The sequence below is a fragment of the Triticum aestivum genome, chromosome 6D (assembly GCF_018294505.1).
Source record: "Triticum aestivum cultivar Chinese Spring chromosome 6D, IWGSC CS RefSeq v2.1, whole genome shotgun sequence".
NCBI lineage: Eukaryota > Viridiplantae > Streptophyta > Magnoliopsida > Poales > Poaceae > Triticum > Triticum aestivum.
In genome coordinates, this window is record NC_057811.1 from 379,456,565 (window position 1) to 379,600,743 (window position 144,179).

Consider the following 144,179-nt stretch of genomic DNA (forward strand, 5'->3'; position numbering starts at 1 on the left):
CTCTCCACATCCTTATCTCCCACACCTCATTGCTAAGCAATTAAAAAAGAAAGTCTCCGGAACAATCAAGCATGGTGGCCGCTGCCGCCTGCCGGCGCCATCCATCCCCATGCCTCCGCCCATTCCGACCACCAGTCACCACCACGCTCCACTCCTCCTCACCTTATCTGTCATCTTTCATTTTTTCGATGACATACTCGAGATACCAGTTTTCCGATAAAATTCTCGAAATATCATTAGTTTTTACACATGGGATTACTCCTGCATGAGTAAATCACAACATGTGTTTTGTAAAAAAAATGCATATTGATGTTCCGTGCAATGCACGAGCATCTTGCTTGTAATTATATAACGCAAATCACGAGCAGGAAGTGACATTTTTTTACACAACCACGTTAACATGGCCACGTAAATCAGTAGCTAAAGTAAATACCATTATACTTATATCCGGATGGAAAAGGTTGAGTACATACCTGAAGAGTAGAGTCGCACACATGCACTCTGTCTCTCAAAATCTCACACACACACACACACCAGTTACGTGACGCCCACTTAAGAAGACACGTATGTTACAATTTGTGCACCCGCGGGTACACGTGATGCTGCGCATTAATTTAAGCCAGACGGCGAACCCAAACAGTAGCTGCATTCATACCCCTCCCGCCGCCTCTTCTCTGGTCACCGTCGCCCGGTAGCCATGGCCCGGCCGAAGGTAACAACATACACCATACTCCCGCCGGAGCGGCTGTTTAATCTGGAAATTTTAGTGGTCATGCATGCATATTTTTGTGCTAGCACTCCTATATAAGGGTTGACCGGTCACTTCCCGCGGACGTGCGCGGGCGGTGGAAGAGGAAGGAGAAGGGAAGCGGGCTGTGGAGTAACGTTTTTTTACCACAATTTCTTAGGAAACTGAGTGCAATAATTGAGTAATTTTGCAAACTACCGGTACTACACATGAAACGGTTCAAAACCTATACTCCCTTGCCAGTGCGCGCTTCCCGCATGAAACAGTCAGCGTCGCACTGGAGCGTCAGTACCGCATTAATGCCTGGCCAGAGCGGAGGCGACCTCTCACTGGTGCCGGCTTTGAAGCGCCGCGACGACCGAGAGAGCGCCGCTTCCCGGTGCACCGACTGCTCCGCGTCGAGGCTGGCCATCGACCGGGGTGATGCCCCCCTTCCGTTCCGCACTCTAATCTGGTGCATGACATGTATTACGTCGACCCGGATGCTGCTGGTTGTCCCACATGTCGGCGAAGTACTACCTCCGTCCGGGATTATTAGTCCCCTGAGTGCATGAGTCTCGTCCATAAATATTAGGCCGTGATTTGTTTTCCAATGCGCAATTAGTGATGCCTTCGTCTCTCCTATTGGCCAAGCACGGTGACGCAGCCGCGATCTGCGAGCCGGTGAGGCTGCATGCACGCATGCGCGAGGCCAGCCAGTGCATGCACGCGGTAGTTATGGCCAAGTGCATGCCCCCAATTAAATCTCTCGTGATCGTTATAGCCAAAGAAGTATCCAGCCAATTACCGTTGAGCACGTAAACACAGCCACCTGAATTGCTGCAATTAAATCTTATCTAAACACGTGCATGCAGTTAACTATGGTTGCCTTGGTCTTAGAGTTTTGGTCTGTGGGACTAATAATCCCGGACGGAGGTAGTAGTACGTAGTAGTAAGAAGGAGCAAAGAATCATGCGGTATACTAGAGATTCCAACAAGTGAGTAGACTACACCGTGTGCAGTATCTCAAATCTCAAATCTCCCTTCCGGTTTATAGGGCTCAAATCTCAAATCTCATCAACCAAGGCATTTTGCGATTGGAGGAATGTGTCTCGTACTTTACAAAACTTCCCTAATTAAACTCATGCATTAATTACGTAGTTTTCTCGTTTTCCTCTCCGCCTTGGTCGCGGTGCACAAAATTGACCACTCCTATATGACTAGCCACTCTATTTGCATGCGGGACATCAAAGCATCCGGGCCCGCATGCCATCCACCAAATCACAGCGAGGTGCTACAGTCGAAACTCACCGGTCACCCCGGTGTGGCCGTCATGACCCGCCATATCACAAAACCCACACCTTTACCAGCAGTGGTAAAGTGGCCTCGAAGTTGGACTGGACGAAGCAACCATCATTTCACTGGAATGCTCGTTGAAGCCCTTTCTCCCCTTTCTTGAAGAAAACCTCACTCCAGGCTACTCACTTCTGCCATTTTTCTTCTGTACCGACGAAGGAAAGGTGGGCGAATCAGTGATGCTGCTATATTTTCATTCCAAGAATCTTCTTTTTGCGAAGCACCGACCGATTCTCACAGCCTATTCTTTTCCTGTTTTCATTGCGATTGTGGTTTCCTTTTGATTGCTTTTTGTTTGTCAGTTCATTGATGGATCCAGGAGCACTAGGCAAAGAGTTGCCGGCGGACAACCCACTGGAGACAGCAATCTCCAGGAAGCGAGCACCGACCAACGAGTTGACCATGTTTGCGGGCCAACCCATGGAGACGAAGAACTCCAAGAAACAAGCACTGGCCAAAGAGTTGGCGACGTTAGCGGACGAACTCCTCAAAGAAAGTTGGAAGAACAGCAAGGGCCCCACCGTGCCTACCCCAAAAACTCTGATGGCCACCTTTGCGCGGCTCAAGGCCGAGTTTGAGGAGATAGTCGCCGTTGAGAAGCAGTATTCCCCTGGCAAGGTGATGGCCCCCATCAAGGACGAGGAGATGGCCCCAGGAGGGATGGGATCCCCCGGTGAGCTGCACAAGGTAAAAAATGAAAGTTGTGGTTTTTGATTATTTGCAATGTGCTTGCTAATATGTTAGGGTGTGCAGGTGCCGGTGGACGTCCTTGATGATTCCGATGTCGCGGCCCGTCCTGTGGACAACGCCCCAGAGATCATTTTCGATGTCGCGGTCTGTCCTGTTGGCGTCGCCCCGGAGATCGATTCCGATGCCGCTGTCCATCCTGTGGACATCGCCCGGGAGATCGATTCCGATGTCGCGGTCAGTCCTGTGGACATCGCCCCAAAGATCGATTCCCATGCCGCTGTCCGTGCTGTGGTCATGTCCCGACAGGTCGATGACAAGAAATAGTTGGTCACGCTAATCCTTCAGGGTAGTTTGCATTGCCCTGTGTTTATTTACCAGAACGATGCGTGTTATCAAACCATCTTAGGGCTAGTGCACTGTCTTGTGTGGGCGGTACTTGCTAGTACTTCTGTTTGATAGCGAATCATCCGAACCCTCTCCGAGTTATGGAAACAGATGTATCCTCACCAGCTTTTGATGTAATATATGGCATGCTTAGATGTAAGTTTGAACTGTTTATCATATCAGCAGGGCTTATTTGATGATTCTTGGTGTTAGTAGGCTAGCTACTGTGTGAGCTATAGTACTTGCAAAACACTCACCGAAGAGAAATGTTGGGGCTGATGAGCTCGTGGTACGCTTATACTAATCCATCGTCGATCGGCCAATAGCCCAAGCTCCTAAAATTGTAGGCTTAGTGATCGATCAGACAATAGTCGGCACGGATACATTCAGGCCTCATTTGGTTCATAGGTTAGGAAAATCGTAGCACAAGTACAGAGACGTACAACACAAAATCATAGCAGTACAGAGACATCCCTCCGTGTCGGGGGAAACGACACCTATGGGATCACAAGAATCCCAACTACGGTTGCCGGGGCACAGGGTTGCAAGAAGAGCAGGATCAGTAGCCAGCACAAGGAGCATTTACCCAGGTTCGGGCTGCGAGGATGCGTAAAACCCTAGTCCTGCTTTGGTGGGTGTATTTCAGAGAGTACTTGAGCTCTCGAACTAGCTGTGGTGAGTGCGTGGTTCGAAAGAGCCGAATCCTTCTCCAGTATGCCATGGGCCTCCTTTTATAGTCGAAAGGGGCTTCCACAGTGGCACATAGGAGGTGGAAAGGCGCACAGTGCCCTGAGCTTATCGCTCATATTACAGGACAAGGCGCATTTAATGCGTAGCTTAGGTGTCCCCCTGCTTTATCGGGGACGGGGGCGAGGCCCGTTGAAAGATCGTGGATGTCGCCTAGAGGGGGGGTGAATAGGCGCTTTAAAATAATTACGGTTTAGGCTTGAACAAATGCGGAATAAACCTAGCGGTTAATTTGACAAGCACAGAACCTACAACGACTAGGCTCACCTATGTGCACCAACAAGTTATGATAAGCAAGATAAACAACTAAGTGATAGCAAGATATATGACAAGAAACAATATGGCTATCACAAAGTAAAGTGCATAAGTAAAGGGTTCGGATAAGAGATAACCGAGGCACGCGGAGACGATGATGTATCCCGAAGTTCACACCCTTGCGGATGCTAATCTCCGTTTGGAGCGGTGTGGAGGCACAATGCTCCCCAAGAGGCCACTAGGGCCACCGTAATCTCCTCACGCCCTCGCACAATGCAAGATGCCGTGATTCCACTAAGGGACCCTTGAGGGCGGTCACCGAACCCGTACAAACGGCAACCCTTGGGGGTGGTCACCGAACCCGTACACTTTGGCAACCCTTGGGGGCGGTCACCGGTACCCGTCAAATTGCTCGGGGCGATCTCCACAACCTAATTGGAGACCCCGACGCTTGCCCGGAGCTTTACACCACAATGATTGAGCTCCGAACACCACCAACCTTCTAGGGCGCCCAAGCACCCAAGAGGAACAAGCTCAAGGGTACCAAGCACCCAAGAGTAATAAGCTTCTCAACTTGTAACTTCCACGTATCACCATGGAGAACTCAAACCGATGCACCAAATGCAATGGCAAGGGCACACGGAGTGCCCAAGTCCTTCTCTCTCAAATCCCACCGAAGCAACTAATGCTAGGGAGGAAAAAGAGAGGACGAACAAGAAGGAGAATACCAAGAACTCCAAGATCTAGATCCAAGGGGTTCCCCTCACATAGAGGAGAAAGTGATTGGTGGAAATGTGGATCTAGATCTCCTCTCTCTTTCCCCCCAAAACTAGCAAGAATCCATGGAGGGATTGACAGATAGCAAGCTCGAAGAAGGTCAACAATGGGGGAAGAACACGAGCTCAAAGGATAAGGTTGAATGAGGAAGAAGACCCCCTTTTATAGGAGCTCCCGAATCCAACCGTTATGTGCTCAGTCCGCGTATGAGCGGTACTACCGCTCAGGGGAGCGGTACTACCGCCCGGGTGGTAGAACATATAGAGCGGAGAAAAACAGAGGGCGAGGCAGAGCCGAATGAGCGGCACTACCGCTGGAGCCAGCGGTACTACCGTTGGCCGCAGCAGTACTGCCGCTTGGCCCAACGGTACTAGGGGCGGTGGTAGCCGCGGTACTACCGCACACGAGCGGTGCTACCGCTCCTACTGCTGCTACTACTGCCGCTGAACTCCACACGAGAAAACCACGTCTCGAGTCGAGGCGGTACCAGCGCGGAACCGGAGCCATACTACCGCTTATGGCCATAGGCGGTACTACCGCTGTGGGATGGCGGTACTACCGCTGGTGGCGATACGCGGTACTGTCGCTCCGGTCCAGCGGTACTACCGCTGGCACCAACCTTATGCCAAGTCCACGAAAACAAGTACACTCTAAGGAAGACCAGAACTGGCATAACTTCTGCAAATGAGCTCCGAATTGAGCAAACTCAAGCTTGTTGGATAGAGGAAGACGAGTAGCATCAAAACTCCAACTGAGAAGAACCGGCAAAACCTCCAACATCAAAAACATCATAGAATATGCATGTTAACTCTGTTTTCGATGAACTCGAGCTTGTCATGAAGATGATCAAAAGCTCCAAAACTCACAAAGAGAAGCTAACAAGAACCAAGAAGGATGATGCAAGGATGCAATGGTTTGAGCTCTCTACGAAAGATACGATCAAGCTACTCATCGAGAGCCCCCCTTGATAGTACGGCAATCGATCCTATAACTCGGTCTCCCAACTACCATCATGAGACCGGTAAAATAGAAAACCTATCAAGAGCAAACCTTTGCCTTGCCCATGGTCCACTTGAGCTAGATGATGACGATCTTGACTCCCTCAAGATGGACCACCTTTCTTGATTGCGTTGGCTCGATGAAGACTAGTTGATTGCTCCCCCATACTCCACTATGGGTGAGCCACCCTTCCACATATCTTCACAAGTCCATTATCACCACAATGGCTTCAAGCATTTGATCTCTTCGTGATGCTTTACTTGAACTTGCCCGCTTCACTTGAACTTGCACACCGCAACCTAACCTCACAAAGAACTCTCACGAAGACCATGGGTTAGTACACAAAGCGTAATTGACAATGCTTACAATACCATGGGATCGCTTGATCCCTCGGTACATCTTGTGCGCTTTGTGTGTTGATCAACTTGATTCACTCTTGACTTAGTCTTGATCAACCTTGACTCTTTCCAACTCTCTTCATTTGGATGATGTCTTGAAGGTAAACATGAATGATCACACAATCTTCTTCTTCAAGAAATGCTTGCAATAAGCTCAACTCTCACATGACAATCTTTGGATAATTCCTTAATAACACCTTGGTCACCACATAAACTCCTTGAAATCAACACATGGACTTCAAGAAATGCCTATGGACAAATCCTTCAAATATAACTCAAGGCAGCCATTAGTCCATAGAGATTGTCATCAATTACCAAAACCAAACATGGGGGCACCGCATGTTCTTTCACCCGTCCCATCCGTCGCCGCTCCTCCTTGCTTCGACACGCGCCTTGGCCAGTGATGCGTGTGGCGGCATGTAGGCAGGCAGGCAGCTGAGGTGGCGCGGTGGTGGAGCCTTCACGAAGATCTGCATGCCGCCACTCAGGCGCTCGATGAGTTGGCCTGGGGGCTGCCTGTTGCCACGCAGGTGCCCGCCCAGCTGGTTGGGCTGGCAGCTGCATGTGAACGGCGGTGGAAGCTTGGTTGGCGTGGGCCTGGCGGTGGCCCTACTGGCGTCCTTGGTGAGGGCCTTGCTGGGTGGCCCGGCAAGGGTCTTGCCGTGTGGCCCGGCAAGGGTTGGCATGCTGTCGTCCCCGGCAAGGGCCTTGCTGGGGGTCTGGTGGCCTTCCTCGGCAAGGATCTTGCCGAGGATCATCGTCTTCTAATCCTCATCTGATCTTGAATATGTCTTCACAAAGATCTGCATGCCACCACAGAGGTGCCTTCCCGAGCCCTGGCCCCACGTGGATAATGGCCTTGGGGACCGTGGGCTCAAGGGTGGCTCGCTCTGTTGGTGTGGGGCGAGCTGCCCCGGCGAGGGTCTTGCCGGGGCTGCTGAGGCTGCCCTGGCAAGGGTCTTGTTGGGGGAGCCTGCTTCGTCCCTCTGCTCCTTGTGGTCTCGGCCTTGGCATTGCTCTGATTATCTTGGGCTTCGGTCTTACCTTGGCTCACCTCCCCTGTTCTTCTTGGTGTGACCGTGGGCGCGGCTCCGACTGCCTGTGCACAGGTAAAGGGGTACAAAAGCGTGCCCCTCTTTTTGTACACCGACAGGAGCCCCGGGGCCTGGGCCACACATAAGCGCGACACATTTTTGGGCCAGGCCCAAAACGGTGCGCGGGCAGGCGGGGCGGTGTTTACCGTGGTAAGACTTTTCGCGCGCTGCGCTTCCCACGACCCGCATGTGCGGCGCGGCGTGGAGGGGTGTGCGTGACGTGGGTGGCATGCGTGGGGAGGTTTCCACACGCTTGCGTCATATCGCAGTAAAGAGGCGGCTCGCACCTTCCCCTTAAAAAGAGGGAGGCGTGGAGGCGCGGCTCAATAACTAAACGGGGCTGGGTCGCGGTCTTCAAGGCGTCCACTCCCCACGGTCACGGGGTGGGGAGAGGTCGCTTCACCAGTCCCCTCAATTCTGCACGTCCGCCACGCGTCCTTCATGTGCCTGGGGTGGCAAGCGATGGAGGCAGGAAACCGGGCCGTCGCTGGTTGGGGCAGCGGGTCGGTCCTGATTCCCTGCGCCTCCGGTGGCTGGATTGGCCGAGCGGGGCGGCCGAGCCCCGACCCCGCCCCTTTATAAAGAGGGGGAAGGGGGGGGATGGCGTCCCGCATTCTTCTGTCATCTATCTCCTCTTGCTTCTGCTTCTTCCTTTCACTCGCCATGGAGAAAGGGAAACCAGATCCCTCGATGGTGGCGGTGAGGGTCGCCGCTCGACAGCGCGTCCCTCCTCCTTCTGAGCCCGTGGTGGTGGAACCGGCCGCGAGGGGAAGGGGGAGGGGGCGAGGCCGGGGCAGAGGTCGTAGTGCTCGGCGAAGAGGAGGACAGGGCGCCGCGCCGGCTTTGCCCTCGCCAATGGTGCCTTTCCTGATGGAAGGCTATGTCGCAGACCAGCCCCGCGAGTTCTTCATTAGGCTGCGCCGGCCTCCGCGTCGCCGTCTCCGTCTTCCCACCCTATTTTCTTGGGAGATGGAGCGTGACCGGCCCCAATACCTCAGATTGCACATGATGGGTTGTGGGAATGGGGGCACACGGGTCAACGTCGACTTCCCGGATCCTCGGGTCATGTACCTCCGTCGTGGGTGGAAGACGTTCGCTCTCATCCACAGCCTGACGGCGGGGCTCGTCCTCTACTTCAAATTGATGGAGGACGGCCTGCTCTCCGTCAAGGTCTTCGGAGACGTCGGGACTCGCCTGAAGTGCTGCGTGGAGAGCTCCTCGGATGGAGATTCCGACGATGGAAGCTCTTCCTCGAGGAAAGTGATGAGGAGGACAGCGGGGCAGATGAAGGGGATGAGTCCCACTAGGCGTCGGACGCCCCGTGCCTGGGCGGTGCGGCAGCAGCAGCATCTACACTTGGCCGCTCCTCCGGCAGGGTTTTGCCGGGGGTGGGGCGTCCTCCTTGAACTTCTCGGGGCTGTCTCCTTGGGCGGCTGGCGTCGGGAGGCTGTAGAAGAGGAAGAGGGCGGGCGACAAGGCCGTCAACTCGGAGTACGCGGGCACCGACGCCTTCGTCGCGTACTGCCGGTCATGCCGCCTCGTCTTCCAGCTCCTTTCCCGGCACCGTCATCACCGGCCTACCCGTGGGCGGCCACCGAGGTGTTCTCCTGGTGCTTTCTGCTGCTCGTAGCTCGCCTAGGCGCCCCTTTTGTCCTCTCGCCTCCTTGACCTGCCTCCTGAGGAGAGGGACAAGAAAGGGATCATGGGCACCTTATCTCTTTTTTAATGTGTAAGCCTTCAGGCCTTGTTAAATTTAAAGCTTGTAATCCCCTTTGTTCATGTTTTTCATTCCGTACGGACTGTACCTGTTGTGGGATGCTTTTAATGAAAAAGGGATGTTTTCCGGGTTTTTCGTTCGTGGGCAGTCCCCGCGACAAGGAATGAATCCTTGTTATAATTTAAGATAAACGTTTTCGCCCGGCAACAGGCCTTGCCGTCCCCCTACTTCGCTCGAGCACTCTAGCGCCCTTGGCGGAGGTAGGGATGAAGCGGGCTTAGGCTCCTTGTTCTACTTCCTTGCCACCGCGGCTATAACATAATCCAGACCCAGGAGATAATCCTTGGGTATAGAAAAGGGGAGCACGGTGGCCTAGAAATAAAACGAGGTTTCACATATCCCAGTTCCGTTCCGAAATGCATGATAGAGGATGAAAGACTTATCTGGATCTGCAGCCCCTGGCAACCTTGTCTTGCTGCGGTTGGATCCTCGTGCTTGCAGCCCCCGGCAACTCTGCTTTGCCGGGGTCGGGACGCCGGTCCGTTTCCCTTCTTCCAAGTAGCTCAGCAGAAGTGCTCATGTGCCCTATGAACCAAAGGTGGACATAAAAGAAACATATTGACGCGCACTCGACTTCTAGGCTAAGGGTTAGTCGCCGCTAAGCACTATCAACCCTAACCAAGGAAGAGACTCGACCTAGCATGCATGCTATAACTTAGGGCGCAAGCGCTTCATTTGTTTATGCTCAGGGTCTGCACCTGGCTTTGTACAAAGGGTTACATGCCTTGTTGGCAAGGCTTGTACAAAAGGTGGCTTGCCGGGAGGCCCGGCAAGCCGCGCCTTACGGGTAAAACTTTCGAAGATGCTCGATGTTCCAGGAGTTGCTCACTTGGACAACATCTTCGGTCTCCAGGCGGACTGCGCCGGGCTTGGTGACTCGTATTACCCGATAAGGGCCTTCCCACTTTGGCGTCAACTTGTTGGTACTCTTGGCCGACTGAACGCGCCGAAGAACAAGGTCGCCTTCCTCAAAGCTTCGGGCATGAACCTTGCGGCTATGGTAGCGGCGCAAGGCTTGCAGGTAGCGCGCTGCTCTCACAGCCGCCCGAAGACGATCTTCCTCAAGGAGCGTTGCGTCATCTTGGCGCAACTGCTCTTGCTCAAGCTCATCATAAGCGAGCACTCGAGGTGACCCGTATATGAGTTCCGTGGGGTGAACTGCTTCTGCCCCGTATACCAGGGCAAAAGGTGCCTGGCTGGTGGCTCGATTTGGCGTCGTCCTGATCGACCAAAGAACCGCCGACAATTCATCAATCCAGCGCCTTCCGCTCTTGCGCAGCTTGTCAAAAGTCTTTGTCCTTAGGCCTTGCAACACTTCAGCACTTGCCCTCTCCGCTTGGCCGTTGCTCCGTGGGTGTGCCACGGAAGAAAAACAGACCTTGCTGCCGAGGTCTTGAATGTATTGCATGAAGGTGTGGCTCGTGAACTGCGTGCCGTTGTCGGTGATGACTCTGTTTGGCACACCAAAACGGCAGACCAGTCCCTTGGAAAACTTGACAGCTGATTGAGCAGTCACCTTTCTCACTGCTTCCACCTCCGGCCACTTTGTGAACCTTTCGATCGCAACGTACAAGTACTCAAAGCCCCCGACAGCGCGGGGGAAAGGGCCCAGTATATCGAGCCCCCAGACCGAGAATGGCCAGGAGAGAGGGATTGTTTGAAGGGCTTGAGCTGGTTGATGAAGCTTCTTTGAATGGAACTGACACGCTTCACACTTGGTTACTAGTGCCGTCGCATCCTGGAGGGCGGTGGGCCAGAAGAAACCTTGCCGGAACGCCTTCCCGGCAAGGGCCCTCGACCCTATGTGGGAGCCACATATGCCTCCATGTATCTCTGCCAATAGCTCCAGTCCTTCCTCCCGGGGGATGCACTTCAATTTCACACCGTTTGGCCTTCTCTTGTACAAGACGTCATCGACGAACTGGTACAGGGCGGACCGACGGGCTACTTTTTCCGCTTCTTCCTGCTCCTCAGGAAGCTCCCCTGTTTGGAGGAATTGGACGGTATGATGCGCCCATGCCGGAGCCTGGGGCTCGACGACAATGACTAAAGGAATTTCTTCCGCCATAGGAGCGGTTGTCTCTACAGCCAGGGCTTGACGCCCTGCCGGAGCCAGTTGCTCTTGGGCAGGCTCAGCGTCCGCGGCAGCACCCTTGCCGGCAGCCCCAGGGGGCTTGGTAGGAATGTACTTGCCAGGACCTAACTTCCTCCGCTTGTTCTGCCCCGCTGATGGTTCGACGGATGGTTGAGTTAACCGGAGAAAAAAAAGGTACCTGGTTCCACAGGTAGCTTGAATGCGGCACGCTTTGACAGGTAATCGGCGATGTCGTTCTCCGCTCGGGGGATGTGCTCCGCTTGGATACCGTCAAAGTGTTCCTCCAGCTTCCTCACCTCATCTACATAAGCTTCCATAAATGGGCTCTGATAATCCGTGTTGACCTGTCTGACAACGAGCTGCGAGTCACCCCTGACGATGAGCTTCTTAACCCCGAGGTCTACCGCGATCCTGAAACCGGCAAGCAATCTCTCGTACTCAGCAGTGTTGTTGGTGGACATCTCCTTGGGGAAGTGCATCTGGATCACGTACTTGAGGTGCTCTCCGGTGGGTGCGACGAGCAGCACGCCGGCACCGGCGCCTTGCAGCGAGAAAGCCCCATCAAAGTACATGATCCAGTCGCGGTCTGCTTCCTTGCCGGGGAGAGTGGTCTCCTGGATTTCTTCGTCAAGCGTCGAGGTCCATTTTGCAATGAACTCCGCCAAGACTCTGCTCTGAATTGTCGAGGTACTTTCAAACTTTAAACCAAAGCTTGACAACTCCAAGGCCCATTCCACAATCTTTCCAGTCGCATCTGGGTTGTGCAGTATCCGTTGCAATGGGAGGCGGGTGACGACAGTGATCTCGTGGGCTTGGAAGTAATGACGCAACTTCCTCGAGGCCATAAGGAGGCCGAAGAGAAATTTCTGCACACCGGAGTACCTCGATCTAGCTCCCTGCAAGAGGGAGCTGACAAAGTAAACCGGGTGCTGCATCATCTTCTTCTTCTGCACCACCTCACTTGACTGCGCGGGCACTGCCTCGGCGGCATCAGACTCTGCCGGGGGCCTCGCCTTGCCGGCACCAGGCCCTGCCGGGGGAATTTTGGGCTTGCCATCCGCTGGTTCTGCCGCCGTCACTGCCTCCTCGTTGACCTCCCTCTGTGCCACCAGCGCGGCGCTGACCACTTGATTTGTCGCTGCCAGATACAACAACAACGGCTCTTGTGGTTTAGGCGCAACTAGTATTGGCGTGGAGGAAAGGTATTTCTTCAGATCCTGCAATGCCGCCTCGGCTTCTAAGGTCCACTCCATTGGGCCTGCCTTTTTCAAGATTTTGAAGAAGGGAAGGGCGCGCTCGGCGGACTTGGAGATGAATCGGCTCATGGCGGCAATGCAGCCGGTGAGCCGACGCACATCTTTGATCCGCTTGGGCGCCTCAATCTGCTCAATAGCCTTGATCTTGCCCGGGTTTGCCTCGATCCTGCGCTGCGACACAAAGAACCCGAGAAGCTTGCCGGATGGAATGCCGAGGACATACTTCTCAGGGTTTAGCTTGAGGTTGATCTTGCGCAGGTTGGCAAATGTCTCTTCCAGATCTTGCACAAGAGTTGGCCCTATTGGGGAACGTAGCAGAAATTCAAAATTTTCTACGCATCACCAAGATCAATCTATGGACTAATCTAGCAACAAGGGAAGGGGAGTGCATCTACATACCCTTGTAGATCGCTAAGCGGAAGCGCTGCAAGAACGCGGATGAGGTAGTCGTACTCGTTGCGATTCAGATCGCGGTTGATTCCGATCTAAGCGCCGAACCACGGCGTCTCCGCGTTCAACACACGTGCAGCCCGGTGACGTCTCCCATGCCTTGATCCAGCAAGGAGAGGGAGAGGTTGGGGAAGACTCCGTCCAGCGGCAGCACGACGGCGTGGTGGTGGTGGAGGAGTGTGGCACTCCAGCAGGGCTTCGCCAAGCACTACGAGAGACGAGGAGGAAGAGGGGTAGGGCTGCGCCAAGAGGGAGAGCAAATCATATGTTGGGCAGCCCACATACCTCAAGTATATATAGGGGAAGAGGAGGGGCTGCGCCCCCACCTAGGGTTCCCTCCCCAAGGGTGGCGGCAGCCCCCAGATCCCATCTAGGTGGCGGCCAAGGGGGAGAGAGGGGGGCGCACCTAGGGTGGGCCTTAGGGCCCATCTGCTCATAGGTTTTGCCCCTCTCCTCTTGAGGGCGCCTTGGGCCTTGGTGGGAGGCGCCCCAGCCCACCTAGGGGCTGGTCCTTCCACCATTGGCCCACGTAGGCCTCTGGGGCTGGTGGCCCCACCTGGTGGACCCCCGGGACCCTCGCGGTGGTCCCGGTACGTTACCGATAGCACCCAAAACTTTTCCGGTGACCAAAACAGGACTTCCCATATATAAATCTTTACCTCCGGACCATTCCAGAACTCCTCGTGACGTCCGGGATCTCATCCGGGACTCCTAACAACATTCGGTAACCACGTATATCTATTCCCTATAACCCTAGCGTCATCGAACCTTAAGTGTGTAGACCCTACGGGTTCGGGAACCATGCAGACATGACCGAGACGTTCTCCGGCCAATAACCAACAGCGGGATCTGGATACCCATGTTGGCTCCCACATGTTCCACGATGATCTCATCGGATGAACCACGATGTCGGGGATTCAATCAATCCCGTATACAATTCCCTTTGTCTATCGGTATTGTACTTGCCCGAGATTCGATCGTCGGTATCCCCATACCTTGTTCAATCTCGCTACCGGCAAGTCTCTTTACTCGTTCTATAACACATCATCCCGTGATCAACTCCCTAGTCAAATTGTGCACATTATGATGATGTCCTACCGACTGGGCCCAGAGATACCTCTCCGTTTACACGGAGTGACAAATCCCAGTCTCGATTCGTGCCAACCCAACAGACACTTTCGGAGATACCTGTAGTGCACCTTTATAGGCACCCAGTTACGTTGTGACGTTTGGTACACCCAAAGCATTCCTACGGTATCCGGGAGTTGCACAATCTCATGGTCTAAGGAAATGATACTTGACATTAGAAAAGCTCTTAGCAAACGAACTACACGATCTTGTGCTAGGCTTAGGATTGGGTCTTGTCCATCACATCATTCTCCTAATGATGTGATCCCGTTATCAACGACATCCAATGTCCTTGGTCAGGAAACCATAACCATCTATTGATCAACGAGCTAGTCAACTAGAGGCTTACTAGGGACATGGTGTTGTCTATGTATCCACACATGTATCTGAGTTTCCTATCAATACAATTTTAGCATGATAATAAACGATTATCATGAACAAGGTAATATAATAATAACCAATTTATTATTGCCTCTAGGGCATATTTCTAACAGTCTCCCACTTGCACTAGAGTCAATAATCTAGTTCACATCGCCATGTCATTAATACCCAAGAGTTTACTAGAGTCAATAATCTAGTTAACATCTCCATGTGATTGTAATGAATCCAACACTCATGGGGTTTGTTCATATCTCGCTTGTGAGAGAGGTTATCAGTCAACAGGTCTGAACCTTTCAGATCCGTGTGTGCTTTACGAATATCTATGTCATCTTGTAGATGCAGCTACCACGCGCCACTTGGAGCTATTCCAAATGACTGCTCTACTATAAGAATCCGGTTTACTACTCAGAGTCATCCGGATTAGTGTCAAAGTTTGCATCGACGTAACCCTTTACGACGAACTCCTTTTCCACCTCCATAATCGAGAAAATTCCTTAGTCCACTAGATACTAAGGATAAGTTCGACCGCTGTCATGTGATCCATTCCTGGATCACTCTTGTACCCCTTGACCAACTCAAGGCAAGGCACACTTTAGGTGTTGTAAACAACATAGCATACTGTAGAGCCTACGTCTAAAGCATAGGGGACGACCTTCGTCCTTTCTCTCTCTTCTGTCGTGGTTAGGTCTTGAGTCTTACTCAATACTCACAACTTGTAACATAGCCAAGAACTCCTTCTTTGCTGATCTATTTTGAACTCCTTCAAAATCTTGTCACGGTATGTATTCATTTGAAAGTACTATTAAGCGTTTTTGATCTATCCTTATAGATCTTGATGCTTAATGTTCAAGTAGCTTAATCCAGGTTTTCCATTGAAAAACACTTTTCAAATAACCCTGTATGCTTTCCAGAAATTCTACATCATCTCTGATCAACAATATGTCAACAACATATACTCATCAGAAATTCTATAGTGCTCCCACTCACTTCTTTGAAAATACAAGTTTCTCATGAACCTTGTATAAACCCAAAATCTTTGATCATCTCATCAAAGCGTTCATTCCAATTCCGAGATGCTTACTCCAATCCTTAGAAGGATTGCTGGAGCTTTGCATACTTGTTAGCATCTTTCAGGATTGACAAAACCTTCTGGTTGTATCACATACAACCTTTCCTCAAGAAAATCGTCGAGGAAACAATGTTTTGACATCCTATCTGCAAGATTTCATAAATAATGCAGTAACTGCTAATATAATTCCAACAGACTCTTAGCATCGCTACGAGTGAGAAAGTCTCATCGTAGTCAACTCCTTGAACTTGTCGGAAAACATCTTAACGACAAGCCGAGCTTTCTTAATGGTGACACTTACCATCATTGTCTGTCTTCCTTTTAAAATCCATCTGCACCCAACAGCCTTACGACCATCAAGTATTTCTTCCAAAGTCTATACTTTGCTTTTTTACATGGATCCTCTCTTGGATTTCATGGCCTCGAGCCATTCGTCGGAATCCGGGCCCACCATCGCTTCTCCATAGCTCGTGGATTCATTGTTGTCTAGCAACATGACTTCCAAGACAGGATTACGTACCACACTGAAGTAGTACGCATCCTTATCGACCTACGAGGTTTGGTAGTGATTTGATCCGAAGTTTCATGATCACTATCATAAGCTTCCACTTCAATTGGTGTAGGTGCCATAGGAACAACTTCCTGTGCCCTGCTACACACTAGTTGAAGTGACGGTTCAATAACCTCATCAAGTCTCTACCATCCTCCCACTCAATTCTTTCGAGAGAAACTTTTCCTCGAGAAAGGACCCGTTTCTAGAAGCAATTACTTTTGCTTCCAGATCTGAAATAGGAGGTATACCCAACTGTTTTGGGTATTCTATGAAGATGCATTTATCCGCTTTGGGTTCGAGCTTATCAGCCTGAAACTTTTCACATAAGCATCGCAGCCCCAAACTTTTAAGAAACGACAACTTAGGTTTCTCTAAACGGTGTCGTCTCAACGGAATTGCGTGGTGCCCCTTTTAAATTGAATGCGGTTGTCTCTAATGCCTAACCCATAAACGATAGTGGTAATTCGATAAGAGACATCATGGTATGCACCATATCCAATAGGATGCAGTTATGATGTTCGGACACACCATCACACTGTGGTGTTCCAGGCGGTATTAATTGTGAAACACTTTCCACTATGTCTTAATTGTGTGCCAAACTCGTAACTCAGATATCTCTGTGATCATATCATAGACATTTTATCCTCTTGTCACGATGATCTCCAACTTCACTCTGAAATTACTTGAACCTTTCAATAATTCAGACTTGTGTTTCATCAAGTAAATATTCTCAGCATCTACTCAAATCATCTGTGAAGTAAGAACATATCGATATCCACTGCGTGCCTCAGCACTCATTGGACTGCACACATCAAATGTATTACTTCCAACAAGTTTCTCTCTTGTTCCATCTTACTGAAAACGAGGCCTTTCAGTCATCTTGCCCATGTGGTATGATTTGCATGTCTCGAGTGATTCAAAATCAAGTGAGTCCAAACGATCCATCTGCACGGAGTTTCTTCATGCATATATACCAATAGACATGGTTCGCATGTCTCAATCTTTTCAAAAACGAGTGAGTCCAAAGATCCATCAACATGGAGCTTCTTCATGCGTTTTATCCCAATATGACTCAAATAGCAGTGCCACAAGTATGTGTTACTATCATTACTATCTTATATCTTTTGGCATGAACATGTGTATCACTACGATCGAGATTCATTTTAGGTACAAGACCATTGAAGGTATTATTCAAATAAACAGAGTAACCATTATTCTCCTTAAATGAATAACCGTATTGCGATAAACATAATCCAATCATGTTTATGCTCAACGCAAACACCAAATAACAATTATTTAGGTTTAACACCAATCTCGATGGTAGAGGGAGCATGCGATGCTTGATCACATCAACCTTGGAAACAGTTCCAACACATATCGTCATCTCACCTTTAGCTAGTCTCCGTTTATTCCGTAGCTTTTATTTCGAGTTACTAACACTTAGCAACCGAACCGGTATCTAATACCCTGGTGCTGCTAGGAGTACTGGTAAAGTACACATTCATATAATGTATATCCAATATACTTCTGTCGACCTTGCCTGCCTTCTCATCTACCAAGTATCTAGGGTAGTTCTGCTTCAGTGACCGTTCCCCTCATTACAGAAGCACTTAGTCTCGGGTTTGGGTTCAACCTTGGGATTCTTCACTAGAGCAGCAAATGATTTGCTGTTTCATGAAGTATCCCTTTTGCCCTTGCCCTTGCCCTTCTAGAAACTAGTGGTTTTACTAACCATCAACAATTGATGCTCCTTCTTGATTTCTACTTTCGCGGTGTCAAACATCGCGAGTTGCTCAAGGATCATCATATCTATCCCTGATATGTTATAGTTCATCACGAAGCTCTAATAGCTTGGTGGCAATGACTATGGAGAACCATCACTATCTCATCTGGAAGATTAACTCCCACTCGATTCAAGCGATTGTGGTACTCAGACAATCTGAGCACATGCTCAACGATTGAGCTTTTCTCCCTTAGTTTGCAGGCTTAAGAAACTTGTCAGGGGTCTCATACCTCTTGACGTGGGCACTAGTCTGAAATCCCAATTTTAGTCTTCGGAACATCTCATATGTTCTGTGATGTTTCAAAACCGTCTTTGGTGCCACAATTCTAAACCGTTAGCATTACGCACTGAACTATCACGTAGTCATCAAAACGTTTATGTCAGATGTTTCGCAACATCTACAGACGACACTGTGGTTCAGCACACTGAGCGGTGCATTAAGGACATGAGCCTTCTGTGCAGCAACGAGGACAATCCTCAGTTTACGGACCCAGTCCGCATAATTGCTACTACCAACTTTCAACTAAATTTTCTCTAGGAACATATCTTAAACAGTAGAACTAAAGCGTAAGCTATGACATAATTTGCAAAGACCTTTTGACTATGTTCATGATAACTAAGTTCATCTGATTATTTAATGAACTCCCACTCAGATAGACATCCCTCTAGTCATCTAAGTGATACATGATCCGAGTCAAACTAGGCCGTGTCCGATCATCACGTGAGACAGACTAGTCATCAACGGTAAACATCTCCATGTTGATCGTATCTACTATACGACTCATGTTTGACCTTTCGGTCTCTTGTGTTCCGAGGCCAAGTCTGTACATGCTAGGCTCGTCAAGTCAACCTAAGTGTTTTGCTTATGTTCCGAGGCCATGTCTGTACATGCTAGGCTCGTCAACACCCGTTGTATGCGAATGTTAGAATCTATCACACCCGATCATCACGTGGTGTTTCGAAACAACGAACCTTCGCAACGGTGCACAGTTAGGGGGAACACGTCTCTTGAAATTTTAGTGAGGGATCATCTTATTTATGCTACCGTCATTCTAAGCTAATAAGATGTAAACATGACAAACATCACATGCAAATCATAAAGTGACATGATATGGCCAATATCATCTTGCGCCTTTTGATCTCCATCTTCGAGGCGCAGCATGATCACCTTCGTCACTGGCATGACACCATGATCTCCATCATCGTGTCTTCATGAAGTTGTCTCGCCAACTATTACTTCTACTACTATGGCTAACGGTTAGCAATAAAGTAAAGTAATTACATGGAGTTTTTCATTGACACGCAGGTCATACAATAAATTAAGACAACTCCTATGGCTCCTGCCGGTTGTCATTCTCATCGACATGCATGTCGTGATTCCTATTACAAGAACATGATCAATCTCATACATCACATAGATCATTCATCACATCCTTTTGGCCATATCACATCACATAGCATACCCTGCAAAAACAAGTTAGACGTCCTCTAATTGTTGTTGCATGTTTTACGTGGCTGCTATGGGTTTCTAGCAAGAACGTTTCTTACCTACGCAAAAGCCACAACGTGATATGCCAATTTCTATTTACCCTTCATAAGGACCCTTTTCATCGAATCCGATCCGACTAAAGTGGGAGAGACAGACACCCGCTACCCACCTTATGCAACTAGTGCATGTCAGTCGGTGGAACTTGTCTCACGTAAGTGTACGTGTAAGGTCGGTCCGGGCCGCTTCATCCCACGATGCCGCCGAATCAAGATAAGACTAGTAACGGCAAGTAAATTGACAAAATCGACGCCCACAACTACTTTGTGTTCTGCTCGTGCATAGAAACTATGCATAGACCTAGCTCATGATGCCACTATTGGGGAACGTAGCAGAAATTCAAAATTTTCTACGCATCACCAAGATCAATCTATGGAGTAATCTAGCAACAAGGGAAGGGGAGTGCATCTACATACCCTTGTAGATCGCTAAGCGGAAGCATTGCAAGAACGCGGATGAGGTAGTCGTACTCATTGCGATTCAGATCGCGGTTGATTCCGATCTAAGCGCCGAACCACGGCGTCTCCGCGTTCAACACACGCCCAGCCCGGTGACGTCTCCCATGCCTTGATCCATCAAGGAGAGAGGGAGAGGTTGGGGAAGACTCCGTCCAGCAACAGCACGACGGCGTGGTGGTGGTGGAGGAGTGTGGCACTCCAGCAGGGCTTCGCCAAGCACTGCGAGAGACGAGGAAGAAGAGGGGTAGGGCTGCGCCAAGAGGGAGAGCAAATCATATGTTGGGCAGCCCCCATACCTCAAGTATATATAGGGGAAGAGGAGGGGATGCGCCCCCACCTAGGGTTCCCTCCCCAGGGGTGGCGGCAGCCCCCAGATCCCATCTAGGTGGCGGCCAAGGGGGAGAGAGGGGGGCGCACCTAGGGTGGGCCTTAGGGCCTATCTGCTCCTAGGGTTTGCCCCCTCTCCTCTTGAGGGCGCCTCGGGCCTTGGTGGGAGGCGCCCCGGCCCACCTTGGGGCTGGTCCCTTCCCACTATTGGCCCACGTAGGCCTCTGGGGCTGGTGGCCCCACCTGGTGGACCCCCGGGACCCTCCCGGTGGTCCCGGTACGTTACCGATAGCACCCGAAACTTTTCCGGTGACCAAAACAGGACTTCCCATATATAAATCTTTACCTCTGGACCATTCCGGAACTCCTCGTGACGTCCGGGATCTCATCCGGGACTCCGAACAACATTCGGTAACAACGTATATCTATTCCCTATAACCCTAACGTCATCGAACCTTAAGTGTGTAGACCCTACGGGTTCGGGAACCATGCAGACATGACCGAGACGTTCTCCGGCCAATAACCAACAGCGGATTCTGGATACCCATGTTGGCTCCCACATGTTCCACGATGATCTCATCGGATGAACCACGATGTCGGGGATTCAATCAATCCCGTATACAATTCCCTTTGTCTATCGGTATTGTACTTGCCCGAGATTCGATCGTCGGTATCCCCATACCTTGTTCAATCTCCTTACCGGCAAGTCTCTTTACTCGTTCTGTAACACATCATCCCGTGATCAACTCCTTGGTCACATTGTGCACATTATGATGATGTCCTACCGAGTGGGCCCAGAGATACCTCTCCGTTTACACGAAGTGACAAATCCCAGTCTCGATTCGTGCCAACCCAACAGACACTTTCGGAGATACCTGTAGTGCACCTTTATAGCCACCCAGTTACGTTGTGACGTTTGGTACACCCAAAGCATTCCTACGGTATCCAGGAGTTGCACAATCTCATGGTCTAAGGAAATGATACTTGACATTAGAAAAGCTCTTAGCAAACGAACTACACGATCTTGTGCTAGGCTTAGGATTGGGTCTTGTCCATCACATCATTCTCCTAATGATGTGATCCCATTATCAACGACATAAAATGTCCATGGTCAGGAAACCGTAACCATCTATTGATCAACGAGCTAGTCAACTAGAGGCTTACTAGGGACATGGTGTTGTCTATGTATCCACACATGTATCTGAGTTTCCTATCAATACAATTTTAGCATGGATAATAAACGATTATCATGAACAAGGAAATATAATAATAACCAATTTATTATTGCCTCTAGGGCATATTTCTAACAGGCCCGTCCTTGGTTTTGACCACTATGTCATCCATGTATGCCTCCATATTTCTATGGAGCTGAGGTTCAAAACCAATTTGGACTGCTCTTGCGAACGTTGAACCAGCACTCTTCAACCCGAAAGGCATCCGTAAAAAGAAATACGTACCACATGGGGTGATGAATGTTGTCTTCTCTTCATCCTCTCTTGTCATGAAGATCTGGTGGTAGCCTGAGTAGGCGTCAAGGAATGATAACAGATCACACCCGGCTGTGGAGTCAACAATCTGGTCGATGCGCGGCAACGGGAAGGGGTCCTTAGGACAAGCCTTATTGATATCTGTGTAATCAATACACAGCCTCCACTTCCCATTCGCCTTGTGCACCACTACCAGATTGGCCAACCACGTCGGGTCGAGCACTCCTCTCACCAAACCTGCCGCTTCCAACTTCCTGATCTCCTCTGTGATGAACTCCTGCCTCTCCAGAGCCTGCTTTCTGACCTTCTGCTTGACGGGCCGCGCGTGAGGGCAGACAGCTAGGTGGTGCTCAGTCACCTCCCTGGGAACACCGGAGATGTAGGATGCTTGCCACGCAAACACGTCGACATTCGCCCGCAGGAATGTGACGAGCGCGCCTTCCTATTTGCTGTCGAGGGTGGAGCCTATGGTGAAGGCCCCTCCCGTGCCATCCTCCCTGACGGGCACCTTCTTGGTCTGCGGCGGCTCGGCTCTGGATCTCTTGCTCTTGTCGGTAGAGCTCTCTGGCACGTCCTCGATGGTAGCACAACACTCCGAGGAGGTGCACTTGCCGGAGTGGGTGCGAGAGGTCTTGCCGGGCTTCTTCTTCCCTCCCGGGCCTTCAGCGGCAGGAGCAGGTGCCTTGACGGTAGCTGCTGCAACTGCTTCCTGGTAGAGTTGGCCGGCGCAGATCAGCGCGTCCTTCTTGTCGGAGGGGACGAAGATGATGGTCAACGGCCCGGGCATCTTTAGCATGTTGTAAGCGTAGTGTGACGCCGCCATGAACTTGGCTAGTGCCGGGTGGCCGAGGATCCCGTTGTAGGGCAAGGGGATCTCGGCCACGTCGAAGATGATCCTCTCCGTCCTGTAGTTCAACTCTCCTCCAAACGTCACGGGCAGTGTGACCTTCCCCTTCAGCTGGCTCCTCCCCGGATTGACCCCTTGAAACGTGCCCGTTTCCTCGAGGTCTCCATCAGGGATTTGCAATCTTTTGATCACGACAGGCGAGATTAGGTTCAGGCCGGCCCCGCCGTCAACCAACATTTTGTTCGCCCTGAGGTTGCGTATCGTTGGTGAGACCAACAATGGCAAACACCCGACCGCGGTAGTGCGGTCAGGGTGGTCCTCGGCGTCAAAGATGAGGGGCGTGCTGGACCACTTCAGCGGCTTCTGAGCATTGAACGACGGCGCCGCTTCTGTAATCTCACGCGCCCACTGCTTGAGCTGGCGGTGAGAGGTATGCAGTGAGGCGCCGCCATTGACGAACATGGCCTCCGTAGCCTTCTGGAACCCTTGCCCACCAGACTCGTTGTCCTCGTCGTGGTCATCGTCTTCTTGCTTCTTGTCACGGCCCCGGGCGGGCTTCTCTTGCTGGTTGTCCTTGCCGGGGCGGCTTCCTTGGCTGCCATGCTTCTTGCCGGATCCCTCTGCACTGTCCTGGTACTTCTCCTTGTCCCGCCTCTCGTACTCAGCTTTTTGCTTCTCAGCAAGCAGCTCGACTTGTCTCAGTTCTGGAGGTCGTGGCCCTTGGTGCGGTGGATCTTGCAGTATTCCTTGCCGGAGCTTCTTGGCTTGTTGGTAGCCGCCAAGGCCCGGCAGGCGGCGCACCCGGCAATCTCCTTGCCGGGGCCGTCTACCTTGACCTTCTTGCCGGCACCGGTATCGTCAGATCCCTCAACGGCAAGCACGGCCTTGCCTTTGCGTTTCCTGTTGCGACGTCGGCCCTTCTTCGTCAGGGTGGCGGCGTCTTCATCGGTAGAGTCGGTTTCCACGCCGGCGTCTTCGCCGGGGTACTTCCTTCCCTCTTTAGCCCGGGCGCACCTACGGCCAGAACGTAGAGCTCGGCCACATCCTTAACTTTGGTCATCGCCAGCTCTTCGCGCATCTTGCGGTTGCGCACGTTCTGGTGGAAGGCGCAGATCACAGCGGCAGGATGAACGTCGGGGATGTTGTACTGCACCCGGCTGAATCTCTGGATGTACTTGCGCAAGGTTTCCCCTTCCTTCAAGGGAATGATATGCAGATCACTGGCCTGGCCATGAGCTTGGTGGCCTCCTGTCAAGGCGCCAACGAACTCATGGCACATATCCGACCAAGAAGAAATGGAATCCACCGGCAGGTGCTTCACATTGGGCTTCAGCGCCAGCGGGAAATAGTTGGCGAGCACCTTGTCGTCGCGAGCTCCAGCAGCCTACATCGTGATGGTGTAGATGCTGAGGAACTCGGACGGATGGGTCTTGCCAGTGTACTTCTCGCCGACGTCGGGCTTGAACGTGCGGTGGGACGGCCACTGGAACTGCCGCAGCTCACGAGTAAAGGCTGGGCAGCCCACCTCGTAAGGTAGGCCGCCGGGGCCCCCCGGTGCCAGGTGGTCCATAGCGGGTCCCGCCCGCTTGTCCGACTGGCGGCGCATTTGGCGCCGGCGCTCGACGGTGGTTCGACCGTCTTCGTGAGCTCGCTCCCGAAGGACCTGGCGCTGGTCGCGGAGGGTCCGCGGGTCAGACGACGCTATTGAGATGTTATCACAAGCGTCGTCACGACGGGCCGACGCCCATGGCGGCAGGCGAGGAGGAGGAGAGTGCACCGTGGCCGCAGCTCCCCCGGTCCTCCCAGCACCAGCATGTGGTGGCTCGATGGAGCGCCGACCCGAGGGCCCCGCCGGTCGCGGGTCGTCTTTGTTTGCGACGGCGACGAGGCTCCGGATGGTGGCCCTCCACTCGTCGAGCTTCTCCGCAGTAGGACGGAAGTCGAGGAGCAGCTGCGCGCGCGCCAAAGCTTCCGCTGGCGTGGGCGGCGGCGACAGCTGCGTGGATCGCGGCGCGCTTCGACTTCTAACTACGTTAGAAGGAGCTCCGTTACGACCCAGCGGCTGCGTGCCATTTTTGCCAGCGCTTCAGCGAGCGTGCTGAACCCCTTCATCTGGCGGATGACGCACAGGGCTCTTTCCACGGCGTTGCCCAGGGTCACCAACGTGGTGACGCTGCTCGGCGCGCACACCATGGGAAGAGCGCGCGGTGGTCGCCGGTGTGGGCGTCTTGGAGGTTGCTGCGCCGCCCGGAGGTGGCACAACGACACCCCTGGAGGGCCCCGTGCCGCCTGTGGGGGGCCCAGCTCCGTCTTTGGATCTAGCGACGTGCGGCCGGTCGTCTGGCGCGCGAACGACGCCGCTCGCCAGGCTCTGACTGCCTGGGCGATGCTGGTGCTCGCGGACCGCGGCTTGGGTCCTGTCCGCGACCGGTCCACTGCTTGTCCGCACCGGCATGGGCCGTTCGGCTCCCAACGAGCCGATCGCCGTGGCCGTCTTCATCTTAGGAGCCATGGCGACGAAGAACTGCTAGGCTAACTACTAGACCAGATTCTCACAATTGCGCCCCCTACCTGGCGCGCCAAAGATGTCGGGGGAAACGACACCTATGGGATCACAAGAATCCCTACTACGGTTGCCGGGGCGCAGGGTTGCAAGAAGAGCAGGATCAGTAGCCAGCACAAGGAGCGTTTACCCAGGTTCGGGCTGCGAGGATGCGTAAAACCCTAGTCCTACTTTGGTGGGTGTATTTCAGAGAGTTCTTGAGCTCTCGAACTAGCTGTGGTGAGTGCATGGTTCAAAAGAGCCGAATCCTTCTCCAGTATGCCGTGGGCCTCCTTTTATAGTCGAAAGGGGCTGCCACAGTGGCATACAGGAGGTGGAAAGGCGCACAGTGCCCTCAGCTTATCGCTCGTATTACATGACAAGACGCATTTAATGCGTAGCTTAGGTGTCCCCCTGCTTTATCGGGGACGGGGGCGAAGCCCGTCCCATCCGTCGCCACTCCTCCTTGCTTCGACACGCGCCTTGGCCAGCGATGCGTGCGGCGCCACGTAGGAAGGCAAGCAGCTGAGGTGGCGCGGTGGTGGAGCCTTCACGAAGATCTGCATGCCGCCACGCGGGCGCTCGATGAGTTGGCCTAGGGGCTGCATGTTGCCACGCAGGTGCCCGCCCAGCTGGTTGGGCTAACAGCTGCATGTGAACGGCGGTGGAAGCTTGGTTGGCGTGGGCCTAGCGGTGGCCCTACTGGCATCCTTGGTGAGGGCCTTGCCGGGTGGCCCGGCAAGGGTCTTGCCGTGGCGCGCTGTCGTCCCCGGCAAGGGCCTTACCGGGGGTCTGGTGGCCTTCCTCGGCAAGGATCTTGTCGTGCATTGTCGTCTTCTAATCCTCATCTGATCTTGAATATGTCTTCACAAAGATCTACGTGCCACCACAGAGGTGCCTTCCTGAGCCCTGGCCCCACGTGGATGATGGCGTTGGGGACCGTGGGCTCAAGGGTGGCTCGTTCTGTTGGTGTGGGGCGAGCTGCCCCGGCGAGGGTCTTGCCGGGGCTGCTGAGGCTGCCCCAGCAAGGGTCTTGCTAGGGGAGCCTGCTTCGTCCCTCTGCTCCTTGTGGTCTCGGCCTTGGCGTTGCTCTGATTATCTTGGGCTTCGGTCTTACCTTGGCTCACCTCCCCTGTTTTGCTTGGTGTGACAGTGGGCGCGGCTCCGACTGCCCGTGCACAGGTAAAGGGGTACAAAAGCGTGCCCTCTTTTTTTACACCGACACTCCATTTCAAAATAGATGAGTCAACTTTGTACTACTAACTTTGAAACGGAGGGAGTACAGATCCTAGGCGGGCTAGTATGGCCTAGTGGGCTTTTGTGATATGACGTGGTACAGTGTCGTCCAGTCTTCGCGTGTGCTAGCAGTACTGCGGGTAGAGTAAGTTTTCTTGAAGAAGCGGAATTCAATGAAGTCATGATGGTTCCTTCGTCCGACTAACTTACAGTGGGAAAGGTTGAGCATGCGCTACGACCGGGGTGGACCAGGATAATTTTGTGCATGGCAGGTGGACCAGGATGGTCGACGTCCCACATGTCGGCGAATGAAAGTATTCTTTCCGATATAGTGGACGAGCAACGAGTATTCATTGTTTATTTTTGATGAAACCTATTGTCTCCACTGTTACGACGGAGGAGTGTGAAACACGGTAGCCCAGTGAACTTGGCATGTGCACCACTCCCTCCTTCCTCATGTAATACTACCATAGTGTTGACTATAAGGTTACAACTTTGTCTCACTTTCTCTCTATCTATTTCCTCTCAAATGTTTTTTACCTTTCTTTTTTAGACACAATTGTTTTTTATGCCTCTTTTTTAGAATTAGTTTTTTTATACCTAGGAGCACGTGTAGAGACGAGCTCCTGCAGATCCCACTCCTTGACTTTCTCAATGCCTCTCTCTCCTCCACATAAGCGGGCTTGTCGAGAAGACAAGAGATGATCTCTTAGCACAATATGTTTCACCATGTTTTTAGGAATAACTAGTTAGTGAAGATAAGGCTAAGTGATGATCCATTGTACACATGTTTTTTTGTCATCTCTAAATTACATGCAAGACTTATGACAAGACTATCTTATCAACCATTGTACATGCCCTTTATAGCCCAAAATTTTACTGGTAGTACTTGCTATGAATGCCGGCAGCTGGCCTCTGAGGGGGGAGCGCGCGCGGGGAGGTGGTGGGGTGGGGGAGGGGTTCTTGTGGGCCAGGGCGGTAAGAAGGGCCTTGGAAGTGGTGCGGACTCCCGCATGGCCCACCTCACATTATCACCACATATTTCTTGGAGTCCGTGCATGGTGGGCGGGCGATCTCTTCTCCCTCCCCCGTCTCTCTCCTCTCAGCCGACGCCCGCCGAGCGATTAGATTTCGGCTATCGACGGTTTATTCAATTGCAGTACCACAGTGAAAATGCAAGACAACGCGTGTCCCCTCTGGTGAGCGGCGTGCGAGCCAGACTGTCGGGGGTGCGACGTGAACGCGATGCGTACGAGTTGTAAGTGTGCCGCATTTTCCTTTTGAACTTGCAAAGCGTAACATTTTCGTGCGATCGATTGATAGAAATCCAGAACAAAATGATGAGGGCGGTGCTTTCCCGCGCGTTAGGCGGGCTAGTTTGAGTGATATGACGTGTTACAGTGTTGTCCACTTGCTCCATTTTTATGTAAGCAAGAGTCTACACTCTTACGTGGGAGGAGTGCGAAACACGGCGGATCTGATTTTGATCGAGGGATAACTGTTCCCTGCGAAATAATGGAGCACTGTTAGCGATTATAGCATGATAGTTAGGGCATCTCCAGCGCTGGCCCTCAAATTTACACCGGCATCTGTCCGAGGACACTGGTGGATGCCATCCAATGCTGCCCGCATACCTTTCGACAACTATATGAACTAACCGGACGAAATTCGTGCAAACAAAGCAAATTTCAAATTGACCGGATGAAATTCATTACATTTCGAGAACTTTTCCTATAAACTGGACGAAATTCATTACATATTTCGCACAAACCGTACTAAAACCTACTGTAAACCTAATCTAAACGATCGCCGGGCCCCGACCACCATGTCCGGCCCTGAACCCGAGAAAGCCGGCCATTGCCTTTGCCTCCTCCTTATCCGCCTCGATAACCTCCTCCTCCGGAGCACAAGGTTATGTAGATTTCCGCCTCCACGTCGCCGTCAAGCGGCTAATCGGCCGCCGATTTTTATCCCACCAAGCTTGGCGTCGACTGAGTGGAGGAGCGGTGGCCTTCCTGGGACCAGAGCGGTGGCGACCTACCGTGTACTACTCTTCCTCGCTGCCGGCTGCGCCCGCGCACGCGCGCCGGCTTCGTGGTCGTGGCGGCGGAGGGCGGCCGGGGGGAGCCGGCGATCTCCTTCGTCTGCTCCTGCGAGAGTACGTCCAAGAGAGCTTTGGAGCGCGCCCGGAGCGGAGCCACCGATGTCCTTCGTCTGCTCCTGCGACAGTACGTCCAAGAGAGCTTTGGAGTGCCCGGAGGCCATGGTTGGAGTGGTGCCAACAGAAGGAAGGGACCGGAGGAGAATGAGTGTGGGTCTTTGGCTATGGCTGGGAGCTGGGGCTCAAGTTAATATAGCGGGCGAATGGCAATGAGCCGCGGCAGACGGATGGACGGCTGGCACCGGAGTAGGTTCGTCGGTAGCCGTGGTGTAACGCGGAGCAATCGCTTGCACCGGGATGCCGCGCGGGTGGCGCTCTCTCGGCCGTCGCGCTGCTGCAATGCCGGCGCCAGTGAGAGGTCGCGTCGGGCGTGAATGCGGACGCTGCTTCAGTGACTTAACCGCAGGTGCTTTGTCTCACTGACATGTGGGCCCAACGGGCATCAGGCCCGCATGTCAGTGACACACCAACTGCACCTGCAGTTAAGGCCGGTGAATGCGGCATTGACGTTCTGGAGAGACGGTGATCGTTTCAGGCGGGAAGCGCGCGCTAGCGATGGAAGGGGTTTCGGTAGGCCAGGGCGGTCAGACGCTGGCGTGGTGGTAAAATGTGAACTCATGGATGACGAGCCTTTGAAGCGTATGCGGCACGTATTGACAACCAGGGTCCATGCAACCGCTCTTGTCGCCAGCTAGCATTCGACGACCACCATTAGACACCACACAACCATACATAACTTACGAATAATGGACGAATCGATCAGACACACACTCGTGTGCAGTGGCACTATGATCGGTTGCTCACGATAGTACATACTCCGCACCATAGTACCCTCTCTAGCTAGGCTGTTTTATAGATTGTCGTTGTGATGGACGATATACATGAGCAAGGCGCCGAGTCACGAGTATGACCGTTGGTGTTGATCCAGGTGAATACATGCTCGGTGTTCGCGGAGGCCTCCAGCAAACGTCTAAACAGTAATGTCACATACGCATAATTTTGGTTTTTATTTCTTTCTCCACTGACAGGTAGGCCCGCATAGATAGATAGATAAAGAACACGAGCTGATGAGGCACATGCGGACTGTTTGACTGGTCAACCAGACAAATACGGAGCTATACGCTGAGCCAGTGACCGTATAATCACCATATCTCGTATACAATGATCAAAGTGAGCTATCAAGACAAGTTCAATGACCGCCAATGCATTTACTCGGTAATAAATGACCAGGATTGAAGGGGAATCCAAATTTCCTTCGTCTTCTGTCCTTGAGCTCTTGACAAACCAATGCACTTTACGGTTGTCCGGCCACTCCACCCCAGAGCTGTCACCAAGCGTCGTTCATGCCACCGCGCCGCACACTAACCGGTAAGGAAGCGATGGCATCCCGCCGCGCCGAGTTCCTCGCCGCCCACGACCGCACACAGAATGGTAGGCAAGCAGTGGCATCCCGCCGTGCCGAGTTCATCGCCGCTCACGACCTCACACCTATGTGGGCAGAATTTGAAGCTGCCAAGGCCGAATGGGCGGTAGAGTAAGAGGCGGCCAAAGCCGCACAGAGGGAGCATAAAAGTCAGAAAGCACTCAAGAAAAGAGAGGCCCGCCGCCGCAAGAAAGAAGAGGTCGCACGCGCTGCTGCGGAGAGGTCGGTGGGGATCCAAGCACGGTGGGGTGTAGCCGACAAAGCCGGGAAGGAGAACGACGGCGTCTGGCCAGCATGTGAGAAGTTGTAGTACTAGTAGTTAGTGTGTGTGTCTGTGTCGCCCGTAACAGTGCTACTAGTTACTACTGTAGTTTTTAGAGCAAATTACCAGTACATTAGCCTAGACTCAATGGAAAAATTCCTATCCTATGCATCAAATGGCATATCTTTCTCTATAGGAATTGAGATGCATGTCATCTCACTTCCTATGATTTTCATATTCCTATAAAATTCCTATCCTATGAACCAAGGAGGCCTCTGCTGGAGTAACTACTGTAGGTAGCAGTACTGCTGGTACAGTAGTTTTCTTCAAGAAGCGAAATTCAAAGTCATGATGGTTCCTTCGTCCGAGCAACTTCACGGTGGGTAAGGTTGGGCCTGTGATTTGACGGCTCATTAGTAATTACTGCGGCGCGACGACCGGGGTGAGTCTCCCTTGGAGTTCTGCGGGCATGGCAAGTGGACCAGGATGGTCGACGTCCCACATGTCGGCGAGCGGAAGTATTCTTTCGATATCGAGGAGCAAGGAAACCACGTGGTATAGTATCACTGGTGATTTATATTTATTTTTTATTTCTAATGAATGCTAGTGTTTCAACTCTTACGACGCAGGAGTGCCAAGCACACGGCACGTGCTGGATGTCGCACACGTCAGCGAAAGGAGTTGGACATGAACAGCGTGGTAGAGCGTCTCCACTTCTGGGTCGGAGCCCACACGTAGTAGTACTACTGTACTAGTGGTATGAACGATACAAAGTGTGACCCGGAGAGAAAGACACGTCTAGTTGGAAGGTCTCGGGGCATACACGTAAACAAATATAAAACCTAATATGTGCCTCCAATTAATATAGTAGTAGAGTACTTAGTCACGTACTGCATAACATCACCGGGCATTGCACGTACAACATTTAGTGGTAGTAAGAGACAAATGCCTATATGCCACGCATGTTCATACTATTTGTGCCTTTCTACTTCACTTACTGCGCTACGTTACACAGGTTCGCACGTCCACTCCTGGGTACATGTCCGTCTCGTAGTTCCAGTCCCACGTGTTCTTCATATAGATGGAACGATCCTTGCATGACACGTGCACCTTGATGCTAGATGTGTCGCGTGTTGGCAAAAGGATGAACAAAGCTCACGTAAAAAAATAGAGTGGAAGAACATAGATTCCCGACGACCGAGAAGGAGCAAGGAACCTCGGGGTGGAGCGTCTGCACTCATAATATTTTATATTATTCAGCGATATAAAATCAACCAATCATCTCCACAGTGGACTCGAAGAGTACCAAACACGACAGCCCAGTGTAGTTACATCATACTAGTGTACATGGCTAACCCATGCTATCACCATATTTCTTGGCTTCCGTGCGACACCTATCTCTAGTAATCCAGCAACCCGTATCGCTTCTCCCTCCTCGTCTCTCTCAAAGGCCCTGTTTGGATACTCTAACTCAGTTAAAGGTTAGAGTTAGATTCTAATCCTGAACTAACCCTGAAGTAACTCTAGCGAAAGAGGTGTTTGGATGACAGGGTTAGATGGAGCGCGGATACGGCGAGGTGCCTTCATGGGCGGTGCGAGAGGGAGGGAGGGAGGAGGGAGAGGACGAGAAGCTTCGAGGAAGTGGGGAGGGATCTGCTGCGGGGAGAGCGAGAGAAAAATGTGTTTTTTAGTGTCCCGAGAAGAACTAACCCAAATAAGCACCTCTTGGGTGGGTTAGATTTTTTTGGGTTAGTTGAGTTCAAACTAACCCAAACTAACTCTAACACGTGGATCCAAACAGTAACCCAAACTAACCCTCCTGTTTGGATATTTTTGGGTTAGTTGAGTTCAAACTAACCCAACTACCCTGTTTGGATATTTTTGGGTTAGTTGAGTTCAAATCGCACAGCCCGACCTTTCCAGCAGTAAGTAAGTTGAATCCGCTACTCCCTCACCCTCCTCGCCTCTCTGTCAAACCGCCTACGCGAAAACTGCCGCGCGTACTGCCCGGGAAAAGCCCCGCCCTCAACTTTTAACTACGCGAAAATAGTTCGAGCTTGTTCGTTCTATATAAATACTAGTACTGTATGTTTATTCACCCGTGGGGTTGTTCAATGAATGGAGGGCCGGGGAGCACAAGTGAACAATACTACTACTAGTAGTAGTAAGTAGGAGTCGTACAGGTAGTCACCTTAAATAGAGAGTTTCTTTTCTTTAATGCCACGTACACAAATTGAAACGCTTGTTGTGGAGAGAAAAAGATAATCACTCCACTATATATGTACGCAGGGGCCTGAGCGCTTGCTTTACTAGGGTTGCTCTCTTCATTCTCTCATCCTCTCCAGATATAAACAAGACAGCGGTAGCGACATTTTCTCTCTGCTCACCGCTGGTCACAGATCCGGCCGGATCCCTTCGGCTGGTGTGTGTAGAGGACTAGGTGCATCGTTCACGCGGTCATCGCCGGCGAGGGAGGAAACCCACAGCTGCCGGACGGGCCCGATCCTCTGCCCGTGCCGTTCTCTCCGACACAGCGCCGGCTCGGGAGGTCCTCCGACCCTTCTTCCTCCCTGCCGTATTGTCCGCAGATCCGACCTGCCGCCGCCGACATCCCGACGACCCTCAGGTATAAGTTCTTCGAAAGCGGCCTTGCTCTACTGCCCCAGCTCCCCACGTGTCTGCATGTGCATCTTTTTCTACTCCCATCAGCTCTTCCAAAGCCACCTAAATTTTTAGTATTATTAGAGGTAAAGCTACTTCATGCATTCGAATCTAGGGCTTTGTTCAAACAACGAAGAAAGGGGGAAAGTTGTAGCATGAATCTAGGACTTGATTCAAAGAGGAAATAATATGGTGAAAGTAGTAGAGACCGGATACCCAACCGGTCTCTTGGTTGAAAAGGGAAATAATGGGAAAACGCAGTACAAACTGGATAAGGAACAGATCTATTATTGGTTGAAAAAAGGATAGAAAGTGGCGGCTGGTGGACAAGTCAACAGAGTATGTCCAGGATTAGATTTGTTGCCCTCACATAGTAAAAGGTCTCCAGGATTAGAATTGCTGCCCTCACATAGTAAAAGGTCTCAGGATTAGATTTGCTGCCCTCACATAGTAAAAGGTCTCCAGGATTAGATTTGCTGCCCTCACATAGTAAAAGGTCTCCAGGATTAGATTTGCTGCCCTCACATAGTACAAGGTCTCCAGGATTAGGTTTGCTGCCCTCACATAGTAAAAGGTCTCCAGGATTAGATTTGCTGCCCTCACATAGCATGAACAAACTCTGCATCACCACTTTATGCCTCCTTGTAGGTACATTGTGCTGATGCGTCCACTGTCGCATGTCCTTATACCAACCTTTTGCTGTTGTTAATGTAAGGGCGCATGTAAAATGAAGCGATCACACTGTTACCTTAGGGACATGTCTAACCAGTGTTATTGTTAATCTAATGCCTCCAGTGATAAGATGCAATTAAACTGTGTTACAAATGGCACTCCTGCTGTTTTCCCCAGTATGATAAGTAAGTTGCTCCTTTACGCTGCTCAGTGTCCTGGTGTCCCCACGGTCCCATGCCCTTAAACCAACTCTTTAGCTGCTGTTGATTTACTGTATCTGGTAAACAAGCAATGCCACCATTAAAGTAATCCCATATTTGAGGAATCTCATTGTTGATCGTAATGCTTCTGGTAACATGAAGCATTGCTGACGTTTTAAAATTTCTACTGTCCTTGCGTGATTGCCATGAACATAATTAAGATGCTTCTTTTCATTTCGTATATGTTTCGTATATTCTTATTGACCAGCAACTGTTTACTTTCTATCTTTTTGTGCAGATAGGGATATCCATTTCACCTTGTTGCTATTGTGACCTTTTGGTGAACTGCACAAAACACTTTTTTTGGAATGAGTGTCTTGTGCAGTTCAACTAAAATGTCACGTGGGCAACATCTCTCAATTTTGGTGGAACTGCACAAAATGGTGATTGGAGTTTCCAAAATCTCCGTCAAGTTCTGCTGGTAATCTCGTGCAACATTTTATTAGCCTTTGCAAGATGAGCCGTCACTGTCACCACAATGGCACTTTATTTTAGTGGAACTGCACAAAAGGATAAGAAAATTATAGTTGCACCTTACATGAGCCGGACAGCCAACCTTAATGTTCCTCAATTTTAGTGCAACTACTAAAGAAGAACCTGCCAGCTCACGAGAGCAAGTACTTCTTGCTAGCTGAATGATGCAATCTTTGCTTCATTTCAGGTGAACTGCAGAAAAAGGCGCATGAATTGAATCATGGAACTCCAGGCAGGCCTCATCCTAGTGGAGCTGCAGGTTGAGTAAAGGAGGCCACTATTAAAGTGAAATCATGCTCTCCTGGTTTGTGGTGTGCAAACAGGAATACTCAACTACAGATGTTGTGACGGTCAAGAGCATTCGCCAAGTTCTTCGATTGTATGACATGGCTAGCCAAGATGGATTTAATCCCGATATTCACTTTATCAAAAGGCTCTAATGGGTTGGTTCTGAATCTTGCAAGCTGGGAATCAATGAGATGTGTAGGCATCTTTGTTGTACTTATTATTTGAATCTTATTTGTTGGTTCTGAATCTTGCAAGCTGGGAATCAATGAGATGTGTAGGCATCTTTGTTGTACTTATTATTTGGATCTTATTTGTTGGTTCTGAATCTTGCAAGCTGGGAATCAATGAGATGTGTAGGCATCTTTGTTGTACTTATTATTTGGATCTTATTTGTTGGTTCTGAATCTTGCAAGCTGGGAAACACGGCATGATGATGCAGAGGACAACAACCATAACAAACAGTTCAAACTTGGTAGTATTATCTTTGTGAAAGTGCGACAAATGTGCTGATCGTGTGCGTCCTGAGAATAATAATTCTAATTGTTGTGCATGTTGATCCTGTGGCACTGATAGAACGAGCCAATGCATTGCTTGTTTTAAGTATAAATTTCTATTAAAGCTAATTAAATTTAAGTAAAGTGACCACTAACTCCTGTTATTACAGGACCAATACAGACCCGCTCGTGAACCGACGTGTGGCCGGAGTAGGTTTCTTAATGGAGGCGTTTGAATGCGCCGAGGGTGCATCTTCTGCCGGGCGTGCAGCGGACGAGGGAGGGGTAGTAACTGTTGTCGCCTGTACACACTCAGTTTACTGTTGAATCCAGTTCCCCAAGAGCTGAAAAACGAACTGCTGCCGCCGCCTACACACTCGTTCACTTGAAGAGACTCCAATGGCGATCCGAGGGGTGAGCCTGCTGGATATGGACTTCAGCAAGGAGTTCCCCTTTGAGTTCGCCGTTCAGTCCTATGGCTGCACCAAGTTGAATGTGATGTACACCAACGATCCGGACTCGGTGAAGCTCTGCCTCGCCGAGTTCAAGCAGTACCTACAGGACGAGAAAGCACAAGGTTGCAGGACTAGACCTTGTGCCCATCCATTCGTCTCCTGACAGGGACCAGCGGATCGCCGTCGCCCAGGTATGTGTGCGGGACGAGGTTCTCATCTACCACTTCTGTAGGGCCATCAGAGGTTCTGGAGCATTCGCCCGTTTCATCGGCAGCGCCGACTGCACCTTCGCTACGGTGGAGAGAAGGAAGAACGCGACGATTCGGCCATCTGGTGCAACAAGCTTGTCGACATCCAGAAGCAATACAAGATCATCAGCAACGGGCAGGAGAAGGACTCCGTGGTTGACCTCGCCGAGACCATCATCGACCCCTGATACGCCAACATGAAAGAAGACAACGATACCAAGGACCTGAACACGTGGGAGGTACCTCTGAATCTAGCCTACATAACCTACGCGGCCAAGGACGCATACGCATGCTACGACATGTACAGGCAGATCTTGGACATGAGGGCGTGTCTGCTTCCCGTAACCGACGAGTACACGGACAGCCGCAGCGTCATGATCAAGCGTGCCAGGAAGGTCTAGATGTTGTACTTTATCTGTTTATAAGCACCTTTATCATCTGAGTGTTTCATGCATTAGCCTAAGTGTCGTAATTATCTGTTTTGTCCGAAATTTTTCTTTTAAGAACCCATTAACCTGTTTGCTTTTTTAGTGGCTATTTGCTTATGTATGTAACTAGTTCACTTGTCCGTTAAAAAAACTAGTTCACTCGGCTGCCGTGCTTTGAATCTCCTTCCTCCCAACATATTCCCCTCCTCAGGTGGACCCAGCAGGTCTCGTACACAGACATATGGGACCAACCACCTATCCATTTGTATTTCTTTATTTTGTTCAATCTTTCGTCCTCTTCCTATACAGCTCAGTTCTATTTTTCGTTTTCATTAATCCTATATCTGAATTTTCTCCCACTTTCTTTTTCGATGTAAACTGAGTTTTCTCCCAGTACTTTTCCCTAGAACCAACTCAACTGTCCCACGTCTAGCCTAAAAAATAATAATACCCCACGTACTATTAACTCATCAAATTTAAATGATATTTTATTTCGTAAGTTGAAAGTTCTTACAAAATAATAATAATAATTGTTTATATATAACTTGGCAAGTTAACTCCTAGTGATTGCGTACATAAGCTTGCAAAGATTTTACTGACCAATGCAGTAATAGACGTGCAATCATGTGTTTATGTTTTTATAACATTTCTCCGTCTAGCCCAACATGATATTTTCACCCAGCCCAGCAAGTCCGCGGATTTCGAGAAAAATGCAAATGGGCTTTAAATTCTACCATACATATAAACGGGCTGCATAGATGCTACATCATTGTTTCACCCAGCCCACCAAATGGACTAAAAAACAAATGGACTGGCTGACATGTGGGCCAGTAGGTCGAAGCCTAAGAAGGCGTTGGATTTACATCCAACGGCCGGCATTCTTCTTCAATCTCTCGTCTTCTTCCCCCAGCGCTGCCGGGACCGCCTGCTCCAGCCTCCGGCGTCCAGCGGCGTTGTTTTGCGCTCCTCAGCGAAACGCTACCCCGCCGACGGCCAGGCCATCCCTCCACTCCGCACCTCCTGTTATTCTCTGCCGAGTGTAGGCCCACCCCGCACCCGAACCAGTCAAGTTTCCCACTCCTCTCCATCTGCGACTCCACTGCCGCGTCTTCCCCATCTCCGGGTCGTTCCAGTCTGGGGCCTCGCCGTCGTCCACCGCCTCGGTGCGCTCGGCGCGACGTGGTCAACATACGAGAGTCATCGGAAGAGGACTGTACGTGGAGAGCCTGACGGCTGGGACCCACGAGGTCCATGGTCGCACGCAAGGAAAGTTCCTCCTTATTACGCACTGTACATGGACTGTACGTGGGAAGGGCTTCTGTATTTCACGAAAAACAATGTTCCCCCCGCTGACAGGTCGGACCCACCAGCTATATCTTCGCACGCAAGGAAGTGCCTCCTTATTACGCACAAAAAAATGAATACCCCCTGCTAGCTGGGACCCACCATAGTGGGTGGCTGACTTGTGGGCCTACTAAGTTGACGGGGACGGAGGGCTTTGTCAACTTAGTCAATATGAACGATTCTAGCTCCAGTGACCGTACGATGTCCATCCAACGGCCATAGTGCTTCTTCAACCTCTGGTCTTCTTGCTCCAGCCGCCCAAAGCAGCGCCGGTCGTGCCGCGTGCTCCTGCCACCCGTGGCCGGCTGTGATGCCGCGGAGGCCTCACCGCCCCCTACTACTCCCACCGCTCGCCAGGGCATCCCTCTACTCACCCACACCCCCTGTTATTCTGCGGCGACGGCAGCCTCACGCCGCAGCCGAACCAGTGAACCCTCGTACTCCTCTCCGCGTGGGCATCCACTGCCGCGTCTTCCCCGGCTCCGCGTCGTCCCCTTCCTAGGCCTCGCCGTCGTCCACCGCCTTGGTGCTCTCGGCGCGGCGTGGTCAATGTGGTCAACGACCGACTTCCATCGGAAGAGTACTGTACGTGGAGAGGCTGACAGCTGGGTCCACGCCGCAGCTGGGTCCACGGCCACAGCCCAGTTTTTTTGTGATTTGCCAAGTAAGTCGCTTTGTCAGGCCTGTTGGGCTGCAAATCTTTCAAGACGAGGAGAGCTTCATTCGGCTGGCCGAGAAAATGGCCTATCAGTAATGAGAAATGGGTTGTACATTTTTAAAACACATCAAACCGGCAATTAGTTTCAAATTTCTTTTTTTCATTTCGAGATTTTAAATTGCATTGATTTTTATGCGTGGACAATTTGTTGGATTTTATATTGATATACATTTATTTTTAAAATCAGTTTGAATGTGACTCGAAATTTCGGGATTAAAAACAGTTCGGACCGCACCGAAATATGCAAAGTTTCGTATAATTTTTTAACCGTGGCCACAATATGGGCTGTAATGCTAACAAAAAGAATATGGGCTCCAAAAAAATTAAGAATTAGCAAATGGGCTGTAAATTATTAGAAATAATGGCAGATGGGTTGTATGCTGTTTTCCACAGATTTGAGGCTTTCCTAAAAAAAGGTTGACGCACAAGCAGTGACTGTTGGATTTCCATCCAACGGCCGTCGTGCTTCTTCAATCTCTACTCTTCCTGCTTCAGCCGCTCAAACAAGCGCCGGCGGGACTGCCTGCTCCCTCCTCCCCGCGGCCGGCTGTGCTGCCGCGCAGGCCTCAATGCCCCACCGTACTGCCATCGCTAGCCTAGCCATCCCTCTACTCACCCACACCTGCTGTTATTCTCCAACGACGGCAGACGACCCAGAAAACCCTCGTACAGTCGTACTCCCCTCTGCGTGGGAAACAACTGCCGAGTCTTCCCTGCCTCCGTGTCATTCCCTTCCTCGGCCTCACCGTCGTCCACTGCCCTGGTGCTCTCGACGCGGCCTGGTCAACGTGGTCAACGACCGACATGCATCTGAAGTGGACTGTACGTGGAGAGGCTGACAGCTGGGTCCACGGCCGCACGCAAGGAAATGCCTCCTTATTACGCGCAAAATAATGATTTCTCCACCTGACATCTGGGACCCACCGAAAGGGCCTCTGTATTTCACGAAAAAAATGTTACCGCCGCTGACAGCTTGGACCCACCAGCTATATCTTCGCACGCAAGGAAGTGCCTCCTTATTACGCACAAAAAAATGAATACTCCCCCTGCTAGCTGGGACCCAGTATAGTGGCAGGCTGACTTGTGGGCCTACTAAGTTGACAAGGATGGAGGGCTTTGTCAACTTAGTCAATATGCACGATTCTAGCTCCAGTGACCGTACGATGTCCATCCAACGGCCGTAGTGCTTCTTCAACCTCTGATCTTCTTGCTCCAGCCGCCCAAACCAGCGCCGGTCGTGCCTCGTGCTCCTGCCTTCCGTGGCCGGCTGCGATGCGGCGGAGGCCTCATCGCCCCCTACTACTCCCACAGCTGGCTAGGCCATCCCTCTACTCACCCACGGCCCGTGTTATTCTGCGGCGACGGCAGCCTCAAACCGCAGCGAACCAGTGAACCCTCATACTCCTCTACGCGTGGGCATCCACTGCCGCGTCTTCCCCGGCTCCGCGTCGTCCCCTTCCTAGGCCTCGTCGTCGTCCACCGCCCTGGTGCTCTCGGTGCGGCGTGGTAAACGTGGTCAAGGAACGGCTTCCATCGGACGTGGACTGTACGTGGAGAGGCTGACAGCTGGGTCCATGGCCGCAGCAAGGAAGTGCCTCCTTATTACGCACAAACTAATTATTCCTCCACCTGACAGCGGGGACCCACCGGACGGGCCACCGTATTTCGCAAAAAAACGTTTCCCCCTGACTGCTGGGACCCACTATCTACATCTTCGCACGCAAGGAAGTGCGTCCGGGCAACAAAAAAAGATTCGCCCCCTGACTGCTGGGACCCACCAGCTACGTTTTCGCAGGCAAGGAAGTGCCTGACAGTCAGGACCCACCTGGTCGAAGCGTACGTAGCGTTGTCATTCTGGTCGCGAACGTGTATGTACATACTGGCCATTGTAGAGGCGCGCACGTGTCCTAGTAGAGGCGCGCACGTAGCATGTACACGTATGTACAGCGGCCAGGGTGCAAGAAAGAAAATACGGCCACGTACGTACATACGATCAGGGTCTCGAATGCCTACTCGCGCATACGTACGGCCAGGGCTCGTGTACATGGCTGGGTCGGAAGGGAGAAACTGTGTCATCGTCATGTTCATGGGGAGCCAACCGGCTGGGTCGGAACGGAATGCGTCGTCGTGTTCATCAGGAGGGCTTGGACGGAACAGCCGATGGAAACGAGGCCTGGCGTACCGCAGAACGGAGGAAATAGCCTTGTGTTCGACCGGCCACGTTCGAAACGGGATCCTGTTCATCGGGAGGGGTCTGGCGTACCGCAAAACGGAGGAAACGGACCTCCTACGGTCGAAACGGGGGTCCTGTTGATCGGGAGGGGTGTGGCGTACGGCAAAACGGAGGAAACGGACTTGTGTTGGAGCGCTACGGTCGAAACAGGGGTCCTGTTCTTCGGGAGAGGTGTGGAGTACCGCAAAACGGGACTCCACGGGATACTGTTCATCTCCACCGTCGACCCCCTCCAGCCTCCACGGGCTACTGTTCATCCACCGTCGACCTCCTCCAGCCTCCACCTGCGACTGTTCATCCACGGGCTCCTGTTCATCCAGCCTCCACCGCGCGCTACTCAACCGGCTACTGTTCAACCAGCCCTCTCCACGGGCTCCTGTTCAACCACCCCTCCACGGGCTCCTGTTCATCCAGCCCTCCACCGTCTACTGTTCATCCTGCCCTCCACGGGGTGGTCCTGTTCATCCTGCCCTCCACGGGGTCCTGTTCATCCAGCCCCAACTGGCTCGAACGATCGGGGTCCTGTTCATCCAGAGGCAACGCCACGGGGTCCTGTTCATCCACCCCCACCGGGAACTGTTCATCCAAACCCCCCAGCAACGCTCACTGTTCATCCAGAGGCAGTATCGATCGGCTTCAGTTAGCAGCAGTAGCGAAGGAATCGCTCGATCGGGTTCAATTAACAGCCATTGATCGATCGCCCGGGTTCTGTCAGAGTAATGGGCCACGGGTAGGCTAACCCGAGACCCAGAGCCTTTCAAGACATCGGGGCTGGCTGCGCCCCTCAAGGCCTCAAGACGAGGTGCCGCCTTCTGGTGGCCGGCTGGAGGGGTAGCCGGCTGCTCGAAGACGGCCGAGTCCCAGAAGCCGGCATCAAGGCATGCCAACTCCTCGTGGGCGGCTTCCAGAGAAGCCGGCCCCTAGCACTCGGCCTGTGGCGCCAACGAAGCCTGCGCCCTCATCAAGATAGACAAGACAGGGAGTGGCTACAGCGTAGCCCATCCCCACCCCCCCGATCCAGGGACGGGCGTGGCCAAAGTGCACCGTACCAGCGGAGACCTCCGCCCGGCGCGGCACTGTTGCCACTCCACCCCTGATGTTAGCACAAGTAGGCGGGGCCCTGCTCCCACGACGGCCTGTCCGTACGGCCGGGCGACGACGGGCCCCACCGATCAGCGAGAGCCCGGAAGACGGCTGGAGCCCCACCAGTCGGATCCAAGTGAGGTCGGCCTCCAGCAGTCGGCCAGCCCCTTCCTCGGGCCCCAGGTGCCATTAACCAGACGAGACGCAGAGTGGCTATAGTAATCGCCCGCCAGGCGGTGGGGCTGTAGCAACGCTCCCTTGACCAAGCCTACGTCGTTAACATCACGGCTGATCCAGCGAACAGCCGGCCAGCACAAGCTCTCAGCGCCTTGGGAAGGCCCCTTCATCATCACCAAAGTGTTGGGCAACGTCTCCTACTACCTGATCGACGCCCAGAAGCCTCGAGCGCGCAAGAGGGACGACTCCGGCAAGGAGACGGAGCGGCCATGGAATGCAAATCTCCTCTAAAGATTATAACAGTTAATGCAGTATGTGCCATGCTACCTTTTGTATTAAAGTACGAAGACTCCGGGTCCCCTGAGAAGAGCTCGGGGACTGCCCTCTTTTATCTATATGATAAGAATTATGCCTACGAATGTGTTATTCCCTTCGTGCCGCTTGGCACCGGGTCCGACTAGTCGGCCCGGGGACTCGCCGCCTTGTACTATGAAATGCTTCCTGCAGCCGGACAAGTAATGTGCTCGCACTTAAGCCGTCTCCTACCAGAAGCCGCAGCTCGCAGAGCGACTGTCTGGTGGGTAGGAGAAAGGCAGAAAGAGTGCCCACGTGAAAAATGGCTAAGGACCCAAAGCATGTGCATAGTTCAGGCCGGCTTACTGCCTCTGCGACCGGCTGTTGAGCAGTCGGCCGGCCGGCTTCTAGTTAACTTGCTAAAATGTTCTAAAAACGGCTAAGTACTTGCCTCCCCGGAAGTAGCTAAGTGCTTGACCCAGCCGCAGTCCGCAGAGCGGCTGTTCGGCTGGCAAGACGGCAACCAAGGGAAGGCGGCAAAGGAAAAAGCCAAAGAGCAACAAGCAAGAAAAGATAGAACTTGGAAAAATATTTACATAGCAAAGGCCCTTGGCCGATATTTAACGGAAGGTTAAAGATACACCCCGTGGGTGGAATTGTGCAAATTAACAAGTTCGTTGAGACTCATAAGCAGGTAAAGCAAAAGATAAGCTGGCGGCTTAGGGAGCGGCAGACGGGTTCGGTGGATCGAAGGAGTCGGTGGCACCGGTTGGTTGAGCGGCCGGCTAGTCAGTCTCCGCTTGGTCGTTTCCAGTGGCAGCCGGCTCGCTTGGGCGTGGCTCTTTGCTGTAGGCATGGTCGAGCTGAGGTTGGCCGTCCGCTCCGACCTCTGGTGCCTCCTCTTCGCCTTCCTCCTCCTCCTCGCCTTCTTCCTCGTCGCTGGAGCCGATCACCTTGGCCGAGTCCTCGCCGTCCTCTGGGTTCAGCCCGAACCTTTCTGGTGGCGCCTCAGCACCGTTTTCAACTCACTCCAGGACGAAGACACTGATGTCGGTGTACTCGGCGATTGCCGCCGCACGCTTGACAAGATCATCTTCCACGACCACCAACTCCTCCTGAGCCTCCAGCCGAAACGTGGCTAACTGGGCTAGACTCAGCCCAGGATACCACGCCTTGACGAATTCCAAGGCCTGGCGTGCTCCAGCCCGGGGCGAGGAGCCCTTCCAGGCTTCAAGACGGCCGGCCGCCACCTCCAGCTAGTCGGCAGTTCGACTGGGAGTGCGCGGTTCCGGCATGTCCGACCAGAGGGCGGCGATCGCCTGGGCGCCAACACGCTGAAGGCGGCGCAACATCCGATGAGCCGGCCGAAGACGGGCCTCGATGCTCAGGAGCTGTTCGCTAAGGGTTCGGGGGGCGTCGGCAGCGACCTGTGCGCCTTCCGCACTCCGTCTTTCGCGATCCGCTTCAATGGCTTGATTGGCGGCGTTGGACTGACCAGGGAAGAAGTCTGCCAAGACAGAAAGCAAAAAACCAAATTTAGAGACAAGAGGCCGGCTCGACCAGCAGCCGGCAGATCAAAGAAGGAAAAAGAGGGAAGCTCACCATCGACTATGTCTTCAATCTCGTGAAAGCTGGAAGTCAGCATCGCCTCCCTGCCGGTCCACGTGGAGCGTTCGGTTGCGAACTCAGCAAGGAGGCCAGTCTCCTTGTCTTCCGCCTCCTTCTGGGCCTTCTTGAGGAGCTCCGCTTGCTCTGCCAGTTGCGCGACCAGCTAGTCACGCTCTTCAACCAGCTTGCCGCATTCCTCCTCCTTAGCACGCAGCGCGGTGTTGGCTTCGTCGGGGAACGTAGCAGAAATTCAAAATTTTCCTACGTGTGACCAAGATCAATCTAGGAGATGCTAGCAACGAGAGGCGAGGAGTGCATCTACATACCCTTGTAGATCGCGAGCGGAAGCGTTCAAGAGAACGGGGTTGATGGAGTCGTACTCGTCGTGATCCAAAGCACCGATGATCCTAGCGCCGAACGAACGGCACCTCCGCGTTCAACACACGTACGGAGCAGCGACGTCTCCTCCTTCTTGATCCAGCAAGGGGGAAGGAGAGGTTGATGGAGATCCAGCAGCACGATGGCGTGGTGGTGGAAGTAGCGGGATCCCGGCAGGGCTTCGCCAAGCGCAAGCGGGGAGGAAGAGGTGTCATGGGAGGGAGAGGGAGGCGCCAGGGCTTAGGTATTGCTGCCCTCCCTCCCCCCCACTATATATAGGGCCAAGGGAGAGGGGGGCGCAGCCTTGGCCCTTCCTCCAAGGAAGGGTGCGGCCAGGGAGGAGTCCATCCTTCCCAAGGCACCTCGGAGGTGCCTTCCCCATTTAGGACTCTCCCTTTCCCTTATCTCTTGGCGCATGGGCCTCTTGGGGCTGGTGCCCTTGGCCCATATAGGCCAAGGCGCACACCCCTACAGCCCATGTGGCCCCCCGGGGCTGGTGGACCCCCGGACCCCTTTCGGCACTCCCGGTACAATAGAGATAATGCGCGAAACTTTTCCAGCGACCAAAACAAGACTTCCCATATATAAATCTTTACCTCCGGACCATTCCGGAACTCCTCGTGACGTCCGGGATCTCATCCGGGACTCCGAACAACTTTCGGGTTACCGCATACTAATATCTCTACAACCCTAGCGTCACCGAACCTTAAGTGTGTAGACCCTACGGGTTCGGGAGACATGTAGACATGACCGAGACGACTCTCCGGTCAATAACCAACAGCGGGATCTGGATACCCATGTTGGCTCCCACATGTTCCTCGATGATCTCATCGGATGAACCATGATGTCGAGGATTCAATCAATCCCGTATACAATTCCCTTTGTCTATCGGTATGTTACTTGCCCGAGATTCGATCGTCGGTATCCCAATACCTTGTTCAATCTCGTTACCGGCAAGTCTCTTTACTCGTACCGTAACGCATGATCCCGTGGCTAACTCCTTAGTCACATTGAGCTCATTATGATGATGCATTACCGAGTGGGCCCAGAGATACCTCTCCGTCATACGGAGTGACAAATCCCAATCTCGATTCGTGCCAACCCAACAGACAATTTCGGAGATACATGTAGTGCACCTTTATAGTCACCCAGTTACGTTGTGACGTTTGGTACACCCAAAGCATTCCTACGGTATCCGGGAGTTGCACAATCTCATGGTCTAAGGAAATGATACTTGACATTAGAAAAGCTCTAGCAAAACGAACTACACGATCTTGTGCTATGCTTAGGATTGGGTCTTGTCCATTACATCATTCTCCTAATGATGTGATCCCATTAGCAATGACATCCAATGTCCATGGTCAGGAAACCATAACCATCTATTGATCAACGAGCTAGTCAACTAGAGGCTTACTAGGGACATGTTGTGGTCTATGTATTCACACATGTATTACGGTTTCCAGTTAATACAATTATAGCATGAACAATAGACAATTATCTTGAACAAGGAAATAAAATAATTAGCATTTGATTATTGCCTCTAGGGCATATTTCCAACAGTCTCCCACTTGCACTAGAGTCAATAATCTAGTTCACATCGCCATGTGATTAACACTCATAGTCCACATCGCCATGTGACTACACCCAAAGAGTTTACTAGGGTTTGATCATGTCTCGCCTGTGAGAGAGGTTATTAGTCAACGGGTCTGAACCTTTCAGATCCGTGTGTGCTTTACAAATCTCTATGTCATCTTGTAGATGTACCTACCACGCGCTACTTGGAGCTATTCCAAATAACTGCTCTACTATACGAATCCGGTTTACTACTCAGAGTCATCCGGAGTAGTGTCAAAGTTTGCATCGACGTAACCCTTTACGGCGAACTCTTTTACCACCTCCATAATCGAGAAAAATTCCTTAGTCCACTAGATACTAAGGATAAGTTCGACCGCTGTCAGGTGATCCATTCCCGGATCACTATTGTACCCCTTGACTAACTCATGGAAAGGCACACTTCAGGTGCGGTACACATCATAGCATACTGTAGAGCCTACGTCTAAAGCATAGGGGACGACCTTCGTCCTTGCTCTCTCTTCTGCCGTGGTCAGGTCTTGAGTCTTACTCAATACTCACACCTTGTAACACAGCCAAGAACTCCTTCTTTGCTAATCTATTTTGAACTCCTTCAAAATCCTCTCACGGTATACATTCATTTGAAAGTACTATTAAGCGTTGTTGATCTATCCTTATAGATCTTGATGCTCAATGTTCAAGTAGCTTAATCCAGGTTTTTCCATTAAAACACTTTTCAAATAACCCCGGATGCTTTCCAGAAATTCTACATCATTTCTGATCAACAATATGTCAACAACATATACTCATCAGAAATTCTATAGTGCTCCCACTCACTTCTTTGAAAATACAAGTTTCTCATGAACCTTGTATAAACCCAAAATCTTTGATCATCTCATCAAAGCGTTCATTCCAATTCCGAGATTCTTACTCCAATCCTTAGAAGGATTGCTGGAGCTTTGCATACTTGTTAGCATCTTTCAGGATTGACAAAACCTTCTGGTTGTATCACATACAACCTTTCCTCAAGAAAATCGTCGAGGAAACAATGTTTTGACATCCTATCTGCAAGATTTCATAAATAATGCAGTAACTGCTAATATAATTCCAACAGACTCTTAGCATCGCTACGAGTGAGAAAGTCTCATCGTAGTCAACTCCTTGAACTTGTCGGAAAACATCTTAACGACAAGTCGAGCTTTCTTAATGGTGACACTTACCATCATTGTCCATCTTCCTTTTAAAATCCATCTGCACCGAACAGCCTTACGACCATCAAGTAGTAATTCCAAAGTCTATACTTTGTTTTCATACATGGACCCTCTCGGTTTTATGGCCTCAAGCCATTCGTCGGAATCCGGGCCCACCATCGCTTCTCCATAGCTCGTAGGTTCATTGTTGTCTAGCAACATGACTTCCAAGACAGGATTACGTACCACTCTGAAGTAGTATGCATCCTTGTCGTCCTACGAGGTTTGGTAGTGACTTGATTTGAAGTTTCATGATCACTATCATAAGCTTCCACTTCAATTGGTGTAGGTGCCACAGGAACAACTTCCTGTGCCCTGCTACACACTAGTTGAAGTCATGGTTCAATGACCTCATCAAGTCCCCACCATCCTCCCACTCAATTCTTCCGAGAGAAACTTTTCCTCGTGAAACGACCCATTTCTAGAAACAATCACTTTGCTTCCGGATCTGAAATAGGAGGTATAGCCAACTATTTTGGGTATTCTATGAAGATGCATTTATCCGCTTTGGGTTCGAGCTTATCAGCCTGAAACTTTTTCACATAAGCGTCGCGGCCCCAAAATTTTAAGAAACGACAGCTTAGGTTTCTCTAAACCATAGTTCATATGGTGTCGTCTCAACGGAATTGCGTGGTGCCCTATTTAAAGTGAATGCGGTTGTCTATAATGCCTAACCCATAAACGATAGTGTAATTCGATAAGAGACATCATGGTATGCACAATATCCAATAGGGTGCAGTTATGATGTTCGGACACACCATCACACTATGGTGGTCCAGGCAGTATTAGTTGTCAAACAATTTCCACAATGTCTTAATTGTGTGCCAAACTCGTAACTCAGATATTCATCTCTATGATCATATCACAGACATTTTGTCCTCTTGTCACGACAATCTTCAACTTCACTCTGAAATTACTTGTTCAATAATTCAGACTTGTGTTTCATCAAGTAAATATACATCTACTCAAATCATCTGTGAAGTAAGAACATAACGATATCCACTGCGTGCCTCAGCACTCATTGGATTGCACACATCAAATGTATTACTTCCAACAAGTTGCTTTCTTGTTCCATCTTACTGAAAACGAGGCCTCTCAGTCATCTTGCCCATGTGGTATGATTTGCATGTTTCAAGTGATTCAAAATCAAGTGAGTCCAAACGATCCATCTGCATGGAGTTTCTTCATGCATATATACCAATATACATGGTTCGCATGTCTCAATCTTTTCAAAAACGAGTGACTCCAAAGATCCTTCAACATGGAGCTTCTTCATGCGTTCTGTACCAATATGACTCAAGTGGCAGTGCCACAAGTATGTGGTACTATCATTACTATCTTATATCTTTTGGCATGAACATGTGTATCACTACTATCGAGATTCAATAAACCATTCATTTTAGGTGCAAGACCATTGAAGGTATTATTCAAATAGATAGAGAAACCATTATTCTCCTTAAATGAATAACCGTATTGCGATAAACATAATCCAATCATGTCTATGCTCAACGCAAACACCAATCTCGATGGTAGAGGGAGCATGCGATGCTTGATCACATCAACCTTGGAAACACTTCCAACACATATCGTCATCTCACCTTTAGCTAGTCTCCGTTTATTCCGTAGCCTTTTATTTCGAGTTACCAACACTTAGCAACCGAACCGGTATCTAATACCCTGGTGCTACTAGGAGTACTAGTAAAGTACACATTAATATAATGTATATCCAATATACTTCTGTCGACCTTGCCTACCTTCTCATCTACCAAGTATCTAGGGTAGTTCTGCTTCAGTGACCTTTCCCCTCATTACAGAAGCACTTAGTCTCGGGTTTGGTTTCAACCTTGGCTTTCTTCACTAGAGCTGCAACTGATTTGCCGTTTCATGAAGTATCCCTTCTTTCCCTTGCCCTTCTTGAAACTAGTGGTTTTACTAACCATCAACAATTGATGCTCCAACTTGATTTCTACTTTCGCGGTGTCAAACATCGCGAGTTGCTTAAGGATCATCATGTCCATCCCTGATATGTTATAGTTCATCACGAAGGTCTAATAGCTTGGTGGCAGTGACTATGGAAAACCATCACTATCTCATCTGGAAGATTAACTCCCACTCGATTCAAGCGATTGTAGTACTCAGACAATCTGAGCACATGCTCAACGATTGAGCTTTTCTCCCTTAGTTTGCAGGTTAAGAAACTTGTCAGAGGTCTCATACCTCTTGACGTGGGCACTAGTCTGAAATCCCAATTTCAGTCTTTGGAACATCTCATATGTTCTGCGACGTATCAAAAACATCTTCGGTGCCTCAATTCTATACCGTTTTAACATTACGCACTGAACTATCACGTAGTCATCAAAACGTGTATGTCAGATGTTCACAACATCCACAAACGACGCTCGAGGTTCAGCACACCGAGCGGTGCATTAAGGACATAAGCCTTCTGTGCAGCAATGAGGACAATCCTTAGTTTACGGACCCAGTCCGTATAATTGCTACTATCAACTTTCAACTAAATTTTCTCTAGGAACATATCTTAGTAGAACTAATGCGTAAGCTACGACATTATTTGCAAAGACCTTTTGACTATGTTCATGATAATTAAGTTCATCTGATTATTTAACGAACTCCCACTTAGATAGACATCCCTCTAGTCATCTAAGTGATACATGATCCGAGTTGACTAGGCCGTGTCCGATCATCACGTGAGACGGACTAGTCATCATCGGTGAACATCTCCATGTTGATCGTATCTACTATATGACTCATGTTCGACCTTTCTGTCTCTTGTGTTCCGAGGCCATGTCTGTACATGCTAGGCTCGTCAAGTCAACCTAAGTGTTTTGCTTGTGTTCCGAGGCCATGTCTGTACATGCTAGGCTCGTCAACACCCGTTGTATGCGAACGTTAGAATCTATCACACCCGATCATCACGTGCTGCTTCGAAACAACGAACCTTCGCAACGGTGTACAGTTGGGGAACACATCTCTTGAAATTTTAGTGAGGGATCATCTTATTTATGCTACCGTTGTTCTAAGCAAATAAGATGTAAACATGACAAACATCACATGCAAATCATAAAGTGACATGATATGGCCAATATCATCTTGCGCCTTTGATCTCCATCTTCGAGGCGCGGCATGATCACCTTCATCACCGACATGACACCATGATCTCCATCATCATGATCTCCATCATTGTGTCTTCATGAAGTTGTCTCGCCAACTATTACTTCTACTACTATGGCTAACGGTTAGCAATAAAGTAAAGTAATTACATGGCGTTTTCATTGACACGCAGGTCATAATAAATTAAGACAACTCCTATGGCTCCTGCCGGTTGTCATACTCATCGACATGCAAGTCGTGATTTCTATTACAAGAACATGATCAATCTCATACATCACATATATAATTCATCACATCCTTTTGGCCATATCACATCACATAGCATACCCTGCAAAAACAAGTTCGACGTCCTCTAATTGTTGTTGCATGTTTTACGTGGCTGCTATGGGTTACTAGCAAGAACGTTTCTTAGCTACGCAAAAGCCACAACGGTGATATGCCAATTGCTATTTACCCTTCATAAGGACCCTCTTCGTCGAATCCGATCCGACTAAAGTGGGAGAGACAGACACCCGCTAGCCACCTTATGCATCAAGTGCATGTCAGTCGGTGGAACCTGTCTCATGTAAGCGTACGTGTAAGGTCGGTCCGGGCCGCTTCATCCCACAACGCTGCCGAATCAAGATAAGACTAGTAACGGTAAGCAAATTGAACAAATCATCGCCCACAACTACTTTGTGTTCTACTCGTGCATAGAATCTACGCATAGACCTGGCTCATGATGCCACTGTTGGGGAACGTAGCAGAAATTCAAAATTTTCTTACGGTTCACCAAGATCAATATAGGAGATGCTAGCAACGAGAGGGGAGGAGTGCATCTACATACCCTTGTAGATCGCGAGCGGAAGCGTTCAATAGAACGGGGTTGATGGAGTCGTACTCGTCGTGATCCAAATCACCGATGATCCTAGCGCCGAACGGACGGCACCTCCTCGTTCAACACACGTACGGAGCAGCGACGTCTCCTCCTTCTTGATCCAGCAAGGGGGGAGGAGAGGTTGATGGAGATCCAGCAGCACGACGGCGTGGTGGTGGAAGTAGCGGGATCCCGGCAGGGCTTCGCCAAGCGCAAGCGGGGAGGAAGAGGTGTCACGGGAGGGAGAGGGAGGCGCCAGGGCTTAGGTATTGCTACCGTCCCTACCCCCCCCCCCACTATATATAGGGCCAAGGGAGAGGGGGGAGCAGCCTTGGCCCTTCCTCCAAGGAAGGGTGCGGCCAGGGAGGAGTCCATCCTCCCCAAGGCACCTCGGAGGTGCCTTCCCCTTTTACGACTCTCCCTTTCCCTTATCTCTTGGCGCATGGGCCTCTTGGGGCTGGTGCCCTTGGCCCATATAGGCCAAGTCTCACACCCCCTACAGCCCATGTGGCCCCCCGGGGCTGGTGGACCCCTTTGGTGGACCCCCGGACCCCTTTCGGCACTCCCGGTACAATATAGATAATGCGCGAAACTTTTCCAGCGACCAAAACAAGACTTCCCATATATAAATCTTTACCTCCAGACCATTCCGGAACTCCTCGTGACGTCCGGGATCTCATCCGGGACTCCGAACAACTTTCGGGTTATCGCATAGTAATATCTCTACAACCCTAGCGTCACCGAACCTTAAGTGTGTAGACCCTACGGGTTCGGGAGACATGTAGACATGACCGAGACGACTCTCCGGTCAATAACCAACAGCGGGATCTGGATACCCATGTTGGCTCCCACATGTTCCTCGATGATCTCATCGGATGAACCACGATGTCGAGGATTCAATCAATCCCGTATACAATTCCCTTTGTCTATCGGTATGTTACTTGCCCGAGATTCGATCGTCGGTATCCCAATACCTTGTTCAATCTCGTTACCGGCAAGTATCTTTACTTGTACCGTAACGCATGATCCCGTGGCTAACTCCTTAGTCACATTGAGCTCATTATGATGATGCATTATCGAGTGGGCCCAGAGATACCTCTCCTTCATATGGAGTTTCAAATCCCAATCTCGATTCGTGCCAACCCAACAGACACTTTCGGAGATACCTGTAGTGCACCTTTATAGTCACCCAGTTACGTTGTGACATTTGGTACACCCTAAGCATTCCTACGGTATCCGGGAGTTGCACAATCTCATGGTCTAAGGAAATGATACTTGAGATTAGAAAAGATCTAGCAAAACAAATTACACGATCTTTTGCTATACTTAGGATTGGGTCTTGTCCATCACATCATTCTCCTAATGATGTGATCCCGTTATCAATGACATCCAATGTCCATGGTCAGGAAACCATAACCATCTATTGATCAACGAGCTAGTCAACTAGAGGCTTACTAGGGACATGTTGTGGTCTATGTATTCACACATGTATTACGGTTTCCAGTTAATACAATTATAGCATGAATAATAGACAATTATCTTGAACAAGGAAATACAATAATAACCATTTGATTATTGCCTCTAGGGCATATTTCCAACAGGCTTCGCCCACCTGCTGCTGCAAGGTGGCGTTGGCCTCTACAGAAGTAAAGAAGAAGGGAAAGGCGTCAGTAGCTAGCATAGAACAGGCAGAGTCACCGGGGAGATCCGGCCCGACTGCTCAGAAGTCGCCCTGAATCTCGGGGACTACAGCCCGCGGGTGTGCCAGCGTGCCCATGCGGAGAAACGAGTCATCAAAATCAACAGAAAGAAGAACAGTTGCCGGGGAGATCCGGCCCGACTGCTCAGCAGTCGGCCCAGATCTCGGGGACTACAGCCCGCGGGTGCGCCAGCGCGCCTCCGCAGAGAAAAAAGAAGGCTTACTTCGGCTCTCCGACAAGTCCGCAACACGTTGATCCAGCTCCTGGACCTTGGAGTTGAAGGCGGCAGCACGAAGGTTATGATAATCCTGCAGGAATGATATCAGCACTCAGAGCCTGCTAATTAAAGTTCCGAGCCACCTGCTCAACAGCTGGCCCGGAACTCAGGGACTACACCCAGTGGGTGCGCTGACGCGCCCCCACGAAGCAACACCAAAGTTAGAAACGAAGAAGCAAGAAGCGTACCCGGATGGCCTCTCGCGATGCCAGGAATGTCTTGTTGCAGTGCTTGATGGCATCAGCCTCGGCGCAGAGTTTGGCTTGAACATCCAGGATCGCCTTGTTCAGAGGGCCCGTCCCGCCTCCCCGCACCCACCCAGTGGGCGCGGCGCTGGTCGCCTTGGTGTCCGGGATCGAGGAGCTCGCGGCGCCGACCTCCAGCGGGCGTGGCGCCGAAGCCGCCTTCGGAAGTGGGCGGCGCGTGGGTGTGCCGACCTCAAGAGTCAGGCCTGTCGCCACCTCGTTTTCAATTGGCGGCACCTGCGGGTCCGCCGGCTGCTCGCCTTGCGCGCTCCCAGACGGCGGCGATGGAGGCACAATCACGTCTGGCATGGCGACGTTGCCGCCGTCCCTCTCCATGACCGGGTGCTCGTCGCCGGCCTCCCCAGTCTGCGCCACGAAGTCCGGAGGTGGCGGCGCGGAGTTCAGGGGAGTGATGAAAATCGCCGACTGGCGGTGCACGGCTTCTTCAGCCTGCTTCTTCGCCGCGTCAGCTGCCTCGGCCTCTGCCAGTTTCTTCAGGGCGGTGGCCTCTGCCTTCTCCAGGCGGGCGGCTTCCTGCTCTTCGCGCACTTCTCGTGCGTTCCGCTCCCTCGCCTCCCGGAGGTCGGCGACCGGATCGATCCACCGAGTGGTGGTGGAAGTCTCCGCCGACCCCACAATGGAGGCGGCGGCCGATTTCTCGAGAAAGAGTGGAGCCCTAGATCAAGGGAAACAAAGTGAAGAAGCTCACACAGAATCAACAAGGAAAAAATAAAGGTACGAGATAAAGGCGGTACTTACACGGAAACCAGCTGCGGCTTCTTCACCTCCTTGCGGAAGCGGATGGCCTTTGCGGCCGCCTCGTCCCGCTTGGTCGCCGCGGCCGAGCCCTTGGGATTCTTCGGCCTGCTGCCGAACAAGCTCGGCGCGGCCTTCCGTTTCTTCGCGCCACCTTGGGCATCCGGCGCGGCAGACGAGCTCGCGCCTGGTTGGCCGGGCCCTGGCTGGTGGCGCGGGGCGACTTCCCTCGCATCATCGTCGGGCCAGTCTTCAAGGCTGGCTCCGAGCCTCGAGCCGCCCGCCTCGCCGCCTCCTCCCTTGGCGTCGTCCTCCAAGGCCGCCGCCCCCAAGTCGGGGTCGTCGACATCGCTCTCCGCTCGGTCGGGGAGGAATTGGTGCTCCGGCCCCGCGGCGCCGGCTGCCGGCTGGAGGAGGGGGCTCTGTTCAAAGGCCAATTGGTCAGGTCAGACAGGCCGGACTCGGCAGCAAAAAGAATAGAGAAAAAGAAAGACAACTTACCATAGGCGGGGGGTCGGCGCGCGAGTACGGCTCCTTGCCAAACCGCCACTCCTCCGTGAGCTCGCATTTCGCAAGATAGTTCACCCATATGAGCTACCTCTGCGTGAGGCATCTCCTTGGTGCATAGCCGGCTTGGGTCCCGATGCCTGCTCATCTGGCAAATCATGTGAGGGCGGCTCTGGAGCGGGAGCACTCGGCGTGCCACGAAGGCGGACAGCAAGTCGGGCCCAGTCAGGCCCTCCGACTGTGTCAGCACTCGGAGCCGCGCGATGGCGGCGGCTCCAGCAGGCGACAGCGTCTTGGCCCGGTACGACCAGTTGGGGCGCCTCCCAGCCGGCGGGCCGGCTTCGTAAGCCGGCAAGTTGACCCAGTCGCCCTCCGGGAAGACGCTCTTCACGTAGAAGTACAACCGCTGCCACATCTTCACCGACTTGATCAGCGGGATGGGAGGAAACGGATTTTCGGCTGCCGGCCTCCGCACCGCGATAAATGCGCCGCATTGAGCTGGCACGCCCGCGACAAGGGTGCCGAGCTTGATGTAGAAGAAATCCCCCCAGAGCTCGATGGTGGGGAGGACGCCGAGGAAGCCTTTGCACAAGGTGACGAAGGCGGACAGCAGCACCACCGTGTTTGGGGTGAGGTGGTGCGGCTGAAGACCGTAGAACTCGAGGAAGGATCGGAAGAAGCTGCTCGTCGGCAGGCCGAGGCCGCGCAGGCAGTGCGAGCGGAAGACGACCCGCTCCCCCTCCTCCGGTGCCGGCAAAATTTCCCTCTTCGGCGCGAGGCGGACCCTCACGAGGTCCTTGCTGGGCAGCCGCCGCGTCTGGCGGAGGAAGTCGATGTGGTCATCATGAACCTCGGAGCCGTCCCATGCTCCGGAGCGCGCCATGGGGGCGTGGGGTTGGAAGATGAGCTCATCGGAGACGAACAACCGCAGCGCTCCTCCCCCTACTTATGGGCCTACGGGCTGCGAAGTCGAGGGGGCGATCGTGGGATTTACTGCGCCCACGATCCCACGGTCCCCATGTTTATCGCGCGAGTTACTGCGCGCAGTAACTCCGCGGGAGCCTCAACCGCCCACCTCTGCCGCAGCGGATCCGCTCGCGTGCCGAGGCATGGTAGTGGCGGGCCCCGCCAGCAGGCGCGTCCCATCGCGAGCGTGGGCTGGCAGACTGGCCCGGCCGCTGACGCCATGTGACATGCCCACAACGGGCGGCAGCCTGGAGGCTTAGCAGGCACGCTACTTGGTTCCCGCCGCCGCATTCGAAGTTTGGATAGGTCAGGCTGGACGAGGCCGACTCCCGCCAGTCGGCTCGGCAGAAGCCGGACGAAACTCCACCTCGAGCTCTCGGAGAAAGAAACTGTTGAGGTTCCTCGGCTCCTCAGCCGCGGCACCTCACCAGCTTCGGGGACTACTGTCGGAGTAATGGGCCACGGGTAGGCTAACCCGAGACCCAGAGCCTTTCAAGACATCGGGGCTCGCTGCGCCCCTCAAGGCCTCAAGACAAGGTGCCGCCTTCTGGTGGCCGGCTGGAGGGATAGCCGGCTGCCCGAAGACGGCCGAGTCCCAGACACCGGCATCAAGGCAAGCCGACTCCTAGTGGGCGGCTTCCAGAGAAGCCGACCCCTAGCAGTCGGCCCGTGGCGCCAACGAAGCCTGCACCCTCATCAAGAGAGACAAGACAGGGAGTGGTTACAGCGTAGCCCATCCCCCCCCCGATCCAGGGACGGGCGTGGCCATAGTGCACCGTACCAGCGGAGATCTCCGGCGCAGCACTGTTGCCACTCCACCCCTGACATCAGCACAAGTAGGTGGGGCCCTGCTCCCACGACGGCCTATTGGAACGGCCAGGGGACGACGGGCCCCACCGATCAGCGAGAGCCCGGAGGACGGCTGGAGCCCCACCAGTCGGATCTGAGGGAGGTCGGCCTCCAGCAGTCGGCCAGCCCCTTCCTCGGGCCCCACGCGCCATTAACCAGATGAGACGCAGAGTGGCTACAGTAATCGCCCGCCAGGCGGCGGGGCTGTAGCCATGCTCCCCTGACCAAGCATGTGTCGTTAACATCACGGCTATAGTGATCAGCAGCCGACAGGACCCGTGAGCGGCGGAGGCGGCCTAGCGGCCCCGTACCAGAATAGTAACCTGGGTAAAGTGCGCCGGCATTCGTGTCTACGCCTTATCCCACTTCCAGGAACCGGCGACGTTCTACTCGCTCCCACCATGATAAGCCATCCATTGGCATATGTCGCACCCAACCCCCGACAGGTTCAGTAACACGTAGCCTGCAGTGCAATCGCTCGGGTTCAGTTAGAGCCCAATGCCTCGCACACACGCACGTAAGTACGAGAGAAACGCGCATCGCTCGGCCCCCGACCACCCACCGTAACCGGGGACACCCCGATATTTTCCTCGCCCTCACTTCTACCATGGTTTTTTCAGTCATGGACGGCCCAAAGAATGTCATGCAGCTGCGTCTCCGGCCCGCCTAGGACAAAAAGCCCATTTTCTGTCATGAATTTTTGTCATAGAAGTAGGACCCCACCACATCTATGATGATACCGTGTTTTGTCACAATTATCGTCATAGAAGTGTCATAAGTATGACAGAAAAGATTTTCGTTCGGCCCAAAATGTCACGGATGTGTCTTTTTTTTGTAGTGATGCCTTTTGGACTCAAAAACGCCGGCGCCACTTACCAACGCATGATTCCAACATGCCTGGAAAAACAAATTGGCAAGACGGTGGAGGCATATGTAGATGATGTAGTCATCAAAACTAAACATGTAGAATCATTGGTGGACGACTTATGCCTTACATTCAACAACCTCCGAACATATGACATACAGCTCAGTCCAGAAAAATGCGTTTTCGGCATTCCGACCGGAAAGCTGCTCGGGTTCATTGTTTCTAATAGAGGAATCGAAGCAAATCCAGCCAAAATCCGAGCCCTGTCACAATTGGCAACGCCAACAGACCTAAAGCAGGTCCAAAAACTAGCTGGGTGCGTGGCAGCCTTGAGCCGCTTTATCTCCATATTGGGAGAAAAGGCACTGCCGCTCTATCGCCCCTGCTCCGACGTATCGACCACTTTGAGTGGACGGATGCGGCAACAGCTGGGTTGGAAGAAATAAAAACTTTGTTCGCAAACAACCCAATCCTTGCTGCACCAAACATCGGCGAACCTATGCTGCTGTACATATCTGCAACTCACCAGGTGGTGAGCGCTGTGCTCGTCGTCGAACGAGAGGAAGAGGGACACAAATTACCACTCCAAAAACGAGTATACTATGTATCGCCGGTCCTCACACCATGCAAATCCTGATACCCGCACTATCAAAAGATAGCGTATGTGGTTTTCATGGCATCTCAGAACCTGCGCCACTACTTTCAAGAGTGCTCCATCACGGTGGCCTCCGAAGTACCACTCAATGACATCATAAACAATCGAGACGCCACCGGCCGCATTGCCAAATGGGATATCGAGCTCTTACCATTTGAAATAACATACAAGCCGCACCGAGCTATTAAATCTCTGGTGTTGGCCGACTTTGTTGCCGAATGGACAGAAGCCGAGCTCCCTAATGAGTACACCACATACTCCAATTGGGTGACGTACTTCAATGTCTACAAAATGTTAGCCGGATTGGGGGCTGGTGTCATCCTAACATCCCCTACAGGGGACACAGTCCGTTATGTATTACAAATCATGTATACGGACTCCAATAACGCGGCCGAATATGAGGCACTACTGCATGGTCTCCGGATGGCCGTTACTATGGGGTTACAATGCCTCGAGGAGCGTGGGGATTCGAATCTTGCGATATCTCAAATAAATGGAGAATTCGATGCAAAAGATCCATAGATATCGACCTACCGCAACACCGTACTCAAAATATCAGCTCAGCTTGAGGGGCTCGAGTTTCATCATGTGGCTCGAGACAGTAATCAAGTAGCGGACAACCTTACTCGAATGGGCGCTAAACGCGACCCCGTCCCGCCTAACACCTTTGTGGAAAGGCTTTTCAAGCCATCCGTGGTATGGCAGGACGAGAGCGGAAATACCAGTCCCGCGCCGATCACACCCCCGGATGCTGAACACGATTTGGATATCATCGGGGGCTCGGGCACCGAACCAACGCCTTCCGCCCATGTAATCATGGCGGTAATCGCTCCATGGACCGAACCCTTCTTAGCCTACCTTAATAGGCAGGAGCTCCCTGGTGACCAGAACGAGGCCCGTCGCATAGTTCGACATTCTAAGGCCTACAAAGTTCACGAAGGACAACTCTACAAGAAAAGCACTACTGGAGTTCTTCAAAGATGTATCCCTGAAGAGGAGGGGTGGCAACTCTTGGCCGAAATACATGCTGGCCTCGGCGGCCATCACGCCGCAGCTCAGGCCCTCGTAAGAAAGGCCTTCCGTACAGGTTTCTTCTGGCCCACAGCCCGAGCAGATGCACAGGCCCTTGTACAGCGTTGTATCGGATACCAGCTTTTTGCCAATCAAAGCCATATGCCGCCCACAGCCCTAAGAACAATCCCCATTACCTAGCCTTTCGCAGTCTAGGGGCTAGACATGGTCGGACCCCTTAAAGGGGGAAGCCATAAAAAGAAATATTTACTGATTATGGTGGATAAATTCACTAAGTTGATAGAGGCCACTTGTAAAAACAGCAGAAACCGGACCGGTGATAGATTTTATCTCCAGTGTTTTACATCGTTATGGCGTCCCACATAGCATTATTACTAACAACGGCTCTAACTTCACAGCCGATGAGGTGAAAAATTGTTGTGCTAATCTGGGTATCAAGCTCGATTACGCCTCCGTATATCACCCTTAAACGAACGGTCAGGTTGAACGGGCCAATGGCCTGATAATGAGTGGCATCAAACCCAGACTAGTGCGATCCCTAAAGGAGTCGGATAAACACTGGGTCGAGAAGCTCGACTCCGTACTCTGGGGGCTGCGGACCACGCCCAACTGCACTACCAGATACACACCATTCTTCATGGTGTACGACGCAGAGGCGGTCGTGCCCTGCGACATTATTCATGACACACCTCGAGTGCGCATCTATGAAGAGAGAGACGCCGAGCTCGATTGGCAGGACGACTTAGATGGCCTGGAGGAGGAGCATGATGTCGCAAAAGCCCGTTCCGCATTCTATCAACAACAAGCTCGAAGATACCAAAGCAGAGAGGTGCAGGCAAAGACTTATAACGCCGGTGAGCTCGTTTCACGCCTCCCAGAGAATAAAAAGGACTAACTCAAACCAAAATGGGAAGGTCCCTTCATTATAGATGAAGTTCTCACTAGAGGAGCCTACCGCCTTCGCAATGCATCGGATAATCGCTTAGAGCCGAACCCTTGGAACGCTGCCCGGCTCCGAAGATTCTACGCATAAATCCGACCATGTTTCTTATTCGTTCTTTTGTCTCCTTTTCAATTTTTCCCCCTTTTTCATTTTTACATTTCCCATGGTGTGTTCGGATAAGCCGAACACTTGAGGGGTACACATCCTTAAATGTACACACCCCACCATGACTGGGGGCTTCTGTAAGTAGAAGCTTATTATTATACCAAGCCTAGAGCTGACAATATATGTGTCGTTTGTGGATATATATATATATATATCCCTTTTTGCCATTATATGCACCTCTATGACTTAAGTTTTTGCCAAGCTGGGTTGCCTTGCTCCTGTGCTTATGCCCCACGTTCCCGATTGTTCGGCTAGGGAATAAAGGGAGCACCTCTGCGATTGTTACAACCGGGTTATCCGGACATGTACCTCAGACGGGTGAAGCCGAAAGCTAGAGTTCTTAAGGGAATAATTGGTCGGCACTTAAACGAAAGATTGTTACCGTATTGCAACCATTTTAAGCACTGCGAGACAGTTTTTACGTATTACGGACCACACGCCCCGGCACGTGTAATCATAATATGCCGACCCAAGGAAAGGAACCCTTAACGGAACTATTTTCCTTGGAAGATGTTTCTATAACATACATCCCGAACTCGAATTTTTTGTCTGTTCGAGCACAATGACTAGGTTGCTTGGTTTCCGGATAAATGCTTCCTTTTGCCTTAAGTATCCGGAAATACACCACCATTTTGGTCCGGAGGTTAAAGCCGAAAGCCTGCGATGACAAAATCATTTCAAAAGTACGGATCAAACCAAAAGTTGATCATAAATGTACATTGATACATTAAGTCAAGAACCTATTCCTTCTCTATTCCGTCTATAGGGTTGTCTAATCTACAGTCTTCCTGCGAATATTTCGTAGCAATCATTACTTGATCATAGACCAAACTTAAAAGGATTTCCTTCCCATCTGGTCCCTGTGGTCCTGCTCGAGCCATATGATTCGGGTCTAGTTTAGTGAAGCGTGTCTTCACCATGGCCCAGGCTTCTCGTGCGCCTTCATGGCAGGCAGATGTCTTCCATAGCTCGAACCGGCGCTGGGCACCTTTGAATAGGTTTGCCAGGCCCTCCATACTTTTTGGAGGGGTATAAGATGGCCATAACGCCTTCACCATACTCCTCATGGCTTTTCGGGCCCGAGCATGCATGGTGGACAACTCCTTTAGCACGTCGCCTTGAAATCCGGATACTTCCTCTTCCAGCCGACCAGTTAACAGACCTGCAGCAACAAAGTCATGATATTCTGCATTATGGGCTAAACATGAGCACCTATATGGTGGTTCTAAATAAGAGTGGAAGACATACCGAACATGCGGCCCTTCAATTTTTCATTTTCCTTCTGAAGGGCCAATAGCTGAGCCTTCAAGCTCTCTATCTCTTCGGACTGTTTGTCTTTTTCCTCCTCAAGTTTTTTCTCCCCAGACGCCCCCGTCGCGGTCTCTTTCAAATCCACTAGTTCGGCGGTGACTGCATTCAGTTGCGTCTAGTTTGTGTTCAGCTCCTGGGCAAGCATAGTGTTCTTTCCTTTCAGACCTGCAAAAATTATCAATCCTTAAATCGGTTTGCTTCACCGTTTCAAGTCTCGGGGGCTACTGGCATATGAGCATACATTTTGCGTCAAATTTTACCTGTATATCCTTCGAGAACAGCTGAATGACTCCGGCAAGTCCGTCTCGAGCGGCTCGGAAATATGCATCCACCGAACTCAGTGCGGCAAACTCTTGTTCGGGAAAAGCCGGAGCTCGCATATCCTCCTTTAATCGATGGTGATTCATCATGCTCTCGACTTCGGAATTCGTGACTGATACGTCATCTGAATCCTCTTGAGGAGGCGGAACTGGAATTCCGTCAGCTCGCGTCCTAGTTGATGAATCTGGCGCCGGATTAGCAGACATTTGGCTAATAGGGCGTTTTCCCACAGTCTGCCGCATACTCCTCCTTATGACAAGGATAAAGAGGGAGACTTTTAATAATCCAGACTCATGCTTAGGCATGCATTAAGGCATATGTACCTCTTGGAAGCCTGTGAGTTCTCTGTAGTATTCCCGGTCCCTTTTCATTTCGAACGACGGCCTTTTGTAGGGGCAACCCTTGAGGAGATATGGTCCCTAGAGCGCTGATCCTGTTAAAATATGGATATATACAACTGTTAGAGATACAGATAAGGATCTCCTTTCAAGAAGCCTCTGGATACTCACGATGCAGAAGGGATAAAGGCGAGGGTAGTCAGCGGTTATGGACACTTCCAAACCGTCAAGGCTCGACTAATAGAATACCCCGTCATCGAATTCTATATATAAATCTCTGGATCCTCGCAAAGGCCAGGATCCTCATCTCGATTATGATCCTCTGGCTGGAGAGTAGGGCAGTGGATGCCTTCGGTCATCCTTCTCCATGACTGTTGATAGCAACAACGAGCAAATTCGATTAGTGTCTGCAATACAATAAAATAAGCACGGACGATCGAGATCTTACCCATTCAATAGGGGTGTACATAGAATAAGCTTCCCGACAGTTTAACCGGAGAAAATCTTCTTTCTCGCCCTTATACAGATCAGCCAAAATTGAAGCCAGTTCGGCTAGGGTATCCGGACCCTTCTGTCTGCAGCGGGACGCGTCATCTTCTCCGTTATAGCACCATAAGGGAGTTACTCTGGATTGAACAGGCTGAACACACCTCTTTATTGCAATAGCCATGACCTCGACTATAGAGAGCTCGGTATGGGCTAGCAACCTGACCTTGCTAACCCTTTATCTCCGCACTGTCCTCTTCATTGGGACTGCGGGGACGCCAGTTGAGGCGCTTCTTTAAAGAAGCACTAGAAAATTCTGGGAGGCCACTACGAACTGGGTCCGGCAGTGGGACGTCGTCCACATAGAACCATTCCGAAGACCACTGCGGGTATACCTCTTTAGGTGTTCCTATGAGGTATCCGGATCCGGCTATACGCCATACTTCGGCACCACCCACCTCAAATATAGAACCACCTCGGTGGCAGGGAACGAGACAGAAGAACTTCCTCCATAATTCAAAATGGGCCTCAATACCCAAAAATAGCTCGCAGAGGGCGACAAAGCCTGAGATGTGCAAAATCGAACCTGGGGTGAGGTTGTGTAGTTGGATGCCATAAAATTCCAATAAACCCCTGAGAAAGGGATGGATTGGAAATTCTAGGCCCCGCAACAAGAATGGGATGAAGCACACCCTCTCCTCCTTATTGGGGTTGGGGAAATTCTCAGCCATCGCGTCGTTGCCTACTGAATAAAATCCCGCTCGAACGGAGACTAGATCCATGGGGGAGGTAGCCTTGCGTCTAGAGCCGGCTTAACTGAAGATGAGGCATGGAGCAACTCTGCTAATCGCCCTCTTGAGGGCCATGGGTGCATGAAGAAGAGTCTGGGGCTCCGGTCATGGTGGAAGGCTTTGCTCGTGGGTGGACTTGGCGATTTTCTTTCTGCGCGATGTGGGATGCCATTTGGAGATCTTTATCTCCTTATATAGATGCCATCCGAGCATGGTAAAGGCCTTATTTGCAAAAAAGCATGGATCATTCATATTCACTCGGCGCGCGGAAATCGAAGTATCAAGATTATCACCAGATTGTCATCAGTCCGGATTATAATGAAGCACCCGCCTTGCAAAGCCGAAGACATGAGCCGAATATTACGTTGTCATTGAAGGAAAGTTTGGGAGCTACTGAGGGAGTCCTGGATTATGGGGTCCTCAGACGTCCGGGCTGTGTAGCATGGGCCGGACTGATGGGCCATGAAGATACAAGATAGAAGGCCTACCCCCGTGTCCGGATGGGACTCTCCTTTGCGTGGATGGCAAGCTTGGCATTCGGATATGTAGTTTCCTTCCTCTGTAAACTGACTTTGTATAACCCTAGGCCCCTCCGGTGTCTATATAAACCAGAGGGTTCAGTCCATATAGGCTATGACAAATCATATAGGCTAGACATCTAGGGTTTAACCATTACGATCTCGAGGTAGATCAACCCTTGTAACCCCTATACTCATCAAAGTCAATCAAGCAGGAAGTAGGGTATTACCTCCATTAAGAGGGCCCGAACCTATGTAAACATCATGTCCCCTTGTCTCCTGTTACCATCGATCTTCAGACGCACAGTTCGGAACCCCCTACCCGAGATCGGCCAGTTTTGACACCGACACTAGGTATTACACCTAGATCAGATATGAACTCCTCCATCCAGACTCCCTCATTTGCTGCTTCCGAAGCAGCTATGTACTCCGCTTCACACGTAGATCCCGCCACGACGCTCTGCTTGAAACTGCACCAACTGACAGCTCCACCATTCAATATAAATACATATCCGGTTTGCGACTTAGAGTCATCCGGATCAGTGTCAAAGCTAGCATCGACGTAACCATTTATGACGAGCTCTTTGTCACCTCCATAAATGAGAAACATATCCGTAGTCCTTTTCACGTATTTCAGGATGTTTTTTACCGCTGTCCAGTGATCCACTCCTGGATTACTCTGGTACCTCCCTGCTAAACTTATAGCAAGGCACACATCAGGTCTCATACACAGCATTGCATACATGATAGAACCTATGGCTGAGGCATAGGGAATGACTTCGATTTTCTCTCTATCTTCTACAGTGGTCGAGCATTGAGTCTGACTCAACTTCACACCTTGTAACACAGGCAAGAACCCTTTCTTTGACCAACCCATTTTGAACTTCTTCAAAACTTTATCAAGGTATGTGCTTTGTGAAAGTCCAATTAAGCGTCTTGACATATCTCTATAGATCTTGATGCCCAATATATAAGCAGCTTCACCGAGGTCTTTCATTCAAAAATTCTTATTCAAGTATCCTTTTATGCTATCCAGAAATTCTATATCATTTCCAATCAACAATATGTCATCCACATATAATATTAGAAATGCTATAGAGCTCCCACTCACTTTCTTGTAAATACAGGCTTCTCCAAAAGTCTGTATAAAACCATATGCTTTGATCGCACTATCAAAGCGTATATTCCAACTCCGAGAGTCTTGCACCAGTCCATAAATGGATCGCTGGAGCTTGCACACTTTGTTAGCACCTTTAGGATCGACAAAACCTTCTGGTTGCATCATATACAACTCTTCTTCAGGAAATCCATTAAGGATTCAGTTTTGACATCCATTTGTCAAATTTCATAATCATAAAATGCGGCAATTGCTAACATTATTTGGACAGACTTAAGCATCGCTACGGGTGAGAAGGTCTCATCGTAGTGAACTCCTTGAGCTTGTTGAAAACCTTTCGCAACAAGTCGATCTTTGTAGACAGTAACATTACCGTCAGCGTCAGTCTTCTTCTTGAAGATCCATTTATTTTCTATGGCTTGCCGATCATCGGGCAAGTCAACCAAAGTCCATACTTTGTTCTCATACATGGATCCCATCTCAGATTTCATGGCTTCAAGCCATTCACGGAATCTGGGTTCATCATCGCTTCATCATAGTTCATAGGTTCATCATGGTCTAGTAACATGACTTCCAGAACAGGATTCCCGTACCACTCTAGTGCGGAACGTACTCTGGTTGACCTACGAGGTTCGGTAGTAACTTGATATGAAGTTTCATGATCATCATCATTAACTTCCTCACTAACTGGTGTAGGCATCACTGGAACTGATTTTTGTGATGAACTACTTTCCAATTGAAGAGAAGGTACAACTACCTCATCAAGTTCTACTTTCCTCCCAGTCACTTCTTTCGAGAGAAACTCCTTCTCTAGAAAGGATCCATTTTTAGCAACAAATATCTTGCCTTCGGATCTGCGATAGAAGGTGTACGCAACAGTTTCTTTTGGGTATCCTATGAAGACGCACTTCTCCGATTTGGGTTCGAGCTTATCAGGCTGAAGCTTTTTCACATAAGAATCGCAACCCCAAACTTTAAGAAACGACAGCTTAGGTCTCTTGCTAAACCACAGTTCATATGGTGTCGTCTCAACGGATTTAGATGGTGCCCTATTTAATGCGGTCTCCAAAGCATAACCCCAAAACAATAGTGGTAAATCGGTAAGAGACATCATAGATCGTACCATATCTAATAAAGTAGGGTTACGACGTTCGGACACACCATTACACTGTGGTGTTCCAGGTGGCGTGAGTTACAAAACTATTCCACGTTGTTTCAAATGAAGACCAAACTCGTAACTCAAATATTCGCCTCCGCGATCAGATCATAGAAACTTTATTTTCTTGTTACGATGATTTTCTACTTCACTCTGATTTTTTTTGAACTTTTCAAATGTTTCAGACTTGTGTTTCATCAAGTAGATATACCCGTATCTGCTCAAATCATCTGTGAAGGTCAGAAAATAACGATACCCGCGGCGAGCCTCAACACTCATCGGACCGCATACATCAGTAGGTATTATTTCCAATAAGTCAGTGGCTCGCTCCAATGTTCCGGAGAACGGAGTTTTAGTCATCTTTCTCATGAGGCATGGTTCGCAAGCATCAAGTGATTCATAATCAAGTGATTCCAAAAGCCCATCTGCATGGAGTTTCTTCATGCGCTTTACACCAATATGACCTAAACGGCAGTGCCAGAAATATGTTGCACTATCATTATTAACTTTGCACCTTTTGGCATCAATATTATGAATATCTGTATCACTACGATCGAGATTCAACAAAAATAGACCACTCATCAAGGGTGCATGACCATAAAAGATATTACTCATATTAATAGAACAACCATTATTCTCTGATTTAAATGAATAATCGTCTCGCATCAAACAGGATCCAGATATAATGTTCATGCTCAACGCTGGCACCAAATAACAATTATTCAGGTCTAAAACTAATCCCGAAGGTAGATGTAGAGGTAGCGTGCCGACGGCGATCACATCGACCTTGGAACCATTTCTGACGTGCATCGTCACCTCATCCGTAGCCAATCTTCGTTTAATCCATAGCCCCTGTTTCGAGTTGCAAATATGTGCAATAGAACCAGTATCAAATACCCAGGCACTACTACGAGCATTAGTAAGGTACACATCAATAACATGTATATCAAATATACCTTTCTCTTTGCCATCCTTCTTATCCGCCAAATACTAGGGGCGGTTCCGCTTCCAGTGACCAGTCCCTTGGCAGTAGAAGCACTCAGTTTCAGGCTTAGGTCCAAACTTGGGCTTCTTCCCGGGAGCAGCAACTTGCTTGCTATTCTTCTTGAAGTTGCCCTTCTTACCTGTGCCCTTTTTCTTGAAACTAGTGGTCTTGTTAACCATCAACACTTGATGCTCCTTCTTGATTTCTACCTCCGCAGCCTTAAGCATTGCGAAGAGCTCGAGAATTGTCTTTTCCACCCCTTGCATATTATAGTTCATCGCGAAGCCTTTATAGCTTGGTGGCAGTGATTGAAGAACTGTGTCAATGACACTATTGTCGGCGTTCTGGGAACAGGAGTCCCCAGAATTGCCTGCCTGCGGCCCACAGCGTGGCTCTGTGAGCGGGCCCGTATGGCCCATCTTCACCAACAGGCACTCAAGACCCTCGCGAGGGGCCAAGCCTCGCAAGGCGGACGGCGCAAGACCCCCTCGGGAGCGGCCTCGCCAGGTTGGCTCACGAGAGGCGGAGAGATCAAGGCAAGGCAAACCTCGCAAGGTCTTGTGATGTGAGCCATGACGACCGAGACCAGGCAGGTGCCAGGCTGGCGCCAGCGCGCACAGTGTACTAGTTTCCTCTTTGGTGCTGAGGAGGCAAGCGCAGGCGCGGAGTACCGAGGCATCAAGCAAAGGTTTACATATCAGTGCAACGAGACCAAGACCAGCAGGACGGCAAGACGGAGGTCACCATGGAGCCTAAGGCGGTGTCACCACCAGAGCCTTTTGCAGGCGAATACTGCTTTTGTCAGGATAAGTTGTACAAGTTGTCCCCTTTCAAATTGGCCGTTGTTGGCTCCCTTCCCACTCAATAATTGGGGAGAGGACCAGGGCCTCTGTAAATAGGACTAGCTACCGCCATAGACGGGGACGGATCACTCAGATCATCCTCAACCTCACAAGTTCACCAAGCACAAGAACACCTCGCCTCAGGAGGCTGTTCTTCCCCTTGTACTGTTCATCCTCAGCCCAAGAGGCAATCCACCACCACCACACAGGAGTAGGGTATTACACCACAACGGTCGCCCGAACCAGTATAAATCTTGTGTCCCTTGTGTTGCGAGTTCGTCGAGTTAGCCCTTGAGATCTTAGCGTAGCTAGGACATGGATCGGTAGGGGGAGATCTTCGTGCGCACCCCAGTGTTCGAACCTTGAGGGTTTTGCCGGAACCCATGATCCGACATTTGGCACGCCAGGTAGGGTTGCGCCGTAGCTTTCCTTCCGCCGATCTGCGCTCCGCCACCACCGCGCTCCGCTCTCATGGCAGGCGTCTCGCTCCCGGCTTTGACGGCTGACGCCGACGACGGGGCCAGGGGGCTCCGAGCCCTGGCCCCCGCTTTGCGGCAGGTCCAGTGGCCGCCCAAGTTCAAGTCGGAGATGCCGCCGCGCTACGATGGCGCGGCGGAGCCGCCAGCTTTCCTGCTGGCACATGAGGAGGCCGTCCTCGAGGCTGGGGCGACGACAAGGTCATGGCCAACTGGCTTCCCATGGGCCTCACTGGCGCGCCGCGCGCCTGGCTGCTCAACCTCCCCGGATCCACGGTGGCATCTTAGGAGGAGCTGCGCGGCCTCTTCACTGCGCGCTACGCGGCACCGGCGCACCACGCGGTCGCGTCCCTACTAGGCGGCTCTCAAGCACCGCCTTCAGATCGCCATATCAAGCCATTCCCCCGCCAGATCGGCGCCACTTCCAAGCACTCGAGGGCTCCGCCGGGCTGGGCTGCGCCCGAGGCCAACCTCAACTTCGACTCAGAAGACCTCCCCGTCACCACCGCCGGCTCGGGTATGCTCCCGATGCTTTGCACGCCCACCATTTGCAACGTGGCCATCACCAAGACCCTCATCGACGGCGGCGCTGGCCTCAACATGCTCTCCGTGGAGGCGTTCAACCTTCTTCACGTACCACTCGAGCGGCTCAGCCTCAGCAAGCCTTTCTCAGGAGTGGGCAGCGGCACCGCCCACTCCCTAGGGCATATCCGCCTCCCTGTCACCTTCGGCACGCGCGACAACTACCGCACTGAGCTGGTCGACTTCGACATCGCCCGCATCAGACTCCCGTAGAACGCCATCCTCGGGTACCCAGCTCTAGCCCAGTTCATGGCAGCGACCCATCCGGCCTACAACCTCATGAAGATGCCTGGAAGCAAGGGCGTCCTCACCATCAAGGGGTGCCAAGGAGGCCCTGGCGGTGCTCAAGCTTGCCCTCAAGACCGCCGCGGCGGCACAGCCCGTCGGCGCGGGCGCCTCCAAGGCCAAGGGAGCCGCACCAACCAAGAAGAAGAAGTTGTTTACCCAAGACAAGGCGAAAACCAAGTAGGTGCCGGTCGATGAGGACGGGTCCTCAGGAGCCACCTTTACCATAGGTGCTGACCTCGACCCAGGCCAAGAGAAAGTGTTGGTGAAGTTCTTGCGCGCAAACAAGGAGATATTCGCATGGGAACCCAAGCAGCTGGTGGGGGTCCCGAGAGAGGTGATTCAACATCACTTAAGGGTGTGCCCCAATGTACGCCCTGTGAAGCAGCGAGCGAGACAGCAGTCCACGGAAAAGCAGGCCTTCATCGTCCAAGAAACCCACATGTTAGAGGCAGCGGGTGCCATTTGCTTGGTTCGGTGCCCCGAATGGCTGGCAAACCCCGTCGTTGTGCCGAAGAAAGGCGGGAAGGAGCGAATGTGCGTCGACTTCACCAACCTCAAAAAAGCCTGCCCCCAAGATCCCTTCCCACTTCCCCGCATTGACCAAATCGTCGACTCCACCGCCGAGTGCGACCTGCTGCGCTTCCTGGATGCGTTCTCAGGGTATCACCAGATCAAGATGGCGGTAGAAGATGTAGAGAAGACAGCCTTCTTGACCCCGTGCGGGGTGTACTGCTACACTTGCATGCCTTTTGGACTGCGTAACGCGGGCGCAACCTTTCAGCGGTTGATGCACATCGCCTTAGGGCGGTAGCTCGGGAGAAACTCGGAGGCCTACGTCGACGACATTGTGGTGAAGTCTCGGGACGCGAGAACCTTGATCCAAGATCTGGAGGAGACTTTCGTGAGCCTACGCCAGGTGAACTTGCGACTTAACCCGGAGAAGTGCGTGTTTGGTATCCCTTCCGGCAAGCTACTGGGTTTCCTCGTGTCCCACAGAGGGATCGAGGCGAACCCAAAGAAGATCAAGGCCATTGAAGACATGAGCCCACCGTGGACCCTCAAGGAAATGCAGAAGCTGGCTGGTCGGGTGACTGCGTTGGGGCGCTTCATCTCCAAGCTGGGAGAGCGTGCCCTACCCTTCTTCAAGCTGATGAAGAAGAAGGGGCCCTTCGAGTGGACCCCGGAGGCCGACCGAGCATTTCAAGACCTCAAGAGATACCTGACCAGCCCTCCAGTAATGGTGGCGCCACGGCCCCTCGAGCCCCTAGTGCTTTACCTTGCCGCCACCCTGTACTCCGCCAGCGCGGCTCTGGTGGTGGTTCGGGAAGAGCGCCAAGACAAAGGCGCGTCGCGCCGAGCTACGCCACCAGCCGAGATGACGCAAGATCAGGAAGGTGCCGCAAGAGCCGTAGCAGCATCAACAGAGGACCAAGCTCGACAGGACGATGCCGCCAAGATCCCGAAAAGCGATCAAGCGTCGGGGTTCCACTACCTCAGGAGACGCCCCAACTTCCGCAAGACACGAGCCTCACCAACGCGCCGGCTCTCGTTAAGCACCCGGTGTATTTCGTCAGCACGGTGTTGCGGGACACAAGGGCACGATACCCCATGCCTCAGAAGCTCTTGCTCGCGCTCTTGGTGGCCTCACGGAAGTTGCGGCACTACTTCCAGGGCCACCCCATCAAGGTCGTCTCAGCATACCCATTGGAGAGAGTGCTCAGAAGCCCCAATTACGCCGGAAGGGTCGCTGAGTGGAATATCGAGCTGCAGGCATTCCAGTTGGAGTTCAGCACCACTAGGGTCATCAAGGGAGCCGCACTCGCTGATTTCGTGGCAGAGTGGACAGATGCCCCGACGCTTGAAGTAGGCGAGGACCAGTCCACCTCGCCAGGAAGTGAAGCGCCTGACGGCTGGGTCATGTATTTTGATGGCGCCTTCGCGCACCAGGGCGCGGGGGCTGGAGCGGTACTCATCTCACCCACTCAAGATAAGCTCTACTACGCCGTGCAGCTCTGCTTTCAGCAAGGCGAGAAGGTCTCCAACAACATTGCAGAATACGAAGGCCTCATAGCTGGCCTGAAAGCTGCGGCAGCCCTGGGGGTGAAGCACCTCACCGTTAGGGGAGACTCATAGCTTCTCGTCAATTTCTCCAACAAGGTATACGAGCCGAAGGACGAGCACATGGAGGCATAACTCGCTGAAGTGCGCAAGATGGAGAAGCAGTTCCTGGGCCTGGAGTTGCAGCACGTGCCCCGTGGCACCAGCAAGGAAGCTGACGACATCGCCAGGAGGGCATCCAAGCGGTAGCCCCCAGAGCCTGGCATCTTTGAGGAGCGGCTCTTCAAGCCATCAGCGACACCACCACTTTCAAGGACAGCTCAGCCTCGGGAGGAACTCCCGCAGCCGCCTGCCACAGGAGCCCCAGCCTATGGCCCGACTTTGGGAGCGCGCCTACTCTTGGCGCTCGAGCCCCAAGAGGGATGCAGGACCAAGAAGTTCAACGCATACCTGATGCAAGGGACGCTGCCGGAGAAGGAGGAGGACGCAGAGCGTGTGGCCCGGCAGGCCACGGCGTACTGCATCCGGGATGGTGAGTTATACAGGAAGCGACCAAATGACGTTTCGCTGCGTTGCATCTCCAGAGAACAGGGGAATGAATTGCTATCTGACATACATGGTGGAGACTGCAGGCACCACTCGTCATCACGGACCCTCGTCGGCAAGGCATTCCGCAGCGGAATCTACTAGCCCACAGCGCTCAACGACGCAGCCGAGCTGGTGAAGTCCTGTGAAGCCTGTCAGTTCCACGCCAAGCAGATCCATCAGCCGGCTCACGGCCTCCAGACCACCTCACTCACATGGTCGTTCGCGGTCTGGGGGCTGGATATCTTGGGCCCATTCCCTCGAGCGCCTGGGGGCTACCGCTACCTCTATGTCGCTATCGACAAGTTCAGCAAGTGGGCGGAGGTGGAAGCCGTCCGCACCATCCCAGCTGGCTCCGCCGTCAAGTTCATCAAGGGTCTCGTGAGCCGTTTCAGGGTCCCCAACTGCATCATCGCTGATAACGGCTCGCAGTTCACTAGTAATCTCTTCAAGACATACTGTGCTAACCTTGGAACGCAGATCTGCTACGCTTTGGTGGCGCACCCTAGGAGCAATGGTCAGGCCGAACGCGCCAACGCAGAGGTCCTGAGGGGCCTCAAGACCAGGACTTTCAAGAAGAAGCTCGAAGCCTGCGATAGGGGCTAGTACGACGAGCTCCAGTCCGTGCTGTGGGCCATCCGCACCACCGCCACCAAGCCAACGGGCGAGACCCCGTTCTTCCTCGTCTACAGAGGCAGAAGCGGTCCTCCCTCACGAGGTCAAGCATCACTCCGCACGGGTCCTGGCGTTTGATGAAACGCAACAGGACGCCACGCGGGGGATGGACCTCGTGCTGGGGAAGGAAGAACGCCGCGAAGCCGCGCTGCGGGCGGCAAGGTATCAGCAGGCGCTGCGGCGATACCACTGCCGCAACATCCGCTCCAGGACGCTCGAGGCAGGTGACCTCGTCCTGAGGCGGGTCCTCTCCAGGGAAGGGATGCATAAGCTCTCAGCCATGTGGGAGGGCCGGTTCAAGGTCGTCCATGTCTCCAGGCCTGGCGCTGCGTGCCTAGAGACACAGGACGGGGTACCCATCCAGAGCGCCTGGAACATCCAGCACCTCTAGAGGTTCTACCCATGAAGAAAGGCCCAGTGCCTGTGAAGAAGGCCCAGTGCCTGTGAAGATCGCCGCCCGTGACACTCTCACGTAATAACGAATGGGGCTGTACACGCCCCGGAGTCTCAGGAGTGCCGCCCTCGGGCCTCGAGGGCTCCCTCCCACGTCCTAGTGGCAGCACTTAGCTCTGCGCTGGTGAGAAGACTTGAAGACTAGACTAGGTGCCGGAGCGGCTTTTCATTTTCTTTCCGTGGTTGGCTCGCCTCCTTTTAGTTGAAGTTTGCTTCTGGTGTTCCTTGCTGGTTTGGTTCTGTCGCCTTTTGCCGCTGTTTCCAGCTCTAGTTTAACCTGTTCTCTCTCTCTCGCATACCTCGCGAGGGGGCTAGGCAGATGCCCTCGCGAGCGTTTTTCCTTCCTCTGCCCTTCGTATATTTTTTCGCGAGGCATCCTCGTTCGATCCCACAAGCTGGCGCACCTCTCCTAATCCGTGCCCCTCGGGTATCGCGATACGAAGCGCTGGGTCGAGGCTCGGGTGAACGATAAGCCTTCTAGCGAGCCTCCTAACGAGTTTTTTGCACTTCCCTAGCACCCGCCAGGCCAAGGAAGGCCTTCACAGGCACTAGGAAGCAAGTCCCTCGTGAAGAGGAGGCTACCCCAAACGCGCCAAGCTAAGTTACCTCTACACAAAATAACGACACAGCACGGAAACAACAAATATAGCATAATGATTGAGAAATCATAGTTCGATACACGCCCCTCCGGGGCCCATACTGGCTTTGGCGCCTGCCCCTACAGCGGTCCACGGGGGCAGGCTCCTGGCGCCGTCCTGAGCTCAGCCAGACCCCTCCTCACGCTTCACGGAAGCGCGGCGACGAGACGATCCGCTAACGCCTTCAAAGCAGGCGCGGAGGCGTGGCGGCTGGTCGTAGCCACCACTGCTGGAGCTGTCGCCGGGGGAAGAGCCACCGTAGCTGGACAAGATACGGTCGGCACCAAGGGCGGGTTCGCCCTCATCCTCGGCTCGACCGTCGCCAAGGCCGAGCACCTCCTCGCCGTCGTTCACCTCGGGGCAGCACCCGGCGTGGCGACCATCTTCCCCAAACACCCTGACGTAGAGGGTCGCATCACCGTCATACCTGAAATGGAGGGTGCACCGCCTGCCTAGGCCGCGCGTGCGGACGAACATTTGCCAACCGCGGGCGAGAACTATGTTGCCCGCAGCGGAGACCTCGACTGCAACCCAAGAAGCCCTGCTGCAGCAACCGTCCGCCTGCAGCCAGAGCCCACCTAGACCGGAGGGTGGCCGCACTTCGGCGAAGAAGCGCGGGAGCTGAAGCCAGTTGCCGGCTGGGTTCTCTGACCAGACGACGAACTCCGGCAGCGTCTCCGCCTAGTGGAAGCGCGGCCGGGGAGGCCGTGCAACCATGGCACATCTCCCTTCATCGACAGGGCTGCCACGACTGGAACGACCCCTGCCACACGCAGCAGCGCCACCGTGGGAACGGGGGGCCGCGGCGGGGGTCGCGGTGTGCTTGCGGGGACGGCCGCATTCATGCTTGGGCGCCGGGGAGCCGAGCCCCTCGCGAGGGGCCTTCCCCTTCTCCGCGGCAGTGAACCTCTTCGACGGCGCCATTGGTGTCGGCAGTGGAGCAGAGGAGGAGGAGCAAGCGGAATGGGAAGAGATGGGCGACGGGGGCTCTGCCCCTCCCCATTTATAGCAGGAGAAGGCCAACCAGCACCCCCCACGACAACAGGTAATGATGGTTTTTCCTTGCATGTCGCATGGACATGTCAAGTCGGGCAGTTGCCGAGGTAGCGTGGGGAAGTGCAGACGCCCACGTCCAATCAACCGCCATGCGTCGACCAAGGCCGCATGCTATTGGGGCCCACGGCGCTCCGCACTTGACCTTTGGCTTCGCCTCGAAGCCAAGCCCGAGCGCGCCATGGGCCCGGGGGCTACTGTCGGCGTTCTGGGAACGGGGGTCCCCAGACTTGCCTGCCTGCAGCCCACGGCGTGGATCTGCGAGCGGGCCCGTATGGCCCATCTTCACCAACAAGCACTCAAGACCCTCGCGAGGGGCCAAGCCTCGCGAGGCGGACGGCGCAAGACCCCCTCAGGAGCGGCCTCACCAGGTTGGCTCGCGAGGGGAGGAGAGATCAAGGCAAGGCAAACCTCGTGAGGTTCTCGTGACATGAGCCATGACGACCGAGACCAGGCAGGCGCTAGCGCGCACAGTGTATTTGTTTCCTCTTTGGTGCTAAGGAGGCAGGCACAGGGCGGGGAGTATTGAGGCGTCAAGCAAAGGTTTCCATATCAGTGCAACGAGACCAAGACCAGCAGGACGGCAAGACGGAGGTCAACATGGAGCCCAAGGCGGCGTCACCACCAGAGCCTTTTGCAGGCGAAGACTGCTTTTGTCAGGATAAGTTGTACTAGTTGTCCCCTTTCAAATTGGCCGTTGTTGGATCCCTTCCCGCTCAATAATTGGGGAGAGGACCATGGCCTCTATAAATAGGACTATCCACCACCATAGATGGGGACGGATCACTCAGATCATCCTCAACCTCACGAGTTCACCAAGCACAAGAACACCTCGCCTCAGGAGGCTATTCTTCCCCTTGTACTGTTCATCCTCAGCCCAAGAGGCAATCCTCCACCACCACCACACTGGAGTAGGGTATTATACCACAACGGTGGCCCGAACCAGTATAAATCTTGTGTCCCTTGTGTTGCGAGTTCGTCGAGTTAGCCCTTGAGATCTTAGCGAAGCTAGGACGTGGATCGGTAGGGGGAGATCTTCGTGCGCACCCCAGTGTTCAAACCTTGAGGGTTTTGCCGGAACCCGTGATCTGACAACTATCATCTGGAAGATTAACTCCCACCTCAGTCAAGTGGTTATGGTACCCAGACATTCCGAGTATGTGTTCACTGACAGAAATGTTCTCCTCCATCTTGCAGCTATAGAACTTGTTGGAGACTTCATATCTCTCAACTCGGGCATTTGCTTGAAATATTAACTTCAACTCCGGGAAGATCTCATATGCTCCATGACGTTCAAAACGTCTTTGAAGTCCCGATTCTAAGCCGTAAAGCATGGCACACTGAACTATCGAGTCGTCATCAGATTTAGCTTGCGAGACGTTTATAACGTCCGGAGTTGCTCCTGCAGCAGGCCTTGCACCTAGCGGTGCTTCAAGGACATAATTATTCTGTGTAGCAATGAGGATAATCCTCAAGTTATGGACCCAGTCCGTGTAGTTGCTACCATCATCTTTCAACTTAGCTTTCTCTAGGAACGCATTGAAATTCAAGGGAACGGTAGCACGGGCCATTGATCTACAACAACATAGATATGCAAAAACTATCAGGACTAAGTTCATGATAAATTTAAGTTCAATTAATCATATTACTAAAGAACTCCCACTTAGATAGACATCCCTCGGGTCATCTAAATGATCACGTGATCCATATCAACTAAACCATGTCCGATCATCACGTGAGATGGAGTAGTTTTCAATGGTGAACATCTCTATGTTGATCATATCTACTATATGATTCATGTTCGACCTTTCGGTCTGAGTGTTCCGAGGCCATGTCTGTACATGATAGGCTCGTCAAGTTTAACCCGAGTATTCCGCACGTGCAAAACTGTCTTGCACCCATTGTATGTGAACGTAGAGCTTATCACACCCGATCATCACGTGGTGTCTCAGCACGACGAACTGTCGCAACGGTGCATACTCAGGGAGAACACTTATACCTTGAAATTTGGTGAGGGGTCATCTTATAATGCTACCACCGTACTAAGCAAAATAAGATGCATAAAAGATAAACATCACATGCAATCAAAATATGTGACATGATATGGCCATCATCATCTTGTGCCTTTGATGTCCATCTCCAAAGCACCTTCATGATCTCCATCGTCACCGGCTTGACACCTTGATCTCCATCGTAGCGTCGTTGTCGTCTCGCCAACTATTGCTTCAAAAACTATCACTACTGCATAGTGATAAAGTACATCAATTACATGGCGATTGCATTTCATACAATAAAGCGAGAACCATAAGGCTCCTGCCAGTTGCCGATAACTTTTACAAAACATGATCATCTCATACAATAACGTATATGACATCATGTCTTGACCATAGGACATCACAACATGCCCTGCAAAAAACAAGTTAGACGTCCTCTACTTTGTTGTTGCAAGTTTTACGTGGCTGCTACGGGCTTCTAGCAAGAACCATTCTTACCTACGCATCAAAACCACGACGATTTTTTGTCAAGTGTGCTATTTTAACCTTCACCAAGGACTGGCCGTAGTCAAATTCGATTCAACTAAAGTTGGAGAAACAGACACCCGCCAGCCACCTTTATGCAAAACAAGTTGCATGTCTATCGGTGGAACCGGTCTCATGAACGTGGTCATGTAAGGTTGGTCTGGGCCGCTTCATCCAACAATACCGCCGAATAAAAATAAGACGTTGGTGGTAAGCAGTATGACTATGATCGCCCACAACTCTTTGTGTTCTACTCGTGCATATCATCTACGCATAGACTTGGCTCGGATGCCACTGTTGGGGAACGTAGCATGCAATTTCAAAAAAATTCCTACGATCATGCAAGATCTATCTAGGAGATGCATAGCAACGAGAGGGCGAGAGGGTGTTCACGTACCCTCGTAGACCGAAGCGGAAGCGTTAGTTTAACGCGGTTGATGTAGTCGAACGTCTTCGCGATCCAACCGATCAAGTACCGAACGTACGGCACCTCCGAGTTCCGCACACGTTCAGCACGATGACATCTGTCGAAATCTTGATCCAGCAGAGGGTCGAGGGAGAGTTTTGTTAGCACGACGGCGTGGTGACAGTGATGGTGATGTGATCCGCGCAGGGCTTCGCCTAAGCACTACGACGCTCTGACCGGAGGAGTAAACCGTGGAGGGGGCACGACACACGGCTAAGAACAATTGATGTGCTATGGGGTGCCCCTGCCCCCGTATATAAAGGAGGAGGGGAGGAGGCCGGCCACAAGGGGCGCGCCATAGGGGGAAACCGACTAGGACTCCCAATCCTAGTCGGCCCCCCTTTCCTTTCTTTCGGAGGGGGAAAGGGGAAGGAGAGGGAGAGGGAAAGGGGGCCACGCCCCCTCCTCCTTGTCCTATTCGGACTCCCTTGGAGGGGGGAGGCCACCCCTTGCAGGTTCCCCACTCTCTCCCATATGGCCCATGTAGGCCCAATACTTCCCCGGGGGGTTCCGGTAACCCCTCGGTACTCCAAAAGAATACCCGAACCACTCCGAAACCATTCCGGTGTCCGAATACCATCTTCCAATATATCAATCTTTACCTATCGAACATTTCGAGACTTCTCGTCATGTCCATGATCCCATCCGAGACTCCGAGCAATATTCGGTCACCAAAAACACATAACTCATAATACAAATCGTCATTGGATGTTAAGCGTGCGGACCCTACGGGTTCGAGAACTATCTAGACAAGACCGAGACACATCTCCGGTCAATAACCAACAGCGGAACCTGGATGCTCATATTGGTTCCTACATATTCTACGAAGATCTTTATCGGTCAAACTGCAATGACAATATACGTTATTCCCTTTGTCATCGGTATGTTACTTGCCCGAGATTCAATCGTCGGTATCCTCATACCTAGTTCAATCTCATTAACAGCAAGTCTCTTTACTCGTTCCGTAATGCATCATCCCGCAACTAAATCATTAGTCACATTGCTTGCAAGGCTTATCGTGATGTGCATTACCGAGAAGGCCCAGAGATACGTCTCCGATACTCGGAGTGACAAATCCTAATCTCGATCCATGCCAACCCAACAAACACCTTCGGAGACACCTGTAGAGCATCTTTATAATCACCCAGTTATGTTGTGGCATTTGATAGCACACAATGTGTTCCTCCGGTATTCAGGAGTTGTATAATCTCATAGTCAAAGGAATATGTATAAGTCATGAAGAAAGCAATAGCAATAAAACTTAACGATCATTATGCTAAGCTAACAGATGGGTCTTGCCCATCACATCATTCTCCTAATGATGTGACCCCGTTCATCAAATGACAACACATGTCTATGGTCAGGAAACTTAACCATCTTTGATTAACGAGCTAGTCAAGTATAGGCATACTAGGGACACTTTGTTTTGTCTATGTATTCACACGTGTATCAAGTTTCTGGTTAATACAATTCTAGCATGAATAAATAAAAATTTATCATGATATAAGGAAATATAAATAACAACTTTATTATTGCCTCTATGGCATATTTCCTTCATCTAGGCCTCTTACAAATCTTTTACAAAAGGAAGTTCCATTTGTTTTTTATGATGATTGTGTAAAAGCCTATGAAACACTTAAGAAAGCCTTGGTTTCCGCACCTATTGTTCAACCACCTGATTGGAACTTGCCTTTTGAAATTATGTGTGATGCTAGTGATTATGATGTTGGTGTTGTTCTAGGACAAAGAGTTGATAAGAAATTAAATGTTATTCATTATGCTAGTAAAACTCTAGATAGTGCTCAACGAAATTACAGTACTACTGAAAAATAATTCTTAGCAGTGGTGTTTGCTTGTGATAAATTTAGATCTTACATTGTTGATTCTAAAGTTATTGTTCACACCGACCATGTTGCTATAAAATATCTGATGGAAAAGAAAGATGCTAAACCTAGACTCATTAGGTGGGTTCTCTTGCTGCAAGAATTTCACTTATATATCATTGATAGAAAGGGAGCTGAGAATCCCGTGGTTGATAACTTGTCTAGGCTAGAAAATATTCTTGATGACCCACAATCTATTAATGGTAGTTTTCCTGATGAACAATTAGCTGCAATGAATGTTTGTCATAACACTCCTTGGTATGCAGACTATGCTAATTACATTGTTGCTAAATATATACCACCTAGCTTCACATACCACCGAAAGAAAAAAATTCTTCTATGATTTAAGACACTACTTTGGGATGACCCACATCTTTATAAAGAAGGAGTTGATGGTATTATTAGACGTTGTGTAGCTGAGCATGAACAGGGACAAATCCTACGGAAATGTCACTCCGAAGCTTATGGAGGGCATCATGCGGGAGATAGAACTGCTCACAAGGTATTGCAATCTGGTTTTTATTGGCCTACTCTCTTCAAGGATGCCCGTAAGTTTGTTTTATCTTGTGATGAATGTCAAAGGATTGGTAATGTGGGTAAGCGTCAGGAAATGCCTATGAATTATTCTCTTGCTGTAGAACCATTTGATGTATGGGGATTTGATTACATGGGACCTTTCCTTCCTCTAATGGGTATATACATATTTTGCTTGCTGTTGATTATGTTACTAAGTGGGTAGAAAATATTCCAACTAGTATTGCTGATCACAACACCTCTATTAAAATGCTTAAGGAAGTTATTTTTTTTAATGTTTGGAGTCCCTAGATATTTAATGACTGATGGTGGTTCAAATTTTATTCTTGGTGCTTTCCGTAAAATGCTTGCTAAGTATGATGCTAACCGTAGAATGGCATCACATTATCATCCTCAGTCTAGTGGTCAAGTTAAACTTTCCAATAGAGAAATAAAATTAATTTGACAAAAGACTGTCAACAGGTCTCGGAAGAATTGGTCTAAGAAATTAGACGATGCACTTTGGGCTTGTAGAACAGCATATAAAAATCCTATGGGTATGTCTCCTTATAAATGGTTTATGGAAAAGCTTGTCATTTGCCTCTTGAGTTAGAACATAAAGCATATTGAGCAATTAAAGAACTCAACTATGATTTCAAACTTGCCGGTGAAAAGTGGTTATTTGATATTAGCTCACTAGATGAATGGAGAACCCAAGCTTATGAAAATGCCAAGTTATTTAAAGAAAAGGTTAAAAGATGGCATGATAAAAGAATCCAAAAGCGTGAGTTCAAAGCTGGAGAATATGTTCTTTTGTACAACTCTTGTTTCAGGTTCTTTGTAGGAAAAATCCTCTCCAAATGGGAAGGACCCTATGTTATCGAGGAGGTTTATCGATCGGGAGCCATCAAAATAAATAATGCCGAAGGCACTAACTCGAAGGTCATCAATGGGCAAAGAATAAAACATTATATCTCAGGTACGCCCATTAATGTTGAAAGCAATATTATCCAAACTATGACACCGGAAGAACACATAAAGGAAACCTTCCGGAACACTCCGGAATCGTTAAAAAGAGGAGGTACGTGATATGGTAAGTAAACGGACCCAGAAAAATCCGCAAAAATATTTTTTGTCATTTTTGGAATATTTAAAAAAATTGGAAAATAAGAAACTACCGGGAAGGTGACCCTGGTGGGCATGGATTGCCAGGCGCGCCCAGGTGGGTTGTGCCCACCTCGAGTACCTTCCGGACTCCGTTTTTCTTCCGTTTGCTTGTTTCCCTAGATAAAAAAATCTGTATATACCCCCGAACCCATTAACCACCGTATCGCAAAGAAATCTCCTATTTTCTTTTCTTGCTGTTTTCCTGACAGGTCTGAAAATATGTCATCCCAAGACTCAGAGGGTGAGAGCTATGTTGCTGATTATATCGCAAACCCCAAGGATTATGGGGATGTGGAGCATTATATTTGGAGTTCGGAGGAAGAGGAAGACTATGATCCTAAAGGGGAAGAAGAGACAAGCTCAGGTGAGGATGAAGTCCCATTGCCTCAACCTGGGGACATGCACGTGGAATTCAAGAAGTCAAGTCTACCCAACAAAGCAAAGAAGCCTAAGATCCAGTTTATACCCTTTCGTCTTTTGCAGGAAAACAAGCAAGATTTATGCAAAAAGGTATTGGAGCTTGAGGAGGAGATCGGTGAATTGAAGGAGGAAAATTCCATCCTCAAGCGTAATCTAAGGAATAAGGACAACCCCTCTACATCAACACCACCACCTCCTTCTTCATCACCAAAAGAAACTTGAGTATCGGGTATGGGCACTCCCCTTGGCTTGTGCCAAGCTTGGGGGAGGTGCCCCGGTATCGTATCACCTCCACTATCTTTTGCCTTTACTTATCTTAGTTCGATCCATAGTTATCTTTTGTTTTAGATGAATAAAAGTTTAGTTCGATCCTTGTAATCGTGTGCGAGATGTATAATAAAGTTTAGTTTGAGTTTTGCTTTCTTTACTTTCTTGTTCAATAAAAAGAAAGGAAATAAATGAAAAAGATCATATGCTAATCTTATGGTAAGTAATGACATCACATAAGGAAGAGTATAAGTAGAAAATTTTATTGGAGATTTACAAACATAGCATTGGTCAATGATGCAATTCATGAAAGAATTAATAAGGGAAGAGAAGATTCACATGCAAATCCACCATCTTGGACATCTTTTGTGACTGTGAGCCCCCATCAAATATTATATGCCAAAATTGTTGATGTTGGACAAGGAAGGCAACATAACGATTTATGTTTATTCATATTCACATAGAAGTTATATTTTCGTAGATCCTTTCACATGTGGTGCTTGCCCCTATCTTTGCTAGCCAAAAAATTCCGCACTAAGTAGAGATACTACTTGTGCATCCAAAAACCCTAACCCAAATCTTGTTTTGAGAGTCCACCATACCTACCTATGGATTGAGTAAGATCCTTCAAGTAAGTTGTCGTCAGTGCAATAAGGCAATAAAAATTGCTTCTAAAAGTGTGAGATTATTTAGTGTAAGAGAAAATTGAGCATTGTACGAACTTGTGATGGCAAAGAATAAAAGCGACACACTGCATAATAAAGGTTGCTATCATAAGGGGCAATATAACGTGACATTCTTTTGCACTAAGAGATTGAGCATACAAACAAAAAGCGCATGGCAACCTCTGCTTCCCTCTGCGAAGGGCCTATCTTTTACTTTTATGTACGTACTTTCATGCAGGAGTCAAAGTATTTCTCTCTATTCCTTCTTACTTTCTCTTTTGGCAAGCATCATGTGGTGAGGAAAGATCTGGGCACATATATCCAGTTGGATATGGGTGGCATGAGTTATTATTGTTGACATCACCCTCGAGGTGAATACGTTGGGAGGCGAGACTATAAGCCCCTATCTTTCTATGTGTCCGGTTGAAACATTTGGCTCATGTGTATGCGGTGAGTGTTAGCAATCATAGAAGACTATATGATGGTTGAGTATGTGGACTTGCCAAAAAGGCTTCGATACATGACCCTTCCCGAAAAGATGATGAATTGTAGTTGCATGTAGCGACCCGACCTCAGATGGTCAAGTCTCTGTGTTCAGTGTCATCCCTGGATCGGTAATGCTGACACACACAGTACTCGAATGGGTTTATAACAGAATAGCAATCACACACTTATTACATCAAATGTCTCAAGAGAGAGCTTGTTATAATAAATATGGCTTAAGCCCATCTAAATACGATAACAGCGGAAGGCTTGGAAGATAAAGCGAGTCCATCAACTCCAACGGCATAGCTGAGTGCACGACAAACGACCTAGCGCACCTTACTCTTTGTCTGAAAAGTCTGCAACATGATACGTTGCAGCCCAAAAACGGGTCAGCACATGGAATATGCCGGCAATATAACACAGTAGAGCAATGAACAGAATAAAGGCTATCACTACATGCATATATGGCTGGTGGAGGCTCTATGGTTATAATGTTTTGCGAAAAGCTGATTTTCCCCTACAACAAAGGAATATATTTTTATTTAACTATCATCGTAGTTGAAACATTGAGAATGGTACCCCCATCTCAATCCCAATTAAAAGTAATTATCGACCCAACAAATTAAAATTAAAGTGATGAGATCCACATGATAATCCAAGTACCAGATACTCAAGATGTCCATAACCGGGGACACGGCTAACCATGATTAGTTTGTACACTCTGCAGAGGTTTGCGCACTTTCCCCCACAAGACTCGATCTCCTCCGTTGGATTTCTCGCACTACATGGTTTTGAGAAACGGATGATCGAGACACAGTCTTTCAGAAGCATTAACTCTAACCCCGGGTAGATAGTACCAACCTACATCCCCTACATCTGCTAGCCTACCACTAGAAGAGGTCATGCAACATACTCAACTATGCTAGAGCCCATAATAGCTTGGGGCTGCACACGGAAGTTTCTAGCATGAATAATCTTATGATCCCTTTGAGCCTGGGTGGCGGACCATAGGAGGATCACACGGTATAACCCCGGGATCTCCTAGGACAACACTGGTATAACCCCAGGTGCCCAAACCAACAATCCACCCAGATGTGTATTAAAGTTGCCACCTTAAGTTGAACTATTAATTAACAATCTCGCATCTGTCATGGATACACTCAAACCCAATCCACGTCTATGAGCATAGCATGGTGATATAAGAATAGCGTAGAACTCCCAAGGGTTTGATAATAAAACAGGTAATAGGTTCTACCTCATTATCTACTTCCCAATACCCACATGTTAATCACAACCTAACCATGCACTGTTTGAGGATTGTAGCTAATGCATAAAAACTGGGTATGAAAAGAGTATGACCAATGTGTTCCTTGCCTTGCTGACGATCCGCAAAACCTAGTGACTCGTAGTAGAACGCTTCGCACACCGGGAATTCTATCGCAAACAAACAATAGCATACATAAGCACTCAAGCATAGATGCATGGGTAAAACTCAAATAAGAAGATCGAATCTGAAAACTCAACTAAAGAGATTCGATCTGTAAAAAGAATCAATCGAATCGGAGATATGATTACTGAAACTATGGTCAAAATAACTTCAAAAATAAATCTGCTTGAAACCAAATTTTAAATTGTCAAAACCTTGTTCATGATGATTAAACAGAAAGAGTATTTCAGGGTGAACATTTTGGCGTTGGTTTCACTGGATTTGGACAAATGGTTGAATGGTTATGAGGGTTTGAAGATCAACGGCTAATCTGCGATAAAAATAATCGCGAATAGGTCCCTGGCCAAAAAATAAAATAAAATAAAAGACTAACGAATGAACCTTCGTTGTCTGAACCTAACCGGCGAATAGCGTTCGTTAAAATGAACGAACGGACGAATGTCCGCTAAACAAATAAACCGACAAAACGAACCGAACCGATCTAACAAAAAAACCGAGGTTTTTACCTAAAAACAAAAAAATGGCGGATCCGGATCGGATAGGGAACGGCGGCGGCTCCAGCGAGGCGAGTCGCTGCGGGGCGGTGGCGGGGTGCGGCGCGGGCGGCGTGCGGGCGGCGGCGCACGCGGCGGCGAGCGGGCGCTGCTGTTGCTGCTGTTGGCGGCGGCAGCAGCTTGGTGTGCGTTTTGGGGGCGGGGCGGCGGCTTTTAAAGAGGACGGGGCGGGGCCGGCTTGGGGAGGGGGCAAACCGAGGCGGCGGCGGCATCCCGGACTCCGGCGGAGTCCGGCTCGGGTACGCGAGCGAGCGCGGGCGGCGGTGCCGGTGCCAGGCCGGCTGGGCTTTGGCCCAGTTCGGTCTGCGAAGAGTTTTTTTTAACAGATTCCGCCAAAACATCCTAAATAAAATTAAAATTAAAATATAAAAACTCCAAAACAAATTTTCACCGTCTAAATAAAATATTTAGAACAAAGTGAACATTTTCTTGGCCTAATAATGGAAATTTGAAAATGCATATTTTTCTAATTCAAATAAAATAGCAATAAAATCCAAATAAAAATTATTTATTTGATTTTATTATTTTTCCTCCAATATTTCATTTATTTTGGAGAAGTCATATTATCTCCTCTCATATAGTTTAATTTGAAATATTTTCGGAGAGAAAAATAACTAAAACCAAAATGATCCTTGTTTCAATATTTGAGAAAATTCAAATGTGAAAACGGTGAAATCCCCAACTCTCTCCATGGGTCCTTGAATTGCTTAGAATTTCGAGGATCACAAAACAAAATGCAATAAAATATGATATGCACGAATGACCTATGTATAACATTCCAAATTGAAAATTTGGGATGTTACATTGCAAAGTTGAGTGAGAACATAGTTTGTTGGTTTCCAATAGAGTTTATACTTTATACTTTGATGTTGTGATGAATTGTTACTTATTCATGAGACGTCTATGATGAAAGTTCTATGATAAAAAAATTTATGTTAAAGTTTGTTGCTGTTATAATAATATACATGATGCTTCTATGTCCGTATTTTGTTTTTTATCGACACCTCTCTCTCTCTAAGCATGTGGACATGTTTTTTGATTTTGATTTTCGCTTGAGGACAAGCAAGGTCTAAGCTTGGGGGAGTTGATACGTCCATTTTGCATTATGTTTACCTACTGTTATTTATATTGTATTTATGTATAACAATGCTTTTTGGAGTATTTCTAATGCCTTTTCTCTCATAGTATGCACGCTGCACACAAAGAGGGAGAATACAGGCAGGTGGAATTCTGGACCTGAAAAAGCTACATCAGGCTACCTATTCTGCACAACTCCAAATGAGCTAAAACTTTACGGGGAATTTTTATGGAATATAGAAGAAATATTGGAGCCAATAAGTACCAGAGGGGACCCACCAGGTGGGCACAACCCACCTGGGTGCGCCAGGAGGCCCAGGTGCGTCCTGGTGGGTTGTGCCCTCCTCGGCCCACCTCCGGTGCCCCTCTTCTGGTATATAAGTCATTTTGACCTACAAAAATAAGGAGAGGACTTTCAGGATGAAGCGTCGCCGTCTCGAGGCGGAACTTGGGTAGGAGCACTTTTGCCCTCCGGTGGAGCGATTCCGTCGGGGGAACTTCCCTCCCGGAGGGGGAAATCATCGTCATCATCATCACCAACAACTCTCCCATCTTGGGGAGGGCAATCTTCATCAACATCTTCAACAACACCATCTCCTCTCAAACCCTAGTTCATCTCTTGTGTTCAATCTTTGTACCGGAACTATAGATTGGTACTTGTGGGTGACTAGTAGTGTTGATTACATCTTCTAGTTGATTACTATATGGTTTATTTGGTGGAAGATTATATGTTCAAATCCAATATGCTATTTCTGATCTTGAGCATGATTATCATTTTTGAGTAGTTACTTTTGTGAGGTCACGGGACAAATCTTGTTACAAGTAATCATGTGAATTTTATATGTGTTCGATATTTTGATGGTATGTATATTGTGATTCCCTTAGTGGTGTCATGTGAACGTTGACTACATGACACTTCACGATATTTGGGCCGAAGGGAATGCATTGTGGAGTTATTAGTTGATGGGTTGCGAGAGTGATAGAAGCTTAAACCCTAGTTTATGCGCTATTCCGTAAGGGACTGATTTGGATCCAAAAGTTTAATGCTATGGCTAGAATTTATTCTTAATACTTTTCTCGTAGTTGTGGATGCTTGCGAGGGGGTTAATCATAAGTAGGAGGTTTGTTCAAGTAAGGACAGCACCTAAGCACCAGTCCACCCACATATCAAATTATCAAAGTAGCGAACACAAATCAAACCAACATGATGAAAGTAACTAGATGAAATTCCTGTGTACCCTCAAGAACGCTTTGCTTATTATAAGAGACCGTTCTGGCCTATCCTTTTCCTCAAAAGTATTGGGCTACCTTGCTGGACTTTTGTTACCATTACCGTTACTTGCTCGTTACAAATTGTTTTGCTATCAAACTACTCGTTACTTATAATTTCAGTGCTTGCAGACATTACCTTGTTGAAAACTGCTTGTCATTTCCTTTTGCTCCTTGTTGGGTTCGACACTCTTACTTATCAAAAGGACTACGATTGATCCCCTATACTTGTGGGTCATCAACCACGATGGTCTATTGCCTGCTAGCAAACGAAGAACAAGCAAGAAACTGAAATTGCAATCTGGATATTGCGAATAAAAGAGGAAAACTTTATTGATCAAGTGGGGTTATGTGACGTCTTGATCTGGTCGTTGAACACAAACAAAGTACGCGAACTTGGAGCTATGGCGAACTTTTAATCTAAACAAAACCCAAAGTCTAAACGATGCCCTAAGGGTTGTATATATGGAGGAGTAGGGTGAATTTTGTGGTCCCTTGTAGGAGGGGTCCGAAACCAACCCTAACTTGGTTTCCCCACACATACAGACTCTAAAAAACAGCCTATGCTTAAGTATTTGAAAATTATATGGGCCTGGCCCAATAATAAGGTGACACATCACCTATAATAGTCTCTGGACGAAATTTGTGAAGTGGCATCTTGTATATTTCGTCCAAGCCTTCATGCAGTCATTACGATGGCTTCAAAGTCCTGAACTCATCACTGGAAACCCCGCTCTTGTTCCCCTTGCACATGCCATCATCTCCATGCTTGTTCTTGCTCCAATGTTCATCCTTCTCCAAGCTAGGCCCTTCATTTGTAAGAAAAACAAATGTATCCAATTTAGGCAGCATCATATTCTCATGAACAATAGAATCATTACCAAGAAACGAAAGTACCTGGTAGCTTAATTGGCGTGCGCGAGCTCTAGTAATTGGTCCAGTATGTATAGCAGCAGGGGATGTGTGTGTAACAATGGTATTGATGTCCTTATCAAAAACAAAGTGGAGGGTCGAAGGAGCTTACTTCTCTCTTCATGCAGGCATCTCAATCCACAAGGATGGCGAAGAAACGGAGAAGAGAGAGAGAGACCACCCCTCTCTGTTTCTCGGATGGTAGGAGGAAGAAGGGGTTGGCTTAGTGGGTGGGACCCGCCAGCCGGCCCCATGGGGCCTTTAACTATTCAAACCCTACTGCTGGGGTCTATGACGGTAGGGTATAACAGCCTACCGCCGGAGACCTCGACGGTAGGCCTGACGATAGGGGTGGACAACCCGTTATGTGTGCTGATGTGGATCAGTTCCCTACCGCCAGGTGCCCCAACGGTAGGCAGTTATAACCTACCGCCATCGACCCCGGCGGTAGAAAAAAGGGTTTGATCATGAATATTTTTCAAACCAAGGTTAAACCTTGCTCAACTTTGCTACGCAGTGCGGTCAAATTTGGTGTTTTGACCCTTTTGCTAGCTGGGTAGTACATATGTGGTGTGGCATCTACTACGTACCTAGAGGGCCGAGCACAGAGAGTGTTTTGAATGTGACATGTTACTGCGCCTTAATTAATTATTAGCCGACGAGAAACCTACACTCTGAGGCTGCCCATAATGGTAGTTACATAGGTAGTATCATGCATGCCAACTAAGAAATTTTGAGAGATGGCATAGAATTAAAGGAAGAAATAGATGCTTGAGTATCATATCTTGATACCGTATCATATCTTGATACCGTATCATACTAAATGATGTGCTACTTTGTGTCATGCATGGCAACAAATGTAGTACTCTATGATACCAACATATGATACTTTGCATTACAAATGTAGTATCAAACACTAGTATCATACTCCCCGTTACAACCAACCTAATAACTCAAGCGATGGGCCGTATCGGAAGGTAAAGAGTTAAAAGCACTGGGAGTCATACAACTTGCTCACAATATGATGGTTTGGTCCTAGAACTTGCAAAACGACCCTACCCAGTCCCAGAACTTGCACCCAATGTGCAACTTAGGTCCTGGACCAATCAGAGAGTGACAAGTGGACTCCTTGGCCCCGAGCCGGTCAGCGTGCGCCTTTTTGCAAAGAGCCCCTGCCTTTCTTTTTAATCAACCCGCACTACAGGCTGGATAGCAACGGGGGAGCACCTGAATTTATTACTCAATTTATTATGTTGAGAGGGGAACTCCTGTAGCTTATCCCCACTTGTACCCCCTTCTCCATCCTTCTCCCTCTCAGCGCACGCGCGGCCGTTGTTGACGTCAGCAACAATGGCTGCCTCACCGGAGCTCTTCGGTGGTCCAGTGCCGCCTCCCTCCGCTCATCTAGTCCGACCGCCTACTTTCTTTCCTCCAGACTATGGTGAGCAGTCCTCTACTCTGCATCTCCTCTCCCCTGTTACTTTTCTTGTATGTGCCGGGCCAAGTACGCCGTAGTACGGCCGATCCGTGCGATTTCCAACCAGATTCAAGGTTCTGAATTGCTTTGATCTTGCAATGTGGCATTCTTACCATGAAAGCAAACAAGGATTTTGAGTGATGCATTTAGCCTAGGGTTTCTGCAGAAATTTATGGGTTTGGGGCATGAAGATAGTGCTGTTGCGTGGAAGCACCCTATTTTGTTTTGTGTAGATTTGCTTACAGTCCCTGTAGTGGTGGATTTTGAATCATAGTGAACTGTCAGTTAGGGTTTTGATGAAGAAGGTGGCCCAATAGCTATTTATGTTGTTGCTTATAATCCAGTTAACTGAATTTGTGCAGTTAACTGGACATTGTTATATTCTATTAACTGAATTTTTAACTGAATTTTGCAGTTCATGTTCAGTTAACTAAATTTTGCACTAAATTTCTGACCTTTTTGGATGCAGTGTGTGACTCAGCAATGGGACAGAGTGCTCCCACTCCTTTCTTTACACTGGAACTAGAACATGGTGGTCTTTTCTGTGGAGCTATCAGTGCCCTAGAGTACTATAACTCTTCTTTGGAGGTCCTTGACTATGTTGATGCTTGCACATTTTCATATGAAGTCATAGAAGAACACCTAAAATGGTTGGGATATCCTACCAATGAGCACATAATATATTGGTGCTTACCTGAGAAAACAATTTCATATGGGTTGGTTAGAATTAGAGGTGATGAAGATTTGCAACATATTGTCACAGCTAGTGCTCAGCACAAAGTTCTTGCAATTATGGTTGACCATGCAGACTTCTTCAGCAACTTTAGAGAAGATTTGATATTGAAGATGTCATCTGCTGAAAGTCCTGTCAGAATGGCCAACTCAATTGTTGGTGCAAGCAGTGTAGCATCTACTCACAGCATCATTTCTGTGAATGTTGAAGATCCAATTTCAGAGGTTGCAGCTGATGGGACAGAAGTTGAGGATATTCTGCCAGATTTGCTTAATTCTGTTGCTGACCCAAATTTGCTGACAGATGGTGCAGAGCCAGACCTGCTTAATGGTGGTGTTAACCCAAATTTGCTCGTTGCTGGTGCAGAGCCAAATTTGCTGGTTGCTGGTGCAGAGCCAAATTTGCAGCCTGAAGATGTTGTGCTATCAGATTCAGAATTCGGTGACAGTGATTATGACATAGATGATGGAGATGATGATCTTTATGAAGACAACATTGACTTGGATGTTGATGAAGAGGATGAGCAAGAGGAGGTAGAGGTTGAGCCTGACTATGTACTTGAAGATGAAGATCTGAACCTCTCCACTGAAGCACAAGATCAACTGAAGTACAAATTCAAAGCTTTCAATTCCAAGGTGGACATGAAATCCCCTGTATTTAAATTAGGTATGGTATTTGCTGATGTGGTTGAGTTGAGGAAAGCTCTCAAGGCATATTCAAAAAGGAACATAGTGCAGATCAACAAGCTGAAGAATGACAAGATCAGATTAGAGGCAGTTTGCCAGGGTGGTTGCCCATGGGTGCTTAAGGCTGGAAATGACAACAGGACTGGAGGTTTTGTCATCAAGGCCTACAATGCATTGCATAAGTGCCAGAAGAAGTGGAAGTTAAAGGATATGACAGCAAAATTCCTGTGCAATTTTTTCATCGACGAGTTCAGAGATGACCAGAAGATGTTCATTTGAACATTTTCAAGGAAAATAACAAAGGAATTCAATGTTACTCCTAATAGATGGAAGTTTGCTAGGGCCAGAAAGCAAGCACTTAAGGAGATACATGGTGATGAGGAAGAGCAGTTCAACAGGCTATGGGATTATGGGCATGAGCTAAGGAGATAAAACCCTGGGTCTACATTCCTGCTAACAACTACACTTGTCAAAGATACAAAATTTCCAATGGGCAGAAAATGTTTGAAAACATTATATTGGTCATATGATGCTTGTAAGAGAGGATGGCTAAAGGGCTGCAGACCTATTCTCTTCATTGATGGTTGTCATATGAAAACAAGGTTTAAAGGAGTGCTCCTTAGTGTTGTTGGAATTGATCCTAATGACTGCATTTTCCCCATTGCTATGGGCTGGGTGGAAGTAGAATGCAAAGGTTCATGGGAGTGGTTTCTGACCACTCTAAAAGATGATCTGGACATTACAAACACAGCTCCTTTCACAGTTATGAGTGACAAGCAGAAAGGGTTAATAAATGTTGTGCACAAGGTTTGGCTAGATGCAGAACACAGGTTTTGTGTGAGGCATATTTACCAAAATTTTAATGAGAAGCACAAAGGAGAGGTACTGAAGCAAGATCTATGGGCCATTGCAAGATCACCAAACAAGGTGAAGTGGAGAGAGATCTGTCAGAAAATGGATGATCACTGCCCAGCTGCCTTCCACTGGACTGAGAGACTTGAGCCAAACACATGGTGCAAGGCATTTTTCAGGGAATTTCCCAAATGTGACATCCTGCTGAACAATAACTCTGAAGTGTTTAACAGCTACATTCTTGATGGCAGAGAGATGGCAGTGCTTAGTATGCTTGAATATATCTTCTACAAGATCATGCACAGGCTAGTGAGTAAACAAAGGGAAGCTATAGAAAAGTGGGTAGGGCAGAGAATATGCCCAAAAATCAAGAAGAAATTGGATAAGAACACAGAGTTTGCTGCAAGCTGCCATGTATCTGAAGCTGGCCGACAAATGTTCAGAGTATAGTCTGGTAACAATAGTTACACAGTGGATCTTGCTTTGCACACATGTGATTGCAGTTATCTGGAGTACCATGTGGTCATTGTATAGCATGTTGCAGGGAGGGGAGGATTGACCCGGAGACAATGGTTCATGACTGCTATACAGTTCAGACATATCTCAAGGCATATGGATACACTCTTGTTCCTCTTGCAGACCCAAAGCATTGGGAGATACAGAATGGGTACAAGGTGCATCCACTAGTGTTTACTAAACAGTTGGGAAGGCCCAAGAAAAACAGGAAGAAGGCACCAGAGGAGAAGATCAAGAATGGTGTTAGGGTTTTGAACAGAAAAGGAGTTACAATGCACTACTCAATCTATGGCAGAGCTGATCACAATAGAAAGGGCCACTAAAAATGGCAGGAAACTCTCATTCAAGATGGGATAGAGGTGGTTGATGAAAGCTATGATGACCCTACCTTTCTCCAGCTATAGGGTAGTTAACTGAATTTAATTGCATTTGTACTGTACTTATCTCATTGTAGATCTTAACTACATATCAAGCACTTAAGTACATAGAACTTAATGTGCCTAAGTGAATTTGTGCAGAACATTTTCCCAAACAATGTAGACCCTCTGTTGGATCCAATTGATTCACCAACAAGTATGGTGTTCACCATGGCTCAAAGAGAAATTGCTACAAGAGCTCCTTAAAGGGTATATGGCCCACTATCACAACAGTCTGCCTTTGTTACTGCTGCTGGTGCTGCAATACCTCAGCCAGTGCTCACCACAGAGATGATCATTGGTAGGCAGACAAGGGCAACCACAGTAGCTCACAGAGAAGAAGGAACACAAGTTGCTGCTACAGGAAGAGCAAGTAAAAGACAAAGAAATGCACCTCCTGCTGCAGGCAGAGGAACAGGTGCAGCTCTAGATGCAGTAACAAGAAGAGGAGCAGCTCCAAATGCAGGCACAGGAAGAGGTGCAGCTCCAAGTGCAGGTAGAGGAAGAGGTGCAGCTCCAAATGCAGGCAGAGGAAGAGGTGCATCTCCAAATGCAGGCAGAGGAAGAGGTGCAACTCCAGCTATAGGCAGAGGAAGAGGTGCAGCTCCAGCTATAGGCAGCGGAAGAGGTGCAGCTCCAGTTACAGGCAGAGGAAGAGGTGCAGCTCCAGTTACAGGCAGAGGAAGAGGTGTTGCAGGGAGAGGAGGTTTTCCAGGTGAGAGGGCATGGTGGCTGTTGTTCGGAGATGACAGGATTAGCCAAATACCTGATCTCAATGCACCTGCTGAAGATCTCAATGCACCTGCTCCCTGATTAGCTGGCTGTTGCAAGTGCCATTTTTTTGTAAAGGCCTAGAGTGATGTAACTTAATGACCGGCCTGTTAAGGATGCCAAATAGTGGCATCAAGTGACAAGCATTGCCTATTTTTGGTGGCAAAACAGTGGCATTCATTGCACTTTTTGTAACTTAAGTGCATATTGGTCTGCTGAACTTAAGTGCATATTGGTCTGCTGAACTTAAGTGCACAATGAGCTAGTTAAATGAGCTACTTAACTGAATTTTATTGGCTGCTGTTCTAGTTAACTGAATGTGCACAATGAGATAGCTAACTGAATTTTATTGGCTGGTGTTCTAGTTAACTGAATGTGCACAACGAGCTAGTTAACTGACTGTGCAAAATGATCTAGTTAAAAAAGATAGAAAACAAAAAATATGGCCTGGGGTTTATAACACTGCGTGCAATGCCAATGGGATAGAGGTAGTGATTTGTTCTACTAGCACCTTGCTACCTAAATATTGTTATTTGGTGGGTCCTGTAGTTTAGTGTGCGTTACGGCCGATGTGTGATGACCGTACGTAGCATAGCGTTGTCGTTTCGGTTTCCTCTGCTTTAAGACGTGTCAACCTGCCGTTCTCCCTCTCCACTCACTGCTCGCACACCCCACTCCTCCCCCACTCTCCTCTGCCAACCACCCAAGAAACCCGTCTTGACGACCACGCCACCGCCGCCAATATGGACCAGAGTCTCGGATGGCAGAAAGTCGTCGAAGAGCTGGCCGGTGACAACCAAGAGATTCGCGCGCAATACAGGGAGATCGCACGGTGGTTCCCAAGTGTTCAGATGATGAGGATCCACGTGCGCGGTCTCATCAAGGTGATGACGGATGCTGAAAAGCTCCGGGCCTTCCCCGGCGACTTCAACGTTCCTCCGGTGACCATCCTCCTCTGGGCAATGCGCGAGGTTCAGCGCTCCCCCGACCCCAGGCAGCGTGCCCGCTGGTGGATGTACCGCTCATCCACCATGGCACCGGCCCTGCCGGATGCAGAGCACGTTGTGTCCAGGACCGAGCACGTCACCGACGTCGTGCTTGCCCTCCCAGCGCCCGTCAACGCCACCTACTGGGACCGCCAAGGTCCATCTGTCCTCCTCGGGCCAGACGACAACTCCGACGATGAGTCATCTGACGAGGAGGTTGAGGAGGTCGTCGTGCTGTCAGATGATGAGCCAGAGGTGCAGATCATTGTGCCGGTCGTCACCGCCGTGGAGGGTGGCCGGAACCTTCCCATTGAGGTGGACGACCTGCCAGATCTGCCTGAATCCATCATCATCAAGCAGGAGGTTGCGAGGAGGGTGTGGCGCCAGCAGTATAGGAGGTGAAGAAGAAGAAGAAGAGAGCAATTGTGGAGGTGCGCCGCTCCGAGCGCCTGAAGCTACTCAATGATTGAAGAAAGAGGATGCTGAAGAATGGTGGGTCTGCAGATGGTGTTGCTTCAGTATGTTGTTATATCACAACATATAAGTTAGAAATATGATGTTGTTAGCTAGGTATGCTGATATATCACATCATATAAGTTAGTAAGATGATGTTGATAGCTAGGTATGCTGTTATATCATCACAGCATATAAGTTAGAACTCTTTTGGACATGCTATGGTTAGGTGTGCTACTATATACAACACATAAGTTATTTGTAATTATGTGGTTTGGAAAGTGGACTATGTATGATGTTGGTCTGCAACTGGAGTGCTTTGCTTAAAATGTTGCATTGTATTGCCTTATTTGGGTCTATCTGCATGTGGAGAGCTTGATAGACCATATGGAGTACTTACTATAAATAGCATTCTGTAGGCACATATGGTACATTCTACTAAAATTCAGTTATCACACAAAATTTCAAAGTTCAGTTATCAAGCCAACTTAGTTAGCTGAAACAAATTCAGTTAACTATACAATTTTCAGTTAAAATTCAGTTGTCTCTAAACATGTTTAGTTAACTGTACAATTTTTAGTTAAAATTCAGTACAATTTTCACTTAACTACATACAATTGTTGGATTAAGTAAGCAATGTGGGCCTAATAATGGGCTGGTTTATTACTTTTCTCACTAATATTTGTCTCTAATATTGGGCCTACCTACCAACATTAATCTTCTGCCTACCTACCAGCCACCATTTCTACTACATAAAGCACCCCCCCCATTGGCAGAAACAACAGTCAAACCCAAACCACCCCTTCTCCTCCCCCAGCCACCAAAGAAAACCCTAGGAGGGATGAATCCTGGAGAGGTCGTAGATGAAGAAGAACATGTGCCCAGGGGAGCCAGGCGCAGAGAGGCAAGAAGGAGGGAGAGAAGGCAACTGGAAAAGAGGATCCTTACAGCACGCAACCGCAAGGACATGGAGCAGTTCCTGGAGGCATTCCCCCTTGGCTCAAACCCTACTGATGATGATATCATCTACTGGGCAAGGAGGAGGGCAAATTTCCATCCTTTTCAGGTCACTATGGAGAGGTGGACTAGGATTCTCTACCCATGAATGAGCTGTTAAGTTTCTGTGCTCCTACATCTACCTTTCTATCTATGTATGAAATCTGTCGATGAATGCAATGTAATGAAATCCTAGATCTACCTTTCTGTGCTCCATGATGTAGTGTATGCAATGTATGCAAAAACTTAATGAAATCCTAGATCTACCTTTCTGTGCTCCATGATGCAGTGTATGCAAATTTCAGTTAACTGAACAAAAAACCGTTAACTGAACCATAATTCAGTAAACTAAACCAAATTTTAGTTAACTTGAAAAAGCAAATAAGTTAACTGACACAACAAATGAGTAAACTGAATCCAAATTCAGTTAACCAAATCAAAACTCATTTAACTGAATCCACATTTAGATAACTGAATAATAGTTCAGTTAATTAGAAAAGCAAATCAGTTAACTGGCACAAAAAATCAGTTAACTGAATCCAAATTCAGTTAACCAAATCAAAACTCACTTAACTGGCACAACAAAGATAACTCAAATTCAGATAGTACAGTGCATATTAGGTCATTGCATCAAATAGTACAGTGCATCAAAGACATTTCAAATTTAGGCAGCAATTCACTTAACTAAACAAGTTCACTGATCCTCATTAACTAAATTAAACAAGCTCAGTGATAAAATCCCATTAAAGCACCAATGGATCACTCAAATTCATCTAGCATCTCCCTAACCTCCCTTATCTTGCATTTGGTGTCTTCCTTATGCTTGAATAGGTCACCAATCATATACTCTAGCTTCTTTATCTCTTTCTTCAACTGATCCCTTTCTTCCTTCAATTTGTCCCTCTCTTCCATCATTTTGTCCCTCTCTTGCTTCATCTCATCCCTCTCTTTCTCTGCCTTAGCCCTGACCACTTGATGAATGTTGGTCACTGATTTGTCAGCCATTCTCTTCTTCTCAAGTTCTATCTTTAGGTTAGATAGAGCTAGCCTTGTGTTGCCCAATTCAGTAATTGCCTGCTCTTTGTCAGCCACCATCTTAGTAAAATCTAGTTTAAAAAAACCTCAGGTCTTTTTCCATCCTTTCCTTCTCTTTCACAACCCTAACATTTTCTTCAGCCTGAACAACGGCTTCCCTGATCCTGAATGTGACCTCCTCTTCATACATGTCCCAGACCCTAGCTAGACTGGTCCTCAATTGTGGAGGCCACTCTGGGTCAACCCAATGCACATAGGGGCATTTAGGCCCATCCTAAAATTGAAGAGGAAACAATTTAAAGTGAAATGCATAATTCAGTTAACTGCACAAAATTCAGTAACACTGTATCAAAATTCAGTTAACTGCACAAAACTCAGTAACACTGAATCAAGATTCAGTTAACTGACACCAGATTCAGGTTACTGTTTTCACAGTGCCATTTGAGCATTCCTGAGCTACTTAAACACTACATATTTGAACAACACTTACATTATTTAAAAATAAGATAATCTTCTTCTTACAGCACTATGGCACAGAATGACACAACTGAGCAAGTTCAATCACATATGTACTTAAATGGACAAAGCATGTACAACTATGAACATCTACTAAAGCAGTACCATCTACATGTACAACTAAGAACATCTACTAACCTTTTGTGCACAACCCAGGAATCTTCTTCCACTATCAACAGACTCAAAGGCAACCAACTTCTCACACACTGCTTGGTGCTCACACCTACAGGTAGATCTACAGCAAGGCCTCTCCAATCGGAGCTCTCAATGGTGCGAGGACCCTAAAACCAAATCTGGTGAGAAATCCCCAATTTTTGCCTAACCCTAGATGCCAGATGCTGGTGGAGAGGATCTCACCGGACTGGTGACAGAGTCGTCACCCGACAAGCAGGAGCTGGATCCGGAATCACTCCACGAAACCATGGCCGCTTGCTTGCTTGGCGGCGGCGGCTTGCTGGACGGCGGCGACGAGTTGCGGGTTTGAGCAGAGAGCAAGAACACAAGAACAGAGAGGGAGTGAGTGAGTGCGGGTTTGTCTGGATTGGGGGGGCAGGACCGTGGTCTCCTAAACAATTAAGTCAGGTGTTTTCGTGTCTTGTGGGTTGATTAAAAAGAAAGGCAGGGGCTCTTTGCAAAAAGGCGCGCATTGACCGGCTCCGGGCCAAGCGTCCACTTGTCGCTCTGTAATTGGTCCAGACCAAAATTGCACATTTGATGTAAGTTCTGGGACTGCGTAGGGTCAATTTGCAAGTTCTAAGACGAAACCATCACATTGTAAGCAAGTTATAGGACTCCCAATGCTTTTAACTCGAAGGTAAACTATTATTGCCATGTGCCTGGGTCTGAAGTCTGAAACAAAGGCTCTAGTAGTAGGAGTACTTGTCACTTGCCGTAATCAAACCTCCTAACTGATGAGACCACCACCGATAAAATCGTACTGCTAGGTGGATTCCTAGTGCAAAAATAATTCGATTACAGGTCATTTTGATTTTTGAGCGGTGGACACCTCCTGCAACGGGAATCTACAGTGTCCTCCGCGCAGAGAAAATTCAAATCGACCGGGAGCCAAAACGGGGTACCAACGTTTTAAAAGCTGAAAACATCTCGATCTACGTACTCACGTACTTACTTGTTTCCATACGTAGTAGTAGTACAACAGAAAATGACAAAATGTCGGTACGTCCCAGCCCCGGGATTTTACAAGCACTGTCGCCAAGGAAAAAAATAGCGGCGCTAATAGCGCGCTATAGTGTTTCTGGAAACAAAACGCTACGCTATACAGATTTAACTCGCTACGGCGCTATTCGCGCTAAATACGGCGATTGCGCGTTATAGCGCGTATCGGCGCTATTTTTTTGACGGCGTTTTTTTTTTCAGATGAATTTTTCATCAGCCCACTATACTTTTGGCCTTTCTGACCCAGTAACCAATCTATGGGTTCTTCTTCTGATTCGGATGATGATGCCATGGCAGCAAGTTCATCTGATTCTGATTGAGCTTCTGCATCGTTGTTGGCTGGCTCCTAAAGTCCCAAGTCCTTATTTCTGCTATTCTGGACCTTGCTTGTTGGCTGTTTAATTTATCTGTCTACTTTGTTTGTCTGAAATCTGAATGTATGAACTCTGAACAGTGCTATATGCCTATATCTGGACCATGCTTTGTTATCTGAACAATGTTTTAGCCTTGGTTTTAGCTGCTGAAATCTGTCATTTGTGTTGATATATCTATCATTTGTATGCTATATGCTGAAATCAGAATAATGTTTTGTGAAACGCTATTTTGCAAAATAGCGCGCTATTAGCACGCTATTTCATTTATAGCGTTTTTTTAAGGCTGCGCTATTTCAAATAGCGCGCTATTTTTTTCCTTGACTGTCGCAGAGCCAGTGAGTAAAAGATTTACAGCTCGGGAGAAATAAGCCGCGTGGTTTTAAATAATTATACGCACCACGTACACGTACGCTCGCTGTATACGTCACCGAACATTTATACCGCATAAAATAAGACGCGCACAGATCGACGGACAGCTGGAGCTGGTGTACTTGATGAAACTGTTTCCAGACCGATCGATTTTTTTAACACAGTACAGACGCAAGGACTCATATACACGCGCATACACTCACCCTATGAACGCACACACGCACACTCTATCCCTATGAGCACCTTCGAAAGACTAAATGGTATATCATCTTGAAATTTACTAAGTCACCGTAGGCACCTCGTCGTCGCAAGATCGTACATACGTGGATACGTAAATACGTAGGCCTATGTGTACGGCTAGCACGATAGAGCAATTTACTTGCAGATCCATTGCGTTTGAGGAACCCGAGATCAGTTCAATAGGGGGCATGTTTGGTTGCCTACGTGAGGCTTCGCCGGGCCCGCGCCGGAAGAAAATTGTCAGTTTGATGACCTTTTTTTATTGTTTGGCCCACATCGCACGATGTTTAAAGTACCTTCCAATCAGGCCCGCTAGGACCCTTGAACCAGTAGTTTTTTCACAGCTAGTCCGGCGGGATGCACATAGATGGTGGCTGCTGCACGCGAGGAGCCACGTTCAAGAAGTCGGATTGGGTTGCTTCCGGAAGCGCCGGCAATAATTACCCTCACATTCCCACACCGCTCTCCCCCCTCTCTCCACTCTCCCAATCTCACATCGGCGGCGACGATCAGTGGATCAGAACAACAAGGCGAACACTGGCCTCCATCACCGGCATCAGCAACATCACCGACAACATTTCGGCAATGGCGGTAAGCCCTATTTTCACCTCCTCGCATACTATTTTGTGTTTGATCCGCGTTTAGATTCGGTCCGCGTAATCCATCTGCGTTCTAGGGGAATGGGGAATCGAGGCAAATAGCAAGAGGATTGATCAGAACTTCTTCATGAGTACTAAGTAGCGATGGATTTTAGGGTTCCGGTCCGAATTGAGTACAAGGGGAATGGGGATTCAGGGGTAATCTTACACAATAGCTTCAAATCCTGGCCGCGGCAACCCTGGAGGCGCTTGGAGCGGCGGGGGCCCTTGGCCTGGTTGTTGTCCCCGGGCTGGACCATGGTATGCACCATCTCGTCATCCTCGCCGTCGCCCAGATCGATTGGCAAAGTATGGTGGCCTGGCTCTGGCGCCCTGACCACCACCTCCACTGTTTCTTCTTCCTCCTCTGGCTCCAGAGCGATGACCTCCGACGCCACCAACATCCTAGTCTAGAGAGGTGCGGCACGCTGGTCTTGAAGAGCCTGTACTCCCTGTACTTGGCCCACCTCGAACTTTGTCCAGCATTGTCGGAGTCAACCTGATTCATGGCCCAACGCAGTATGTCTACTGACATAGCGTTCTTCATTGGGTCAGGAATCAATGCCTTCAACTGATGTGTCGTCACCGTCTTCACCACATTGTCTGTCTGTTTGTGCATGTCTTCGATGTTGGTGAAATTCGAGCACACTTCCATGGTGTTCCCGAACTTGGTGCGGTCACCGAGCAAGCACCCGAGGAAGAATGCCCTACATCCAATGCCCCAGGGGTAGGGGTTGGGGTTGGAGTTCATGGCAATGGAGAGGTGGAAGAGGAGTGAGAGAGAGAGATGTTAATTCAGTGCGGTGCTGGATAAGTCGCGAGCATTTGGGTGGGTAAATATAGGGGGTTGGATGATAGGATTTAATGCCGATCAACCTTTGAACTTTGTGTTGGTCATAATGCAGATCGAGACGGAGAACAAGGGCAAGGAGGTGGTGCCTGCAATAGAGAAGGGCAAGGAGGTGGTGCCGGCAATGGAGAAGGGCAAGGAGGTGGTGTCGCCCTTGGAGGAGGTGCCGCCCACGGACGACCACGTGGTGCTGGAGGACCCCGCAACGGCAAGCACCGGAACTACCATGAGGAGGGTCGGCCAACTCACTTATGCAAGGTGATCCTTACCCAGAAGCTGGAGTGTCTGCCTATGCCCCTAAACTTCAGGAAGCACTTCCCCACCGTGCCGACAGAGTTCCAGCTGAAGACGAATACCGGCTGTGCATGGAGGGTCACCCGTCTGATGAACGGTTGGGTCGCCCTCGATCAGGGTTGGGCCCCCTTCGCCGTCGTCCACCATATCAAGATCGGCTACGTGGTGACCTTCAAGTTGCTGACTCCCGACATCCTGAAGGTGATCGTCTTCAATGACGACGTCATTGAAGTGGTGACCAAATGCGAGAGGGGCGGCGATGCCTTCACCATGAACGCGTAGGAGAGCACTGTGATATGCCATAGACACTTTTGAAATTTCATGGAAAAAATAACAGATTATTCGCCTATAAAAGAGGAAGCAAATGATTAGTGTAGCAATTATACAGAGTACTGCACACACGATTGTTCTTTTAAAAGTTCACCATTGTCATATTATTGTCAGATAGTTTTCTCCAACACACATATTATAATGCATTGTGCAGCATATAAGAAAATAGCACATTTTTCAAAATCTTGCAAAATATACTTTGGAAATGTGCATATAAATAGTCTTGTACTCCCTCAAGTCCTTTTAGTCTGTGTATTAGTTTTGTCCGACGTCAAGGTATCTCTTCCTATAAAAAAAGAACATTTACAATATCAAATTAATATCATCAGATTCGACATGGAATGTACTTACTATATATATTTTTGTAGATGTTGATATTTTTAATATAAATTTGGTCAAACATTGCATAGTTTGACTTGACACAAATCTTATATGCGGAGTAAAAATGACCGGAGGAAGTATATGGAAAGTTATGTGTTTCTAGTTTTCTGTAAAATTCAAAGGATCATCACGTCCATCTTCTAGATGATGGAGGGTTTATTTTATTTTATTAATTTTCTGCATTGGGATCGAAGATGCTCATACGGTCATACTCTAAGATTATTAGGTCGTACGGCACGTGCCAAGTAGTGCATCATCAAGTTTACTATCCGATATTTTATTTTTCTGTAATTCTTTTAAACGGAGACTAAAGATTTTCTATATTAGTACTATATTCATGAATTTACACCGAACTATTTCCTTTGTTTTACAATGTAGTGCATGGTAAGGTTATGCAAAAGTCAAACATACATATGTTTGAGCGAAATGCGCTGTTAGTTTTTTTTTAAAAAGGAGGAGGACCCCAGCCTTTGCATCTAAACGATGCATATAACCACTTTATTAATTATTCACACATGACCTTACAAAGTCATACAACAGTAAGACTAAAGCCCCTATCTGGGCAACATTTGTCGCTACTCCTATTCAGTTGATGTAGGGATGCTGATAGTCTGGGCCTAATACCAAACAGACCTCGCAACCAAACCTAACATCTAAGACCTGAGGTCCCAACCAAGACGCCTGCCGGGTATAGGGCTCCCACCAGTTCGGCGCACTCCTCAACCAGGACGCCTACCGGGTATGAGGCCGCCGCAGCCACCTGCCACCAATCCATCTTCAGTGTTGTACTGCTGCATCTACCTTGCCCGGTCTAGCTGCTGTCGACGCCACCACGACGCCAGACAACGCCACCATCCTGCGCTCGTCCATCATCACACGCCCACCGGCGAGGCACCGCTGCTCCATGCCGCTGAGACCCGCCGTTGTCGACGTGCCAGATGCCACGCCGCTCCTTCGATGTGAAACGCCACCTGTTGCCACTGGTCCCATCCCCTCCGCCTGCAGTTCCTCAAACCGAGCACCCAAACACCCAGGCGGCACCTCCAAGAAGGGTACGACACATGCAGTGTCGCCGCCGCCCAATCTAAGGAGATTTAGGGTTTTCACCCGGGCATGGGGTCTGGGTGGAGGGCAGGGACCTCGACGGCGCCTGCAAGGAGGAGAACGGCGACCCTGGTCGTCGCCACCGTCGGGATGAACGAGTCATCCAGAGTTTCCTCCGGTCCGATGTCACCTCTACCAGCCCCCGCGAGCGCACCGAGGCCGACGACCGTGATCGTAAGCCACCAAGTGCAGCGGGAGAGAGCCTGCAGCGCGGAGGAGATCCACCGACGACTCACCGCCCACGTGGTCAAGACGCCATCCATCCACCCCCCGCGAACGTCGCCAGCCGAGGGCGCCGTCGCCATGCCTAGCAGGGCCGCCACCCCCAGTCCAGATTCCTCCATGAAGGCCGGAGTGGCGAGATCCACCACGAGCGACGAGATCCGGCACCGCGTGGCCGACACCATCGCCCAAGTCCGCCGTCGACCGATCCCGCCGCCGCCGGGAGCCCGCGCGCTGCCGGTAGTCCCACACCCATGGATCTGGGCACCCGTGCACCGCCGCGAGTCCGCCGCCTCCGGGATCCACCACACCGTAGGGAGGGCCGCACCCCGCGGATCAGGACGCCCGCGCCGCCGAGGATCCGAGAACGGGAGGAGAGACCCTCCGCCGCCGCCGTCGCACGCACGGGCTTTGCCCGGCACCGATCATCGGCAGCGGCGGAGGGGGAGAGGGGCGCTGGAGGGACTAGGCGGCGGCGGCTGAGCCCTCCCGAGTCGCTCGCGGGGGAGGCGACGCGAGAGGGACTGTTAGTTTATTAACTCAAACTAAATGCACATTTTAAACCAACAATTCAGAATATGATTAGATTTGGTCTATAAACTCATTTATTTGATCAAATAGGACCATATCCGATTAGAAAATGGCTTATACATTATTGTGAATAATATACTTTATCAACATCCGAAATACAATATAGATAAAAGTTCATGCTGGTTCTCATGATACTAATTTATTTTATTGTGGATGCTAGATAATGTTTCTATAAACATGTCAAGCATAGGCATGTTCGATTTTGAAAAGCTAATAGCATGAAGTACATTTTTTGAAGGAACGGAAGGAGTATTAGACGTGCTACGTTGAGCCCTAAGCTATTGCTTTTACTTAAACTATGGTTGCACGCACACTCGTAGGGGCGAACATGTTAAAATAAGGGCGAAACGGTCACCGGAGAGGGGGACTGACGGCCTCGGGAATTGCACCGTTGGCAAGCCAGAGCCACCAGGCCAGGCCATGGTCTGCCACTAGCGTTCCACGACGACGACGCCCTCCCTCTCTCTTCCCTTATCTGTTTCTTCTTCGCCGATGCGCTGCGGTGCAATGATGCGAGCCCAGGCCATGAGCCAGAACGATGAGAGCGCGAGTGGTGCACTACGGCCGGACCGGCGTGCTGTTTGCGAGCAGCTCGGTTGGGGCCGGGGAAAAGCGGGAGGAGGCAGTGTCTGTGTGTGTTGCGCGTATGCACGAACGTACTACTGGTGTAGCCAGCTGCTGGTGTCACTCACGCATCGGCATGCGTGTTGGTTGTGTTGTGCAGCCCAATTTGACAATTTTGATTTGTGGACGAAATCAAATCACAAAATGAACTGCACCTAAAACTATTTCACACGGCTGACTTTTTTGAGTGATGCCCGACACGCAAGCGCCCCACATTACGATGCAGCGCCTAGCTCTGGGGCGTTGCACCTCTGTCCACCGTGGCAGCTCCTGGGCCCGCACCCAGCAGTGCAACGCCTCCGAGCTAGGCGCCACATATGCAATGTGCAGCGCCTAGCCCTCAGGCGCTGCACTGTGACTTAGATCCAACCGCCGCTGCCCTCTCCTCTCCCACCCATCCCATTGCACCAGTTACAGAAGAAGCCGCGGCGGCGGCCCTCTCCTCTCCCCCTCTCAATCCCCTCTCCCAAATCCTTCAGATCTGACGATTTGGTCCGTGGATTCCTTCACCAATCCATCCTAGAAGGTACTCTCCTCCGACCCCCCTTCTTTCTATCCATAGAATGTATGCTATTTTGAAGATTTTGGGGAACCCTTGTTTGATTTGGTTAGATTAGAATGTTGCATGTATTAGAATCTTGCATGTATTAGATACCTAATTTTGCAACCCTAGTTTAGTTGATTTTATTGAAAATATATGGTTTGGATACATAGGTTGACGTGTTATTTCTATGGAAAAGATATTTGTATTGAATCTTGCATGAAGTTGACCTAGTTTAGTTTATTTGTACTGAAATTATATTCGTATTGACAAGAATGCTTTGGATAATATGCTTTGAATTTTGCATATAGTAGGCGTACTTTAGTTTATTTGTATTCAAAAGATAATCGTGTTGACAAGAAAGCTTTGTTTGAAATTGTTAGGATGGTTTGGCTTCTCGATGATCACTGGGACCATCAACACCGGTCGTACGCTATGTCGGTGGAGCAGCGGGTAATAACGAAAGTGGCCGGTATTATGAATTTCGTGTTTATTTCAAACACAAATGCCCCATATGTAATTTTATGATTTGTTTGTTTGTAGGAGCTTCAACCTCTGAAGCTTCGGTCTCACGGGGTCAACCTTGGGGGGATGCGCTATGATGAGCGATACACACCGTATGCAAGGGAGACAAGACTTCTCCCTTCCATTCAGTTGGTCACCCGGTCGACGCCACCCCACAATGCTGCAGCTATCACCGTGCTTATTGATCGTTGGAGGCCGGAGACACACAGTTTCCATCTTCGGACCGGGGACATGACCGTGACGCTACAGGATATTGCTATGACCGCCGGTCTTCCTATCGAGGGGAATCCTCCATGTTTGAACACCGATTCTGATGGGTGGCGCGAGCATATGCATGCCCTTATCGGTATGGTTCCTCCGGAGCCTCGGGAACCAGAAGCAGAAGACAAGAAGAAGGAAAGAGTCGCAGTCGGTGCTCCTTTCACGTGGATTGCATGGAACTTTGGTACTTGCCCTGAGGAAGCTAATGAGGATGAGGTCAAGACATATGCTCGTGTCTACATGTGGTACGTTATATCCAGGACTATGTTTGCTGATGGCACATCCAAGAATGCTCCATGGATGTGGCTGAAGGCGTTGACCGTCTTCGATAACAAATGGAGTTGGGGTTCGGCGACACTGGCTTACTTGTATAGACAGGTATAAAGTTGTTTCTTTTTCACTTCATTGCTGCATTATCAATGCGATCTTCCTGTTAATTCAACCACGTTCTCTTTTATGTGCAGTTGGACGACGCCTATTGTAGGCCATCTGGAGGTATTGGTGGTTGTATGCTCGCACTTTCCATATGGAGCTGGGAGCGATTGCCGGTTGGACGACGAAAGACCGTGAAGTACGAGGATTGGGACAACAAAGACGACCCACTATGGCTCCCCACTTGGGCTTACAAGTGGAATGTGTTAAATGAGACAACGGATGATCCCTCGGTCATGTACAAGTTGTACAAGAGCGAGATGGACACGATCACGGCTGAGCAGGCGACTCAACATTGCATAAGTGATTCTCGTGCTTCTATCGTAAATCGAAATCAATTTTGCATTCTATGCTATTTTGTAGGTGGAATGGGAGCCGTATGGAAGAGGGGATAGTTTTGGTAACCCTATAGAGTTCAGGCTGAATCCGATGTGCACTAGGGATAGGGATCTTTGGCATATGCGGTGCCCACTCATATGCAACTGGGTGGTTGAGCTTCACCTGCCACATCGGGTGTACCACCAGTTTGGTTTGTTCCAACCACACCTGCCGGAGTGGGAGGACATAGAAAAGTTGCTACACGCTTAAGATATAATTAACCTTGAGCACATAGCAGCTTCTCGGCGGTTTCGATGGTGCTAATATTTTGCTTCTAACTTGCAGGTTGGATAGGAGAAGGCAGCGGAAGGTCAAGGATTGGGCCAAGCATCACAGGAAGTATGTCGTACAGTTCGCGCTTAGTGTGGAGCAAGCTAAGGCTGGAAAACGAGCCCAGCTTCATGAGCACTGCCTGATCGCGTTCAACAACTATCTCACATGGTTTCTTGCAAGTACCCGTGTGGAGGTATGCAAGCCGGCGTATGCTGAGGATATTTTGGAAGATCCCACCGTTTTCGATGAGCTAACCCAGCACCAGTACAACAAATTAGTCAGGGAAGGCACCTCAGTCCCTTCAACTCCAATGATAAACTTTGTGGTATTTCCCCTTTTTGCTTTTCCATTCGCACAATTCACATCTTTGCTTGCCTAACACGTTAATGCCGTTTCTGTTCATAGCGTGCCCAGATCAAGAAAGCAGCTGATGAGGCCGAGACTATTCTGGAGACAACCCCGGTTGGGAAAAGCGATGGGGAAGGTGCACTTCGAGCATTCATTAAGGTTCACATCTCCTTCAAACTACCACTTAACATGTGTTGCTACGTTCGATATCTCATTCACTTGTACATGTTGCAGCGCCAGGGCCAAAGGTTAAGGCTGCTATCAAACCTTGACGGTTGCCGTGACCCCGAGTATGTATCACCAGAACGGCCTAGGTCGGCGACACCATCAGATCCCACTTCTGGCCATGGTGATCCTTTGGAGGATGAGGATGTGGGTGTGGTCACCCAAGAGGTATGGCATGAGCATATATTAAATTATTGATGCATTGCTAACTTTATGCTCACACACGGTCTTTTCCATATCTTTTGTTTTCTTAATAGGTTGCTGATGATATGACCTTGGGGACCTATCAAGTTCGGTCAACATACGAGTTAAAGCCTAGGAAGGGAATCAATAAATACACACCTGAAGACTTCACCCAAAGAGGCAAAAGGACGGTCGGCACCTCGCGGATGGCGGCTTTGGATGACTATGTTGATGACGTGGAGGAACCGGAGCCAGAGCCGGAGCATGTTGCTCTTCCTAGGAAGGCGAAGAAGATAGCCAGCAGGAGGGCGGAGGAGCCAAAAAGCGCACAAGGAACTAGTCATCGTCCTCTATTTGTTATGTAACTCGCCTAGTGGGCGCTTTGCTTATGTCGAACTTGTTATGTCATTGAACTTGGAGTGGTGGTAGCTCTTAGTAATGTTGAACTTGAAGTGATTGTATGTCTTAGTAATATTGAACTTGAAGTGATGGTCTCTCTAAGAAATGTTGTCTTTGTTGAAGTTGAAGAGGTGTTGAAAATGTCATAATGAAGATCATTACTGTTTATTCTATGATGCAAGTATATGTCCCTAAAAATGTGCTAGAAATGACCCATTATGAGGGAAAAAAACACTAAGTGTTGGTGTGGCGCCTAGCAGGGAGGCGCCACACTATATAGTGCAACGCCTAGCACGGAGGCGTTGCACAATATAGTGTGGCGCCTCCAAGCTAGGCGCCACACCAACACTTCGCGAAGTTTTTGGCTCTCTGGATAGCTCTACACAGGAGTGCAACGCCTCGTAGATAGGCGCCACACTGTGCAGTGCAACGCCTAGTTCTGAGGCGTTGCACGCCTGTGTAGAGCTATCCAGAGAGCAACAGAAAGTTTGCAAGTTACAGGCTGGTGAGGCGCCTAGCCTGGAGACGCCACACCAAGCAGTGCAACGCCCCCGGGCTAGGCGCTGCACTGCACAGTGTGGCGTCTCGAAGCTAGGCGCCACACCAACACTTAGCGAATTATTCGCCCCAAAATGGATGCAAACTTTCTGTTGCTCTCTGGATAGCTCTACACTGGCGTGCAACGCCTCAGAGCTAGGCGCCACACCGTGCAGTGCAACGCCTAGCTCTGAGGCGTTGCACGCCTGTGTAGAGCTATCCATAGAGCAACAGAAAGTTTGCAAGTTACAGGCTGGTGTGGCGCCTAGCCTGGAGGTGCCACACCAAGCAGTGCAGCGCCTAGCACGTGGGTGTTGCACTGCTTGGTGTAGCGCCTCCAGGCTAGGCGCCACACCAGCCTGTAACTTGCAAACTTTCTGTTGCTCTCTGGATAGCTCTTCCCAGGCGTGCAACGCCTCCGAGCTAGGCGTCACACGAAGCAGTGCAACTCCTAGCTCGAAGGCGTTGCGAGCTATCCAGAGAGCAACAAAAGGTTTGCCAGTTACAGGCTGCTGTGGCGCCTAGCCTAGAGGCGCCACACTGTACAGTGCAGCGCCTCTGAGCTAGGCGTTGCACTTGGACTTAGCGAATTTGTTGGCAAAATCTAGAATTGTGAAGATAGCATATGCACACATAGTATACATAGCAAGCAAACAACTGTGAATACAACATATGCACAAAGTACTTCACGACACATAGTAGTTCATAACACATAGTACTTCAACTTGAGGAGTAGTTGATACAACCAAATCGAGGAGGAAATACATAGTACTTCACGACACATAGTAGTTCACAACCAAATCGAGGAGCCCAAAATACATAGTAGTTCATGACACATAGTAGTTCACAACCAAATCGAAGAGCATAGTTTAGAGGATAACACGGTCATCGTCCACAAGCAAGTTGAAGATGACATAGCTCTATTGAGTAGAGTAAGGCCCCTTTCCCTTCTTCTTCTTCCTCTCTTCTTCATCTTCCTCCTCCCTTTTACTTATGCTGTGAGCCTCCTTAACCACCCTCTCCATGAATATTTTGTTCTCCCTTTTTTTTTGTCAGCTTCAAATGCCCAAAGTTTCAAGGTTCTTTCTTGAAAATCCTTGAGACGCTTCTTCTGTGCCTCCTCAAGAAGGCGTCTTTGTCCCCAAGATGAACAAACACACATGTTCTTTCCATCCCTATAAGCATTCAAACAACACAACATAACATTGCTTCCATGAGTACTAATCCAAGGATTAACACGGAATACAAACCCTAAAATATATATGAAACCCTAACCCTAACCCTAGCACCAACATAAGAACACCCATAAGAATAACCCTAACATACTAACAAGCCCAATCATAGGAAATTGGCAAACAAACATCTCACATCTCCATGCAAATCTCGATCCATACAAAACTAGGGTTTCCCCAAACTAGCAACAAATGAGCAATTTGTTAACATTACTTGGATCAAAACAAGGGGACCAGAGAAGATTACCTTGAGGGAGGGTTTGAGTTCGAAATCCACAGATAAAATCTTCAAATTTGCAAGATTTGGGAGAGGATTTGAGAGGGGGAGAGGGGGCAAATCTTGGGTCGGATGCTATGGGGGTTGGGGTGTGTGGGGTGGGGGAGGAGGGCCAGCCAACTAGTAACAGACAATGCAGCGCCTAAGGGCTAGGCGCTGCACATTACATGTGTGATGCCTAGCTCGGAGGCGCTGCACTACTGGGTGCGGGCCCAGGGGCTGCCACAGTGGACAGAGGTGCAACGCCCCAGAGTTAGGCGCTGCACCGTAGGATGTGGCGCCAGCGTGTCGGGCGCCACACAAAAATGTCAGTCGTGTGAAATAGTTTTGTGGACAGTTTATTCTGTGATTTGATTTCGTCCATAGGTCAAAATTATCAAATTTGCATGTTGTGCACAACAACTAGATTCCAACTTGGCTGCCAGAAATACGCTCGCTCGACTGTACGCTGCCAGCCTCTCTTCTCTCTCTCTCTCTCTCGCCATTTGCTGCTGGTTGCTACGGCTACTGCGCAGGTGGCTCCTTTTCCTTGACTGTTTCGGATGAAATGGACCATCATCCATCGCTAATTTTCTCTCTTTGGTTTGTGCAGCACACCAGCAGTGTGGATGACTGTTGAAGTGGGTGCATTATCCGTCTTCTCGCGTTGGTTTTTGTCTTGGACGTTTTATTCTGCCGACTACTTTAGATAATATAATGGAGGTCTCTCGACAAAGGAAAATTGAAAACAATGTTTGTTCACGCACATAACTGTATTCAGGTTACATGCAAAGCTCACCATACTAATAGGCGGGTGGAGGTAATTGAATTTTATTTTATTTCAAAAAGAAGCTTAAAACCTACAGCCTCTGCATCATTACGATGAACATAGCTGAAATAATCATTATAAAACGGACAAAAGACAACCACTGCCCGAATTTTCGTGCAGCTTATCTTGTTTGAATGATATTAACCTATCGGCGTACTGAGCAATCTCTAAATAATTCGAATGCAACTAACAAACGTAGGAAGAAATGTCTTGAGGCTTAGAGCATCTACAGTTGGCCGCCTCAAACCGTCCTCAAACGATCGGACGGATAGCCTGGTCAGTGATCGGTGAAAAAAAACGACCCAATCGGGCGCCTCAAACCGGCCTCAAACATCGGGACTGACCGCACCTCCTCATATCTAGCATAAATCTAGGACGGATATGGGGCAGTCCAGGCATGTCTGCCACGACGGACCTGGCAGCCCGACCCCAACAAAAATGGAACCAAATACCTCCTACGACCTACCCGATTTCACTTCTCCTCTCTTCTTCCTCCTCCGCGCCAGACGTCCCCTAGCTCCGTTGCCACCCTTGCGCCTGAATGCACCTTGCCCTTTATGTGTTCGACACATTGTCCGACCAGTTTTTTCGTTGATTTTTTCATAGGCAAAAAAATGGATTCCGATGGTTCGTCGGACAAGCAGTATCGACCAATGGAGCTTGATGAAATTATTCAAAAAGAGTCGGGCACATCAGTGCTCCCTTCATGCGGGATATGACAACAGAGAAGATTCATAGTGACATTCCATATCATTCAAAAAAAAGGTGCAATGATGATCGAAACTTATCGCTTTTGCACGACGAGGCGATTTAAGCCCGCCGTGTCGCTCCTCGCGTGGCGAGGTGGGACTAAGCTCCCAACCCCACCGGTCTAACACGAATGTCATCTACACTAGAAATTTTAAGTACGAATAATTTAGCACACCGGTCCAACATGGACTAAACATCCAAAATAATTGACGTGTATGTGTTTACATGTATTTGATATTTTGAAAATAGGTTATGTGGTTGCAAATGGTAAAATTTGAGGCCCATCTGCGGACGGGTGCCGGATTTGCCTACCGTGGCTATAGATGCTCTTATAGCCAAAAAAATCTCTTATAATGTTGACTTCCCCATTTATCTTTAGCATTGTTGGCGTTTGCGTCACAAATAACGGATGCATACGAAGAAACCAGAATCTTTATAGGAAGGCCGTGGAGGCCCAGGTCTGTTAACTGAGCGCATTTTAAAAGCTTTGCCTCATCTCATTAATAAAGAAGGAGTATCAAACAAAGTCTCAAGGAGGGTCATTACTTCTCAACAAAAGTGAAAACAAAAAGGACTACTCTCGCGGCATCAAGGATCCCAGATGTTTAGCCCCGGCCAAAACCCAATTTCTGGCCTCCACCTTGATGCCCTCTAGCACCGTGGTAGGCATTGATGATTTCTTCTGGAACACCCCCACGTTTCACTGTTTCCAAACCTCCCAGGAGTCTAGCATTATAAGCGAAGAGACACTAATAGAAAACTGGGCTTTGGTCCAGGCCTGGCCAGCCCATTAGTCCCTGTTAACTCACGAACCGGGACCAATGGGGGAATAGGTCCCGGTTCGTGAGCCTAGGGGGTCGGCCGGGCCTCGTGGGACATTGGTCCCGGTTCGTCTGGACCCTTTGGTCCCGGTTCCAGACACGAACCAGGACCAATGGGCCTCGCTCCTGGCCCACATCCATTGGTCCCGGTTCATGGCTGGAACCGGGATCAAAGGGGGGCCTTCAGTCCCGGTTCCAGCCACGAACCAGGACCAATGATGTGGCTATATATACCCCCTCGCCCGCGAGCAGAGCACTCTACTGCTCTCTTTTTTCTGGCCGGCGAGGGAAGGGCTTTGTGGTGCTCTAGCTCACCTCCTATGCACATGAGGTGTTCGATGAAATGCACGAGCCACACTACTTAAGCTTTCTCCTCTCCAAGCTCGACCTCCAAGCTCCATTTTCCTCAAGATTTGTCCAGGTTTAGCGGTACATCACGTCCCATCCCCGTCTTCACCGTCGTCGATCGCCCGCGCCGATCTCGTCGCCGGCACCACCGCGGTGAGCCTCTTGTTCTTATCTTCTTTCTGAAAGAAAAAAATTCTTACTTGTATGATTTAGATCAATTGTTACCTTGGTTGCGCTTATGATCGCATTTTCTTACTTTTATTGTTTGTTATTATATAGTGCGATGGTTTTCGTATCCGCCCCCGTCGGCCCTCGTCCTGTCTATGATTTAGATGTGGTATATATTATATTTTATAACTATTTGGTTCATTTATTGTTTATGACAATTATGCCGACCAAGGTGACATAGATTTTTTTATCTAGGAGGTATGTGAACCGGAAATTCCAACCGACTCTATTGTCGAGAGGTTAAATTTAGTCGAAGAAGAAAACAATTACTTGAAGGAAAAATTAAAAAAATTGAGGAGGAGAAGATGATATTGGAGTTGCATGTTGCGGATGTCGTCGATGATCACAAGATCAAGATGGATGCAATGCTTGAAGAGTAGAAAGATTAGAAAATATGTCATTCATACCGAGGCTTGGTATCATTATGCCGTTGGATCAATTGTTACCTTGGTTGCGATAATGATCGCATTTGTTGTTGCATTGAAATGTTTTACATAGTTTCAATGTATGGTTTAATTAGATGCTCTGGAGAGCTATATGTTGTTCAAAGAGAACTATGTATGTACTTTGGTTTTAATGTGATGATGAACTTCTATTAATTTGGTCACTTATCTATTCATGATGTTCTGTAATATTTTTTGACACACTTAATTATATATAATGCATGCAGATGAACCGACTATGGATGTACGGTGACAGACACACCTCCGAGTACATTAAGGGCGTGCATAATTTTCTCGAAGTGGCCGAGGCAAACAAGCAGAATGGTTTTATGTGTTGTCCATGCCCTATATGTGGGAATACAAAGTCTTAATCTGACCGGAAAATCCTTCATAGCCACCTGCTTTATAAGGGTTTCATGCACACTATAATGTTTGGACCAAGCACGGAGAAATAGGGTTTATGATGGAAGACAACGAAGAAGAAGAGGATGATGACAACTATGTGCCCCCTGAATATGGTGATGCTACAACAGGGGAAGCTTAAGATCAAGAGAAACCAGACGATGTGCCCGATGATGATCTCCGCCGGGTCATTGTTGATGCAAAGAGACAATGCGGAAGTGAAAAGGAGAAGCTGAAGTTTGATCGCATGTTAGAGAATCACAAAAAAGGGTTGTACCCCAATTGCGAAGATGGCAACACGAAGCTCGGTACCGTACTGGAATTGCTACAGTGGAAGGAAGAGAATGCTGTGCCTGACAAAGGATTTGAGAAGCTACTGAAAATATTGAAGAAGAAGCTTCCAAAGGATAACGAATTGCCCGACAGTACGTACGCAGCAAAGAAGGTCATATGCCCTCTAGGATTGGAGGTGCAGAAGATACATGCATTCCCTAATGACAACATCCTCTACCGCGGTGCATACGAGGATTTGAACGCATGCCCGGTATGCGGTGCATTGCGGTATAGGATCAGACGAGATGACCCTGGTGATGTTGACGGCGAGCGCCCCAGGAAGAGGGTTCCTGCGAAGGTGATGTGGTATGCTCCTATAATACCACGGATGAAACGTCTGTTCAGAATCAAAGAGCATGCCAAGTTGATGCGATGACACAGAGAGGACCGTAAGAAAGACGGGAAGTTGAGAGCACTCGCTGACGGGTCGCAGTGGAGAAAAATCGAGAGGAAGTACTGGAAGGAGTTTGCAGGTGACGCAAGGAACGTATGGTTTGGTTTAAGCGCGGATGGCATTAATCCTTTTGGGGAGCAGAGCAGCAATCACAGCACCTAGCTCGTGACTCTATGTATCTATAACCTTCCTCCTTGGCTGTGCATGAAGCGGAAGTTCATTATGATGCCAGTACTCATCCAAGGCCCTAAGCAACCCGGCAACGACATTGATGTGTACCTAAGGCCATTAGTTGAAAAACTTTTACAACTGTGGAATGAAAATGGTGTACGTGTGTGGGATGAGCACAAATAGGAGGAATTTGACATGCATGCATTGCTATTTGTAACCATCAATGATAGGCCTGCTCCCAGTAACCTTTCAGGACAGACAAACAAGGGATACCACGCATGCACGCACCCTTTAGCTGACACCGAAAGTATATACCTGGACAAATGCAGGAAGAATGTGTACCTGGGGCATCGTTGATTTCTTTCGACCAACCATCAATGTCGAAAGAAAGGCAAGCATTTCAAAGGCGAGGCTGGTCACCGGAAGAAGCCCGCCATGCGTACCGGTGATCACGTACTTGCTATGGTTAATGATTTACACATAATCTTTGGAAAGGGTCCCGGCAGACTATCTGTTCCGAATGACGCTGAGGGACGCGCACCCATGTGGAAGAAGAAATCTATATTTTGGGACCTACCCTATTGGAAAGACCTAGAGGTCCGCTCTTCAATCGACGTGATGCACGTGACGAAGAACCTTTGCATGAACCTGCTAGGCTTCTTGGGCGTGTATGGGAAGACAAAAGATACACTGGAGGCACGGGAGGACCTGCAACGTTTGCACGAAAAAGACGGCATGCCTCCAAAGCAGTATGAAGGTCCCGCCAGCTACGCTCTTACCAAAGAAGAGAAGGAAATCTTCTTTGAATGCCTGCTCAGTATGAAGGCCCCGTCTGGCTTCTCATCGAATATAAAGGGAATAATAAATATGGCAGAGAAAAAGTTCCAGAACCTAAAGTCTCATGACTGCCACGTGATTATGACGCAACTGCTTCCGGTTGCATTGAGGGGGCTTCTACCAGAAAACGTTCGATTAGCCATTGTGAAGCTATGTGCATTCCTCAATGCAATCTCTCAGAAGGTGATCGATCCAGAAATCCTACCATGGCTAAGGAGTGATGTGGCGCAATGTCTTGTCAGTTTCGAGCTGGTGTTCCCACCATCCTTCTTCAATATCATGACGCACGTCCTAGTTCATCTAGTCGACGAGATTGTCATTCTAGGCCCTGTATTTCTACACAAAATGTTCCCCTTTGAGAGGGTCATGGGAGTCCTAAAGAAATATGTCCGTAACCGCGCTAGGCCAGAAGGAAGCATCTCCATGGGCCATCAAACAGAGGATGTCATTGGGTTTTGTGTTTACTTCATTCCTGGCCTTAAGAAGATTGGTCTTCCTCAATCGCGATATGAGGGGAGACTGACTGGAAAAGGCACACTAGGAGGGGACTCAATAATATGTAGGGACAGGCATTCTTGGTCTCAAGCACACTACACAGTTCTACAGAACTCTACCTTGGTGACCCCGTATGTCGATGAACACAAGAACATTCTGCGCTCCAAACACCCGGAGCAGTGTGACGACTGGATTACATGTGAACACATCAGGACTTTCGGCATTTGGTTGGAAACACATCTCAGAGGTGACAACACTATTTCTGATGAGCTGTACTCGTTGTCCAGGGGACCATCTTCGTCTGTATTGACTTACAAAGGATACGAGATAAACGGGAATACATTTTACACGATCGCCCAAGATCAAAAGAGCACCAACCAAAACAGCGGTGTCCGCTTTGATGCAGCAACCAAGATGGGAAAGGACACATATTATGGTTACATAGTGGACATATGGGAACTTGACTACGGACATGATTTTAAGGTCCCTTTGTTTCAGTGCAAATGGGTCAATTTGTCAGGAGGCGGGGTACAGGTAGACCCACAGTATGGAATGACAACAGTGGATCTGAACAATCTTGGGTACACAGACGAACCATTCGTCCTAGCCAATGATGTGGCGCAGGTTTTCTATGTGAAGGACATGTCTACCAAACCGAGAAAAAGAAAAGATAAGGAAGCGAATACATCATACGATGAGCCAAAGCGCCACATAGTTCTTTCAAGAAAAAGAGACATCGTGGGATTGGAGGGCAAGACAGACATGTGTGAAGATTATGAAAAGTTTCATGAAATTCATCCCTTCAAAGTCAAGGCTGACCCAAGCACCCTGTTAAGCGATGAAGAATATCCATGGTCACGGCGCAATAAGCAAAGGACACAAGCAAAGAAAAGGTGAAGACTTTCTCTCCACAACTATTATGATGATGCCTTTGATCTAGAATATCACTGCAGTTACATGTGAAGAAATAAAATGCCTTTTGTAACAGACGAGTTTCCGTCTGAAACCCTGATACTTCGAAAGAGATTGTCTGTTTTGTACACGAAGTGCATCCAGTTTTTGCCGTAACCCTCTCAACTTTTTAGCACATGCTATGTGGGTGAAATGATGACACCATGCCAATTTTCAACCTCTTCAGAGTTCATTTGAAGTGCTTTTCAATTTCAGGGTCATATAGCTCAAAAAATCAGTAAATGCATGAAAAATAACAAATGAAGTCAGAAAGGGTTGAAAATTGATGACATGGCTTTGAACGGTGCATTTTGAACAGACAAAAAGTCTGGAGTTCAAATAAGTTAAAAAATGAAATCCCTCTGTAACAGACGAGTTTTCGTGTGAAACCCTGATACTTCGAAAGAGATTGTCCGTTTTGTACACGAAGTGCATCCAGTTTTTGCCGTAACCCTCTCAACTTTTAGCACATGCTATGTGGGTGAAATGATGACACCATGGCAATTTTCAACCTCTTCAGAGTTCATTTGAAGTGTTTTTCAATTTCAGGGTCATATAGCTCAAAAAAAATCAGTAAATGCATGAAGAATAACAAATGAAGTCAGAAAGGGTTGAAAATTGATGATGTGGCTTTGAATGGTGCATTTTGAACACACAAAAAGTCTGGAGTTCAAATAAGTCCAAAAAATGAAATCCCTTTGTAACAGACAAGTTTTCGTCTAAAACCCTAATACTTCGAAAGAGATTGTCCGTTTTGTACACGAAGTGCATCCAGTTTTTGCCGTAACCCTCTCAACTTTTTAGCACATGCTATGTGGGTGAAATGATAACACCATGCCAATTTTCAACCTGTTCAGAGTTCATTTGAAGTGCTTTTCAATTTCAGGGTCATATAGGTCAAAAAAGTCAGTAAATGCATGAAAAATAACAAGTGAAGTCAGAAAAGGTTGAAAATTGATGATGTGGCTTTGAATGGTGCATTTTGAAAACACAAAAAGTCTGGAGTTCAAATAAGTTCAAAAAAATGAAATCCCTTTGTAACAGACGAGTTTTCGTCTGAAACCCTGATACTTCGGAAGAGATTGTCCGTTTTGTACATGAAGTGCATCCAGTTTTTGCCGTAACCCTCTCAACTTTTTAGCACATGCTATGTGGGTGAAATGATGATACCATGCCAATTTTCAACCTCTTCAGTGTTCATTTGAAGTGCTTTTCAATTTCAGGGTCATTTAGCTAATGAACTAATATAAAAAAGAATGAACTAGAAAACTTTTATGAAACTCTAATAGCAACAATAATGAACTAAATAATGAACTATAAAACTTTAATGAAACTCTAATACCAAAAGGAATGAACTAGAAAACTTTAATGAAACTCTAATAGCAAAAATAATCAACTAAAAAGCTTTTATAAATCTCTAGTATTTTTGGAACTAAAATTTTATAAAATGTATGCAACTAAAATTATCAAAGTATTTTTTGTTCAAAACATTAATAGCAAAAAGAATTTTCATAAAGAAATTTTTGTTTGAAACTTTAAAAGCAAACTAAAATAACAAAATCTGTTTTTGATTAAAACCGATATTTCAAATAACCTAAAAATTACCAAATTGAATATAAGGATAAAACACAGTAATATTAAATAGCAGGAAAAAGAATCACTCAAAAATCTATTTTTATAGTAAAGTTATTCACAAACTAGTGATTCACACAAATTGCAAAAAAATCAAGTTTAAACTATTCAAATTGGAAAACTAATGGCACTAATAGAAAGTTTATAATTTTTATTACCTAAAAGCAAACAGAATCACTAAAAACAGTAAGTATTTTGTTGTAAGTAGAAACAAAATAAAATAAGTAAAGCAAAAAAGAAAAGAAAAAACTGGAAAAAATAAAAAAAAATCCACCTACTGGGCCACCACGGCCTGAATACGACTAGAAACACAACCATGGGCCAGGATTCAGGCCCGCAGAAGGCCAGTAGGCCCATAGGCAGCATAGTGTGTGATTAGGCCCAGTAAGCCTGCATTTGAGAGGAGCTCGAGAGGGCAGCCGCAGTGGGGCTTATAAACCACTCCGAGCTCCTCTCAACTAGTGAGGTGGGACTAAACATTTGGGCGCGGGCAGCACAAGGCCTTTGGTCCCGGTTGGTGGCATTGGTACCGGTTCGTGGCACCAACCGGGACCAATGCCTCCCTTTAGTCCCGGTTGGTGCTACCAACCGGGACCAAAGGCTCTGCTTCCCGCCCTTTGGGGTGCTGAAAAGAGACCTTTGGCCCCGGTTGGTGGCACGAACCGGGACCAAAGCCTTTGCTATATAAGCAACACTTAGCGTTTTTTCAGATTTCCATCGTCAGTTTGTGCCCGACGACGCCGAGGTCATCGACGCCGCCAGGCTGCACCGCCCCCGTCCGTCGTCTCCGTCGTCGTCGTCGCACCTACCCCGGCCTCGCCGCACCCTGCCCCGACCTCGACGCGCCCTGCCCCGACCTCGCCGTCGTGCGTCGAGCCTTGCCCCGACCTCGCCGCCGCTCCCCTGCACTGTGAGGCTCACCTCGCCGTTCCCCCTCCTCTCCTCCCCCCCCCCCCCGCGCCCCAACGCCACCGCCCGCCCCGACGACGGCCCCTCTGTTCATAGATTTTTTTATTTGTAGTAGTAGATGATGATGATGATGTATGTATGTTCATATGCAAAGAATATGCAAAAGTTAGATTTTTTTCTGTTCATAGATTTTTTTGGTGATATTATTGTAGAATATGCAAATGTTTGTATGTTCATATGCGAAGAATATGTCAATTTTTTCATAGAATTTTTATGATTTTTTTTGTTGTAATTTTGTTTATAGAATTTTTATTTTGTTCATAGAATTTTTATGATTTTTTCCTATTGTAATTTTGTTCATAGAATTTTTATGTTTTTTTGTTCATAGAATTTTCTTTGTCAATTTATGTATATGTTCATATTGTGTATGTATAGGAAAATTGTGTATGATCAAAGTCATTTATGTATATGTTCATAATTAGAAGAAAAAGAAGGAGAGGAAAAAGGAAAATAAGAAGAGGAAGAAGGAGAAGAAGAAGGAGAAGAAGAGGAGACGAAGAAGAGGAGAAATAAATAAGAAGAAAAAAAAAGAGGAGAAGAAGAAGGAATAGAGGAGAAGAAGAAAAAATAGAATATTATTCTTGTCCCCTTTTTTTCTATGATCTTCTCCTCTATTTTTTTCTTCTTCTATCTCTTCTTATTTTTTGTCGATATACCCCTCCCCGATAACTTTGACATGAGGGAGGGGGTTGATATACCCCCTCCCCGATAACATTATTTTTCCATGTATGTATGTCATCGTTGTCGATATACCCCCTCCCCGATAACTTCGACTTGAGGGGGGGTCGATATACCCCCTCCCCGATAACTTAGACCACGGGAGCACCCCCCCATTCTCGCTCGACCAACTCTCGAGGACAGACAAACCCTAGAAAAAACGATGTCGGTCTCCTACCCCCTCCCGCCCCTACCCGAAAAACTCTCTCGAGATTTATAAGAGATTTATCAAGAATGCCCCCATTATGGATGTGCATAATTAAGTTGATCCATATTTTTCCTGATCTCATCTACCATTCTATATTTGCACGTTCCCTTGTGTCAAAGTATTGAAGAAATCCATGGTTTCATAATTGGCCGGAAGTAACAGGAGCATGATGGTATGAAGCTCTCCAAAATTATTTTGGAACGGAGTCTGATACGTCCCCAATGTATCTACTTTTCCAAACACTTTTGCCCTTGTTTTGGACTCCAACTTGCATGATTTGAATGGAACTAACACGAACAGACCTATTTTCAGCAGAATTGCCATGGTGTTATTTTTATGCAGAAATAAAAGTTCTCGGAATGATCTGAAACTTCACGGAGAATATTTTTGGAATGAATAAAAAATACTGGTGAAAGAATCAACACCAGGGTGCCCACACCCTGTCCACGAGGGTGGACGGCGCGCCCACCCCCCTGGGGCATGCCCCCTGCCTCGTGGGCCCCCTGAGGCTCCACCAACGTCAACTCCAACTCTATATATTCACGTTTAGGGAGAAAAAAAATCAGAGAGAAGGATTCATCGCGTTTTACGATACGGAGCCGCCGCCAAGCCCTAATCTTCCTCGAGAGGGCTGATCTGGAGTCCGTTCGGGGCTCCGGAGAGGGGAATTCATTGCCATCGTCATCATCAACCATCCTCCATCATCAATTTCATGATGATCACCGCCGTGCGTGAGTAATCCCATCGTAGGCTTGCTGGACGGTGATGGGTTGGATGAGATTTATCATGTAATCAAGTTAGTTTTGTTAGGGTTTGATCCCTAGTATCCATTATGTTCTGAGATTGATGTTGCTATGACTTTGCTATGCTTAATGCTTGTCACTAGGGCCCCAGTGCCATGAATTCAGATCTGAACCTATTATGTTTTCTTGAATATATGTGAGTTCTTGATCCTATCTTGCAAGTGAATAGTCACCTATATGTGTTATGATCCGGCAACCCCGAAGTGACAATAATCGGGACCACTCCCGGTGATGACCGTAGTTTGAGGAGTTCATGTATTCACTAAGTGTTAATGCTTTGGTCCGGTACTCTATTAAAAGGAGGCCTTAATTTCCCTTAGTTTCCAATAGGACCCCGCTGCCACGGGAGGGTAGGACAAAAGATGCCATGCAAGTTCTTTTCCATAAACACGTATGACTATATTCGGAATACATTCCTACATTACATTGATGAACTGGAGCTAGTTCTGTGTCGCCCTATGTTATAACTGTTGCATGAGGAATCGCATCCGACATAATTATCCATCACTAATCCAATGCCTACGAGCTTTTCACATATTGATCTTTGCTTAGTTACTTTTCCGTTGCCACTGTTACAATTACTACAAAACTGCTACTGTTACTTTTACCACCGTTACCGTTACTTCCATACTACTTTGCGAAAGTGCGTTATATCGACTAGAGGGGGGGTGAATAGGCGATTTTTATGAATTCTTCACTGAGGAATTTGCTGGTGAGGAAATTCCTTAGCGAAGAACTACTTGCAGCGGAATAAGTACTCAGATGTAAATGTAACAAAGCACAAGCATGGTCATCATGATGAAATGAAGACAAACACAGAGTACAGAAAGCGTAAACACAGGATAACACAGGATGAAGACAAACAGACTGAAGAAATTGAACTAAGGAAATTGAGAAAGTCTTCAGTCAAAGTCCTCAAACAGAGATATGAACAAGCGCACAACACAGTTATGAGGAAATGAAAGAGTTGAGGAAATAGAACCAGTAAGCTTGGTGAAGACAATGATTTGGTAGACCAGTTCCAACTGCTGTCTCAGTTGTACGTCTGGTTGGAGCGGCTAGGTATTTAAACCTTAGGACACACAGTCCTCGCCGTATTCTCCTTGAGCTAAGGTCACATAGACTCGCCCAATCACTCGTGGTAAGTCTTCAGGTGACAAACTCGGTCACTCCGCGATCCACAATTTCCTCTTGGATGCTCTAGACCATGACGCCTAACCGTCTGGAAGAAGCACAGTCTTCAAAGGTAACAAGCGTCAGATCTACGAAAGATCAATCTCTTCAGTGATGCTCAATCACTTTGGGTTTGTACGTGTTTGGGTTTGGGTTTTCCTCACTTGATGATTTTCGCTCAAAGTCCTCGGAGGATGGGATGCTCTCAAATGACAAGTGTCAGTTTCTCTCGAAGCAGCCAACGAGCTAGTGGTTGTAGGGGGCGGCTATTTATAGCCTAGGGAGCAGCCCCACATGATAAGACATAAATGCCCTTCAATGATATGACCGTTAGGTGGGTAGATATTTTGGAACAGCTGGCGCATAGCACAGCAACGGTCGGAAATTTGAGTACCAAATTCCTCAGGGCTATCATGTTCCTCGTTGTGTAGGCAATCCGCACTGACGAATTCCTAACTCCTCAGTCAGAACAAATTCCTCAGAGACCAGAAGAACTTCGTCTCTGTCAGTGAAGAATATGACTGAACTGTATGAGATTTCCAATGGCTTCACTCGAATGGATTGGTAGGTGTAGGATTTTGAGTTGAGCATCACTTGGAAATTTTTCCTTAGTATTTCCTCGACCCCCTTTAACAGTACGGTGTTTCCTATGACTCAAGAAAGAGAAAATGAAACTACGAAAACAAAAGTCTTCACGCTTCATGTTCCTCAAATGGATACCTAGTCTTCAATGTCACACCAATTTCTTCAGTTTCAAAGTCTTCAGAAAGTCTTCAGAAATCCAAAGTCTTCAGTCGAAGAACTTCATTTTTAGGGTCGACTTTCTCTGTAAATACCAAACTCCTCATAGACTTATAGACCTGTGTACACTCATAAACACATTAGTCCCTTAACCTATAAGTCTTCAATACACCAAAATCACTAAGGGGCACTAGATGCACTTACAATCTCCCCCTTTTTGGTGATTGATGACAATATAGGTTAAGTTTTCAACGGGGATAAACATATGAAGTGTAAATACTGAAATTGAGGAATTTGATTGCAAGATATAGAAGAACTCCCCCTGAAGATGTGCATAGTGAGGAATTTGCTTTTGAAGCAATTCACACTTGAAGAGTAGAATCATGGAGATCTCCCCCTATATCTTGTAATTCATACACGCATTTGACATAATATGTGAAGAATTTGAAATGCATGATGAAATATGGTGACTGATGAAATTCAGCATGCGTGCATAAACATTAATGAGGAATAAGCATGCAGAAAAGCTCAGCAAAAGTATCAGGCCACCATAGAGTTTAAGTTTACAACTCGATCCGGCAAAGTCTTCAAAAGAACGAGAGTTGTAACTTAAGAAAAAAAAACGCCCATATAAGATAGACCCGCTTGAAGACTAACTCAAATTTCTCCCCCTTTGTCATCGAATGACCAAAAGGATTGAAAAAAGAGGACTAATGCCCCTAAAGAATATCATGTTGATGGAGGAGTGCCAGCGTTGTTGGGGTCGTTTGTTGTTGTAGGGCCTACCGCAGTGTCGTCCAAGTCTTCATACTCGTCGGTGTCGCGTGATGAGGAACAGGAGCTGGCCACCAAGGAAGGAACCTTGACCTTCTTGTATTTCTTAGGTGGAGGTGCAGACCAGTCAAAGTCCTCCTTGAGACCCATTTGCTTCAGATCTTCTTCACCATAGACATGTGATAGAATAGCCCAGGTGCGACCGAAGACTTCATGGAGGTAGTAATGGTTTTATTTCGCTTCATTATGTGTAGTAGTCATGTTGTGAAGAATAGAACCAAACTGACGCTTAACGCATTTATGGTTTCGATCCACCTTCTGGTGAAGACTAAGCAGAAGCTCGCGGCCAGTCATCACTCTTGGAGCTGTGGCTTGAGGATTTGGCTTGGATGCATTAGCAGCAGAATCGTGAGTGGCATAGTCATCATTGGTGGAATAAGATGCAGCTTTGCGAAACTGACTATCCAATGGACGAATGCCTTCATCAATAATAGCTGGTGCCTTGCCCTTTTCATCAGCTAAGGAATATGTCCGCTTGAGGACTTCGATTAGGGGCAAGTAGCTGAGGTGATTCTGAAAATCAGCTTTGTAGTTGAGTGAAGACCTTGTTCTGAGGAATCTCATAATCCAAGGAGCATAAGGCTTCAGCTCAAACGGAGAGAGTGCAACATTGGCCAGAGTCCTCATGAAGAAATCATGATAGTTGACAGGGATGCCATGCATGATGTTGAATAGCACATTCTTGATGATGCCAACGACTTCTTCATCAGACGAGTCGTGGCCCTTGATAAGACTCATTGTCTTTGACAGAATGCGATAGACTGTTCTGGGCACATATAGCAATTCCTTCACGAGGAATTTGGTCCTTGGGGCTAGACCAGGCTTCATAAGAACTTGCATATAATGGGCAGTGAGTTCAGGCTCTTGGTATAGGCAACGAGCTCCTTCAGGTGGAGGACTGATTGGCATGGCATGAAGCAATTCAGAGGCCGGTGCTTTATAATGAGTGTTTTCAGTCATCCAGTCCAACACCCAAGTATTGATATCGTCAGCGTCACCTGTGACATGCAGTGTTGCGTAGAACTGAAGAATAAGCTCTTCATTCCAATCTATAATGTCAGAGCAAAAGTTGAGGAGGCCTGCGTCATGAAGCACACTGAGGACAGGAGAGAAGCACGGCAGGGATTCCATGTCCACATGAGGAATGTGCTCGTGGTCGAAGACTTTATCCTTGTTGAAGAGCAGTGAAGAATAGAAGTTGGCCTGGCTGGCAGTCCAGAAGCGCTTCCTTCTAAGACGAGCAGAATCATAAGGATTATAGTCAGTGAAGAACACGTGCTCGCCGAAGAAGTCATCAGCCTTGAATTTCCGCTTCTTCGAGAATGGATCCTTTGGCTTGGGCTGAGGAGTATCAGTCAATTGCATTACTACCTCAGGAATCGCAACCTCAGGTACCACAGGCTGAGGAATTTCAGCTTCTTCTTCAGTGGCAGCCTGGGTCTTCAATTCTTCATTTACATTTTCTTCAGCACTAGTGGCTGGAATCTCTTCATGTACAGAAGGAGTTGCACGAGGTTCTTCAGATCCCATTTGTACTCCATTGTTGACAGGGGACTGAGGAATTTGTTGAAGTGGTGTGAACAGAGGAGAGTTGGGGTGCTGACTTTCCCAAAACTCATCATTCAGCACTGGTGTTGTACACCCAATGTCCACATCTTCATCTTCTTCTTGTTCTGCAACGCCAGCCTCTTCAGCAGTGTACTGAGGCATAGGCAATGAAACTGTTGGGGTTGAAGGGATTGCATCCGCTTCAATTTCTTCATCCAACTGCTCTAATGAAGCAGCAGAAGGATTCTCTTCATCTGATTCACTTGGAATCACATATTCTTCATCAAAAGGAACAAGGTCCTTTGATGACATGGATGAAACCGGAATAGCATCAATAGGATTTGCAAAAGAGCTGGTCAATGGCTTTATCTTCTTCAGAGCTGAAGAATCTGATGAAGTTGATGCCTTCCGTTTCTTCACTGCTGCACGCTCTACAGCCTTGGTTTTCTTCACACCTGTTGCAGATGGAAGGATCGGAGTTGGTGTAGGCGCAGGAGGAGCAGAGGAATTTGGTTCAAAATCTTCAGGCACAACTGATGCAGTTGCCCTGACTTCTTCAGTTTCTTCAGGCGCAACACTAGTGGTTGCCCTGGCAATTTCTTCAGCGGCTGGAATGCAGTCATCAACCCTGGTACTCTGAGTTTCTTCAGTAGCCTGATTATCATCAGCGGTGCTGGCATTTTCTTCAGTCAGCTGAGCAAATGCCTCAGCCTGAGGGTTTTCCTGTTGCGTTGGGGCTGCAACCTTTGAAGTGAACTTTTCAGTCAAATACACAAATCTGACTTTGGCTCCAAGCCAGTCAGCATAGTAGTGATCAAATTCATCACTTAATTGCTTGATCTCAGCTTGCAAGGCAACGAGTTCTTCAGGGGAAAGGTTCAGAACATTTTGCTACAGAAAATGTTGTTTCTTGTACTGCGCTTTCTTCACTCTTCTTCCTTGTTCAAATTTCCATTTCTCTTCTTCAATGAAGGCAGTCAAAACATGACTTTGACCAGGAGTGAGGTTCATCTCCGGCAAAGGTGTGTTGGGATCCTTGTGCCATAGGTCGATGAAGTCTAGGATCAACTTCGGATCCAGAAGCAATGGCACATTGCTGCCTTTGGCTCTAGCGGCCTTGACCTGCCTGTCTCTGATGATTTCGGCAAGTTCATCATCATCAGCTTCGTCTTCATTAGACGGTACTTGAAAGGTGACATGCTTCTTGTGAGGACTTGGTCGAGTGCCTCGTCCAGCAGTGGCCTTTTTCTTCAGCAGAGAGGGGCCAGTTGAAGAATTTGGTGCAGCTGAGGAACTAGCAGAAGCTCCTGAGGCAATAGAGATGCCTGTGTCCTTTGGCACGTGGCGAGATGCACAGGTACTGAGGATTTGGAAGGAGCAGCTGAGGACATTGGCGGAGGAGCTGGAGCAGTCTGAGGAGTTGGCCATGAGGGCTTTGAAGAATCTGGCCGTGAGGGCATTGCTGAGGAACTTGGTCGTGAGGGCATTGAGGGTGAAACACTTGGCTTATGAGCAGGCTTCTTTGCCATGGCCTTCTTCGGCTTGCTTGCAGAGGCCTCAGCAGTGGCAGCAGCAGCAGCAAAGTCTTCATTAAATTTCCTCACTGCTTCTCTTGCCTGTTTGGCCAATTTGGCCTGGCGCTTGGCCCATTCTTCAGGATAGTCCTCACCGCGCTTGAGGCTGGTGGGATCAGCTACTTGGCCAGGTGCCAATGGAGGTCTTGATCATGGAGGGGTAACAGTGAATTTCTTCATGTATTTGGGAGTAACATATCTGTACTCCCTCCACTCTCTTGCCCATCTCCTCTCAATCTTTTGAATGCGCACCTTGCGCTGATTTTTGTCCTCCTCAGGGGGTGTGTAGTACCCAACATAAATGTCATCAGGGATTTCAAACGCAGTATTGACCTCAGGCCTCTTTCCTCCTTTCTGTGGCTTCTTACCGTCAGCCATTTTCTTCAGATGAGGAATATGAACAACTGAATTTTCTGAAGATGTGTGCAACTTTTCTTCGAGGAACGCTGCAAATGAGTTAAGTTGATGAGAACCTAGTGATTCAGCAGCGGACATGAGTACCTGTGAACAGAGTATAGTTGCGAGGAATTTGGAGAGGTCATATGCCTTCTCAGAAGGTTTTGCAAAAAGAACAAGTTTGAGTAATTTGACCAGATGAGTCTTGACGAATTTCACTAAGCGTTCTTTGTCCTAGGTTCCAGAGTTGTACAGATAAAAAATCCACACAATTGGGGAATCTTGAAGAAAAATATTGCTTACAGAAACGGATCAAGAACCGATGACACGTGGGGTGTTTTAGTGTTTGAGGATTTGAAGAAAAACACCTTTGAAGATTTTGTAGGAATCATTTGAATCAAAGAAGGCAGTAAAAGTAACTTTTAATTACCCTGGACGAAGAACACGACGAACTGGGAAGTGTAGAGGTGAAGTTCGTGAGCTCAGATCTTCCACGCCCTAACTCGGCTGAGGAAGACAGCTACGGCGGCGGCGAAGTGAAGAAATCAGCAGCCGGCGCGAGTACGACGGCGACGAGGTCGAGGCAGTGATGTTCTTCCTCACCGGCGAAGATGAAGTAGCGGCGGCGCTAGGGTTTGAGAAGCTCGAGCTGGAGTGAGGTCGAGCGGAGTAAAAAATAAGTGAGGAAGGGGAGGGGTATTTATGGCCACGGTGAAAAACTGTTTGCCCGAAGAAATTGGACGAACGTGCCCCTGACCTTTCTCATTCGCTTGACATGTGTCACCCACGTAATGAGAGGTGGCGATCGTGGGTGAATAGATAAGTGTTATCGTGGAATGTGGAACGGTCTGAGCGGCAAAGCCGAAAATTTAGATAAGATAAGTTAAAAGTTCCGTTCGCAGATTCTTCAGCTGACAAGGACACAATGAAGATTTTGAACGAGTTTCAAATAGAACGCACATGAAGAATTTGTGAATAGATTGGGTTGAGTTTAGCATAGAGGGGGAAGGGTCTGATCACATTCACTTAGCAGAAAAAGCAACTTGAAGAAATAGCAATAAGTGAATGCTGTAGAGGACATAAACTTATATATATATATGATAGTGAAGACAATGCAAAGTTGAAGAAATTGAACAACTGAGCAATTTCAAAACTGAGGAAAAACTCAAATTGAAGATTTTCAACTTTTGGTGGTGGCGTGACACACCGTATAAGAATGATGATTTCAGACACCGCGTACAATTGTCGTAGGGCTCTGAGAATCAAATTCTTCGTTAATTTCTTCACACTTAGAGTATTATTCTTCATTGATTGAAGAAAAACTTTTCTTCATGTGTTGCACATCTAAGTCATCAATTTTGCATAAGTGTTAGGATGAGTGTCCTTTTCAAAGAACATTCAAAGATTCTAAGATATTTCGCTCACACCGCAACTTGCTAAATCTCTTCTCATCCAAGGGCTTTGTGAAGATATCGGCTAGTTGTTCTTCAATCTTCACATGCTCAATAGAAATGTCACCCTTCAACACATGATCACAAAGAAAATGATGACGAATCTGAATGTGCTTTGTCTTCGAGTGCTGAACTGGGTTGTGAGCAATCTTGATGGCACGCTCATTGTCACAGTAGAGAGGCACATTCTTCACATTGACGCCGTAGTCCTTGAGAGTTTGCTTCATCCACAGCAATTGAGCATAGCAAGAACCAGCAGCAATGTACTCAGATTCAGCAGTAGACAGTGATACGCAGTTCTGTTTCTTCGAGGACCAACAGACCAAAGATCGTCCGAGGAAATGGCATGTGCCTGATGTTGACTTGCGGTCCACACGATCACCAGCATAGTCAGAGTCTGAATATCCAATGAGATCAAAAACCGAGCCCTTGGGGTACCATAATCCAAGTGTTGGTGTGTGAGCTAGATATCGAAGAATATGCTTCACAGCCTTATGGTGTGATTCCTTCGATGTAGCTTGAAATCGGGCACACATGCAAACACTAAGCATAATATCTGGCCTAGATGCACATAAGTACAACAAAGAACCAATCGTGGAGCGGTATACCTTTTGATCGAAGTCAATACCATTTTCATCAGTGCATAGACGGCCATTTGTGGGCATAGGAATTTTGACGCCTTTGCAATCTTGCATGCCGAATTTCCTCAATATGTCCTTGAGGTACTTCTCCTGAGAGAATATGCCATTGCGCTGTTGACAAATTTGAAGACCTAAGAAGAATTTCAATTCTCCCATCATAGACATTTCATATTCCTCTCTCATCATATAACCAAATTCGTCAGTGTAACGTTGGTCAGTACAGCCAAAGATAATATCATCAACATAAATTTGGCACACAAACAATTCACCATCATAGGATTTAGTGAAAAGGGTAGGATCAAGTGAACCGGGTTTGAAGCCTTTCTTCATGAGGAATTCCTTCAAAGTATCATACCATGCCCGAGGGGCCTGCTTGAGGCCATAGAGGGCCTTATTGAGTCTGAAGACTTTGTCAGGATGCTTTGGATCTTCAAAACCTGGGGGTTGAGTAACATATACTTCTTCCTCAATCTTACCATTGAGGAATGCACTTTTCACATCCATTTGATATAGAGTGATATCATGATGGTTAGCATAAGCAAGTAATATGCGAATAGCCTCAAGTCTAGCAAAAGGTGCAAAAGTTTCATCGAAATCAATTCCTTCAACCTGTGTGTAGCCTTGAGCTACAAGCCGTGCCTTATTCCTCACCACAAGTCCATTTTCATCTTGCTTGTTGCAGTAGATCCACTTTGTGCCAATGATATTGTGCTTGTGAGGATCTGGACGTTTGACTAGTTCCCACATGTTGTTGAGCTCAAACTGATGTAATTCTTCTTGCATGGCTTGAATCCACTCTGGCTCCAGAAATGCTTCATCTACCTTAGTGGGCTCTGTGATAGAGACGAAAGCAAAGTGCCCACAAAAGTTAGACAAATGTGAAGCTCTTGAGCATGTGAGAGGACCTGGTGCTTCAATGTCATCGATGATTTTCTCAATTTGCACTTCGGTTGCAACGCGAGGATGAGCGGGTTGTCGTCGAGGAATTTGATCAGCATTTTCTTCAGCACCATTTTCTTCAGGTGCATTAGCTCGATGTTCTTCACGTACTGGAATGAATTCTTCAGTAGATTCTTCGGTCGGAATGACATCCTCAGTAGCCTTGAACTTGATAGTTTCCTCAGGTGCTGGTTCATCTACACAGAAGGTAGGTGCTCTCTTTGCAAGCCATTAGTTTCATCGAACCGCACATCTATAGTTTCAACAACTTTGTGGTGAACGTTGTTGAAGACTCTGTAGGTGTGCGAGTCCTTTCCGTAACCAAGCATAAAACCCTCATGTGCTTTCGGTGCAAATTTAGAGTTGTGATGAGGATCTCCAATCCAACATTTAGCACCGAAGACTTTGAAATAACTCACATTGGGTTTCTTGTCAGTGAGGAGTTCATAAGCAGTCTTGTTGAAGAATTTGTGAAGATATACCCTGTTGATGATGTGGCAAGCAGTATCAATTGCCTCAATCCAGAAACGACGAGGCGTCTTGTATTCATCAAGCATAGTGCGAGCCATCTCAACAAGAGTCCTGTTCTTGCGCTCCACGACGCCATTCTGTTGAGGAGTATAAGGAGAATATAACTCATGAGTAATACCAAGTTCATCAAGATAGTCATCAAGACCAGAATTCTTGAACTCAGTTCCATTGTCACTCCTGATGTGCTTTATCTTCACACCAAAGTTGGTTGAAGCCCTCGAAGAAAATCGTTTGAAGACTTTCTGCACTTCATGTTTGTAAGTGACAATATGCACCCATGTGTAACGAGAGTAATCATCAACAAGAACAAAGCCATAGAGAGATGCATCATTTGTGAATGCTGAGTAGTGATTTGGACCAAAAAGATCCATGTGAAGCAATTCAAATGGTCGAGTAGTAGTCATGATAGTCTTCGCTGGATGCTTGGCCTTGGTCATCTTTCCAGCTTCACAGGCTCCGCATAGGTGATCCTTGAGGAATTTGACATTCTCAATGCCAATGACATGCTTCTTCTTCGCAAGCGTGTGCAAAATCCTCATGCCCGCATGACCAAGTCGTCGATGCCATAGCCAGCCTTCTGAAGCTTTTGCAAGTAGGCATACGGCTGGTTGTGGTCCTGTAGAGAAATCAACAATATACAGATCTCCTCTCCTAAAGCCTTCGAAGACTTTGGAATTGTCAGCTTCCATGATCACAACACAACGATACTTGCCAAAGACAAAGCATTGAGACAGACATGAGGTTGTATCCTAAGGACTCAACAAGCATGACTTTGTCCATGTGTCGATCCTTTGAGATCGCAACCTTACCTAGACCCAATACTTGACTTTTTCCTTTGTCGGCAAAGATGATATGCTTCAGATGCGATGGAGGTAAGGGAGCATCCATCAATAGATTCTTGTCACCAGTCATGTGATTTGTACATCCACTGTCGAGGACCCACTCAGTGGCTTTGGGTTGATCATCCTGCTGATGAATTAGTGCAACTTACGAACTCATATACTTCATCAGTGAAGAATATGACATCAGTTTCATCAGATCAATTTCATCAAGTAATAGAACAGATAAAGCAATATGAGGACGTGAGAAATGACAGTTCATTTCTTCATGATTAGCCTGCGTCCTTCCAGGAAATTTTAGGTCTCCAGCAAATTCTTCAGACGTTTGAGCATGTCTGGAGACCTGACCCTGCATAAGAGATTAGTTCTTTTTCTTCACCACCCACATCTGAAGGGGTGGCAAAGAGTTCATCACTCTGCGAGCTCCATACGAGAAAGGTGGCATAGAAGCCAGACCATTTCGTTTCACATAGGAGGAGTTAGGATAAGCATATGAATAAGCAGAGAAATTCTTCGAGGACTTATGAACATAATGATTAGAAGAATAATGCTCATATTCATAGCCCTTAGCTCTTCCCTGCGAGACAGGGGTGTTAGCACGATGATATTCATATGAGCACTTTGATCCTTTTGAGGAATTTGATCCATCTGAGGAATTTGGTCCATATGAGGACTTGGATCCATATGAAGAATTTGGTCCATATGAAGAATATGATCTGGGGTTCCTATTCTTCACAGGTGGTGTCATGAGGACATTCACCTGAAGACTTTCAAGGCACCTTTTGGGAACCCAGATTTTATTCATAGGGGAACCGTTCCTGCAGTTAGTGCCAACATATCTAGCAAATACTTCACCATTCTGATTTTTGAACAGTTTATAGTTGGAGCCATATGACTCATCAGAAGAATGAGGAGATTCACATGTAAAGCCAGATAAATTGGATGGATCAACTGGAGGTCCCTTTGCAGCAACCCATGAGGTTTTGGGGTACTGCTCAGGCTTCCAATATGTACCATCAACATTGAGTTTCCTCTCAAAGGGAATACCCTCTTTCCTAGGGTTCCTGTTGAGGATCTGCCTTTTAAGCACATCACAAAGAGTCTGATGACCTTTGAGGCTTTTGTACATGCCTGTCGTATACAATTCCTTCAGCCCTGCATCATCAGTGATACTAGAAATGTCCTCAGATGAGGAATTAGTGACAGCGGAGACAGGTGAAGAATTTGTAGCAGAAGAAGCATTTGAACATTCAGGTGAAGAATTAGCAGATTCACGTTCAATGCACTTCAAACATGGAGGAACAAATGCTTCCTGGGTAGCGCTGATATGTTGAGCAAGTAGTGAATCGTGCTCCTTCTGAAGATCTTGATAACTCACTCTTAGCTTTTCAAGATCTTGCTTTCTTTGAAGAAATTCATAAGAAAGCTTCTCATGATCAGATAAGAGAGTGTTATGATGACCTTGAAGGGCGTGAAACTTAGACTGAAGTCTCTGAAGACTTTGAGCCAAAGCTTTCGACTGATCCATTTCTTCACCCAACATATCATCGCTCTTATTTAGCATGTATTGAACTTTTTCTAAAGCTCTTTGTTGTTTAGTGGCAAGGGAAGCAAGTTTGACATAGCTGGGTCCAAATTCATCACCAGATTCATCATCACTGGATTAGGATAGATAGCATTCAGTTACCTTTGCACCTTTTGCCATAAGGCATGGTGTAGAAGATGATGATTCTGGTTCGAATGTCACGCTTTGAGAGATTCCTTGAAATCCTCAAACCAAGGATCATGACGGATTCGATGACCTTCATAGACCTCAGAGAGACGGTCCCAGAAAAGCTTTGCATGATCGAGATGCATGATGTTCCTGAACTGATTTTGAGACAGACAAGAGCAGATGACGTCCTTCGCCGTGAGGTTGAGAAGAGTGTACTTGCGAATGTCATCAGCTTCCGCCATCTTGCACAGATCGGTAAGACCAATCTCAGTGACGGTCCACAGCTCGTTGTTCATCGCCATGAGGCGCTTCTTCATAATGGCCTTCCCCTTGGGATACTCGTGACCGTCAAAGATGGGGCATGACACGGTCTTCATTCCTGTGGTCGACATAACTAAAACTCCAGGCGGTTAAACCAAAATCACACAGAACAAGGGAGTACCTTGCTCTGATACCAATTGAAAGTGCGTTATATCGACTAGAGGGGGGTGAATAGGCGATTTTTATGAATTCTTCACTGAGGAATTTGCGAGTGAGGAAATTGCTTAGCGAAAAACTACTTGAAGTGGAATAAGTACTCAGATGTAACTTAACAAAGCACAAGCACTACAAAAAAATACACTTCCGTGATGATACGTGTTTGTCACAGTAGGTCACGTTTTCTGTCATGCATGTACATCCATGACACATTTATGATAGAATCAAGATAGTCATACCTGTGCTGTCGTAGAAGTGTTCCATGACATTACCAAAATTATCATCACTGAAGTGTCCACTTCCATGAAGATAAATCGCGCGTCACAGAAGTGCTTTCGTCAAGGGTGACCGACACGTGGCATCCACCATAACGGAACGCCGTTAAGCTATCGGGTCCGGTTTTGGATCCGATAACCCGTTAACAGCCCCGATCAATGGGGATTTTTCACGTGTAAAATCATCATTGGCTGGAGGAAACACGTGTCGGCTCACCATTGGGACAGATGTCATCCACTCATTGGACCAAAAGCACCTATGGTACGTCGACATGTGGCACAGCCCAACAGAGGCCCATTCCTGTGAAAAGGCCAGCCCGTTTGACTTGGTCAAAAGGTGGCGGGCCGGCCCACGGAAAGCCTGTTAACGGCTTGTTCGCATATAGCCCAGTTACAGCCCGCTAACCCAGGGCCCGTTTACGGCCTATCCAAATTAGGCCCAGCAGCGTCATCTGGGCCGTCCAATATAATTCCAGCCCGTTTTAAGTTCCGGCCCATGTATGGCCCATGACGTCTTTCGGCCCATATGAGGCCCTTTGTAACTCTTGGCCCATTAACGGCCCGTGGTGAAACTGGCCCGTAATGAACAGTGTATCACTTTATACCCATTAACGGCCCATTATTCCTTTGGGCCGTTCCCAGCCCATGTTATCTTTCGGCCTTCTCAGGGCCCATTTATTCTTGGGCTCATTTCCAGCATTCGGTTACTTACGGCCCGTTACTGCCATTTTCTGCGTGTGGGCCAAATTCAACCCGTGGTTACAGTCGGCCTGTTTGTGGCCCGTTAATATGTTGGGCCGTTTTCATAGCGTCATCAAATACGGCCTATTAACGACGGCCCGTTATGGTCGGCCCATGAACGGATGACTCCAACTCCAGCCTATTTACGACCATAATGCGGTCTGTTTTTGGCCCATGTTTGGACAATCGATCATACAGCCCGTCTAAGGCCCATTGATGATACAGCCCGTAGAAGGCCCGTTGTTTCTACGGAACGTAGAAGGCCCATTGTTTCTACGGCCCGTAGGAAGCCCGGTGTCACTACAGTAAATATGTAGCCCATGGCCTGTTAAAGGCGGGAAATTACTATAGGTTTAGACCTGCTAATGGCCCAAGATGATTATAGGCCCACGTTTTGGCTCATATGTGTAACGGGTCGGCCTGAAGACCGACAACACTGAGATCCACTGAACCTTCCAGCCTAAATTACAGCATACCGACCAAAGAATAAACCTAGACTATACAACAAATAAATTACGGCATATTACATCCACTGGGAATCAAAGTTCGCTACCGGTGATAATAAAGCGCAACATGACCGCGGATTACATACACTGGGCATCAAAGGTCGCCACCAGTGCATATAAACGCGCCGACAAAAGAATATACAAAACTGAGAGCACTTGAGAAGGCACTAGACCTGGCAAGCTCGGGCCCTGCAAGCAGCCGAACAAGCTGATGAGACCTCAGTTGTGTCAACGATAGATGCTGCATCCCTAGCTGTATGGCACCATAGTGCGCAAGGCAGTCCCCTGACATCTTCATTACATCTTTGACTTCAAGTCAGAGCTGAGCTGAAGCAAGCCTTTCCGCTTTAAGTTGAGAGTGAAGAAGTCGAACTGATTGAGGCAGCGACTGCACAGAGGTTGTCTCAAACCTGCTGGTGAGTAGCTTCAACTCACTGTCTTCATCAAGACAGGACCTTGGGGTCATCTCGCTGTCCTCAAGATGGTTTGGCTCACTATCTTTCCTAACGTTCTGCCTGGCATAAGAGATACGACTCTGAAACAGAAACAAGGAGACACGTAACAGGTTTCACAATTATATAAGCAAATAAATGGATCTGCTCTGCATAAGGAACATGTTTTTACAACTACAATTTAAAACTGGTAGTTGTTGCAAACATCCAATCAGATGTAAACAGCAGTGGAGGAAATGATGCCTATCCAAATCTATACTAGAAACAAGTTTGAAGGCTTGAGAAGGATGAACTTACATTACATGTTAACACGGGCTGGACAAAGCCCTTCTCCATGTTGATGGAAAGATAATTCAAAAATTCCCCAAAGAAAATTCTTTATAAGCGTTGCCATTATTCTACATTTTGCAAAGAGTAAATATAGATCAAATAATATTGGAAGAAATAGAGGATAATGAAGCTCAGGTGCAGAACTGATGATACATAATCAAATAGCAATTAATTAAGTACAGCGTTACAAGGCAAAAGGTACTGACAAGAGGAATGCAGACATCAACGTGTGCAGTGGCATTGGCTTTATTCAACATTTTGGTAAGAGTAAATGTGGATATGATAATTTGGAGAAAGTGGAGGGCAGGGCAGATAAGATGCAGAGTAATGTTAGACAATCAACTATCTCATGATGCATGTACAGTAATACCACCACCGTCTGTTATTAGTTGTCGCTCAAATGGATGTATCTAGCACTATTAAGTTCTAAATACATTCAATTGATCAACAATTAATTCGATACAGAGGGAGTACATGACAACATGTACTTACATGAGCAATCCAAAACTTCATAACCATTGTGTTAATTCTACATTTATCTAAGAGTAAATATAGATCTTATAATTTCAAGCAAAGGGAGGATAAAGAAGCGAACATTTACAGTGATGCTACATAATCAAACAGCAATGAGTGTAAGTATGCTGACAAAGGGCAAGAGGTACTGACAAGAGCAATGCAGAGCCTAGTATTGTCGTGAGATCCTATGATCCTTTGAGCGAGGAGATTCATCTGAAATTAGTTTTCATACAAGAGAGAAAGTAAGGCACATGCAGAAATTTAGGAGTTCAAATTTTGAATTGATATTATAGACAGTACCTGACGCTGGGCTGTCAGTACTTCTAATAGGGGTTTGGCCACTGGAGTAGGGGTAAAGTCTGTTACAGTTGGGCCTATGTTTTCTGTGGCTGCTGATCTATCTGATTTAACAGGCATCACTACCTTCTCCAAATACCTAGTTTGTACTCCTTGAGGATCTGCAATCACCCTCTTCCTTTTGGACATCTATTACGAAAGAACAACATTTGACTGGAAAAACATAGTATGACGACACATGGAATAGGTACAGAAAATGGATAGGTATGGCAGATACTCATATATGATGCTTAAACTAAGCAGATGGTGTAACAAAGTAGAAGTAATGCAAGAGGTCAGATGCAAAATATGTGCGACCAATACAACCTTGCCAAGTTAGAGCATGCACCTTGATGGGTGAATAAGATAGACCATCCTCCACCATGCCAAGTTTGTTAGCCAGTGGATTGTTCCGCAACATTCCTCTCGTGCGCCCATTCTCATATTCATTTGATAATGTTCAATACCTGACATGCATGAAAACATAAAAACAAGTGAGATTATCTTTGTAATGCAGAAGTGATTCTAATCCAATACTTCCTCCCTGTAAACCCCTTTGTGCTATCTCTGCAATTCTTCTAAGAGGTGCCATGCATGCTATAATTTGGTGTGTGCATTAATATAATGTGGCCTACTACTCAAAATATGAGAGCTCTAGAAGTGATGATACTTCCCAGATGACAGCTTCAACATATAGTAAAGAAGAACAAGTCGACCTGACCTGACAGATTCAAAATATACTAAGGGAGAATAACTCAACCTGACCAGTCGACCGCAAGAGAAGAGGATCATCTTAAAGAAGAGCAAAAGAGCAAGCAGATTGAAGATATTACAAGTCTTTCCATACAATGTCGGTTGGCCACCCATGATGAACCAGAGCGCACAGAGAAATACTATTCCTTCCGGTCTCTCCATATGTGGCTCACATGCATTTCGAAACTAAAGTAGGAACATTTAGCTGACCAATTAAACATCTCTCAGTTTTACTAATATCAGCATAATATCATATTTGAATTTGTACAACTAAGCTTGTTTAGCTCGATGGGTGGAGCAGTGCTATTACGACACGAACCACGTAGGCTGATCGTGGTCATCATAAAATGGGGAAACCATAAGCATGATGAGTATAGTGTTGACCGTGGCAGTGGGATGGCAGATCTGAAGCTGCAAACCACGCAAAGGGTAGTTAGCAACCGATATTTGCTTTGAAATAACAACTAAGATTTGGTATGGACAAGAAAGTACAGTCAACAAGTGACAAAGAAATGCTATTCTCCTGTCTCTCTATATGTCACAACATGCATTTGGAAACTCAAGTGGGACCTTTAGCTAACCAATTAAATGTGTCTGTTAACTAATATCAGTATCATATCACAATCATATTTGAACAACTAAGCTTTGGAATTTTGAGTGTTGTGTTGTTTAGCTTGAAGGGTGGAGTAATGCTAGTATGACAGAAAGCACCTACGCAGATCATAGTAGAGTAGATAAAAGGGGAAAACCCTAAGCATCAAGAGTAAAATCAGGAAAGTGGAACTAGCTGGACCAGTGGGTGGCGCACATGCTTTTCGAAACGAATATAGGAACATTAGGTGACCAATTAAACGTTTTCTGTTTTAGTAATATGAGCATCATATCAGATTCGTATTTCAACATGTAAGCTTTGGAATTATGAGTGGCATGTTGTTTCGCTTGATGGGTTGATGTCTTGAGGAGCAGTGCTAGCACGACACGGAGCAGTGAAGCACCTACGATGATGGTAGTGAATATAAAGGGGGGAAACCATAAGTTTTACGAGTATAGTGACCGTGACATGGCGGATCTAAAGGTGCAAACCGGACAAAGCTACTTCGCAACCAATGTTTGCATTCAACTAGCCACTACGATTTGGTACGGACAAGAATAGTACAGTAAACAATTTAAGATCTATTTTTCGGGGGAGATCAATAACTTAAGCACATATGGAAGAGTACCACCTCTCTTGCGACACCGTGTAGGCCCCTGCTGATACGTTGAGGGTGCTGCGGGTGTGATGGTTGTCGGCGGCGGGGAAGAAGACTTTAGATGGCAGACGGCCGGGTTGGGGGATAAATCCTGTTGCCGTGGATGAGGCGGTCGTAGGAGCGGCAACGGCAAAGTGGACGACGGCGCCGATGAAGCGAGACGACGCGATGAAAGGATCCTGGTCCGGTGCCGTGGATGAGAGACGTCCATCTCTTGAAGTGGACGATGGGGTAGGGGTAGCGGCTCCGGCAAGGTGGAGGATGGGGTGGCGGATGGAGGAGGCTGGCCGCAGTGGGGAGGTTGTCGTGGCGCCGACGGTGTATGAATGGGGAAATGGAGGGGGAGGGGGGATCTCAAACTTTGAGACGCGCTTGTCTGAAATGTAGGAAAGTTACGAACTTATCCCCCATTTAAAATTTCAGACATCACGTCGGTTGGGGATAGGACGGTAATCTCGCATCTCCCAAATATTTGCCGGTAACGATTTCAGGCGAGGAGAGGGTGTTTTACCGCCCACGGTTGGCGCCCACGGTGTATGAATGGGGTTGACAGGTAGGGCGGTTGTGTCACGTCTGAGGGAAGTTACACATCTGCCCCTATTTAAAATATTAGCCTACATCAATTTCGGACGAGGGGAGTTTGTTTTGCCACCCGCCGTGGATGAATGGGGAAATGGAGGGAGAGACACATGTCTTTCGGACGAGCTTGAATCAAATGTGTTTTGCCGCCCATGTTTGGCGCCCACCGTGTCTGAATGGGCTCAGAGGCCGTCGTGTCATGTCTCATTGAAGTTACTAGTCTACCCCTATCGGCAGCAGTGTAAATCCGGTCGATAAGGATGTCAAGTGTGAGGGGTAGACAGTAATTTCCATCTCGCAAACACTTGCTTCAGGCAGCCCACAAATGATAGTGGGTGTTTAGCCGCTTCGTTCAAAACTTGGGAGAATTAGCATTCACGTTCACCCTGGGCCCTGGCAACTAAATCCAAATCCAATTTTTATTCGATTACGAATATCCACAGATAATTCTATGTTTTGTTATTTATTTCTTCAAAACCACAAAAAAGATTTATTCCACCTTTATATATGATTATGATTTAGAAATGTCGTGATCTTCGAATTCAGTAGGTTGTATACACTTTGAGTCAAACAGTTATTTCATCCAATACAATATGCTCACACGAAAAATAGTTCACCTTATGTCAATCATACAAGTACTGAGGATTACCTCGCCTAAAAAATTCGGATCATTACAACACATGGACAACATAGGGGGTCTTACAACATAATCCATTCAGAGACATGACACAACATGCAAGTACAATAATCTAATGACAATTTCAACTGCAGTCTAAAGAAGAACTGGGATTACCCTGGGCTTCAGATAGCAGAAGCGGCAGGACCTACTCCGTCTTCAAATGCAACATTCTTACTTCCTCCAATTCTTGGGTTGCTTGCATAATGCGTGCAGCTAATTGCATAATTTCCAGCTTCAAGTTCGACATTACCTCATTCATGGCAGCCACACCATCTCTTTCTGCCTCTAGTAGAGCCTCAAGAACTATAATATCTTTGCTCAGACTGCCCTCCGGCGGTGTTGCCTCTGAACTGCTACCATCTGGTAACATGGATGGCGCATTGCTTCCACAAATAGATTCTGGGGTTTTACATTGTGCCCTAGTGTGAACGGCATCCTGAAAGGTTTCGCTGGACATAAGTAAGAGATAGTTATCGCATGATCCAGGGAGTAAGCTTACATGGTAAACGACATACGAATTATTGCCGAGCATGGCAAGCTATATTTAAATGATTCGAAGCAGCATCAGCCGAAAAGAAATTAAAATGGTAAGATGAAACTAGGGATGTAAGTGGCAAATAAACGACATCCGCCTGTCCCATCTAGTTAGTTTTTGCTAGCTCCCTGGTTCATTTTCCTCAAAAAACAAAAAATCTTTTGAAATATTATACCACTAGTGGACTTTAATCGGGATTAACCGGGACCCAGTTGACATCCCTAGTTGAAAGGGAGTGTACCACCGCTATATTTAAGTTGCCAAGGCATCTAAGCAGTTGAAATAATCTGAGAAAGCACTTAACAGTGTGGCCTCATATATACTACGAAGACAGTCTTTTGATGAAGTTCAGAGGAAAAGTTAAGGACTCAAATAAACTAGGCATGCATTTCTTTACAATAGTACAGCAGGCACTGCTGACATATTGGCCAACTCAGGTATAGCGTAACAAGTAACAAACAAGCATTCGAATCAAGCAATACAGCAAAGCAGACAACTTAACTATTTGTTATTCTGTAGGATTACAGGTTGCGGGCACAAGCCAAGAAAGCAGCCGACACGCATTACATTTCACATGTACTAAAATACACTGGCTTACCATATGTTGCTGTGAAGTCTCGCTGTTGTTGCAATGTTCTTTGAAGATATCGTCAGCATCCCGTGGTTGCAAATCTACTTGTTGTAGTTTATTCTGCACGCTCTATTTAGGTAAAATTAATTTTAATCACATGCACTGGTTCGAATTGATCATCAATGGTTCATCTAAACTAATGAAAGAAGGGTGTGTGCATACACGACAATATATCTTCTTCCCTCTATTTTTATGCTTGTTCGAGGTGCCAGCCCCAAAAGAACAAATATTTTGCTTGATGGGGTTGGCAGCTCCATAATTAATAGAAGCATCAAATTAGTCATGCAACTTGGGAAGATCAAGAACACACAAAAAAGTAATGAACAGAGGCTCGTAGCAGTGATGTAATAGCTAGCGTCAGAAAATGTAGGGTAAAACGAACAAAAACCAGCGGAACCACATGCTAGTTTGCTGATGTGTAATTAAGCATAGAGAACATGAAGCAGTCTGATGGAACCAACAGGTGGCATCAGAACAACACCATTATCATAAATATAGCATGCAAGAAGTAAAATAGTAGGCAGTGATATCTAGGAAGTACAGTAATACTTAGGACAAAACTAAAGCATATTAACTATATGTGCACTGGTATGTAATTTAGCACATGTAACATGTTCACTGCCAGAAGTATGGCCCTAGAGGTGCAAGCAGAATAACGCGTCTCATGAAAACTGAATGATGCCCTGAAGAAATTCAAAGGTGCGGTGCTTATGCTAAGAAAGTGAACGTAGGCGCCGGCCGTTGGGTAATAGTACCTGATTCTCGGCGGCGTATGGGTATCGTTGGCATACTTGATAGCCAAGGATCGTCGATGGTGCTCGTGTTGCGGTTGAGTTTGGGCCGGCTGTTGCCGTCGCTGAAGCGGCTCCGGTGCTACGGTTGCGGCGCCTGTCCACATACAAGAAAGCTCATCTGTGGTAAGTGAACAGTTACACGATAAAGAGAAAATCGAAGGAGTACAGATCGAAATAACCTGATGAGGCTGTGGTGTCGGTAAAGCAGGGCCGGTGGAGTTGAATATGGCGTCCGTGGAGCGGGTCCGGTGCAGTGGACGAAGGCTTCGGCGGGCGTGTTGTACAATGCTTTCGGTGAGGCGGATCTGTTGCGGCGGACGAGGGCTTGTATGAAGGGCCAGCGAAGGGAGGGACGAGGGAGTCAGTGAAGGGCCTACATTGTGGTGGACGAGGGCGCCGGTTAAGCAGATCCGGTGCGGTGGACCATGATGGAGGTCAAGGAGATCTGGAGCGGTGTACAAGCCAGTCGCTGAAGCGGCTCCGGTGAAGTGGTGAGTTGGCAGTTGGGGGTTCCAAGGTGCGGAAGGTAGATCCGTTGGGGTGTGAGGTCCACCGCTGGGGCGGAGGACTAGATTCGGCGGCTTGCCGTGGTTGGGGGGTCCGGGGGGGGAAGGGGAGGGGAGGGGCTCTGGGGAAGAATGTTGGGGGCAAAGAGGGGAAAACAATGGAGTTACGAAAGCAGCCCTTTTCCGTTCATGTGGAAGGGGTAAAAAAGGAATATCGCAGGGCTAAACTTTCGGGCGCGAGATATTTCGATGTGGGCGGGAAGTTTGAAAGCTTTTGGCGCCTAAAATTATATTCTGCTCTTGTACGGCCGACTATGATATCATGGCCGAGAATTTGTTTGTTTTGCACGCCAAAAAAAAGTGCAAGTTTTGAAAATCAATGTCTCCAACTCGAAACTTAGATTGTCCATTCAATTCAAATATGGATCATTGAGCTACTACAAGCAAATACCATCATATGGTCCAATTCAAATCAAATTCCAAATGTGTTTATCCTAAATATGATGACAAAAGCAAAAATGTGTATGTGTATGAATAAAATGGATGATTATAAAGTTTGAACATGCATGTATGTGTATATCTCTAGGTTTGATATATGAATTTGAAATCACGAAATCCCGGCTTAAAAATGTACCTCCGTTTAAATGAATTACAAAAGCTAATGATGGATTCAAATTCCAAAATTCCAATCTTAGGTTTGTAATTTTGGTACATCAAAGTATATCACGCATGTTCAAAAGTATCGTTATCTCATAGTCCAAACTGTGAAACAAATTGAT